At 43.9% G+C, this 144,179-nt stretch overlaps 2 protein-coding genes across 2 annotated transcripts in view; both read right to left on the bottom strand.

Moving 5' to 3' along the window:
• Positions 1-1,607: 1,607 nt before the first annotated feature.
• Positions 1,608-77,244, bottom strand: CHERP (calcium homeostasis endoplasmic reticulum protein). Its single transcript, XM_082243135.1, has 19 exons — positions 77,106-77,244; positions 70,752-70,925; positions 70,161-70,345; positions 69,897-70,034; positions 69,379-69,530; positions 68,259-68,370; positions 52,848-52,937; positions 42,463-42,730; positions 42,161-42,339; positions 41,549-41,981; positions 34,691-34,929; positions 33,693-33,826; positions 31,037-31,123; positions 21,391-21,540; positions 19,273-19,389; positions 17,812-17,909; positions 9,215-9,400; positions 2,792-2,842; positions 1,608-2,278 (listed from the first exon to the last, which is right to left on the bottom strand). Exons 1-19 carry the CDS (start codon positions 77,128-77,130, stop codon positions 2,241-2,243), a joined length of 2,856 nt encoding a protein of 951 aa, XP_082099261.1. The 5' UTR covers positions 77,131-77,244; the 3' UTR covers positions 1,608-2,240.
• Positions 77,245-128,128: 50,884 nt separating this feature from the next.
• SLC35E1 (solute carrier family 35 member E1) overlaps positions 128,129-144,179 on the bottom strand; it is a 90,324-nt gene continuing 74,273 nt past the window's right edge. Inside the window, exon 6 of the mRNA XM_082248134.1 lies at positions 128,129-128,917. Within this exon, the coding sequence (XP_082104260.1) occupies positions 128,690-128,917 (228 nt within the window). The 3' untranslated portion in view covers positions 128,129-128,689. The remainder of the gene's footprint in view (positions 128,918-144,179) is intronic.

Below are 144,179 nucleotides of genomic sequence, written 5' to 3' on the forward strand. Positions count from 1 at the left end.
GGAAACTTGCTTTCCTGAGAATCCATGGCTCAAGACAAGAAAAAATTACAGTGCAAAAAATGATGTACTGTCCCCTTAAATAGCGCTGCGGAGTGCGCAGCCCACCGCTACGGTCACAGCTATGAAGACCCCCAAAAGTAGAAAGAAACTGAGCCAGAAGCAGTATGCAGAAGAAGACAGAGAGATGCAGTGCAGAGCCCGCAGATCGTTGCTACCTGTGTCCTTTGCTGCCTGAGAGGAAAAGGAAATGCTGCTGGAAGGGGCTGGCTATAAGCCAGACCTAAGGGAAAATGGCTGCCCATAGGAAATTCATTGAGGCTTCACCAAGATGGCTGCCGACATGCGGCCGACCCGATCGTTCTACAGCCCACAAAATGGCGGCGGAGGGCGCCAAAACGATCTGTATACTCGCCCCAGAGGGGCCATATCCATGTGCAGTAAAAAACATGGCGGACCGCGCGAACATACCCCCGCAGCGGTCGCCGCACAACACGCACGTCTGCACCCCCAACATGCACCTAAGATGACACAGGGACAGGGACCCCCAGCAAAAAACATACAATTTGCACAAAACAAACCCCGCAGGGATCGCACAGGGAGTCACACAGGCACAGACATGGGGACACACAGCAACACAGACTGCCGCCCCACACAGAAAAGTACTTACCTGTACCCGATGGCGTGGGGGAGCCTCTATGCACGGATAAACCTCTGTCCTCTCCTGACAGGGAGTGCCGTGAGCCAGAAACATGAAGCTGCTGCAGCGCAGACGAGTCCTGTGAGGTAGCCACCTCACGGCTGCATCACTGCAGCGAACAGGGATGGGTCGTTCATAATGCCAGGGCGAACCATAGCTGAACGCTCGATGGCGGGCTGGGGGTCCATCTGACCCTCTGTGCCCTGGAGAACCAGGGCGGCCAGTCCGAATCCCATCACCGCATGATCCATCTTCATACGAAGAATAACTAACTCTAAAGCTGACAAAATAAACAGCTAGTAAAGTGAGAGAAAAAAAACTGACATTTTTCAAAGAAAATCAAATGAAAGATATAGGAAGGCTGAGACTGAAGCCCCAGCACAAGGGAGCCTGACTATTCCTGATTGCTAGGCAAACTTGGGAGTGGTGATGCAGGGGGGGTATTGACCAGATGGGACAGCCCCCGTGGGTGTGTACATGCTAATGCCTTTTGTCTTTTGACTAAGTCTATATGCCTAGCTATTCCTACGGATAGGTGGACAATACCCAATTGTGATGACTTAGAGGAGGCGGCGACTGTCGGAGGACGTAAGAGAAAACAAAATCGCCAGGACCAGTTAACCCAGCAAGGAACTAGGTCCTTACTCCTGAAGGCAGAAATAAACCTAGTGCCTATAGCGGAGAGTGGGACTGCCCATAGGCGTAGTCAAGCTTTTTACTGCCTAGTGTCCTACTCCTGTAGGGGGCAGTATAACCGAATGGTTAAGAAGAATCATGAGCTGTGTCAGTCAATGAACAAGAGAGAAATAACATTTTTGGTTTTGGGTTTAATACCACTTTAAGGAATTCAGAATATAGGAGGAGCTTGGCAATTAAAAAGGGAATTAAAAGAAAAGAAGGGCGACATATCACTGTTTCACAAATTTATTTTACAAAATTATTTGTAAGCAGAGAAGGGCTGTTCACAAACAAAAAATTCATACAGTCAATTGTTTCCACTTACATAATACACAGTTACACTGTTAAACACAAAATCAGCAGGGAGCAAAATATTTTGTTACATCCCAACTTGCAAGAAAAGCTCAAAAATGTAGCAACATATAGCGAACACTTCTTGTGTGGAAATTCTTGACAGATTGCTTTCAATGCCTATAATACAACATTGTTTAAAAAGTAGTTTCTTATGAAGTCTTCGAAAAACTAATAAGCGAGGAGATTGCTGGTGAGCAGAACAGTCCTGATAATACCGGGGAACATTATGCTGACAATATACAATTTTATTGTGGTATTCTGAACATTTGTACGGGCCAACTTTTCATTGTGTTGAAAACAGGTCTGAAATTCAGTGATGAGAAATATTGTCAGATGCGTTCTCTGCATTAAAAAAAAAAATTCTTTAAAAATTAAAACTTTACCAATTGAGTGGCAAAGATCACCAGAAGCAATTCTTTACAACATATGTGATAAAATTCAAGATCAGTCCCCAGGGAGCGTATCTACAGTAACTGCGACCATTCTAGTTAAAAGGACTTCTTGGATTAGGTCATTCTTGTGCTGGTGGATCCTGACATTCCCGCTTCACTAAAGGAAAAGAACAGGTATGTCAACCATAGGTCTCTAACTAATTATTAACATTATTAATTAAAAGGATGACTACACATAAATCTATAAACAGTATACACTGATTGGGACGCCTGCATACATGAAATCTATAATATTTTTAATAAGTAGCATGCACACACAAAAATATGACACCACAAAATCAAACTATATTGTAGGTTTAAATACCAAACAAATGCTAGAAAAACATGTTACTTTGTTGCCTAAAGGCATATTGGGAGTATCTTGACTGGACTAAGGTTTTGAATAATATACAAATGAGCAAAGGGTTATATAGGTCCCTATGTTGACACCAGGCATTAAAAGCCTGTGAATTAAACAGTGTCATCTTACATATATAAACTACATTTCTTTGGAAATTCTAAGTAAAAAAAACCAAGGAACAACTATGGCCATGCATTGTTAAAAAGCTGTGGTTACCGTTAACGTTTTTTTTTTCCAATTTATTAACAAGGGAATACAGAACACACTCACTGTTTCCTGGTGGACCTGAGCCTGGTGGAAACGGTCCTCCCGCTTTGAAATCTGCAATAATAAAACAGGTCCACTTCACATAACCAGGCCAGGATACAGCTCACCAAACCATGTGCCCAAATAAAACGTGAGCAATATATTTTCAATTATACAGCACAACTAACAAAAAAGGCAGTAGGACTATGTAGTGATACAATTACAAAATAGCAGATGCAGTCATGTTCAAGATAAACACGAGAGATTACACAGTCCAATCAGCATACCGGGTTGGAGAGCTTGTGACCTCAACCATAAGAACATTACTAGATATATACTCACTGGCCGCTTTATTTAGGTACACTTTGCTAGTACCTGGCTGGACCCCCTTTTAGTATATCCTTTCACCAAAAACAATAATAGATCATACACCAAGCAGCTCTACTCGCACATGTCAACACTACAAAAGTGTCCCCTAGATCACTAGAATGTACATGCTTGATTTGTGCACTGGTACACTTAAATCTGTCTGCCTTTCAACAAATCCTAAATGAAGAATGCAGTGTCAATCCCAGCTCCCAAACCAATAGAAATATCACAGCCAGGTAGCAGAAAAGCGTAAAGACATCTGAACCCAAGGAAAAAAAAAAAATCAAACGATGACGTGCTTATGAACCATAACCATTAATGTATGTCAGTTTAATAATTTATTCAAACTAAAAGTGGGCAGAGTTTATCTTGTTCCTTTTTTTCTTCAAAATTTGGAAGATAAAATGAAGAAAGGAAGAAAGATGAAAAATGCTTGATCTATGTCCTCCGTGCTCAACCCCAGGGAAAGAATAATGGCACCCATAAACCTTTTTCCATATACGGATCTCATCTCCCTGACAGGCTGATAATAGCAATCCATGCAATTCTCCCCAAACCATCCACAGCAGCAGAACATTAACACCACTCAATCAAACTGATAGCAACCAAAAAAACATCCACCTACTACAACCCTGTGTTACATTTTGCATTATCCATATTTCAGAATATCCATATTTCATCTTCCCTAGTTTCCTGATTAGCATTACTAGGAGGTGGTGAAGGGCTGCCACTACCTGAGGGAAGTGATGTAATCATTCCCTCATACAAAGTTCTATATAGGAACTATTTTTCTCTATTGCCAATTGAGAAACACAGCTTGATAAGACACCCAGGGTTATACTGCTGCCTACAGGAGACAGCAAAGACACTGCGCATATAACAAAACCCAAGGACAACCCTCTAGCGCACTAAAGGCAAACACATGGCCTGTGGGCCTAATCAGGCCCCCACAGCGGCCGCCACCTCCCGTTTTCACCATCTGCTTTCCACTGTCATGGAACAGGTCTCCTTGATGACAGGAGCAAACACTTCCTGCTCTCTCCTCCTCAGTCTCCCCAGCAATGCAGGCTTCGTGTGTAGCGGAGAGTATGCGTGGTCGGTTTGGCATAGCCTGTTCGTGCCAGAGGTACCGGACCGCTCCAGCGGCTATGTGTTCTTCTAAACTACATCCAGAGGACAGGCTTTTGAGGACTTGCTGCACCAAATAGTGGCCATGAAGAGAGACATTCTTGTAAATGCCATCCTAAATCTTACATCAGGTAGGAGAGAGTACAAATTTGAGGCATGAGGCTTGCTTTTGGTGGGGGAAGGGGAAAATTGAAGTGCACCCCTGAAACCCTGCACTCTTGTTTGTAGTATAATCCTGAAATCTGCACTCGCGCACCCCTGAACTCTGTACAAAGGGCACCTCTACACCCTGCACTCTGTATGTATTGTTATCCTGAACTTTGTATGTAATGCACACCTGAACCCTGCACTCTGTACTTCGCACAACCCAGATACAAGCGGCCCTTTGAGGGCAACCATATTGCTAATGCTGCCCACGATTAAATGGAGTTTGACAACCCTGCTCTAGGGGCTATAACCCCTCCCACCTCACCAGTTCTGCACAGTGTCCTTAGAAAGGTTGACGTCTTTTCTTTCTGCTATATTTTTAGCTTGAATTGGAGTAATTTTCTGCTTTCAACAGCTACTGATAACGTAGATTGAGGATGGCTATTGGAAGCCTCTCCCCAACAGTACTGCAATCAGCACAAGACTCTGCTGGGGATTCTTTGTGGAATGATTGGGCCAGAGCTAAAGCAGTGTTGAGGTTTTTCCTCTGTCAATACAGAGACTGCGTTTGTATTTGCTACAGAGGCAGCTGTAGCCGTGCATCATTTTGTGAAGGACTTAAAATTCTTCTTTCACTTCTGGGCTTGCCCTACACTTTTATGAAATTCGGGGGCTTGCCACATAGGGGAGCTTTAGCTTTTTTTTTTTTTTTTTTAATCTTAGCAAGCTGGACTTTAATTTTTGTGAAAAGAAAACTATCCTCTTTATTTATCCTTAGACTCTAAAGGGAGGAGTGAGGACGTGTTTTCTCAGGCGGTTGGACATTGTTTATGGGTAAAGCAGTTTAAATGTTATGCTGTCTTCTAATTTATCTAACATTTTATGACACAGCTCTGGGAAGAAGGGAGCCTGCATGCACAAAGCCAAAAGCCCTTTCCGCAGTGTCCGATTCTGTGCATCCAGTGTCTTATTTGCTTAAAGAACAGCTTGTGGCAATGAACAGAATTCAAGTGTTCCCCAATTCCATCTGCTTGACAAGTGATCACAGAACCTTTCCTGCCGATTTAACACAACATGCCAAATCCAGCCTGGATCCGAGTATTCCAGTGTGTTTTTGTTAGCTTATTCTCTTAAAAAGGTACACAGCCTTGGTGGTTGGAGCTACCCCATGCCTGGCACCAAAGAGGAGGGCGGACTACATTGGCAAGTGAATCTGATCTCTACCTCATCTGCACTGCAAGGTTAAACATAGCACAGAGAAAGATTCTCCGATGCTCATTCCTTGTTCTGTCTTGCACTGGCGGTATTTTCTTTTGTTATGCGCGTTTCAGGACTGTTAGTGCAACTTGTTGCTCCCCCGATTGCAAGGGATTAAAATGCCCCCAAAGTGGAATCTGATACAAAGAGAACTAATATTTTGGATTCTGTTAGGGAATCTCCAGAGGATTCATTGTCAGGAGCTGAGTCCCTCCCTTCCTAGAGGATGAGACTCCATCAGCTGAATTTCAGATGCCACTGCTTCTCCAAAACAGAACTTTTTTTCCTAATCTAGGGCGTGCATTACATTTTAAATTTAACGGATTCCACTATTCTCTCCTCTACCATGCTGTTTGGACATAAATCTTATTGACCTAAATCTTACACAAAAATACGCTTATTGCTAATTTTGAAAAAAAAATAAATAAATAATATTTTTCACATTTGGATATATAACATTCCCCAAAAAAAATTTACAAATCAAATTTTTTTAACATTTTAGGCCAATTTGTTTTCTGCTACATATTTTTGGTAAAAAAAATAGCAATAAGCGTATTTTGATTGGTTTGCGCAAAAGTTATTAACAACGGGAAAGATTTGTCATTTTTTTTTTTACTAGTAATGACGGCGATCTGAGATTTTTTGCGGGACTGTGACATTGCGGCGGACAGATCGGACGCCTAACTGACATTTGTGACCCTTTTGGGGGGGACCAGTGACATTACTACAGTAATCAACGCTAAAAATATGCACTGTTACTGTAATAATGACACTGGCAAGGAAGGGGTTAACACTGTTGGTGATCAAGGGGTTAAATGTGTGCCTCATGCTTACTGAAGTGTGTGGGGGGAGGGGGTTCTGTGACACAGATTGAAGGTTCAGCTAGCTATGCCGAATCCTGTGATCTTTGTCCCCGTCTGTCATAGAGAAGATCCGCCCGCTTTGTTTACACAAGCGGGCTGATTTACGCACTCTTTTCCCGACGATTGGGGAAGAAAGACGGCGATCGCCGTCTCTCCTCCTCCTACCCGACTCCCGCTGTGTCTAACCACACGTGCGCCGCCAAGACGGGGAGGAATCCAGCGACGTAGGTCTACGTCACTGGACACAGGGCTGCCACCTTGCTGCAGTAGCAGCAACGTGAGCAGTCTTAAAGTGGTTAACATCCATCCATCCACGTCTCAGTGATTTTGCAGCTTTGCAATGGATAACCATTACTACCAGTTTGTGGTCCTTTCCCTCAGCCCCAAGTGTAGAGCCTCACACTAGTTATGGGTCATCTTCATCTCAGAAGCATCCCTGTCATTGAATACCTAGATGATCTGCTTCTGCAAGAGCAGAAGTCTCTGGCCTTGAGCTCCAAAAGGTCATCTAGGTTGTGGACCTTGAAAGACTTCACATCGCTTAGAGTACTTGTGTATTCTTCTGAAAACCTTTCATGCTAAGATCTCCCTGCAAAACCAGGTTGCCAACTTTCATCCATACATCGGTCTTCCCCCTGGAGCTGCATACAAGTGCTGGGATTGATGGTATTCACCTTCGAAGTGGTTCCATTAGCTCAATTGCACAGAACATTGCAACTGAACAATTTCATGCCGTGGGACAAATTCAATCTTTCTCTGGACAAGATGACCTTTCTATATCCTCAAACTGTCCTGGTGAGGTCTGTTCCACCATGTTCATCTTCCTTTACATCAGAAGATATCCCAATAGTTGCCAGTATTCTAGGTAGGGGCTGAGGTCTGAGATCTGTCTGTTAAGGGTTGATGATCTCAGAATTAAAGCTTCCATTCAACATACTAGAATTAAGAGCAATTTGTCTGTTGTTTCTTCTCTGTATCGCCCATCTGGTCCAGGTTCAATGTCACAGCTGTGGCTTACATCAGTATTTAAGGGGGTAGCAGAAGTGTTTTGCGACAGGGGGAGGTAAAGTCTATCCTGTCCTAGGCAGAGCATGTTGTGTTCTACCGTTTGGCATATTACCTCCTTTTACCTTTTGGGAATGAACATGGTCTCAGTTAATGCACAAAGTTGACGCACACTCTTTTGTTTTTTTTATACATAGTGTGTCTAAAGATTCCCCAATCTGAGGAGGGCAACAAGGCCAAGTGGAACGTAGTGGACTGAGACCTGGTTCATGCTATAGATACGCCTGTGGGACTTATTCCACAACACTGGTGTCATACTTAAGTGCAGAATATTTTTACTATATTGTTCCAAGACATGGGTCTGCATTTGGGGATGCCAGATTTTTTAGCTTCTTAGTTCAACAAGAAACATTACAGATTTGAGTCCAGTTGAGCAGATGCCCTGGTGGAACCATGGGATCAGTATGCCCAGATTTATGCCTTTTCTCTGCTGAAACCTTTACCTCATCTTCTTCTAAGGATCAATGGTGAGGACCTTCCAGTTATTTTCAGAACTTCAGAAGGCCATGCAGAATGTGGTACACCAGCCTCATTCACATTAGTGAATGCTCAATGGCCTCTACTTAATTTATCTCAAGAACCGATTTTCTACCTTGCTTTGCATTTTCTGGCTTGGCTGGCCTGGCTGTTGAAACCAGTTCTGAGAGACAGGGGCATTTTGGATTTACTTATTATTATGACCAAATATATGACCATGCCTAAAACTCACAAAACTTACGTTTTAACCTACTTGGAAAATTTAATTGACATTGTTGTAAGGTAGTATTTTTAGACAATTACTTCAACCAGGAGGTTTTCTGAGTTATCTGCATTGTCCTGTAGGAAGCCCCATTTAAGCTTACAAAAAAAAAAAAAAAAAAAATTTCCATCTTCTTTATGAGGATATTGTGTTTTCCCTGTGTCTGGCTCCAGTTCACCTGAAGAAAATGTATTTCTATTGCCTTGATGTAGTGAGGACCAACAGTCTACATCCAGGAGCACACAGCTGTTCACAAACATTTACGCAAGCACCAGCAAATACATTATATATATTCTATCATTTGTAGAAGTGGCTGTAATCACCACCTGTGTCTCCTGAGTTCAGAAATACGCCCATATTTTTGTGAATGAGACAAACTATCAAGCTAGTAATAAAGACGTGCAAAAAAAAAAACAGACCATAGTAAAATGAATGGCAACATTTTCTGGTGTATATAAAAAAGGGAAGTTTAAATGGTTTGGATCAATTTTATGTTACCTTTAAGGTTATAAATTGATATTTTTAAAATTATTTTTGGACTGATTATATAAAATCTTCATTTTACAGAGAGACAAAGGTTTTTAAAGAGGGTTATACTACAGGCAAATATACTGTGCACTGCAAGTGCACTTGCTCCAGAGCCAAGTAAATGAGGTAAAACTTCACTTTGCAATGAATACTCAAACACATGCAAGGAAAATAAAAACACAGCTTTTTTGTTTTTACGATTGGATAACCGAAATCAGCAGAGCTTCCCCTTAGTTCTAGGGCAAATAAGTGCACAGTATATTTGTCTTTAGTAAATAAACCTCAATGTCTTTAAAGCAACCAAAACTAGCACCAAATGTCATTTTTTTCCTTATCTTTTTCAGCACTTACTTTCATCTCTGGCTTTCATTCGTGCAATGAAAGAGTAACTTTTGTTCCTACGGTAGTTTTCATAGGGATCATCAAGAGACACTCCCACTCCTTTGTACTGGTCCCATTTGTCACGGATGTCTCCCCCTTTTATTGGGTCCTGAATACCCTGCTCATTAGCACCAAGGCCTCCAGCTCCACTCCAACCTAAAGAGAAAATTAAGACTTTGGTTACAAAAAATAATACATGATTTCCACTGCATAATTATATATATATATATATATATATATATATATATATATATATATATATATATATATATATATATATATATATATACACACACACACAGTGGGTACGGAAAGTATTCAGACCCCCTTAAATTTTTCACTCTTTGTTATATTGCAGCCATTTGCTAAAATCATTTAAGTTCATTCTTCTTCCTCATGAATGTACACATAGCACCCCATACTGACAGAAAAACACAGAATTGTTGACATTGTTGCAGATTTATTAAAAAAGAAAAACTGAAATATCACATGGTCCTAAGTATTCAGACCCTTTGCTGTGACACTCATATATTTAACTCAGGTGCTTTCCATTTCTTCTGATCATCCTTGAGATGGTTCTACACCTTCATTTGAGTCCAGCTGTGTTTGATTATACTGATTGGACTTGATTAGGAAAGCCACACACCTGTCTATACAAGACCTTCCAGATCACAATGCATGTCAGAGCAAATGAGAATCATTAGGTCAAAGGAACTGCCTGAAGAGCTCAGAGACAGAATTGTGGCAAGGCACAGATCTGGCCAAGGTTACAAAAAGATTTCTGCTGCACTTAAGGTTCCTAAGAGCACAGTGGCCTCCATAATCCTCAAATGGAAGATGTTTGGGACGACCAGAACCCTTCCTAGAGCTGGCCGTCCGGCCAAACTGAGCTATCGGGGGAGAAGAGCCTTGGTGAGAGAGGTAAAGAAGAACCCAAAGATCACTGTGGCTGAGCTCCAGAGATGCAGTCAGGAGATGGGAGAAAGTTGTAGAAAGTCAACCATCACTGCAGCCCTCCACCAGTCGGGGCTTTATGGCAGAGTGGCCCGACGGAAGCCTCTCCTCAGTGTAAGACACATGAAAGCCTGCATGGAGTTTGCTAAAAAAACACCTGAAGGACTCCAAGATGGTGAGAAATAAGATTCTCTGGTCTGATGAGACCAAAATAGAACTTTTTGGCCTCAATTCTAAGCGGTATGTGTGGAGAAAACCAGGCACTGCTCATCACCTGTCCAATACAGTCCCAACAGTGAAGCATGGTGGTGGCAGCATCATGCTGTGGGGGTGTTTTTCAGCTGCAGGGACAGGACGACTGGTTGCAATCGAGGGAAAGATGAATGCGACCAAGTATAGGGATATCCTGGACAAAAACCTTCTCCAGAGTGCTGTGGACCTCAGACTGGGCCGAAGGTTTACCTTCCAACAAGACAATGACCCTAAGCACACAGCTAAAATAACGAAGGAGTGGCTTCACAACAACTCCGTGACTGTTCTTGAATGGCCCAGCCAGAGCCCTGACTTAAACCCAATTGAGCCTCTCTGGAGAGACCTAAAAATGGCTGTCCACCAACGTTTACCATCCAACCTGACAGAACTGGAGAGGATCTGCAAGGAGGAATGGCAGAGGATCCCCAAATCCAGGTGTGAAAGACTTGTTGCATCTTTCCCAAAAAGACTCCTGGCTGTATTAGATCAAAAGGGGGCTTCTACTAAATACTGAGCAAAGGGTCTGAATACTTAGGACCGTGTGATATTTCAGTTTTTCTTTTTTAATAAATCTGCAACAATGTCAACAATTCTGTGTTTTTCTGTCAGTATGGGGTGCTATGTGTACATTCATGAGGAAGAAGAATGAACTTAAATGATTTTAGCAAATGGCTGCAATATAACAAAGAGTGAAAAATTTAAGGGGGTCTGAATACTTTCCGTACCTACTGTATATATACATACAGTATATATATATGTGCGCTTTACTTATGCATTTTATATCAGAATATTTGCATGTTTTTCTTTCTGCTTAGAAGTGTGCTTTAGGGCAGTGGTCCTCAACTCCGGTCCTCGGGGCCCACTAGCAGGCCAGATTTTAAGTATTACCTTGGGGAGATGCAGACTAGAATACTGCAATCACTGAGCAGCAAATGAGATCACCTGTGATGTAATTTGGTTATCTTGCAAACCTGGCCTGTTAGTGGGCCCTGAGGACCAGGGTTGAGGACCACTGCTTTAGGGCAGTTCATCCTAGCGATCCCTTTTGCATTCACTTCATTCCAGATGCCATTCCCTCTCTGTCAGCATGAGTAAACAGAAACTATGTAAAAGATTATTCCCCATTAAAAGCTCCCTTGTGTGGACAAGGGAGCAACACATGGAACCAAGTATTTGCTCCGGTATATACACACACATTATATATATATATATATATATATATATATATATATATATAGATAGATATACATACATACACACACATACACACATATACACACACACAGTATCTCCCAAAGGTGAGTACACCCTTCTCATTTTTGTAAATATTTTATTATATCTTTTTAAGTGACAAGACTGAAGAAATAAAAAAAAAAAAACAGAAAAGACCTCGCGCTTTTGGAAAACATATAGAGAGAATGTATAAATGTGCTACAAGTGTATTAACCTACAAGCTGCAGCTGAAAAAAAGTGCCTGTGCCTTTAAATAATGAAACAGGTGGTGTCAGCGCTGCTTATGCTAATATAATCTCAGATATAACAAAACATATATACAGTGTAAGTGCTGCAGTGCAATATAGGTGCAATAAAGTGCCTGTAAACAGCATCCACAAAAATCAATCAAACTGCACACATCAAAGTTCATAAAAAGCTCATGGTGCTCCAATAAGATTGATCTAATCCAAAAAGTGCTTCAAACGTGCTCTTGGATAGTGCTCCCCTGTTGTGTCCCCACTCCCCCTGTTGTGTCCCCACTCACCGGGAAGAATAAGAACTGAAGCCAGTATTCTTAACTGTTGCTCCAATGTCCGTCTGGGAAGGGAAGGACTAAGCCAGATAATTACACCCTGGTGTCTGCTGAGCACTCTTTCTCAGTGACCCAAATAAAAAAAAAAAAAAAAAAAAAAGAGGATTCTCCATAGTGAAAGTACGTTTAAAAGGAATCTTTATTGAATAATATCCACTTACATTGAAATTACAGCATATCCTACTAAGCGCGGCTCGGTGGTTCCTGTGTAACTCGGCGTGCGTTCCACCAGCCGGAACTGACGTCGTACGCTTGGTATCTCGCTAGACGTGTGTCACCCTCCCACGAGGCGTCGTCAATAGCTATTGATGGGTGTAATTACACCCATACAAGGGTGTAATTATCTGACTTAGTCCTTTCCTGCTCAGACAGACATTGGAGCAACAGTTAAGGATACTGGCTTCAGTTCTAATTCTTTCCGGTGAGTGGGGACACAACAGGGGAGCACTACCCAAGAGCACGTTTGAAGCACTTTTTGGATTTGATCAATCTTTTTGGAGCACCACGAGCACTTTATGAACTTTATTGATGTGTGCAATTTATTGATTGATTTTTGTGAATGCGGTTTACAGGCACTATTGCACTGCAGCACTTACACTGTATATATGTTTTGTTATATCTGTGAGATTATATTAGCTTAAGCAGCGCTGACACATGTTTCAACACTGAAGAAATGACACTTTGCTACAATGTAAATTAGTGAGTGTACAGCATGTATAACAGTGTAAATTTTCTGTCCCCTCAAAATAACTCAACACAGCCATTAATGTCTAAACTGCTTGTAACAAAAGGGAGTACACCACCCTAAGTGAAAGAGTGCCAAATTTGGCCCAATTAGCCATTTTTCCTCCCCGGTGTCATGTGACTCGTTAGTTTTAAAAGGTCTCAGGTGTGAATGGGGAGCAGGTGTGTTAAATTTGGTGTTATCGCTCTCACTCACTCATACTAGTCACTGGAAGTTCAACATGGCACCTCATGGCGAAGAACTCTCTAAGGATCTGAAAAAAAGAATTGTTGCTCTACATAAAGATGGTCTAGGCCAGTGTTTCTCAACTCCGGTCCTCGGGGCACACTAACAGGCCAGATTTTAAATATTACCTTGGGGAGGTGCAGACTAGAATACTGCAATCACTGAGCAGCAAATGATATCACCTGTGATGTATTTCAGTTATCTTGCAAACCTGACCTGTTAGTGTGCCCTGAGGACCGGAGTTGAGAAACACTGGTCTAGGCTATAAGAAGATTGTCAAGACCCTGAAACTGAGCTGCAGCACGGTGGCCAAGACCATAAAGCGGTTTAACAGGACAGGTTCCACACAGAACAGGCCTTGCCATTGTCGACCAAAGAAGTTGAGTGCACGTGCTCAGCGTCATATCCAGAGGTCGTCTTTGGGAAGTAAGACGTATGAGTTTTGCCAGCATTGCTGCAGGAGGTTGAAGGGATGGGGGTCAGCCTGTCAGTGCTCAGACCATACACTGCATCAAATTGGTCTGCATGGCGTCCCATAAGGAAGCCTCTTCTAAAGATGATCCACAAGAAAGCCAGCAAACAGTTTGCTGAAGACCAGCAGACTAAGGACATGGATTACTGGAACCATGCCCTGTGGTCTGATGAGACCAAGATAAACTTATTTGGTTCACATGGTGTCAAGCGTGTGGCGGCAACCAGGTGAGGAGTACAAAAACAATTGTGTCTTGCCTACAGTCAAGCATGGTGGTGGGAGTGTCATGGTCTGGGGCTGCATGAGTGCTGCCGACACTGGGGAGCTACAGTTCATTAAGGGAATCATGAATGCCAACATGTACTGTGATATACTGAAGCAAAGCATGATCCCCTTACTTTGGAAAGTGGGCCACAGGGCAGTATTCCAACATGATAACGACCCCAAACACACCTCCAAGACGACCACTGCCTTGCTAAAAAAAGCTGAGGGTAAAGGTGGACTGGCTAAGCATGTCTCCAGACCTAAACCCTATTAAGCATCCTCAAATGGAAGGTGGAGGAGCACAAAGTCTCTAACATCCACCAGCTCGGTGATGTCATCATGGAGGTGTGGGAGAGGACTCCAGTGGCAACCTGTGAAACTCTGGTGAACTCCATGCCCCAGAGGGTTAAGGCAGTGCTGGAAAATAATGTTGGCCACACAAAAAATGTACACTTTAGGCCCAATTTGGATTTTTTTTGCTAGGGGTGTACTGTTGAGTTATTTTGAGGGGACAGCAAGTTTATACTGTTATACAAGCTGTATACTCACTACTTTATATTGAAGCAAAGTGTAATTTCTTCAGTGTGGTCAAATATTTTAGGAAAATGTGAGGGGTGTACTTACTTTTGTGCTATACTGTACATACACACATATCTATATATATATATATATATATATGTATATGTGTGTGAATGATACTACTCCCCTGCTACAAATCTATGGCCAGTTCCTTTAAATCTTTGAAATACACTTTTTCCCTTTGCAATAGCTCCAAACTCAGTTGCCACATAGTTGGGCAGAACCCCTTTCCAGTTGGCATTAAATCCACTGTTCAACATACAGATGAGCTTTTAGAGAGCATATCTACAAATCTCTAAACACGTTCTGAAATTTTTTTTTATTTTCAGGTGAATTCCGTGAACAAACTTTAAAATGCAGGTCAAATCAGCTTCACTTTTAAGGTGGGCCCAACAGCAGTGCATTCTTACCTTACATTAATTCCCCTGTGGCTCTGTTTGGCCAATGTAAAAGCTAACAGGGCTTAAAGGACTCTCTCTTTGCCTCATAGAACTGTGCCAAGTGCCTGAGTTTGACACGAGGAAAACTAGATTGTCTTACCGTAAAATCCTTTTCCCTGAATGTTCATTGACAGATGCAGCTTCATATCTTCTTTAGCATTGGATTATGCCCCTCCCATCAGGAATAGGACACTAGGCAGGAAAAAGCTTTCACCACGCCCATGGGCTGCTGTCCCTGCAGGCATAACCCCACACACTCTGCTACAGCCCTTAGTTTTGTTGCAAGCATTGTTTAGAGAACAACCCCATTCCATTCATAATTAGATGGGCGGGTGGTGCGTCTGTCAATGAACTTCAGAGAAAAGGATTTTACGGCAAGACAAAAATCCAGTTTTCTCTATTGTTCATTGACAGACAAAGCTTCATATCTCCTTTAGCCATTGGGACATCCCAAAGGAGTATTTTCATGAGGGTTGGGAAAAACGCAAAGTAGTACGCAATTCCCCAAAGACTAACGTAGCCAATCAGGTAACAAGGAGCTCACCCAGAAAAACCATACACTCTCAAAGAGAGAAAATGTTCTCTTTTAAACAGCAGCCTGCAAAACCTTGCATCCGAAAATGCCAACACATCTCCCTTGTAGGATTTTGTGAAAGTGTGCACTGACGACCAAGTTGCCGCATTGCAAACTCGCATCACTGACACCTGATGGCGAAAAGCCCAAAAGGCACTCAGCGCTCTAGTAGAATGGGCCTTCACCAGGAAAGGAGGAACCTGACCCTTCAGTGAATAAGCCTGAACCACCATCTGCCTGATCCATCTGGATATGTTCGCAGCAGACGCAGCCAATACTCTTCGAGGTCCTTCGGTAAGAACAAAAGAGAATCTGATTTCCTGAAAGATTCAGTAGCTGCCAGGTAAACTCTAATTGCCCAAATCACATCCAAAGAATGCAAAGCAATATCCTTGGGATGCTTGGGCTTAGGACAGAGTAAAGGCAGCACAATGTCTTCATTCAAATGGAAATCAGAAACCATCTTGAGAAGAAACGACTGATTAGGTCGAAGTACCATATCTGTGTGGACCACCAAATAAGGTGAACAGCAAGTCAACGCCGCCAGTTCAGACACCCTGCGGGCAGAAGTGAGAGCCACCAAAAAGGCAACCTTCTGAGATAATGTAAGCAGGGGAATCTCCCTGATGTTCTCAAAAGGAGGTTTTTGAAGAACTGATAAGACCAAATTCAGATCCCACGGAGGTAACGGGGATCATCTCGGAGGCGTCATATGACGCACCCCCTGAATAAAATGTGCAAATCAGGGCATGTGAAGCTAAAGGATGTTGGAAAAACACAGCTAAAAGCAGACACTTGGCCTTTGATAGTGCCCAAAGTCAAACGCTGTTTAGCCCCTTTTTGAAGAAAAGTCAAAACCCTAGCTACCAAAAACAAGCAAGGGCGCACTTTCACACCATGAAATGTACGATTTTCCACATATGATGATAGATCTTCCTGGAAGTAGACTTCCGGGCCTTCAACAGTGTAGGAATCACAGAGTCAGAAAGACCTCTATCCTTCAATACCTGGCTTTCAACAGCCACCCCGTTAAAGCCAGTGACTGTAAAGCAGGATGGAAGATCAGCCCTTGAGACAGCAGATCTTCCCTGAGGGGAAACCTCCAAGGAACATCGGCGATCAACCTTACCAGGTCTGCGTACCAAGACCGGCGAGGCCAGTCTGGGGCCACTAGAATGACGGAATCCTTTCCACCTCTATTCTGCGCAGCAGCTTCGGCAGGAGTTTTAGTGGAGGAAACGCATAAATCAGCCGATACTGACCCCAAGGAGCCACCAGTGCGTCTGTAGCTTAGGCCAGAGGATCCCTTGACCTGGCCACAAACCTCTGAACCTTCTTGTTGAGAAACAAATAGGTTGACATTGGGAGTGCCCCACCGGACACACAGGAGATAAAAGGGGGGGGGGGAAGACGGGGGACAGCTGAAGTGAGGGCCTGGTATGTCTGGGAGGGGGAGGGGACAGCTGAAGGGGGGGCCTGGTATGTCCGAGAGGCCAGGGGAATGGAGGGATACCCAAGGGTCTGACTATTCCATGGAGGGGGCACACATCCACCCCGAGACCGCCAGAGAAATGTTGGGACTCTTAACTCACCATACCATGGATCAGGTGTGCGCCACTCCGAACATCCAGGATGGGGGTGCTGCCAGCCAAGGGGTACGCTGTGACTCAGGGCGCTCCAGGTCGTACGCGTCCCAGCGAGACGGTCAACTCACAGGCTTGTTCTACTCCTAAACTAGGCAGAAACAAACTATGGGCTGTAGCTGAGTGTGTGGGGTTATGCCTGCAGGGATAGCCCATTGGGCGTGCTGAAAGCTTTTTCCTGCCTAGTGTCCTATTCCAGATGAGAGGAGCATAACCCAACGGCTAAAGAAGATATGAAGCTGCGTCTGTCAATGAATGATAGAGAAATGAGGGGAGGTAGTTTAATCCTACCAAATTCCTGAAAGACCGAAGTATGTCTGTCCAGTCCTAAAGACCACAGGGGAGAGAAGGCAAGTATGTGCTGTTGTTGGTCATTAATGTGAAACTGTTGCTTTACCTTGCATTTGTAAAGCACAGGTCCGCTCTCAATTTTTTTTTACTTAAGTTTCCTTTTAAGAGTATTACTGGTGATATGTGAACATAGCACGGCATACAAAGGTGTTTATACACTGAAAAAAAACCTTTATTATATATGTGTGGCTAGACATGTGTATTCTACATGCCTAGGTCACATTGCATGCCTAGATAATCACCTAACACTTTAACACTCACCCATTTTAACTAGCATTTGGTGGCCCTTGTTCTCCTCCCCGAGACGGATATTTGTTGTTGTGTTTCCGCCTGTTGTGGAACCCAAACCCGAAGAAGAACTAAAAAAAAAAAAAAAACACATGTGAGAATGCAGTTGACAATACGGATGGTCGCAACATTTGGCAAAAAGAACAATAAAAAAAGCAGTGTTAATTTAACAAGTAAGTTTAAGGTTTCTCCATGACTACATTGCAAGGGAGTAGTTGTTTGGTGTAATTCCTTGTAAATGTGAAGACTTTATAACAAATTGTTATGCAGTGTCAGGGTTTGGTCATGTTCTGTGTCTGTGTATATCAAGGTGCCATGAATCAAATCTCTTATGCATCTGGTTAGAGATGCGAAGTTATACAGTTCATTATTGGGAAAGTGAAGTCTCCCATTGCTGGGAGGTAACATGCGTAAACTTACTGTTGCTCTCCTACTGCCCCAAATAAACTCTTGGAACATGCTTTAAATATGTTTCAGGTCAGAATGTTTAAAAAATAGAGGGAAAACCTGTATACTAAATAAAATGTTTGGGGAAAGCAATTATTTTTATTAAACATATTCTACCCAAGTTGGAGGAGATGCTGCGGCGTGTCCAAGTAGCGAGAGTATCTCGTTTGAATGCAACAAGGGAGCTATATTAGTAAAATAGTTATTGGGGTTTTTAGGTATAAGTATAGGTATACTCCAAGGTAGGGCATTTTTCTTTACAACAAAAAGAGTAAAGATTTCTCCAAATAGGCTAGTGATGGTTGGTTAGGTAGAGGGCATTTGATTTATCAAAAATAAAAAAAGGATTTATCTTTAACATTATAACAATCTGTTTAACCCAAATGATATTTCCCAAAAAAAAAAAAAATGATTTAGGGTATACAATTGCCTTCATACATTTTAAACTATGAATGTATATACAATTAGCTTAAAAAATATCACCTGGTTCAATAAATAAATGTAGAGATATAGATTTAATGTTGCAATAACCAGTTAAAAAATGCAAAATGCAGGAGCAACTAATTAAGTGAACAGAATATGTTAAAGCCATAAATAGTGCACAATGAGGCAATTAGAAGTGCAGACCAGCTGTATATAAAATACCACCCCCTTTACATGGGTTTATGCATGACACGGATAGAAAAATAGAAAAGATGACTTTATATTGGACACAGAAGTTTCTTTATAAAACAACAATACAGTTATTGAAATAAACCCAAACAAGATGTTGTGTTCATGGATTTGTAGAGGGCTACAAGTAAATGGATAGGTGGTAGATGACAGGTTGCTAGTGGGCAATTTTCAATGACATTCGTAACCATTTAAAATGTGCATTTTTAAGCTGGGCACGCAGTAACTGGACTGATGAAAAATGTAGGGTCCCATTCAGGTACTCTTACTAGAAAAAAGTAAACTACCAAACCATTTGGTTTACTATGCACTTACGGAGGAGTAGCACTGCGAGATCTAGATCTGCGCCGTCTTCCAGGTGAGTAAGATTTTGATCTTGATCTAGACCTTGATCTTGATCGACTTTGAGATGACCGAGACCTGCTTCTGCTCCTAAAAGAAAAGCAGTGCCATAACAGAAAAGCTATTAGTCTTTCTTCAGGTAGTTGAAGATGATAATCATAGAGCAAACCCCTTAAGAGGTAGAGAATATACACACATGCAGTAGTCACCAACAAATAACTAGTTATCAATTAAGAATTGAGGCAAAAAGAAGGAAACCAGAAGTGTTTACAATAATATAAATTAAGAACTTCATAGGCATTATTATTTCCAACAATAAACCTAATCTGGTCTACAAACACCTGCAAATTGGCAAACTTATTCTTGCTTTTGCATTGGCCTACGAATTACTAAAATGCTAAAATGTATGCAGACTAATTATTTACCAACCATATAGAATACTGAATAGCCATTAAAACTATTCTGGTTTTCAAATGGTCAAATTAACCTTCAGGTTAAATAAGTTAAGAACTTCCTAGGTGCATCAAAACAAAGGTCTTCAATGTTTTACAGTTTGTTTTCTTTCTACAGCAGCCACAGCCAGAATAGAAAATCCTGTCTCCTGTTAGCATCTGCAGAGAAGGACCCTTGCTCTCTGGGGGCATGCAGAATTTTGACATCCCCTTCCAAGTCAGACCGAAAGCTATGCAGGCAGCAAAGCTTATGCTCCCCACTGTCTGGAGAGCTCTGACTCCGCAGGAGGGGAGTTGGATCACATGTAGAGCAGGGGGTGGGTTGGTTCTGCTCTGCAACATGCTGGCCGGACACAGGCTATTCTTCTTGGGGTGGAACAGCTTTCTAAAGAAAACAAACATACTGTAACACTTTACACACCTTTTTGTTATGATGCACCTGGAATGTCTTTAAGCCAAATATGAGACAAAAGGAAAACAGAACAAATTTTTGCTTAGATACCAGGTCTTCATGAACTCCTTGACCTCCGGAAGCTTTTACCACCTTCATGACCAGGGCCAATCTTTGCTATTCAGCACTGTGCTACTTTAACTGGCAATTGCTCAGTCATGCAACAATGTACGCAAATTAAATTTATATAATTTTTGTTACACAAAATCACCATTGGATTTACTTTTTTAATATATACAGAAATACTGAATACGTTAAAAAATCAAAAGACCAAATAAAAAAAAAAAAAAAAAAAAACACGATATTTTCTAATTTCTGCTATAAAAGATATCCAATAAAAATCAAATTTCTTCATAAATTTGGGCCAAAATGTATTCTAATACATGCCTTTGGTAAACAAAAAAAAATCCCACATCTAACACAATCTACACGTTTTTGGAACACTAGTATAGTTCTGATCGTGATCAAGATACTGATTCATTACACACACTATACTAGTAATGGCAGTGATCAGCAAGTTATAGTGTAACTGTGATAATGTGGCGGGCAATTTGGCGTTAACTGACAATGGCTGGGAGGGACAGGATTTTGCTAGTGACACCAATACAGTAATCAGTGATAATACTGTACACTATCAATGTACTAAATGGCACTGGCTGGAGGACAGGGCAATCAAAGGGTTAAATGTGACCAACAAATGTATATGTTCAACTTGTACTCTCACAGTATATGTCTGACTTCTCTCCCTGAACGAAAAGAGCTCAGGGAGGAACAAACTGGTCAGATCATGTGTGTTCTGTTTACAAACACACAGAGGTCTCTGCTGTGATTGGTCACAGCCAATTAGCAGGCATACAGTCGAAATCATTGGCTGTAACCTGTGGGCAGGCAGCAAGCGGTTAAGAGCAAGGTGCATATCTTATATAATGTATTTGTTCACATAGCAGTATCTTCAAAATCATACAATATTTACGCTTTTTTGTTTATTAATGCATTTTGTAAAGTAAACTTTAGAAATGTGGTATATTTTCTGGTTCTCCATGACATTTTAAAATGGAAGTCTAGCACAGGGGTTATTTAGTCAACCTGCAGCTCTAAAGCTCATCTAAATAGCCTAAAAAATGTGTACATAGTCAGTAGGTACATTTGGGCACAAATAAACATAATAAAAACGTATGTATACTTCACCTGGACCTGGACTGAGAATACGATCTGGACCGAGAGCGAGATCGTGACCGAGACTCAGAATAGGAGCGAGAAGACTTAGAAGATCTGGAGTGTGAGCGCGAAGAAGACCGGCCCCGACTTTTTGATCGACTTTTAGACCGCGATGCCCTACTGAAAAATGACAAAAAATTTATAACATCAAAAGGCTAGAATAAAGATTCAGTACAGCTTCAGCACAATCTAAAAAGTAAAAGTTTCCATTATCAAAGCAAATCTGGAATACTAAATTACAAACACACAGAAAGGGGCATTAAAGTTTGGATCAAGCTCCCTTTGCGTGGAAGTGCAGCATTTTCATAGTTTTCTTTTTAAACTGCAGAGGTAAAAAGGCACAGAATTTACATAAAAAAAAAAAAAAAAAAAGTATTAAAAAAGGAGGTTGTAAACCTCAATTTTTTTTTGGAAAAAAAAAAAAAAACACCTGAAAGACAAACACATAATGAGCTAGTATGCATCGCATACTAGCTCATTATGAAATACTTACCTTAAAACGAAGCCCCGATGTGCCGGCCGCTCACCTCTCTCATAGGCAACATGTTCCATCGCCCTTCTTCCGGGTTTTCGGCATCCGGCCATCTGATTGGCTGGAGCCGCAATTACGTCACTCCTGCTCATGTGCGCGGGAGCCGACGGTCACGGCATGGGGCTCTGAAGGAACGGCACCAGCGGCCGTTCATTCAGAGCGCATGTGCCAATGATGTCACTGGCTGCATTTAAGGTAAATATCTCCTAAACGGTACATGTTTAGGAGATATTTACAGTACCTATAGGTAAGCCTTATCATAGGCTTACCTATAGGTACAACTTGCAGAGGAGGGGGTACTTCCTCTTTAAGCTCTAATATATATCTGGTGATAAAGCAACAAATTTGGATTTCTGTACTGAATATTAAATCCTTTTCTTGAAGTTCATTGAGGGAAACAGGATTCTTAAGCTTTATAGCGTATTTCCACTTTTGCAGTAAAATTTCAGAAAACCCCACTATATGTTTGTTATGTGTTCCTGTTCACACAGAATGCCACGCACACATGCCCACTGGCATGTAAAACGCAAAACACAATTGATAGTGAAAAGCTGTCTACACAATACAGAAAGGGTTAATAATGGCAAACACAGCTTTTTCCTTGCTGGCTAATATTTTAGTTACGCTATGTAAATGAGGAAATGTAATAAATTCTAAAAAGTTGGTGTGATTCCAATTTTGCTGCAAAAGTAAAAAAACAACACATTAAGACCATAAGCCTAAATAATGAACTGTCTGAGCCACCAGGAAATTCTGAATGAGAAGCTGGTTCTCCTTTGTAGGGACAATCAGGAAAGAGAAGGAGAGGGTTGGTCTTTCTAACAGAAAGCAGTGGCTGCACACTGCTTGATCTACACCAATCTGCCATAACATTATGGCCAACCACCATAACCCATTGAAACATGGACTCTACTAGACATGTGACAGTATGCTGTGGTATCTGACACCAGGGATGAGCTCGGGAGTTCGTACGTGCCCAATCCCGCCTGCTTGATTGGATTGAGATCTGGAATATATATAAAGGCCAAGTCAACACCTCAGACTGGTTCCTTAAACCATTCTTGAATCCATCAGACCAGTCCACCTTCTTCCATTGCTCTGTGGTCCATTTCTGATGCTCACATGCCCACTGTAGGTGCTTTTGGCTGTGGACACTAAGTGGCCATACAGCGACATATGCAACAAACTGCAATGCATTTTGTGTTCTGACACCTATCAGTATCAGCATTAACTTTTTTAGCAACTTGAGCTACAGCAGGTCTTCTATTGGATAGGACTACAAGGGCCAGCCCATTACCCTGTCGTTAGTTCACCGGTTTTCAATCTTTGGACCACTTTTGCTGGGTTCTGGCCACTGCAGACTGGGAAAATCCCACAAAACCCACAGTTTTGGAGTTGTTCTGACCAGGTGTCTAGCCATTACAACTTGGCCCATGTCAAAGTCATTAAAATCCTTTCGCTTGACCACTTTTTATGCTTTCAATACATCAACTTTAGGGACCACATAATTACTTGCTGCCTAATATATCCTACGCCACTGTAATAACATAATCAGTGTTATTCGCTTTCCCTGTCAGTAGTAATAATGTTATGGCTGGTCGGTGTGTATCTAGATAAGGAAGGGAAAACTGGATTTTTTGACTTACCGTAAAATCCCTTTCTCTTAAGTTCATTGACGGATGCAGTCCTCTGATCCATATCAGTAGGGTTATACTGCCCCCTACAGGAGTAGGACACTAGGCAGAAAAAAAAAGTTCTGTACACCTATGGGCAGTCCCGGAGGGTACACCCCCTCTCTTCCTGCATAGGATGTCAGTTTTGTATCAAAGCAGTGTCAGAAAAGTAACACCAACCCAACTCAAAAAAGAGGGGCGGGTACTGCGTCCATCAATGAACTTAAGTGAAAAAGATTTTACGGTAAGTCGAAAATCCAGTTTTCTCTATCGTTCATTGAAGGACGCAGTCCTCTGATCCATATCAGTAGGGACGTCCCAAAGCAGTGCCATAAAATGAGGGGTGGGAACAGCAAAAAAGAACAAGTCCCCAAGGCTAAACATAGCCAATCAGGCAACATAGGACTCATCAGAACCAAAGATGAGGCCCACCTGAAACAAACAGTAAACACCCTCAATGAAGGCTGAAAGCCCTCCAAACAGCAGCCAGCAAAACTTTGCGGCCAAAAGAGGCATCTGCAGATGCCAGTACATTCACCTTGGTAAAGGTGTGAACAGACAACCAGGTAGCCGTCTGGCAACCTGAAGCACAGATGCCAGCATGGCGAAAAGACCAGGAAGCACTGGGCGCCGAGTAGAAGGCGCCCGAAACAGGGAAAGGTAGGACCTGATCACTAATTGAATAAGCCTGCACCATTGTCTGTCCGACCCTTCTGGAAACAGTCGCAGCAGACACAGGCAGCCCTGTTCTAGGGCCATCCGTGAGTACAGAGAGTGAACCTGATTCACGAAAAGACTCAGCAGTTGCCAAGTACCCCTTTAGTGCCCGAACTATATCCAGAGTATGGAATATACATTCCTCAGGATGTTTGGGCTTAGGACACAAAGACGGTAATACAATATCCTCGTTCAAGTGAACACTAGAAACCACCTTCGGAGGGAAGGACGGATCCAGACGAAGTACCACTTGTCTCCATGAACCAACATATAGGGAGAACGACAGGACAATGTCGCCAGTGCCGACACCCTGAACGCAGAGTGACAGAAAACAAGGAGGCCACCTTCTGTACTAAGGTAGGCAGGGGATACCCCTGAATACTTGCAAAAGGAGGTAATTGAAGAACCAACTGCACCAAATCAAGGTCCCCAGTTGGAAACTAAGGTCGCACCAGAAGTACCAAAGTGACGCACCCCCTGGAAGACGTTACGCACCAGGGAATCGGCGGCCAACGGTCTTTGGAAGAAAATTGCCAAAGCCGAAAACCTGACCCTCTAAAGTACTCAATGCCAACTTTTGATCAACTCCCCGTTGAAGGAAAAATCATCCTAGAAGTCTCTTCCCACGCTTTAAAGCAGGGTGGGAATCACTGAAGCAGACAATACCCTGCCCTTCAGCAGCCAAGCTGACAAAGCCAGCGACTGTAAAGCAGGATTGAATATTGGCCCCGGAGACAATAAATCCTCCCTGACAGGTAGTCTCCAAGGAGCACCTGTGGCTAGCCTGACCCGTTCGACGTACCAAGCTCGATGAGGCCAGTCAGGAGCTACGATAATGACCGGAATCCCTTCCGCCTTGATCCTGCGAAGAAGTCTTGGCAGCAAGTTGAGGAGGAGGAAAGGCACACAGCAGCTGATACGGACCTTGGCCCATCCGTGATCGCTCACACACGACAATGCCTGTGTCCTCCTTGTGCAGGTGACCATGCTAAACTTCTCAGCATCGTTCATGTTGAAATTAGCATATGTTCTTGCCTACGACAGAACCCATGGTGCCACAAGTTCACCTGCCAGAGGGTCCCGGGAGCGGGCTACAACCTCTGCACTATCCTGCAGATGCGATGCCAACAGATCTACGGCTGGAGTGCCCCAACGAAGGCACAACTGCTGGAACACCTCCGGATGAAGGGACCATTCCCCTGCATCTGAGGCCCATCGACTGAGGTAACCTGCCTGCCAATTTTCCACACCTGGAAGGGAACAGCGGAGAGAGCTGAAAAAAAAAAGGTGCTCAGGCCAATTTAGAATGCCTGTCACTTCCAAAACCGCAAGGACACCCTTGGTGAATGATATAAGCCACGGTTGTGGCGTAGTCCGACTGAATGCACAGGTGCCCGGTCCAGTGAACCAGGCAAAGCCGGATCGCTCTCAGCTCCAGGACATCGATCGTTAACCTGGATCCTCCAGGAACCATACTCCCTAAGCAGAGAACCTGCCGATGACTCCTCCCCACCCGGACAGGTTTGCATCCACGGTGACAATTGTCCAGTAAAAAGGGGAGGAAGGATTCCAGATCAAGACTCCCTGGTCACCCGACTCAGCCGGAACCGAATGTCCAGAGAGTTTGAATTCCAGTTCTATTTGAAAAGGATTGCCTTCTGTGGGATCTTAGAGCAAAAGGGACTGTCTCGAAAGATGACACCATCAGTCCCGGTACTTGCATGCAGGTCCAAAGGGACGACCCTGTGCTGGACAGTAACAGTTGACCGCAGTCTGAAGTTTCAAGAGTTATCTCCCCGGAGGGAGAAGCACCCTGACTGAGGATGAGTCCAAAGTCAGGCCCAGATAGTCCAGTCTTATGGTAGGGACCAGGGATGACTTCTGAAAGTTCAGAACCCACCCGAACTCCAAATGGTGACTTCCAAATTCGTCGTCAGCATCGTAGGGGACTCCACACGGAGAAACAGATCGTCCAGGAACCCAGGACCGATACACCCCGCTGCCGCATACAGCGCCAGGACTGGAGCCAAAACCGCTGTGAAGACCCGAGGAGCAGAAGCGAGACCAAGGGGTAATGTCACAAACCGATAGAGACCCATGGCAAAAACGGAGAACCCGTTGGTGTCCTGCACATAACGGGATGTGAAGGTAGGCGTTTTTGAGGTCTATGGAGGCCAGGAATCCCCCAATGTAGGGAAACCAACATCGTGCGAACTGATACCATCTTGAATTTTTGATCCTCACAGAACCATTAAGGGCCAGTAGGTCCAGCCTTGTTGAACCAGAGCCTGAACTGCCCCATAGAGCGCCTGAAAGCGATCCGGGGACAGCCGTACATTGGAAGGGAAAACCTTACCGGAAAAAGCGGATCAAAGCTGCCTGGGATCCGGGGCAGCCGCAGGTCCAAAAACTGGCAAAGACGTCCCCCCCCTACCCCATATATGAGTGAGGAACGCACCTTCAGGCCGAGTAGGCTTTGTCCGCAGGTCTGGAAAAAAACGATCTCATGTTCGCAAGACTAGGGCGTTTGTAACCACCCGAGGAAGTCTCTAAGGACTTCGCCACATCGACTGTCCCCGAGGGACGAAGAAACTGTTTGTGAGCCAAAAGGGAGGGACCCCGTCCGCGACGAAGGCCCTTACCCATGTCAGCCTGTGGAAGAAAAGCACTCTTTTTCCCGTGAGAGGTGAGACCATCCAGGGCAGTGCCAAACAGGCGATCCCCCTGAAAAGGGAGATCCGTTAAGGCCTTCGTAGAAGTTTGATCCGCAGAACTTCAGCCAGTGTTAATTTCGTCTACTAAAACCGACTAAAATGTTTTCGTCGACTAACACAATTCAGATGACTAAAATACGACTAAAACTAAAATGGCATTTTGGTCTTAAGACTAAAATACGACTAAAACTAAAATGGCATTTTAGTCTTAAGACTAAAATACGACTAAAACTAAAATGGCATTTTAGTCAAAAGACTATAACTAAAACTAAATCGAAATTTGCTGCCAAAAATTAACACTGGTGCATGCTCAAAGCATAAATAATAATATATTAGATTTTTCACTCCAGGACCAGCAGTAGTATATAATGAGTTTGGAAATTGTAGAGAAATGCTTAAATAATCCATTACAAATTACAATTGAACTACACCCATTTATTTATAGATGACTAAAATGAGTTTTAGTCGACTAAAATGTAGGGCGTTTTAGTCTACTAAAATATACTGGAGTTTTAGTCGACTAAATACGACTAAAACTAAAACACTTGCAGAAGACTAAAATAGGACTAAAACTAAAATGCCATTTAAGTCCTAAGACTAAGACTAAAACTAAATTGAAATTTGCTGCCAAAATTAACACTGACTTCAGCCAAGTATACGCCGGATAACCACCGCCGAAAAACGACAGGTGACCCAATAAAGGAGCCGTGTCCAGAGCGGCATCGCAAAAAAAATTGCAGCCCCTGCGCCAGCTGGTCTAACAGCTCCCCCAGGGCAGGAGGGACTTGCTCCTCACCAAGTCATGGCGTGAGAACTCAGCCCATCAGGCAGAGTCTGCGTGGCAAGGGCAATCATAAACACTGTTCCCAGTGCAGACTCCGCCAGGGAGTACAGATTGCGGGCCACAGCCCGCGCCATCCTATCCCCCAGGTCCTTAAAGGACAGGGATTCCTCCACCGGAACAACGGTAGTCCCATCCAGCCTAGAGACCGGTAGGTCCACATGAGGCGGTACAGTTCACTTTAACAGAGACCCCTCAAAAGGGCAACGTCTTAGCAGCCGCTTAGACACCCCAGTGGGAACGTCGCAGATGGTCCCATCCTTCCTATGCATGCTAGCAAATTAAGCTGCTCCAGATGGCATGTGAATGCCAGATGCAACATGCATCTCAAGCGCAGCCGCCGCTGCGTCCTCCAATTGGAGGGTGTCACGCACCGAAACAACCAGTGCATCCACCACCTCCTGTATCATGCGCGGGAGGGGAGGTAGAAATGTCATCCTCATTATCCAAGGAGACAGTGCGCGAGGTAACAGATCCGGCAGGGAGGCCCATGCCTGCGGCGGGGTAGGTGGAGAAACGTTTCAGCACACCTCGCTCTCTCAAGGCCACCTCCACCCGGGATCCAAATGCTTTCAGAACCGCCGAAAATGCATTGATGGACAGTGGAGATCCAGGAGGCCCTGCGGCCGTGTGCGGTCGTGTGCGACCTTGCGAGATGTTTAACTCGCGGGGCTAGTTCCCGTCCAGTGAGACTATGTCGTCGCGGGCGACCCAGCGGAGAGCTAAGGTCTGCAGGCCCTCGCTGCCCAGCTGGGGTGACCACTGGATCTAGATTATCCAGCCCGTCGCCCAGATCGGGCATAGTTGCTTGAAGATCTCACAAGAAAAAAAATCCGGAGAAAAAGCTAACTAATAAAAAAACCATCTACATAAAAAAATACTTTTTATACCAGGACCAAAAATCCCAGCAAGGAATTAGGTCTTTACTCATGACTAGGCAGATTAAAAACGGACATCCTATGCAGAAAGAGAGGGGGTGTATTTCCGGGACTGCCCATAGGCGTAGCCAGAACTTTTTTTCTGCCTAGTGTCCTACTCCTGTAGGGGGCAGTATAACCCTACTGATATGGATCAGAGGACTGCGTCCGTCAATGAACGCTAGAGAAATAGGGATAATAATGGTGCCCAATGGATGCAATGAAACAAAGCAGGTCCTATATTCAAATTTCAGACACAGGATCACACCAGAGGCTGTGCCAAAGCTCTGGCCCTAGATAGCGCTCAAGGTCTATCACAATACAAAAAGATCTGGGAAGCACCACAGTGCTGAGCCCAGTGCCCAAAGGTCACATTCTAGGCAAGCCCCGCAATTGCCCAATCCGGCATGGTCTGGGTATGGCCTCCAAAATTATTGCCAAGGGCACACCGATCCAGATAGCTACTGAAGAAGCATGTAGGGAGGTCTCGATTGAAGAAAGAAATGGCTAGAAAAAGGCCAAACTATTTTTAATAGAGAAAAGGTATCTAACTTCCTAGGATACTAGCAAACGAACTGAGGTATTCTGGGAGTGGGCCACTGCTTTTTGTTTGCCATTAACAAGAATAACCCAATTTTGCATGACCACAATTACAGGACTCATATCTTCCAAGAATAACCCAACTGTGCATAATCCGAAACAAAGGACCCACATCTTCAAATGCCATCATATAACATGCCTGTTAGTGTAGTCTGTACATATAGGGAAACAGAAAAGTCTATTTGGTTCTCCAGGTGAGAGGTGTAATCCTGAGGACAGGTGGGGCTGGATGCTAGCCCCGGCTCGCATCTGTGTCTACAACTTGAGAAAGAAATTGGCTGCACACCTCCGCTGGTCCAATAGATTTATTGAAACATGTATAAAACTGTCACCAGGACAACACAGACCATGGAATGACTAGTTTCACACTGAAACAAAATGTGTCAGCGCTGCTAATAAAACTCACAAATATGACAAAATTGATGACGACTTGTGGGAGGGCGAAACGTGTCTAGCGTGATACCAAGCGTATGACGTCACTTCCGGCCGGTGGAACACACGCGGAGATACACAGGAACCACATGGCCGCACTTAGGAGAACAGCTATATTTTATATGCAAGTGGATATTTATTCAATAAAGATTCTTTTAAACTTACTTTCACCATGGAGAATCCTCTCTTTATTTGGGTCACGGAGAATGAAAGCCCAGTTTATACCAGGGTGTAATTATCTGGCATATCTTTCCCTGCCAAGACGAATATTGAAGCAACAGTTAACACAGGCTTCATTTATAGTCTTTCCGCTGACTAGTAACACCACAGGGGAGCACTTCCCAAGCATGTTTGAAGCACTTTGTGGACTGGATTTATCTCACTGGAGCACTAAGAGCACTTTATGAACTTTATTAATGTGTGCAATATATTGATTGAGTCACCTCACTGCACTTTATTTGCACTGTATTTGCACTGTAGCACTTATATGGTATAACAGCTTTTGTCATATTTGTGAGTTTTATTAGCAGCGCTGACACATTTTGATTCATTATTTAAAGGCACAGTCACCTTTTTTGTTAGCAGCAACTTGTAGTTTAATACACCTGTAGCACATTTGGTATTTCCTTTTTATCCATAAGCGCGAGGTCCTTTGTTGAATTTGAGTTTCATACTGACGATGCGATTCTTCAAAACCTTTTGAAGAAGAACGCTGTCAGTGTGAAACACGTGAACCTTTCCATGGTCTGTGTCCTTGTTCTGGTGGCAGTTTTATACAGGTTTCAATAAATCTATTGGACTGGCGGATGTTATATTTCTTAACCAAGTAGTCTGTACATGACAGTCATCAATAACCTTACATTTCTTAGGTTTACAGCATAACAAGGCTCAGTTTGGTACTCTTACACTCTATTTGTTGAACAACAACCCAATACAAAAACAGATACTGCAGAGAGCTTCAACCATGAATCCAGAATGACTAGGTTACTTTGTGGAGAACCATTATAGCAACAATTCTTATTTTTTCACTTAATGTAAAATATTTTATGGAAGGATGAAGAAAAGTGAATTTTAGATATTTTCATGTAACAAAACAAAAACATTTTTTATATATGCAAAGGATAGCAGGAAATCCAGTTCCCATTAGAGGTCTTCAAGTCCCACGAAAGACCGGAAGAACCTATCCTCACCTGCTCCTCTTGTCTTGGCCTTTTCGTCGGCGGGCCCTCATCTTTGCTCTGAAAAATTCATAAAGGCCATTCTGCTCCCAGCCTTCACTGCACATGTAAAAAGGACACACATTCAGATAAGCTAAATGAAACCTCAAGGATATATATTGCAGGAAAAAAAATGCAAGTTTTTATACCAACTTTACAGGAACAAGTAAAACAGCATTGCATATCATCTATGGCCCCCTACTTTGTTACCGTGAAAACCACAGAATGAAAACACAGCTGTAAAGAGGAACTATAGTTGTTCAACTACACTGAATTTTTTAGGTTTAAAAGTTTATAAACTGTTTAAATTCATTCATAAATAATTATTACTACTGCATAAAGCAATGACGATGACTTTAAAGGTCAACCCTGGCTATCTTAAGTCCAGCACTGGTAATATTAACCACCTAAGCCCCAAAAGCTTTACCCCCCCCTTCAAGACCAGGCCATTTTTTTTTTGATACGGCACTGCGTTACTTTAACTGACAATTGCGGGGTCGTGTGATGCTGTACCCAAATACAATTTATGTCCTTTTTTCCCCACAAATAGATCTTTCTTTTGGTGGTATTTGATCAACCGACAATTTTGAAAAAAAAAAAAAAAAAACACTTTTTTTACTTTATGTATTCATCAGTTTAGGCCCATATGTATTCTGCTACATTTTTTGTTAAAAAAATCCCAATAAGCGTATCTTGATTGGGTTGCGCAAAAGTTATAGTGTCTTCAAAACTATGGGATATATACTGGAATTTTTATTTATTTTTTACCAGTAATGGTCCGTGATCAGTGGCTTTTAGCAGGACTGCAATATTACGGCGGACAATCTGACAATTTTGACACTTTCGGGGAACCAGCGACAGTAATACAGTGATCAGTGCTAAAAATGTGCACTGTCACTGGCTAAGAAGGGGTTAGACATCTAGGGCGATCAAAGGGTTAACTGTGTGTCTAGCCAGTGTTTTACCATACTATGCGAGGTGCTTTTACTAGGAGATGTAATTTATTCCCTGCACTAAATCCATCCCTTCCCCCCTGTCAGAATGGAGCTCTGCCTTGTTAAAATAGGCAGAGGTCCGTTCTGTGCCTCTGCCCAACAATCGGCTGATGCTGACGGACATCTAGTGCCTGGCACCCACAGATCGTAATCAGCCCTTTTATCTTTCTTTCAGCAGCTTAGATGTAGATGTCCCCTTCTTATTCTTAGTGAAGTGGTAATTTTGACATCAAATTTCGATTTCGTTTCTGTCAGTCTTTGGACTAAAATGCCATTTTTGTTGTAGTCCTATTTTAGTCAACTAAAGTAGTGTTCATTTCGGCAAAGAAAAGATTTTTGTCTAAGAAATTAACATTGTTGGTAAGCTGCAATAAATTACATTTTTGATTTTGGGTTTAATCCTGCTGTAATGATTTAATTTCCGACTCAGTATAAACTAAAAAGCAGTGGGGTGCTCTGTGCACAACAGAGAGGAATGAGTGTATCTTTACTTTTTCAACTATGCATATAATTTGAGCTGCCCCTATTTAGGTCTGGTTTACAATATTACAAATGTTCAATTACAACGGTTTTTACAAAGAGGTAAAATAAGTCTAGAAGAAAAGCAGCTTTGATTTTTAAGTGCTTGAAGTTTGTGGTAAATATGAATTGATATGCAGTATTTAAAGGGTTTGTTACCCCAACACTTCATACTCCTGTAATGTGCCTGATGTACCATGTTCTTGCATGAGAGAGTATCCTGTTCTCTTTGTATTGCTTCCTTTTTGTGAAATCTCTGCTGTTCCTGCCAGCCCCTTTGCTTTCCTATTAAAAACTGACCACACTAAGCAGGAGAACATGCTGTAGTCAGTTCTCTAAAAAAGAAGAACGCCCCGGCTGCACAGCCATTCAGTGCAAGTTCAGCAATTCATAAAGCTAAACTTTAGCTTTATGAATGCATAGCATCTGCACTGTGTTCTTTTTTCTGCCAAAAAAGAAACCTGTAAAGTGTTTAGGTACTTACTGCTGATCGTGCATTGACCAAAAATACACAGCCAGGCAGCTACAATTATCAGAAGATGCTTAGTAATGGCAACATACAAATTTCTCTCACTGCAGGTTTTTCTTTATGCACTTCTATTGTTTCCCAAACCTTACAATATCTCAGAAACCTCTTGGCTCTACACTGCCTAATGTCACTGTGGGTGGGTGGAAAAGCAAACCATACCAGTCAAACACATTCTTGCCAAGAGCTTTGGAAGCAATCTCAATATACGTATAGTGCAAGTTCTAATTTCTAGAACAGTTTTCAATTCATTTAGGAGTTTACCGTGTCTTACATTTCATTATGACTTTTAAAAATACATTATAGAAAAGAATTGCAACAGGTCTATTTATTAATGTTAAGTAAAGTTTAATATCCCGTGAAATAGTTAGATTTACTGAAAACACATCTGAGAAAGATGCATTCTGAGTTAGCAAGTTGATGCACTTAAACCGCCTTAGCAAATATAGAACCATATGAAACCTCCTATATCTTGGCATAATATAAAATTGATATATTATTAGTACTGCTTGGCACCAGGTTACATGGTCTTAAAAGGTGGACAGTCCTTTAAGTTTTAAAAGGTCATCTCGAGTGTGTTAAAACTGACCTGTTCCGGGGTCTATCATGTGATGGGGGGCTATAAAACGCCTCAACAGCAGCCAGAAGCCTTTCACTAGGTGGCATTGGAGGCGGGAGGCGGATATCTTTTGGATCAAGGGGTTTGTACTCATGATCTTCCAGCTGCATAGAAAAAAAAGAGAATACTAATAAAGTGTTATCACAAGGCAACAGTCACATGAAACTGAAATGCAATATAAAATGTTCCCACACCTCAGCATTACTTCAGTTTTACAGATTGTCATTTGGGCCCCTAAGCAATATAATATTACATATACTGTACTTGGATATAAAAACTGTACTGAAGGGAAATGCCAGTCTTTAAAAGACTGGGATACAGGTTTAAGTAAGAAATGAAATAGCTGATTAACAACAGCAGCTTTTCTTAGATTATGTACTTCCATGACATCAGAGTGTCACCAGAATGAATAAGAATGATGACATATCCACCAAAACACCAGCATCAAGTTAGAAACCGGTCTTCTCAAAATTTCCAGTGGAACACAAAGAACACAAGCATTCTTTTAAAACCTTTCACTATGCTATCTATGGTATCTGTACCTGGTCCTGAAGTATAAACAAACAGGGCAGTTATGCACAAAAACGTTGAGCCCTGCAGGGCCCCACTTGTGGTACACAAGTAGTCAAATGGTACTGAAAAGACTGAAGTAGTCAAGTGATTATTAAAAGACAAAGCCCAAAAAAAAAAAAAAAACATTTCAGACGTCCCTGATCGATATAGGCCATTAACTATGAAGGGAAGCATGCAAGCTTGGGGGACAGTTACGGTTTTACCTATTTTACATCAATGTAAATTAAATCACTGCCCCGGAAAGAGTATACAGTCCAGAACCTGGAGACGGCAGCCTCCATCAAAATGTTAGGAGCCAGATGTTTTGGTTACTGACAGTTAAATCCATATGAGCCACTTTTTTTTACAAGACAATCAGCTAGTGGCAAGTTGCATTTGTGAGCAATAGTACTAACCTTAACCAATGGTGCCATAAGTCCTGCAGGGAGGTCAAAGTAAGGAACGTTCGGAACAAGACTGGGGTCATCATGGTTGACGTGTGGAGGCCCTTGTCTACGCATATGAGGTGGCTGACCATTAAACCCATGCGGTGGTGGGCCAAAGTCTTGGTGTTGAGGACCTCCCCATGGAGGATGTTCATTCATGCCAGGATGTGGCATTCTGTGGCCTTGGTGATGGTGTGGTGGTCCCATATCTAATGCGAGCAAAAGAAAGCAAAAGAAAACAGGGACGGTCAAAAGACAAACAAAAAGTAGTTTACAATTCACCAGCATACTGCATACAAAAAATTACAATGACATCACTCCAAGTGTGAAAAAACCTTTAAGCACTTAATCTCTCATACCTGTATACCCCTATGGGCCAGGGCAATTTTTTTACATTTTCACTATGGGTCTGTTTATTTGGTGAAAACTTTGTAATACTCAAGATAAGACAATACATGCACGTTTTTCCTTGTGGGGGGGCCTTTCTTGTCAATATTGTTTTGCAAAGAATATTTTATATAACCAGATTTTTTTTTTTTTTTCAAATACCTTTCAGTATTCACTGAATACTATTCAGTGAAAAGTTACAAAAAAAAAAAAAAAAATTAAAATGAAAGAATTTTACATTATTATAACCCCACCCTTAATACTTTAATTTCAGCACAAGGGCGGGGGTTGGAGGAGTACAGAAAAGGAAAGGATCAATGTCCTTCCTCTGTCTCACCAGGTACGGCAAACCAGTAAGGCAACCTCCAATTGCCAAAGGATGTCAATTCAGCCCACCAGGATTGAAAACTCAGCAAAGAAAGTAAAGTCATGCCAGAAAAACCTCTTTTTGAGGAACTTTTCTTGAAAGACCCCTCTTAGTGGCCACCAGATCCTCCATTTCATTTCAGTAACCCTTTTCAACCAAACGGAGATTGAATGTGGTTGTGTCCGTTTCCAGAAAAGCGGGATACAGCTTTTCGCTGCCGTAAGCAGTAATGGCAAAATGGATAGCCTGTAAGTCTTCCCTGAGATCTGGTGATGGTGCAGAAGAAAAAACGCTGGGTCCCACAGTAGGACATGATCAGTGAATTTCTGGGCAATGCGTCGTACCTCTGACCAAAAGGATTGCAGAGACCGGCAGGACCAAACAATGTGAAGAAGAGAGTCAATCTCCTCCTCACAATGCCAGCACACATTAGGACATTGGGGAAACAATTTATTGATCCTGACGGGTGTGAGATACCAGCGTGTTAACCTTTTAAATTCCGATTCTTGATACCTATAACAGAGTAGTTTACTTCAAATATAATTTGGCATATTCTCGTTATGCAGCACTGAAAGCACTGGCAATCAAAAACCGTGCAAGCTTTGTAAAACCCCTCCTTCTGTCAGCATGCCATAGGTTTGTGGAAAAGTACTTCCAAGAGCATGGCAACGGCAAAGGGGTGGGATCTGTGTCCCTCAATGAACAACATGAAATGGATTTCATGGTACATACAAAAATCCCATTTTTTTAGTGTTCATTGAGGGAATTGATGATAACAGCAACCAAACACTAACAGGCCCACATAAAAACCAATATAACTGGGGACTGCCTGCAGGTCAAAGGGCCTCTTGAAGGACCTTATGCCCAAACTTGGCATCAGTAGAGGCCTGGACACCCATCAATAAAACTTGGGGAACGTGTGAACAGAACACTAGGTGGCAGTGTTGCAAATCTGGGAAGAAATTGCCTAATGCCAAAAAGTCCAAGAAGCAAACATAGATCTAGTAGAGAGCACCTTGACAGGAAAGGATGGAACCTGATCCTTATAGTGGTTGTAAGACAACTGTCTTTTTGTTTACCTTAATGCATTCTATGCATTAAGGTAAAAAACCTTCCAGTTGCTGTTCCCCATCCCGCCTTCCCTAAATATTTACCAGAGTCCAACATCGATCCAGCACTGTGCCTGGCTTCAATTCTTCTGTCCCCTCTTTCTTCTCCCACAGGCTCTATTTAAAAAAAAAATAGAGCATTTGCAATCACTTAAACTATAATCTTAAATGATGATCATTCTGTGCCACTGAGAAGTGGTGAACAAGAAGCTGGTTCCCCTTTGCTGGGACCATCAGGAATAATAAAAACAAATTCAGTCTTTCTAATGTAGGGAGTGGCTGCAAGGTGGACCTGCAGCACATTCAGGTAATGGAGGGAAAATCTCCCTCTGATGAACTTAAGCAAACAAGAGTGAGGGAAGAACAGTGTACTGGTTGAGGTGAAAAGCAAAACTACCTTGGGTAGGATTCAATTTCTGGGCCTCAGCCCCACATTGTCATTGTCCAAGACCAAAAAGGGCTTTTTATAGGATAAGGCCAACAGAAAGTGTTCTTTTAAAATAAGGCAACCAGCTCAGACACTAGCCTCACAAAGATGATTGCAACAGGAGGCGCACCCTTGTGGGTGAGAGCGGAAAGGTTCAAAGGGTGAGTATTCAACTCCAAATGTTGATCCAGGCCCAATTTCAGAAAGGCCACAATTTCTGGGGAAAGTCTCTTGCCTTGCACCAAGCAAAGTATGCATTCCATGTGTGATGGTGGAGCTTGTGGGAAGTTGTCTTCAAAGCCTTCAGCATTGTGTGAATCACTGATTCAGAGATACCCCTTTCCCTCAGGAATTGGGCTTTAACAGCCATGTTATTAAAGCCAGCAACCATGAAGCAGAATAGTAAACTGGTCCCTAGAACCGATGATCAAGACAATTTGTAAGAGTCCTTGGAGCGCCTGACAGAAGTCAGTTTAGGGCAGCACAATGGCTTATTGGTTAGCACCTCTGCCTTGCAGTGCTGGAGTCAGTAGTTGGAATTCTGGCCAGGACACCATTTACATGGAGTCTGCATTGGCACCTTGCGCCTGCAAGCATTTCCTCCGTGAGAAATACGTAGGTAGCTAGCTCCTGTCTCAATTGGTCTTCGTATACATTTACATGTCCGATAGATTGTACGATTCTTGAGGGACTGAGCTCTGTGTAAAAAGATGACAATACATATCTGTAACAAATAAATAGGTTGGAGCACCACATTCGACTCTGCCAGTTCAATGAGGATCACATGAATGCCCACCATCTTATTCCCTGTGGACTAAACAAGCAAGGAGTTTCAGAAGAGGAAAAGAACAGATAATGTACTGATTCCACTGAGCCACAAGAGCATCCACTGCTTTTGGCTGAGGATTCCTGTACCTGAAGACAAACCTGTATATTCTGTGGTTCACTTAAAAGTCCACATCTGGCATCCCCAACTTTGGTGTCATGTGAATCGGCCTGTCTAAAGGCTGGATCAACTTTTTCCACAATGGTAGGATATTGTATTGACTGGGACTGCCTTGAAGGAGACCAACATCATCCGCAGAACTCTCATGCATTAGTGAAGAGTTGGGCGATTTCTGGACTGAAATGCCAGAGTCCAGAGTGAAGGTTAAGATTCTTCTTCTGAGGAATAAAAAGATTGACGTTGAAAGCAGTCAGGTCAGGACCTCAGTACTCTTCTGTGATAAACTAAACAGAAAATTATTACTTCAAATGGTGCCCAATAGTACTCACAAACAGTTAAGCTCCTGGTTTTTGGTCAACACATCCTTCACACAAAGTGAGTCTTCAGAGATATGGTTACACCTGGGGCTGCGCCATAGCTTTGAACTGGAAAATCACTCCATGGCAAACACACAGTACAGGCAGGTCTGGCAAATGCTACAACATAGTATGAAAGTCACATTCCAGGCTAGCCCTGCAAATGTTTAGTCAAGTGGATTCCAGGTTCGGCCTCTAAAGTGAATGCTGAGGAAATACTGATCCAGGGAGTAAGTAGAGACCTAGAGGTAAGGCTAGAAAAAAATTAGAGCATAGAAAAGAAGTCCATCCTCCTGAACATTGGAAAAACACTAAGGCATGCTGGGAAGGAGTTAAACCAAGCCAACACTGTTTGTGTTCCCAAATCGGGGGTAATATAACCTAATAGTCTACGAATTCCAATGTCTGTCAACAAATGCTAAAGAAAAATAAATATTATATGAACAGAAAGAATAAAAAATTAGCAGAAAAATAATAGCTAAAAAGAGAGGCAAGGGTTGATTAGGGTTAACAAAAATAAAAACGACAAGGTTATCTTCTTTGCATCAGCACATCACACCTGATCCCAGGAGCCATAGCGGTCACCTTTTGTATTATTCCAAGGACATTATAGACTGAAGAGGCGAATGTGCAGGTTATGCCATGTGCACTACTTAGGAGGTGTGTGTGTGTGTGTGTGTGTGTGTGTGTGTGTATATATATATGTATTAGGTTAATAAGGGGGTAAATGGAAACAAATGTTTAAGCGATAGTAAACCGCCAAGAAAAAAAAAAAAAAAAAATTGCGCCCCCTGCCTGTTTATCCCATAATGGGCTAGTATGTACATTATGACACACTTACCTGCACATAGAACCATCCAGCACAGAGCTGTCACGGCTCCCCCAGCGCTTCCATCTTAACCCAGTCTTCCTTCTGGGTTTGCGAGCTTCCAGGGTTTGAATGGCCAGGAAGCCACGGCACGGCACTCTGCATTGAACGGCATACTGTTTGCCCTGAATGCAGAGCGTCACTGCGCATGTGACGTCATCGGCTACTGCCGATATAAAGATCTCCTAAACGTGCATCATATCTACAGGTATGCCGGATTGTAAGCTTACTTGTAGGTACAAGTTATGCTAGGGGACTTTACCACCACTTTAAAGAAACCTTACACATTTAGCTTTTAACCATTTCCATACCGGACCAATTCTGGCACTCCACTCCTACATGTAAAAAATCATAATTTTTTTTGCTATAAAATTACTCAGAACTCCCAAACATTACATTTTTTTTTTTAGCAGGGACCCACCAAGGAATAAAATGGCCGTCGTTGCAACTTGTTATGTCACACGGTATTTGCGCAGCAATTTTTCAAACAAGTTTTTTTTTTTGGGGGGGGGGGGGGGGGGGACAAAAATTTCATGAATTAAAAAAAAAAAAAAAGTTTAACCCAAAAAAAGAAGTTAACCCAATTTTTTTTTTAGAATGTGAAAGGCAATGTTACGCCGAGTAAATAGATACCCAACATGTCATGCTTAAAAATTGTGCACACTCGTGGAATGGCGCCAAACTTCAGGAAAACATCCTAAACAGCCACTATGATTGTTTTTACGGCAAAAGGGAATCGCCAGCTGAATAAAATATCCAAATGATGCCTGCATTTGCAGGCATCGTTCAGATCTCCCCACTCAAAGCCCAGGATGTCATATGATGAACTTTGGTATGGAAGTGGTTAAAACCGTTTACTTTTTCACAAAAAAAGAAAAAAAGTGACCTGACACAACCCTCCCCACCTTTACAATCCCCGCTGCATATGTCAGCATTGACCAAAAAGTACTCGCTGTTGCAAACAATATGCTGCTTTACAGCCTCAAGCAGGGATCATTTTAAAGTGCCTGGAGAGGGCGTTGGAAGGTACATGCAGCAGGGACTGGAGGGGTGGGGAGGGTGTTAGGAGTTAGTTTTCATTTTTGTCAACTGCTTTAACAAGAAAGCAGAGACTATGAGAATTAACATAGTAGAATGTCTGATCTATTTCTGTGAATTGGATTGAGCTTTAAAACTACATTTGTGTTTAGTTCATCAAACAATAAAATACTTTAGGCAACACTGTAGTAAAGCCACCACATGACAAATACGCATTTGTCACAATTAAAAGGTAAAAATGACTTGTTAAAATGACCAGGGAAGTACTTTAGCTCCCATTTTAGGAATAAACAGTGGACATGTTGAGAGCATTAATGCTTACTACACCTAAAGACATGTACACATCATAGCACTGCAGTGGCATTTATTCTGAATGTCATCACAGTGACCTTGTCAGATGTGTTACAGTACACTGTCAAAAATGCTACATGCCCCTTTGTTATTGGATGTGTTAGACAGCCCATTCAAATGAACATGCTGCCCTAATGCAACACAACAGTGTGAATGGGCCCTCAGTGAATGGTTTCTAAAGGCTGTAACCTGACAGCAAATTGAGAAAATGCCATTTCATGCACTCTTTTTGCCCATGAATATTTATTAAACTGCATGTACTGCCAAAACATAATTTTTGATAAAAAATTTATATGGGTACAATGCTGCATGACTGCACACGTCATTCAAAATGCAACAGCACTGAATGCTGAAAATTGGCCTGGGCAGGAAGGGTGTGAAAGTTCCCAGTAGGCAAGTGGTTAAAGTGTTTGATTCCTCCAGTATTTAAAATTCCTGATATGTGCCTGCTGTACCATGTACTTTTAGGAAAAAGTATCCTGTTTTTTTTTTTTTTTTTTGCTTCCTTTGTGTGAAATACCAGGTGTTCCTGCCAGTTCCTCTGCTTTCCTGTTAAAAACTGACCACACTAGGTAGGAGAACACAGCGTGGTCAGTTATCTAGCTATGCTCTCCCCCAATGATCAGACTTGTCTTTATGAGCCCTGGGAAGATCAGTGTTCTGTTGCTTCACCTCCCCCCAGCTCTCATGCAGCTGAGAACAGGGAATGTGATCACTTATAAAAAAAAAAAAAAGGGGGGAAAAAATCTATACACAAATGTTTGCCTTTCATTTAAATTTTAATCTGAATGGGTTGTTTTACAAGGCGATCATTTACAATCACTTCACAGAACTTCAGGTGTGTGTGTGTGTAGGCTACTACAGAATTGACTGCAGGACAAAACGTACTGGTCTCAAATGTTATTAAACTGCCTTTGCCATCACAGTTCTTCAACAAACTCAAGCAGCAACAAGACACAATAGCATTGTTAGTAATTACCTGAAGGGAAGTCTCCTTGGGGATAATCAAAACGGTGAGGAAAAGGTGGTCGCTCAAAGGGTAGGCGTGGGGGAAAGTCATCCTGCATAAACCGTGGAGGAAATCGATTGAAGTTGTGAGGGTGGGGTGGCTGGTTGAACTGAGGTGGATGTTGTTGATGAGGGGGAAAAGGTCCTCGAAAATGTGGAGGGCGCTGCATGCGGAAATGAGGGTCTCTCTGAGAACCACCCCACGGAGGTTGATCATGCTGATTACTCCAAGGAGCATCAAACTGGTTATTCCATGGTGGTTCCCTCTGGCTGTTCCATGCTGGTTCTGGCTCATTGTTCCAGTTAGGATCACGGTCACTCCACATACCTTCATGGCTATTATTCCATGGAGGACAGTGTGGTGGGGGTGCCTGATGATGAGGAAAAGGGGGTTGTTCACAGGGCTGTTGAATTTAGAAAAGGCAAAAAGGGAATTAATAGCTCAAACAAGTAAAACATTTTTCAGAATATGAAAAGTTGACACTAAAAAGGTACTAATATAGCACAGCCAATGATAATCTTAAGAAACATTCTAAGAAAATTAAAGAGAAAGTTCAAATAAAGCTGAAAAGCTTGTGTGTACCTGCTGCTGTCCCCAGGGAGCCATAGGCTGTGGCTGGTCAAACCAAGGTGGTTTGTTAGGAGGCATCTGTTCGTGAGGAGCTGGACCTCTAGTTGCAGCTGTGGCAGGATCTGGTACACTTCCAGGAGGGGGCTCAAATTCTACCGGAGCGGGGATAGCAAGCGTAGGTTTCACTTCCTCTGTGGTGAAAAGACAGTATTTAAAATGAAGGAAGGGTGGATACACATACTGTATATGAAATATAAACACCACTAGATAAAAAAGGAGGAGGAAAATCAAAGAACCAAAGAAAATTTGGTTACCTGGTGGGGGCAGCTCAAGTGCAGGGGCAGGAGCAGGAGCAGGCGCAGGCGCAGGCGCAGGAGGCTCTGGAATTGGTTCCATCACTGGGATCTGGATCTGCTGTTGCTGCTGCTGCTGCTGCTGTTGTTGTTGTTGCTGTTGTTGTTGTTGCTGCTGTTTTAAACTAGCCACAAATTCTTCATGTTGTGTTTTTAGGGTTTGGATCTGTTGCTGGAATGCCATAAGAATTGGCTGCACCACACTGGAGTACTCAGCCAGTAAAGCAGCCTAAAAAAAGAGAAAAGGAGATAAGGTAATGGCCACTTGAGAAACAGTGACATAATCAGGAGTTGACAAGATGACTAATTAAATAGAAGGATTGGGATAGGTTGAATACAGAATTTTAAAAATGGTAACTTAAAGCAGAACTAAATTTCCACTACAATATACTAAAAGCAGGCAGGCATTTTATTGCAGTAGAGACATGCAATGTATGTGAGTCCCCCAAGGTTCTGTCCTTGGGCCTCTACTAATCTTGATCTACACCTCCTCCCTGGGTCAGCTAATAGCCTCCCATGGCTTACACTTCCATTTCTATGGCGATGACACCCAAATCTATCTCGCTACCCCATCACTGATTTACTAACAGACATATCAGCCTGCATGTCACACCAATTCCTCAAACTATCTAAAACCAAACTCCTATTTCCTCCCCTCACATGCCCCTTCCCCTGAATGCTCTGTCAAGATCAATGGAACAACTATCAGTACTTCCACACGTCAGGGTGCTAGGGGTAACCCTAGATTCTGCACTGTCCCTTCAGGCCCACATCCAATCCCTGTCCAAATCATGCCGCCTTAACCTTCACAACATCTCTAGAATACGACTCTTTTTAACCAACGACACCACCAAGCTTCTAATTCACTCCCTGGTTATCTCTCGCCTCGACTACTGCAACTCCCTCCTCATTGGATTACCTTTACATAGACTATCCCCCCTTCAGTTCATAATAAATGCTACTGTAAGACTCATCCACCTTACCAACCGTTCAGTGCCCTCCAACCCTCTCTGGCAATCCCTTTACTGGCTTCCACTCACCCAACGAATACAATTCAAAGTACTAACAATAGTTTGCAATGCCATCCACAACTCTGTCCCCAGCTACATCACCAACCTGATCTCAAAATATCAAATAATCAGCTCTCTTTGGTCCTCCTCCTCTCTAGTTCCCTTGTCACCTCTTCCCATGCTCGCCTCCAGGATTTCTCCAGAGCTTCTCCCATCCTTTGGAACGCTCTATCCCATTCTGTCCGACTTTCTCCTAATCTATCCATCTTTAGACCATCCCTGAAAACCCTTCTCTTTAAAGAAGCCTATCTGGCTACTAATACACTGTTTCACTTTCTCCATCAGCTCATCCCCCACAGCTATTACCTTTTGTATCAATTGACCTTCCCTTTTAGATTGTAAGCTCTAACGAGCAGGGCCCTCAGATTCCTTTTGTACCAAATTGTATTGTAACTGTAATGTCTGCCTTCATTTTGTTAAGCGCTTTGCGAAAACTGTTGGTGCTATATAAATCCTGTATTCTAATAATAATAATAATAATAATAAGACTTCAGTTTTGTAACAAGCAGAGTCAGAAGAATACAAAACCCAGCTCAAAAGAGGGGTGGGTACTGTGTCTGTCAATGAACATCAGAGAAAAACATAAGATAAAAATGGAGCTCATCTGGCAAAAAACTCAAGCCTCTCCACCAGTGGCCTGCAAAACCTTGCGGCCAAAGGCAGCATTCGCAGATGCGAATACATCTACTTTGTAAAATGTTGTGAAGGTGTGCATAGACGACCAGGTGGCCGCCATGCAAACCTTGACCACTGAGGCCTGACGACGGAAGGCCCAGGAGGCACCAAGCAAGCGCCCTCGAAGAATGCGCTGTAACGGGGAAAGGAGGAACCTGACCCTTAACGGAGTAGGCCTGAACCACCGTGTGCCTGATCCACCTGGAAATGGTCGCAGAAGATGAAGCCTGCCCTTTATGAGATCCATTCGGACGGACAAACAAGGAATCAGATTTCCAAAGCGACTTAGTCGACGCCAGGTACACCCTGCTTTTGGGTCTTCTCCTGTTACCTCCTGCTATTCACGGCCATTACCCATCAAAAACCTAAACACTAACGGTTCGATTAAAACTAAGGCTAGGGGCCTACTCACTGATCTAAACAAATTTTACAACAGCACACCCCATTGAAACAAAAAACACGATAATGATAAAACCACCAGCCACCAGTCCATTCATGTACCTCATCCTCATACAGGATCTACTACCCCTGTCAATACCAATACTATCCCCATTCTAGACCTGGGCCTTCTACTACACCCATACACTCCACCCAAGACACCACTGATTGTTTGGCGTCTCCTATTATTAGCTCAGTTTCCCCCCCATGTTTTGCCTTTAGTATCCAGTCCTCCACGCCCCTTCACCAGAAAAAGAAAATTCACAGGAGGGGGATGTAGAGGAGAACGTAACAGAACCCAACCAAAATCTACTCAAGTCCTGCCGACTGAAAATCTATAATTTGTCTTCCATAACTATCTGATGCGGATAATTCCCTCAGTCGAGGACTGAACTTTGCCCCAATCAATATACCTAATCCTTTTCTCTTATTTAAAAGACCCCAACAGATACATCAGGTACCTTACATTAAAAATATTTTTTTCATTTTAAACAAGGACAATATGGTTCAGTCTTCTGTGATCACTCCCACTTCTCCCCTTCCAGCTGATTTTGATACAGATATAGACACGCTCGATACATTGTCCATGGAGGACGGTTCCCTGAGTCTGTATACACAACATTTAGCCAAAATATTAATAAAAGTTTTGCGAAGGCGCCTAGCCCTTTAAAAAAGATGTTAAAACCTGCTGCCCTTTTAATTGTTTTAAAACAATAAATAGGTGTATATAATGTATATAATTGGTAAAAAGGCGCTGGTAATCTTTTATAGTGCTAAATACAAATACTAAATTATTTTCATAAAAATCCAATAAAATTATATAACCAATATTATAGTAAAAGTGCACGTGCTGTACTGTACTTGGTGCAAAAAAAAAAAAAAAAAAAAAAATATTGCAAATCAAAGTGCTTACTAGTGCATCAACTTAGTAAATTAAGGTGCAAGTGCTAACCTTTACTTGTGCAAAGATTATTGCAAATCAGGAAAAGTGCTTCATAGTGCATCCACAAATAAATTAAATCACAAGTGATATATACCTTTAAATTATATCAACATTAGATTTACAGTGCTCTAAAAAATGTGATTAAAGTGTCTCTAATATATTTGGTAATCCTGAGCAATTCATGCAACAAAGGAGTGCTTGTGTAAACTTGATTGTTTAGATCTATAGTGCTCCAGGTGCTGGGGTGTGCCACACGTTGCCTCTTACCAGATTATGGCAGGTCACAAGGACCCCCAACGCCTGTGATCCCTTTAAATGGGTGGATCAGACCTCTCCTCGGCTTCTTATCCAGAATATCCTGCTCCTACGTTACTTGTACGTGGACAATGCAGTCCGCACATATAAAGATATGGAAGATAGCTGTGCTGGGAACTTGGCCTGCTCTGATCCAATGATCAGACTTGTCCTGACACACCCTCCCTGCAGAGCCTTTAACTGGGTAGCTCAGTGTACTGTTGCTGCTCTTCCCCCAGCTGTTAGGCAGCTGAGAACATAGGGAATGTGACCAGCTGTGTGCCTGAGCACTATAATGTGACATGTAGTGGCATCTTCTGACCCAAGAACAGATATTGAGCTGTCATTTGAAGTAGTAGCAGCCAGTTCCCTTTGATGGATGTATAAACAACCTTTAGGTCCAAATATCTGTAATGGTTGACTGGTTAGCGCTTGGGCTCGCTCCTTAATCTGACCATGAACCTTTATAATCCGGGCAATGGGCTGGGTAACATCAAGCCTTTGACTTCCAATTAGCACAGGCATCCACCTGGGATCTCCTGATCCAATATTCATATCTACATGCCTACTACTGTTTTTAAACCAACATTAAATTACAACTGCACTCAGAGGCACCTCTCTTTTTCTTGTTTTTTTTTTTTTGTTCATTTTTTCTGCCACCAAGAAGGCCACCTTCTGTGTCAAAGTAAGCAGAGAAAGTTCACGAATATTTCATAAGGAGGTTTCTGAAGAACGACAGTACCAGATTGAGGTCCCACGGAGGCAACGGAAACCCTTACCAGGAGAGCCAGGTGGCGTACCCCCTGAACGAAAGTGTGAACCAAGGAATTTGTGACCAACGGGCGTTAGGAAGAAAATTGCCAGGGCGGAAATCTGGCCCTTGATGGTGCCCAGGGCCAAACGCTGATCTACACCTCTTTGGAGAAACTCCAAGAGACAAGACACCAAAAAGAAACCGAGGTAGGGGGGGGGCCCTCGAGACTCACACCAAGTAATGTAAGCCCTCCAGACTCGATAAATCTTCCTAGAAGTAGATTTTCTAGCTTTTAAAAGCGTAGGAATTACCAATTTCGAGAAACCTCCATCCTTCAGCACCTGGCTTTCAATAGCCAAGTCATTAAAGCCAGCAACCGTAAAGCAGGATGGAAGATAGAGAAGATCTTTTGGCTCAAGGACCTAAGAGGGAGTCTTCAAGGGACATCAGCGACCAGCCTTACTAGATCTGTGTACCAGGACCGGCGAGGGCAGTCTGGGGCCACCAGAATGACTGGAATCCCTTCTGCCTCGATTCTGTGCACAAGTCTTGCAGAAGTTTCAGTGGAGGAAAAGCATACATTAGATTATACTGGCCCAAAGGGGCCACCAGAGCGTCTGTGGCGCTGACCAGAGGATCCCAAGACCTTGCCACAAACCTCTGAACCTTCCAGTTGAGAAGAGAGCCCAAATGGTCCACATAGGGAGTCCCCCACCGGAGACACAGTTGTTGAAACACCTCCGGGTGGAGAGACCATTCTCCCTGATCCAGCGCCTGTTGACTGAGGTATTCCGCCTGCCAATTTTTCACCCCTGGAATATGCACAGCAGAGAGGGCTGGAACAAAGCGTTCCGCCCACCTTATAATGCCGGCCACTTCTCTAGCCGCTAAGGCACTTTTGGTGCCACCTTACAGCTGTGGCGTTGTCCGATTGAATCCTTACCGGGCGCCTTTGCAGACTATCCGGCCACAGGGACAGGCAAAGCCTGATCTCCCGAATTTCCAGGATATTAAATCGGCAGACTGGACTCCTGCAGGCTCCAAACCCCCTTGACACAATTCATGCCCAAAATGCCTGACAGGCTGGCATCTGTGGTTACCACCGTCCCGAACAGGGGAAGAAAGGATTTTCCCTGTCAAAGCGCTGGGGAGCAGAACCACCATATCAGGGACCCGCTCATACCCCAGCTTAACAGGATCAGATTGTCTAGAGACTGTGGATTCTTGTTCCATTTGGCAAGAATCTCCTTTTGCAGAGGTCTGGTATGGAACGGCAAACTTTACCGCCTCGAAGGTGGAGACCATCAAGCCCAGCACTTGCATGTAAGTCCTGAGAGATAACCGCTGGTTGAACAACAGGAGCTGAAACACCTCCTGCAAGAAGAAACACCCGGGCTGAGGCTGAATCCATAGTGAGGCCCAGACAGTCCAGTTTGTTGGACGGAATCGGAGCCGATTTATGAGAATTCAGTTTCCAGCCGAACACTTGCAAGGTTCGCACAGTGATATCCAGATTGTCCATTAAGGCAATTGGAGATTCTGCTCGCAGAAGGTCATCGAGGGACCCCAGTACCGCAATCCCCCTCTGCCTTAGCAAGGCTAACACCAGGGCCAAAACTTTTGTGAACACCTGAGGCGAGACCAAAAGGGTAACGCCACAAATTGATAATGCTCCTCGCCCACGGCAAAGCGGAGAAGACGCTGATGCCAGACATATATTGGGATATGAAGGTAAGGGTCCTTGATATCGATAGAGGCCAGAAAATTCCCTTGATGAAGGGATGCCACCACAGTGCGAATGGACTCCATCTGAAATTTCTGAATCCGCACAAAGCGAATCAAAGCCTTGAGATCCAGTATTGGATGGACCTTGCCGTCCTTCCTGGGAACAGAAAATAGGTTTGAATATAACCCCTGAAAACGTTCCGACTCTGGAACTGGTACAAGAACTCCTTGTGAGAGCAGATCCTGTACCGCCCCCAGAAGGCCTCGCAGATGACCTGGGGACAGACGCAAGTTGGAAGGGAAGAACCTTCCCCGAGGCAAAGACTAAAACTCGATCTTGAAACTGGACCGAATCAACTCGTGGACCCACTTGTCATGAATCAAGGAGGGCCACGGGTCTGGAAAGAAGCGAAGACGTCCCACCACCCCAGATACGGGTGAGGGTGCCCCTTCAGGCTTGTCTTGTCTTGGACTTGTCTGTGGGACAAGCAGAACCCACTTTTGGCTCATCAGACCAGGGTCTCTTGGAACCTCCCGCGAGGTTACGGGCGGATTTTGATCCCTTGTCCTGCGATCCAGGGAGATGAAAGGGCCGTTTGTGGGCAGAGAAGAAAGGACCACGTTTGTGACGAGGCTCTTTGCTCTTGGTAACCTGTGGAAGCAGGATAATCTAACCTCCTGTAAGACCTTTTATCAGAGCTTGACAAATTTGCTTGGAATCTAGGAGCTAGGAGCCAGCTAAAAAAAGTTAGGAGCCAGCTTTTTTTTTTTTGCAGACACAGCCCATTCTCCTCTATGGGGCAATCGGATGGAAACTGACCGTCTGACCATTTCCATCTGATGCCATCCAATCCGATTCACCGGACGGATGGAAAATAGAACCACCATTTGTTTTTAGTGAACAGGATAGGATGGCGGCGGGTTGCCACTCCATAGAGGAGACTGAAGGGTCTGATGAGGTCCACCTGAAAAAAACTGACAGGCTGTGTGACTGTGGCATGGCAGGACAGGGAGATAAAAAATAATGATTTTTTTTTTTTTTTTTAAATGAAACACACACTCCCTTTCCACTTGCCTTTTAAGCAAAGGGCGCCAGATGAAGCCTGCAAAAACGTCCGTCTCTTCTCCTTTTGGAAAGGCAGGGGAAATAGTCTTTTTAGTGACTGCTTGTCATACTCTCGGGCACCACAAGAGGGCATCCATTCCCCATTGGAAGCGTCTCACTCAAGAAGGCCGAAAAGCCACGGCCTCAATTATCAGACCGCGCGGTAGTCCGCGCACTCGCGGGGGGGGGGGGGGGGGCAAACGGACAGAACACCTCCTGCAGTGCACCCCAGGTGCCAGGTCGCTAATTCTAGTCGCCAATGCGACCTGGCACCCAGGGTTTGTTAAGCCCTGCCTTTAATGATCTCCACCTTTTATGGGAGACCACCTGTTTGGAGCTTCCATGGAAGAGAACAGTCGGTACCTCTTTGGAAGCCTGATCGCAGACCAGCATTTCAGCCAAACCATGCGGTGAAGGGTCACCTTTGTCACAGACACCCTGCAGGCTAAGGGGGCTGTGTCCAGAAAGGCATCACAGATATACTGTAATCCCTGTACCAACTGGTCCGCCAGTACCGTCAGCTCAGGAGGATGTTGAACCCTTTCCAAATGCTGGCAACAGGGTCCTTAAAGGACAGAGAGTCTTCCACTGGTAGGAGGGTGGCTTTATTTACCCTGGAAACCTGAGAATTCACCACCGGCAGGACTGTCAGTTTCTTTAAAAGGGACTCAAAAGGATACCTCCTAGCAAAACGCTTAGGTACCCCGACCATGCGTTTATGGGAACCCCACTGATTTGCGACAATATCATCAAAATAGGCAGGAAAGAGGAATACTTTAGTCGCCTTGGATGGTCTGCGGGTACCAATTCATACCTGCGCAGCCGACGCATTAGCTGTGTCCTCCAATTTTTAAAGTTTCCTGCACTGATATAATCAGTTCATCCACAAGCACCTTTTCATGCGTGGCCGTAGTGGAAGAGGAATCATCCTCACTATCAGAGCACTTAGGATGCGTGGACGCAGACTTAGTAGGGCGAATCGCGTCAGTATCTTAGGAGACAAAGGATGCAGGTGAAGGCAGGGGACGCCTTTTGCTCTGCCTATTTTGAAGGGCCATATCAACTATGGACACCAGTGAGTGCAGGATCGCCTTCATGGCCGCCAAGGCGGACTGAGACCCAGAGGGTCCCGCAGCTTCTGTGAGTGGGTCAGGTGGTGACACGTGCTCCAGGAACTCCATAGTTAACCTGGGAACTGCCAGCAAAATCTAGAAAAAAAAACTGCTGTGAAAATTCCCCCCACTGCTGCACCAGTGGCACCACAGGTCCCAGCGCACCAAAAACTCTGCTATAGCAGAAAAAGGGAGCTTTGCACACCCACAAAAAACAAAAAAACAAAAAAAAAAAAAAAGGTATTTTTTTCCCCTACAACTAAATAATTTTATATTAAATTTTTTAACTTTATTCTAAACATTTTTTTATTTTTATACATCCTGCCATCAGAGTAGTTCAGTGTCACCATAGTGACACTGTGCTATTCTGGGGAGGATTTTTTTTCAAACTATTATTGCTTAGAACAGTGATGACCACTGTTATCAGCAATAGTTTTAGCTATCATTTGGCTTTCATTCACGATTGATTTCTCTGGTTATCTGTGATTGGCTACAGCTAGTCACATGGTACAGGGTGCTGTGATTGGCCCATGTACCATGTAGTAGCTGTGGGCCAATCATAGCATTACAATAATAAAGCAAAACAGTCATGAATGGAAGCCATCGACATGGTTAACCACTTTAATACCGGGCACGTTTACCCCCCTTCCTGCCCAGGCCAGCTTTCAGCGGTGTTGCACTTTGAAAGACAAATTGCGCGGTCATGCAACACTGTACCCAAACTAAAGGTTTATCATTTGGTTCGCACAACTAGAGCTTTCTTTTTATGGTATTTAATCACCACTGTGTTTTTTAATTTTTGAAAAAATCGAATTTCTGTTATAAAATTTTGCAAAAAAATACCTTTCCTAAATTTATCCAGCTACATTTCTTTGGCGAGATAGGAAAGTCCACAAACTATTTATTATATATATATATATATATATATATATATATATATATATATATATATATATATATATATATATATATATATATATATATATATATATATATATATATAATAAATAGATCAATCCTGATGTATTGACGGCCGAAATCATTTCTTGAGGCCCAAAAATGTCAGGACAGTAAAAATATCCTCCAAATGACCCCTTTTTTATTTTTATTATTATTATTCCTTTTTGGAAAGGAGACAGTCCAGGGTATTTAGTAAGGGGCATGTCAAGTTTTTTGAAGTAGTAATTTTTTGTCAAAATTTTTCTTTAGAAAAATTAAGAATTTAAACAAAAAAAAAAAAAAAGTTTAATGTTTTTTTTAATATACTACAACCAGTGCGGTACAGCGTCATCATATAACTGGTGTGGTGGCGATCAGGGACACTGACTGGTGACAGTATGGGGGGGGGGGGGGGGGGGGTTTAATACATTTTTTTTTCTATATTTTCTATTTTAATATTACATTTTCCTTTTTTTTTTTTTTATGATTTTTTTTCTGTGATCAGAGCAATATCATGTTGCCATAGTAACCTTTTACTACTCAGGGGAAGTGATCAGGATTTTTCTTTTTTCCCACACATTATAATAGCTTATAGCATAGAATTACATTGCTATAAGCAAGCATTTTACGGAATGAAACGGATTCATTCAGTTTGTTTTGTTGCGATTAGCTGTGATTGGTCAAAACTAATAACAGGTACAGATAGGCTGTGATTGGCCCTGTCTGTACCATGTGATCACACTGACAAAACTGACTATGTCACAGCAGTCACATCTGCAGGGAGCAGATACACTGATCAACCGTCTGCTGTGTCCAGTGACAGATCGCGCCGCTGAGGGGCCCCGTCATCAATCTTTTATAGGCCAAGCGGGAAGGTGTTAATATTGCAATCATGTGATCGCTATGACCAATCATAGTGATCACATGATACTTCAGACATTCACAATTGCCAGGTACTGATCACCATGATCCACTGTGTCCAGCAGACAAAGCGGTCATGGGTTCGGGGCACGCCAGTGCCCATGTGCTCAGCGATGTACCAGTACATCGCTTAGCCTGCAGCTGTAAGCAGGTCAGTAAGTGGTTAAACACTTACTTCACATAAAAAAAACTGATTTACACCACAGACTTCCATTGAATTAGTACAGGCTTTCAGGTTTTGCATAGTAAAATACCATATTTCTAGAGAGCATCAGAAACTTCTGGGGACTGCCTTACTGCCCCCCCCCCACCATTTATTATCACAATGAGGTCAACAACTAAGCCTAACCTTTCAGAGATGATAACTTACCTGGTGCTGTCCCAAACCAAGGGCAGGACTCTGCAGTTGCTGAATTGTAGCTTCATCAAAATAACCGTTCTTCTCCCAAAGCTGAAGCAACTGTAGATGAAAAAGATCACATGACTAACAATGATGTGCTGCATTACGTCTTATAAAGATAATATAAATAAAATCAGTTGTGAGTGGTCTTAGTCTTTTAGCTTAAGTCTATCTCGAGGATGCTTCCCCTGCATGAACATTTTGGTGTAATATGTAAATAAAGAAAAATAAAATTAAAAAAAAAAATCAAGATTAAAAACTTAAATATTGCTGGTCACTATAGTGATATGCAAAAAGGATAATATAAGGAGTTCTGCAAAAAAGCCTATGACTGGCATGCACTTTCATATAGTTAGGAGAAATAGAAGGATTTTTAGCATCTAAAAATATATTATATATATATATATATATATTATATATATATATATATATATATATATATATATATATATATATATATATATATATATATATATATATATATATATATATATATATATATATATATATATATATATATATACTGCCCAGAGTGCCCAAAGTGTAATTTATCAGTCCTGTGGACAGAGGATGTATCAGCCTCCATTGGAGGTGAATACACTTGACCACTTGACTGACATTACTGCCCTGAGAAGTTAAAGCGGAAGTCCAGCCTAATCTCTTAAGTTCTCCCTTGCAACCATTAATGTGAGCTGAGTTGAGCCTTATGTGTCAAAATGAAAAAAAATTGATTTTTGTAAGAACTTACCGTAAAATCCTTTTCTCTGAAGTTCTACAGACGCATCTCTATCTTTTTTAGACCAATCGGTTATGCTAATTAGGAATAGGCACTAGGCAGGAAAAAAGCACACCAAAAACTCTGCTATAGCAGAAAAAAAAAAAAAAAAAAAGAGAGCTTTGTACACCTACAGGGACTCACTGACCCAGGAGGGACACAGAGCGCCAATCTGCATCCGTGCGGCGGTCAGAGAAAGAGGAAACGCCGATTCACCGTTCCACAGGCTACAAGAAAATGGCCACCGCATTGAAATCAGTGGGAAGCTACCAAAACATGACCGTTTAGTTGCAAGCAGTGTTTAGAAGACAAAAAAAAACCCATTTATTCAGAAGTAGAGGGGCGGGTGCTGCACCTGTCCAACTTCAGAGAAAAGGATTTTACGGTAAGTTCTTACAAAAATCCAGTTCTCTATCGTTTAATCGACAGACGCAGCTCCATCTTCTTTAGACCAATGGGATGTCCCAAAGCAGTATAATCATGGAGGGGTGGGAAGAAAACGCAAGACGACGTAATTCCCCAAAGGCTAAATCTAACCAATCAGGTAACATGGAGCTCAACCAGGAACAACTGGAGCTCACCTTGAAAAAACATACACCCTCAAAGAGAAACAAAAAAAGATTCTCTTTAACCACTTCCGCCCCAGAAGGATTTGCCCCCTTAACCACTTAAGCCCTGGAAGGTTTTACCCCCTTCCTGACCAGACTCCTTTTTTCAACTTTGCACTTCTGACAATTGCGCAGTCATGCAATGCTGTACCCAAACGAAATTTAGGTCCTTTTTTTCCCACAAACAGAGCTTTCTTTTGGTGGTATTTGATCACCTCTGCGCTTTTATTTTTTGCGATATTAATAAAAAAAGAGCGAAAATTTTGAGAAAAAAATTACATTTTCAACTTTGTCTTAAAAAATATGCAATATACTCAATTTATGTCATTTTTTTGGCCAAAATATATTTAGCTACATGTCTTTGACAAAAAAAAATTCAATGAGTGTATTTTTATTGGTTTGTGCAAAAGTTATAACGTCTACAAACTATGGTGTAAATACTGAAATTTACGCAGCTTTAATTTCTGACTGCCTATCTCATTTCATGAAGTGCTAAAATGGCAGGGCAGTACAACCCCCCCCCCCCCCCCCCCCAAACTACCACTTTTTGGAAAGTAGACATCCTAAGGAATGTTCTGAGAGGCATGTTGAGCTCATTGAAAATTTCATTTTTTTGTCACAGGTGTTTTACACAAAGTTGTCATTGAAATGATATAGTAGACACCCTAAGCTATTTGCAGAGAGGCATGTTGAGTGTTTTGCAGATCTCACTTTTTGTCACAAAGTTTTGGAAATTAAAAAAAGGAGGAAAAAAAATGCATTTCCTGTTTTTTCTTCATTTTCCGAAAATGAGAGCTGCAAAACACTCACCATGCCTCTCAGCAAATAGATTGGAGTGTCTACTTTGCAAAATGGGGTCATTTGGGGGGGGGGGGGGGGAGGTTTTGTGCCATCTTGGCATTCCATGGACTTCAAAAGTGCGATAGGTAGTAAGGAGTGAGATCAACAATTTACGCCCTTAGAAAGCCAGAAGGTGCGGATTGGTTTTCCGGGTCCTGTACGCGGCTGCCAAAAAAGTCTCACACATGGGGTATCCCTGTACTCAGGAGAAGCAACAGAATGTATTTTGGGGTGTCATTTCACATATACCCATGGCATGTGTGAGCATTATATCATTTACTGACAACTTTGTGTAAAAAAAAAAAAAAAAAAAAAAAAAGAAGAAGAATTTTCCCGAAACTTGTGGCAAAATATAAACTATTCCATGGACTTATCATGCCTCTCAGCTAATAGCTTGGAGTGTCTACTTTGCAAAATTGGGTCATTTGGGGGGGGGTTTGTGCTATCTTGCAATTTCAGGGCCTCTGAAACTGTGACAGGCAGCGAAGTGGTAAAGTCAGCAATTTACGCCATTAGAAAACCTGAAGATGGGGATTCGTTTTCGGGGTCGCGTACACAGCTAGGCTCCCAAAAAGTCTCACATATGTGGTATCCCTGTACTCAGGAGAAGCAGCAGAATGTATTTTTAGGGGGTCATTTCACATATACCCATGGCATGTGTGAGCAATATATCATTTAGTGACAACTTTGTGTAAAAAAAAAAACAAACAAAAAAACAAAAACAAAAAAAAAAAAAAAAAATTGTCATCTTCCCGAAACTTAGGACAAAATAAAATACTCCATGGACTCAATATGCCTATCAGCAAATAGCTTTGGGTGTCTACTTTTCAAAAAGGGGTCATTTGGGGGGTGTTTGAACTGTCCCGGCAAAACCAAGCCTTTTCTGTGACTTTTTGTTTACATGAAAAAATATATTTTTTTTTTTTACTAGAAAATTACTTTGAACCCCCAAACATTATATATTTCTTTAAAGCAGAGGCCCTATAGAATAAAATGGTGGATGTTGCAAATTTTTTTGTCACACGGTATTTGCGCACAGATTTTCCAAACGCAATTTCTGCGAAAAAAATACATTTTTTTTTAATTTATTGCACAAATACACTATATAATTCCAATTTGTTTGGTAAAATTTAAAAGATGATCTTATGCCGAGTACATAGATAACAAACATGAGATGCTTTAAAAATTGCGCACGTCTGTGCAGCGGCAACAAAGTATGTACATTTTTAAAAACCTTTAAAAGTCTTTACAGGTTACCACTTTAGACTTACAGAGGAGGTCTACTGCAAGAATTACTGCACTCGATGTTGCGTTTGCGGCGATACCTCACATGCACGCTGCAATTGCGGTTTACATATGACACTAGACCAACGCTTGCGTGCGCCATTGCGTGCAAGCATGGGGGGACAGGGGGGAGGGGCTCGATATATATTTTATTTTTTTTTGCTTTTTTATGTTATTTTGACACCTTTCCTTTAATTTTTTTTATCATTTTTATTGTTATCACAGAAGTATTCCTCCACTTCACTGCAAGCAATTTGTCAGTTTTCAAGCAGGCTCTCGCCCCCCGACTAAGAGGGAATCTACAAGCCGTTGGGGGAAGCCTCAGGGATTAGGTCGCACGGTGCCACATGTGCCAATTTGTAATTCGAGCAGGTGACTAAATAGTGGCACGCTTGTGTAAAAGTTATCCACGTACAAATGGTACCCCTTTCCAGATAAGGGTGACACCAAGTCCCAAACAATCTTGCTGCTGCTCCCTATGTAGTCTGGACAGTTGGGCGGCTCCACACAGCTATCTTTTCCCTCATAGACCCGGAAACTAACTGTATAACCTGTGGCCCTGTCACACAGTTTATACAGCTTGACCCCGTACATGGCACGCTTGCTGGGGAGGTACTGTTTCATAGCAAGGCGGCCAGTAAATTTAATCAGGGACTCGTCAACGCAGACAACTTGTTCGGGGGTGAACAAGGCTACAAACCGCTGATTGAAGTGGTCTATGAGGGGCCGAATTTTGTGGAGCCGATCATATGCAGGGTCTCCCAAAGGACGACAGATTTCATTGTTGCTGAAATGCATAAATCACAGAATTTGCTCATATCTCCCCCTGGACATGGAGGCAGAGTACATGCGCATATGGTGAAGTGGGCTAGTGGACCAATATAGCCGCAATTCACTCCGTTTGGTTATGCCCATGTTGAGGGAAAGGCCCAGAAAGATTTTAAATTCGGAAACAGTTATTGATTTCCAGCCGAATTTTCTGGCAAGGGGCGAATTTGGGTTGGCGACGATGAATTGTTGTGCATATAAATTTGATTGATCCACAATAGATCTTCCGTGAAGAACAGCTCAAAAAAGTTCAGGGGCGTAAAACCAGCTGTCTCCATGTGGATTCCAGGTTGGGCAGTGAATGGGGGGGGGGGGGGGGGGGCGAGTACTGGCGCCGTAGAATCAGTGGGTTGCCAATTGGGATATGCCAGCGCATCAGGGAGGGCACTATGGGCTCTACGGGCCTGTCTTAGAATACGCGGTGGCTGCGGGCCACTACTCGTGCTAGCCACCGCACCAGCTTCAACTGCACTTATAGGACTCGCCACGTCACCAAGTGATACTGCAGTGCTGGTTGTAGTAGGTCCAGGGTCTACTAGGCCGCTGGTGCTTGCCAGGTCACCAGAAGGATGAGCGGCCGTAGTACTGACACTCTGCTCCACACGAGCACCCTGCGATTCCTGCATCTCAACAACTCTAGAATGGGGTCGGGCACGCCTGGGTCTAACAGGGACCCATCCGTCGTCGGAGCTATCTGTCAGGGAGCCGCTGCCGTCATCTGGTTCGTATACTGACCCTGATTCTGCCAGTGTAGCTTCCCCATCGCTATCATCTGACATGGCCAGTATACTATATACCTCTTCACCACTGTACCAACGTTTGGTCATTTTGTTAACTAAATTTACCAGTACAGTAGTGCGACTCACAGGTAATAAAAGCACCTGGTTGTCAAGGAATATTTCAAGTGCTACCAAAAAAAACTGCTAATGCTAGCACGGATCAGGCCTGACTCTGCTAACACGGCGGTTTTGTGTGTTGTGTTTTTTGTAAGTGACAGTAATCTATTGATTACTACACTTGCCTGGGTGAAAGGGTTAAACGCAGGTGCTGGCCAGAATCAGTGCTGATCGTGCAAACACCGCGTTTTGGGAACCCTAAACTATGGGGACACTAGTATAGTTCTGATCCGATCAGATATTGATCTGTTCAAACACTATACTAGTAATGGAAGTGTATGTGCGTGTGTGTGGTAATCAAGGGGTTATTTCTAACTATGCGCCGGGGATCTGCGCTTTTCTTAGACTGCCACTAACACTAGCCAATGTCACCTGTCTCACTAATAATAGTGATCAGAAAAAAAACTGTACACTATAAAAGTGACATTGTGACAGGACAGGGCATGGAAGGGGTTAACTGGGGGTGAGCAGAGGGGGATGAGGGGGTTAAATCTTTATGGGGGGGGGGGTGGTGGGGACGCTAAACCTCCTTTGGGATAGAAACTAACTCGCTAGCGCAAACTCAAGTCACAATCACACTAATACAAAATACAGTAAAAACAGTATATTACGTGTGTATTAGTGTGCAATGTGACAGGGGGGGAAGGGGTTAACTGGATGTGATCGGGGGGGGGGGGGGGGAGATCAGGGGGTTAAATCTTTATTGGGAGGGGGTGGCGGGTATCCTAAGGATAAAAGGAACGGTGGCAAGCGCTAAACCTGGTCACAAGTCACACTTATACGGGTATATAGGAAAATGCTATATACTGTATACAGTGTGTGTTGTGACAGGTGGTGTAGGGGTGATCAGGGGGGGATCAGGGGGTTAAATCTTTATTGGGGGGGTGGCGGGGACCCTAAACCTCCTTTGGGACAGAAACTAACTCGCTAGCGCTAATTCAGGTCACAAACACACTAATACAAAATACAAAAACACAGTACATTACCTTTGTATTAGTGTACAATGTGACGGGGGGGGGGGGGGAGGGGTTAACTCTTAATTGGGGGGGGGGGGGTCGCAAGCACTACACCTGGTCACAAATCACACTTATACAGGTATATAGGAATGTGCTATATGCTGTATATAGTGTGTGTTGTGACAGGGGGTGTAGGGGTTAACTGGGGGGCCGATCGGGGGTTAAATGTGCCTAAGTGTGCAAGTGTGTGCTTGTGCAGTTACTTACAGTTATATGTGCTCTCCTCTCACGCTGGATCCAAAAAGGATCATGGGAGGGGAGAGCAAGTCTTTTCTGAGCCTGTGTTTACATTTCACAGGCTCAGAACAGGATCTGATTGGGCAGGACCGATCTACAGGTCCAGGCCAAAAATGATTGGCCTGTACCTGATGACTGACCGGTTCTGAACCCAATCGAGTCTACGGCGGCGGGGCGCGGGAGCGCGCACAGGAACGGCGGGAAGTGCCGACGTAGCCCTACGTTACTCTGCCTGGCCGGGGCTGACTGCCAACGTAAATAGTCGTGCGGCGGTCGGCAAGTGGTTAATGACCACGCACTATTTTGCGATTGGGCACTGCGCTACTTTAAACGGACAATTGCGCGGTCGTGCGACGCTGTACCCCAAAAAAATTATGTCCTTTTTTCCCCACAAACAGAGCTTTCTTCTGGTGGCATTTGATCACCTGTGCGATTTTTATTTTTTTGTGCTATAAACAAAAAAAAGAGCGATAATTTTGGAAAAAAAAAAAAACTATTTTTCACATTCTTTTATATGACATTCTCAAAAAAAAAATCTAATTTTTTTAACATTGTAGGCCAATTTTTTTTATCTGCTACATATTAAAAGAAAAAAAAAAAAAAACGGATTTGATTGGTTTGCGCAAAAGTTATTGCGTTTACTAACTACGGGAAAGATTCAGGTCATTTTTATGGTTTTTTATTTTTGCTAGTAATGATAGCGATCTGCGATTATTTGCAGGACTACGACATTGCGGCAGACAGATCGGACCCCTGACATTTGACACTTCTGGGGGTACCAGTGACATTACTACAGTAATCAGTGCTAAAAATATGCACTGTTAATGTAATAATGACACTGGCAGGGAAGGGGTTAATACTGTTGAGCAAGAGGTTAAATGTGACCCTAGGGGCGTTTCTAATTGTGGGGGGGTTGGGCTTGTGAAATTATCACAGAGACATGCGATCCTATATAGCAGGATCACAAAGCCTCTGATCATCCGAGGGAGAAGGACGGACGGCTGTGTTTACATCAGCCGTCCGTCCTTCTCTGTCAGCAGGGAGAGATCACCGGTGTCAGTCGGCAATCTGAGCCGCCTGACACACACGCACTGGCTTCCCCACTGACGAGCGCGCTCGTCCCCTAGCTCCTCCCAGGCGGGACTCTGCCTGTACAAGCCAGCCAGTACATCTGCGGCGGCTGGTCGTAAAGTGGTTAAACAGTAGCCTGCAAAACCTTGCGGCCAAAGGAAGCATCCGAAGATGCCAACACATCTACTTTGTAGAATTTTGAGAATGTATGCACAGATGACCAAGTTGCCGCCTTGCAAACTAGCACCACTGACACCTGATGGCAAAAAGCCCAAGAGGCACTCAGCGCTCTAGTGGAATGCACCTGCACTGGGAAAGGAGGAACCTGACCCTTCAGTGAATAAGCCTGAACTACCATCTGCCTGATCCATATGGATATGGTTGCAGCAGACGCAGTCAATCCTTTTCAAGTTTCTTCGGTAAGAACGAAAAGAGCGTCTCGTCTGATTTTCTAAAATACTCCGTGGCCTACAGGTAAATCCTGATCGCCCACACCACAGCCAAAGAATGCAATGCCATTTCCTTGGAATGCTTGGGCTTAGGACAAAGTGAAGGCAGCACAATGTCATCATTCAAATGAAAATCAGAAACCTTCTGACCTAGTCAGTCGTTTCTTCCGAGTACCACTTTATCTCTGTGGACCACCAGATAAGGTGAGCGGCAGGACAATGCCGGCCAATTCAGATACTCTGCAGGCAGAAGTAATAGCCACCAAAGAGGCAACCTTCTGAGACCAGGCAAGCAGAGGAATCTCCCCAATGTTCTCAAATGGGAGATTTTTGAAGAACAGAGATTACCAAATTCAGATCCCACGGAGGTAGCGGGGATTGCCTCGGGGGAGGCATATGGTGAACCCCCTGAATAAAAGTGAGAATCAGGGCATGCGTAGCTAAAGGGCGTTGGAAAAACACAGCCAGAGCAGACACTTGGCCTTTGATAGTGACCAAAGCCAACTGCTGTTCAACACCTTTTTTGAAGAAAAGTCCAAACCCTAGCCACCGAGAACAAGCGAGGGTGCACCTTCAATGATTCACACCATGAAATGTACGATTTTCACATACGATGACAGATCTTCCTGGAAGTAGACTTCCTGGCCTTCAGTAGTGTAGGAATCACTGAATCAGAAAGACCTCTATCCTTCAATAACTGGCTTTCAACAGCCACGGCGTTAAAGCCAGCGACTGTAAAGCAGGATGGAAGATCGGTCCTTGAGACAGCAGATCTTCCCTGAGAGGATCGGCAACCAACCTTATCAGATCAAAGCCAATCTGGGGCCACCAGAATGACCGGGACCCCTTCAACTTCTATCCTGCGAAGATGCCTCGGCAGAAGTTTTAGCGGAGGGAATGCATGAATCAGCCGATACTGACTCCAACTAGCCATCAGTGCGTCTGTGGCGTCGGCCAGAGGTCCCGAGACCTGGCTACGAACCTCAGAACCTATTTTTTTGAGTTGAGAAGCAAACAGATCGACGTTGTGTCCCCCACCGGACACACAGGAGCTGAAAAAACGGAATTTTTGTAAAATCTTACCTGTAAAATTCCTTTCTCTGAGTCCTCAGACAGTCGCCGCCTCTTCATATTCGTCACTAATGGGGTTATTGACCTTTGCTCCGCAGGAGTAGCTAGGCAACAGAATATATTAATATCAAAGCTTTTAGCATATCCCACCCCGAGGGGGTGGTCCCCTCAGTCAATACCTCCCTGCTTCCTGCATACCAACTCAGTTTCAGTAGAATAGCAGTAGAGTACATAAACAAACCCCAAAAGAGGGGCGGGGGCGGCGACTGTCGGAGGACTCAGAGAAAGGAATTTTACAAAAATTCCGTTTTCTCTTACGTCCTCCGACAGTCGCCGCCTCTTCATATTCGTCACTAATGGGGACGTCCCAAAGCAGTGTAGACATGAGGGGTGGGAAAACAGCAGCCGCGCCTAAAGCAACGCAATACCCACATCAGAGCAAGGAACCTTACTAAAGTAAGAGAACCAACTGGGCAACAGGAAAACGTGCTCAACAGGAGCAACAATCCAGGAAAAAACAAGTAACCCAGGGGTAAATACACCCCAACAGCCAAGGACCCAAACAAGGGACCCTAAAGGCACTGCCGCACTAAGAACTTTACGGCCAAAAGAAGCATCTGCCGATGCCTGAACATCCACCTTGTAAAATTTTGAGAAGGTGTGAACGGACGACCAAGTCGCCGCCTTACACACCTGGGCCACAGAAGCCCGATGATGACAGGCCCAAGACGTACTCAAAGATCTGGTAGAGTGCGCCTTCACAGGCACGGGAGGAACCCTCCCCCTCAAAGCATAGGCCTGCTCAATGGTCTGTCTGATCCATTTGGCGATGGCAGAAGCAGACGCCGCAATGCCCTTCCGAGGTCCCTCAGGAAGGACAAAGAGAGAATCCGACTTGCGAAAGGATTTAGTCGATGACAGGTAAACCCTGATCGCCCTAACAACATCCAAGGAATGTAAGGCCACCTCCTTCGGATGCTTAGGCTTCGCGCAAAGCGAAGGCAAGACAATGTCCTCATTGAGGTGAAATTCAGAGAACGTGTGCAGTACCTCACAGGACCTGCCACCATAATTTTTGCCCCAGAAAAAATGGCGGATCGCCGCACAGCATGTCTAAAATCTTACTGCTTCATCTGACACCCAGCAGAGCGGGAGAGCCCCCCCTCACAGCCCACACACAGGCAGCAAGTGCACACAGGAGCTGACAGGGAGCACAGCAGCCACACAGACATGCAGGGTCACACAGTCCCAGACTGACACCCAAAAAAGACAGGTCCCCACATAGAGATACACTTACCAGTCCGGATGGCGTGGGGAGCCTGCTCCAGCGACCAAACCGCAGTACTGAGGACAGGGAGTGTCGCAAGCATGACGCAGTGGAGTTGCGGTGCGAAACCGCAATGGCGTCCAGTGAGGTAGCCACCTCACCGATAGCATCCCTGCAGCGAACAGGGATGGGTCGTTCAATGTGCCAGGGCAAAACCTAAGCTGAACGCTCGATGGCAGGCTGGGAAGCCCCTGGCCCTGAGATCCAGGGTGGCCAGACTGAGACCCAGCTCCGCACGATCATCTTCATCAGAAGAACTAACTAATGCTGGAAATAAACAGCTAAGTAAAAGAAAGAGAAAAAACTTCAAATAAAATCAAAAAAGAGAAAAGTGGCTGAGACTAAGAGCCCCAGCACGGGAACAGCCTGCGTACTCCTGAGCTAGGCATGTGAAACTGAGTTGGTATGCAGGAAGGTATTGACTGAGGGGACCACCCCCTGGGGGTGGGATATGCTAAAAGCTTTGATATTAATATATTCTGTTGCCTAGCTACTCCTGCGGAGCAAAGGTCAATAACCCCATTAGTGACGAATATGAAGAGGCGGCGACTGTCGGAGGACGTAAGAGAAACACCTTTGGGTGTAGGGACCACTCCCCCTGATCCAACACCTGACGACACTTTTCGTCAAACTTTTCCACCAAATCCAGGATCCTGTGTCCCCCAAGACACACTTGGTGCCCCCATGGTGATTGATGTAAGCCACGGCCATGGCATTGTCCGATTGAATCCGGACTGGACAATCTTGCAAACAATTTGTCCAGTGGCTCAGGCAAAGCTTCATCGCTCTGAGGTTCAAAATATTTTATCGGGAGTTTTGGACTCTTCTAGTGTCCAGGACCCCTGGGCGCAGAACCTTCCCAGCCTGACAGGCAGGCGTCCGTGGTTAGCACCGTCCAATACAGCGGAAGAAAGGACTTGCCCTGGCATAGTGCTAACGAGTGAAGCCACCATAGAAGAGCAGTCTTTGTGACTCAACCAAATCAAAGCGTCCTAGGACTTTGGATCTTTGTTCCATTTGACGAGAATCTCCCTTTGTAAGGGTCTCGTGTGGAACTGACACCATCAGACCCAAGGCATGCATGCAAGTCCGCAGAGAGGACAGATTGCTTGCCACCAGCAAATGGATCGCCCCCTGCAACCTGTGCAGCTTGTCCGGAGGAAGAAAGACCCTCGCCAAAGCGGAATCCAGAGTCAGGCCCAGATAATCCAGTCTTAATGAAGCTATCAGGGCAGATTTTTTGAAATTGATGTTCCAACCAAACTCTTGCAAAGTCCATACAGTGATCGTCAAGTCGCCCAAAAGGGCTGAATGCGAGTCCGCCCTCAATAGGAGATCGTCCAGGTACCCCAGTACCGAAATCCCCCGTTGGTGCAGTAATGCCAGCACCTTGGTAAAGACCCTGGGAGTGGAGGAGAGACCAAAGGGTATCACTACAAATTGATAATGCTCCTCTCCTACAGCGAAGTGAAGAAAACGCTGTTGTCCAGCATAGATGGGGATGTCTAGATATGCGTTGTTGACATCTATAGAGGCCAAAAAGTCTCCTTGGTGTAGAGACGCCACTATCGTTCGAATGGATTCCATTCGAAACTTCTGTATCTCGGTTCACCTTGAGGTCCAGAATTTGACATACTTTGCCTTCTTTTCTGGGCACAGTAAACAGGTTTGAATAGAATTCCCTGAAAGCGTTCCCCGAGAGGGAACTGTCACAATCACCCCTTGCTCCTGTGTGCCGAAGTCACGAAGGGGCCGCCTGTGTGCTGAAAAATAAGGGCCCCGTCTATTACAAGTTGACGCGGCCTTAGCGGATTCCAATATAGACCCAATTAGGCGGTCCCCTGTAAAGGGGAGATCTGTAGAGCTTTTTTAGAAGCCTGATCCACAGACCAGCTTTTTAGTCACACCAAGTGTGGTTACCATTATTGCGTTTAGAACGCCACTGATGCGCGACAATTTTGTCGCAGTAGGCGGGAAAAAGGGTGTACCCTTGCCGTCTTAAGGGGATCTGCGTGCTCCCCCCCCCCCCCCAATGTTAAAATTTTCTGCACCGATACAATCAGTACATCCACCAGTGCCCTTGCATGCGCAGTAAAAAAAAAGGAAGCTTCCTCACTGCAGAGCACCCGAAGTGCGTGGACACAAACCCATTAGAGTCGCTATATGCTAAGCTCACCCTGGGGGCATACCAAGCAGGGAATGTCGCCGACCGCAGTCCTGCAAGGAGACGCTGGCTAAAGACCATAAATGACAAAAGAGGGGGGAGAAGAGCGGATGCCCATCTGCTGCTCTATTACCCTGGTCAGCAGCTCGGTCAGCCAGCCTTGAGTAGGCCCCAAAGCCACGCCCTAAATTTGGGGCCCAATCCGGTCGCGGGTCCGCCGTCAGCTTGATCAGCAGTTTGGACAGCTCGGTTAGGAGCTCGGACAGCCTGACATGGTACCTGGACAGCCAGGAGTAGGCAGCAAGCAGCGGCCTCAATTTTCGGCCCAATCCGGCCGTGTGAGGCAATCCATCGGCATCCGCCGGTCAGCTCAGTCAGGTACTTCGGACAGCATAGCATGGTACCCGGACAGCCACAAGTAGGCCGCAAGCCGTGGCCTCAATTTTTGACCCGATCTGGCCGTGTGAGGCGATCTGTCGGCATCCACCAGTCAGCTTTAAAAAAGGTACTCGGACGGCCTGGCATGGTACCCAGACGGCCTGGCATGGTACCCAGACAGCCTGGCATGGTACCCAGACAGCCTGGCATGGTACCCAGACAGCCACTAGTAGGCCGCAAGCCGTGGCCTAAATTTTCGGCCTGATCCAGCCACGTGAAGCGCAGACCCACGGATAAACAGCTGCTCTCCCCTCAAGCCTATAACCGCCGCAGGGAGCCCAAAAGACCTCCCTGCCCCAGTCACTAATCCCCAGGGGGCCGGGAACTTGCTCAAAGACCCCTGGTGCGATTCGGACAGCCTGTCAGCAACAACCGCATCCATCCCCCCCTTACTGGAGCAAGTGGCAAAGTTAGCTCCTACCTAAACCCGGGGGGGGGGGGGGATGTGGGTAGGATGGGGCCAAAAGACCACCGTGACTGTTCGAGGGGCTGGGGGAATGGAAGAGAACCCTGGGGTTCGACCATCCCAAGGAGGGGCCCACGTCCACCCCGAGGAAGCCAGAGGTTTTGGGGGGACAATTTACTCACCATACCATGATACCAGGTGGGCACCACACCGAAACAGAAGACCTCCCACCCGGGATGGGGATGCTGTCAGCCAGGGGGAAGCTGCGACTCAGGGTGTTCCAGGTCGTCACGTCCCAGCGAGACGGTCCACTCGCAGGCTCATCCCCATCCGTCGGGGCACAGTCGTGACAAGGCCTAGTTCTGGACTATAACCTGCTCACGCTCGCTGGCCAGGCTAGGAGACCTTAAGGGTCTAGATTATCCAGTGTGAAACCACAGCCGGCTGTTGCTTGCAGTTCCTCTGGATCTTGGTCCGTCAGGAAATAGCTTGTGTAAAAAAAAAAATACCAACTAACAAAAGTTTCCCTGTTAAAAGCGAAGACCGAAGTCCCAGCAGGGAGCTAGGTCCTATTCGTAAAACTAGGCAGAAACAAAAATGTTTGCAGATAGAGTGAGTGGGGTTATGCCTGCAGGGACAGCCCTGTAGGCGTGGTTAAACTTTTTTCCTGCCTAGTGCCTATTTCTGATTCGAGGAGCATAACCCATTTGTCTAAAGAAGATGGAGCTGCGTCTGTCGATGAACGATAGAGAAACCAGTTCCCATCTATGCAACTTTAAAAATCAGCGACTTTGAAAAGGTACCTGCACTACTTTGATGCAACTTTGATCCAGAGAGTGTAAAGTGGAATCAAAGTCGCACTCTAGCTTAAACTCATTACTCACACATAAGGACAGGACAAGCTGCTAGCCTAAATGAGGCTATGAAGACCGGAAGAGATCATGGTGAAGGATAGGAGGGTTGGAGGTGGGACTGGGCAGGTTTAGGCATGCCTGTCTAAGAAAGACCGACAACCTTTTCAGGAAGTGAAAGACGACTTGTCAAATTCAGATAAAAGGGAGACAGCGTTGTCGGTGAAGAACAGGAAGAAGCTGATTGTCTAGTTTAGATAAGACTTTCTAAGCTACACAAGCAGCTATCCAGAAAATGAATATCAAAGATAAAGATATTTAACAATACTATTAATAGGAAAAATGTCATTTTTGAGTAAAGTTTCCCTTTAAGAATACGTGTGAACATCGAGGAGCAAACCTATCACTGAGAGGTAAAGCCGCACTATTACAGTAAATTAAGATTCATAGACAAAGTGGTTTCTGTCTGCTTACTTTAAAGCAGAGCTAAAGTCTTTTGGGAACCCTGTTTGCCCTTAATACCCCCATTGTGCTAAGTTGTAAGCTGTCCTTTAAAAAAAGTTTTATACTGAGTAAACGCCTGGCCCTGGTTTGATCTGACTTCGTGTCCCAAGTCTAGCTACTATTGGGTGTTTACATGAAAGTGTTTCTAAACCAGGATGTGTGTTCAGACTAAGCAGTTGATTAAAGCAAGATCAGAGATTATGTTATTTTCTTAGGTGGAAGTAAAGAAAATCTCTTGATTCCCTCATCAGCAGTCAGCGATATTATGCCTTCTCGGCCAGCAGAACACAACTACCGCTAGCAGCTATAGCCACCAGTAGTAAAACCACGTTAAAAAATCCGACTTGGGTACAACCAGCCTGCCCATAGAACAGGTCTCTGCTGAACCAGCCGAGATTAGATCCATCTATGACCAGCTTAACTCGCTCTGCCCAACCAGCCAATCAGAGGCTTTGTCTGAACACAATTCATGGACAGTGATAGCATTCTTGTGCTTAAGAGTCGGGGGCCCAAAGTTGGACCAAGTCCTGCTTTTTGTCATAACTTACAACTTAGCACAGGGGGGAGTTGTAAACGAGCACTATTACTGTGACAGCTTGGGTACTGAAAAACTTACACGTGCAATCTTCTGCTGCTTGTCTTCTTCCACCGCTAGGAAACTGGTACAGTAAATAGGAACCACTACTTTCTGAAGAGCTGCCAGAAGTTCACGCGCTTGCTTTCTCTGACTGGAAGCAAAATAAATAAATACAACTATATAAGGAATATATTTTTTTCAGTATAAAGCAGCAGGTTTACATAAATCTCCCATTCAGTGTCAGGAGCAAAAGGAAATACCTGCACATCGAGCTACCCAAGACAGGATACAACACTAGCAAACTATAAACATACATAGATACTATAGAGTTTGACCCTTGTCCTTTTCCTCTGAACTCAAACAGAGCTGAAGACTACTAGACTACTAGATGCCAAGACACTGATTAAAAATAGTAACAAATCGTTTGAAGAAGATTTTTACAACTCTGGAACATGAGTCAAGTTTTATTCCGGGGAAAAGGAACAGACATTTAAGACATTTGTTTAGCAATCTTAGGGTGACCCACTCAGCTGGTGGAATAGGGGTGGTTTCCTCCTTAGATATCAAAGAAGCATCAGATTCCTTCAAGTGAGAATAGCTCTAGGCAGCACCATGCAATTTTCTGTTTGGTCATAATTATAAATCTAAGGTACAACCCATTTTTTTTGAACCCATAGCATTCATACCCATTATTATTCTATGACAGCACCATTTACAGTTTACAAAGAAACTAGGTATCACCATGGATTTGCATTGGCTCTGAAACCCCTTTGTCATCTTTACCCAAGACCCAAGAGTCTTGGCAAGGGTCGAATGTCAGCACCATGCAGGAAAAAACAATTTCCCTTGCAGACAATACTTTGATATATTTCTGTAATAGTTCCACCTTTCTACAGTCAGTCCTGCGGATTGATGCCTATGGCTCTTACTCTGGTCTAAGAAGCAGGCTGGAGATCTGTGCAGGTACCCACCATACATGCCTAGTGGTACTTTCATCATCAACATGCAGCTAATTGTTGCTGCCTAGAAAATTACTAATATTGTGATATGTACAAAAACTATACACAGGTGGCTAAACAATTTCAAAAAACCACAACGCAAAACAGCTGTGGTGTGCCCAAAGGATAAAGTACCAATAACCAAGACTGGCACTACTTACCAGTGATGAAGAACATCATTAGTCAAGTAAATCAAATGCAGACGTAATTCAAAGTGTGCTCCTTCAGCTGTAATCCGATTGCGCAGGTGCCCAGCCATAAGGTCACAATGCTGAGGAGATTTGGCATTGCTGAACATCCAGTTCTTCCCTGCCTGTTAACATAATTTATGAAGCCTGTATTAGTTACACACGCTCTGGTTCATTTATTAAACAAACGCTACTGCTTAGTTCCTCCTAAAAGGGAGTCATTGCGGTCAATAGTAAGGCCAAACACATACATCCACAAATGATTCTGGTTGCCTGGTTCAGAAGATCAACTAAAACTGCCCATTACCAACACTCCTATCTTAATAAGTTGCTAAACCATAACTCATAGGTTACATTAGAAATAATGGAATTAAGATAGGTGATCTTTTGAGCTTTTTTGTGCAAAGGTAATTTCTAAAGGGGAAGAGAAACCTTTAAATTTGAGGTCTGTTGTATCCCAAATGAGCAATGAGAAAAAGAGCATAACTTACCGATATTGCATCCTTGGTACATGTGTCAATGATTGGTTGCAGCAAATTATCAAACTCAGTCATGTCCAGATGGGTTTCTTCACGCTGTTTCTGCATCTGTTGTTCAATGGCATGTGCAACCGCAGCGGTTATTTGCTCCTGAGACACAGAAAATGTTAAAAGGTCTCAAATCTGCATATTTGAGTATTTAGGTTATAAATCTTCTAGTTCTAACATGCAGTGGCAAATCAAAAATATTATATGGGGGGGGAGCTATACTAATACCTGTCTTATGTTGAGTAGCTGCTGTTCTTGCTGCTGCACATTCCACTGGCTTTGCTGTACAAGATCCTCTATAGAAGGTGCACCTTGAGGAGGTGGAACCAGTGTAGGGGGCAAAGTCAATGCTGGAGGGGGAACTGTGGTAATCTGAGGCTTGGGCTCTATGTCCTGGGCTTGTTTGCAAATAACTGAATACAAGAGAAGAAAACAAAAAACAGAAAAATGTATAATCCTGAGTTGCAATGTGTCATTACATCTAGACAGAGTCCACTGGGGAGGAAGTTGGTCAGAAATGCCTTTTAAACATGTTCTCAGTCTCTATATGTGGCTACATAAATGTAAAATATATCCATTAGTTTATTAAATCAGGTAATTATGCAAAAAAGAGTGAACAATTAATGTACAGTGCAACTAAGTGAAAACTGTACAATGCTTGCAACAACACATATTGAGAAAGGTTAAAGTAGATGAATTTCAGTGTAACTGTTTTGTAACTGTCTGAAAAAAACTGTTTGGGAGAAGATCAAAGAAATATAACTGAAGGAAATAAAAAAAAAAAAAAATGAAAGGTTATAAATAAAACGTTTTACATACGTTGCTGCTGCTCCATGACAAGTTTATATTTGTAGTAGTTGTAGAATTCTCCTCCAAACAGGAATGAGAACTTTGGGTTTTCTTTTTGCTTCTCCATTGTCATGTTCTCAAATTCGGGTCCATTTCTAGCCACAAATTGCGCTAGTTTGTCAATAACATTCCGAAGCTCCTGGTCTGTTGGAAAAAAAAAAAAAATCACTGCAGTTAATGCCTGGTTCCTTATCACAACTCCTGCCATCACAATCTGGTGCATCTGGTATATAAAACAGCACTGAAAATTGCATTGCTGGCTCCAGTGACAACATGAGGCTACAGAATATATCTATTGAAAGCGATCCTATGATCTTCTACACGTGTGTACAATTATTTTTAGTGTTGTCCGTTTGCTTTTAAGGCTCAGTTCACATATACGCAAATCGGATGAGCCGGTTCACACATGTGCGGAGCGGCCGCGGTGGGGTTTTACAAAGAGTCCTGTGCGTTTTTGGGTCCGGTTCAGGTCCGATTTCAAGTAAAAATTTGCACCTGAACGGGTGAATAGAACCGCACTGAACTCCGCACTGAAATCGTGGCCACATATGTGTAAACCCAGCCTAATAAAAAGACTTCACGCCACAAAAACGTCCTCCAGATCCATTCCAGGTGCGTTTCTCCCCGCACGTTTTTAACATTTTTTGATGAATTCGCTGTGTTTTTCTTTTACTGTACTGGGGTCGGGTGCATTTTGGATACTTTTTACCACATTCCAGTACAGTTCTGTGCAGAAAAAAGCAGCATGTTATACTTTTTTTCTGGAACTGTGCTGGTGTGAACTATGCCATTGGAGCCCATATAACCTACTTTCCATGCTTTTTTTAATGCAGAAAAAAAAAAGCACGGCATGTGTTGTGAACTGACACTGACACTAGTCCTATGTACTTCCACTTTTCTTTCTCTTGTTATTTGCAAGCTATATCCTTTGCTGGTGAGGAAGCAGCAAGACTATGGACAAATATGAACATAAAAACTATATGGACTATTATATATATATACACACACACACATACATACCATATACACACATATACATACATACATACACACACACACTATCCCACAAAAGCGAGTACACCCCTCACATTTTTGTAAATATTTTTATTATATCTTTTCATGTAACACTGAAGAAATTACACTTTTCTACAATGTAAAGCTTGTATAACAGTGTCAATTTGCTGTCCCCTCACAAAAAACTCACACACAGCCATTAAGGTCTACTGTAGCTCCCCAGTGCTGTCAGCACTCCCAGACCATGACACTCCCACCACCATGCTTGGCTGTAGGCAAGACACACTTGTCTTTGTACTCCTCACCTGGTTGCCACCACACACACTTGACACCATCTGAACCAAGTAGGTTTATCTTGGTCTCATCAGACCACAGGGCATGGTTCCAGTAATCCATGTCCTTAGGCTGCTTGTCCTCAGCAAACGGTTTATAGGCTTTCTTGCGCATCATCTTTAGAAGAGGCTTCCTTCTGGTACAACAGCCATGCAGACTAATTTGATGCAGTGTGCGGCGTATGGTCTGAGCACTGACAGGCTGCCCCACACCCCTTCAACCTCTGCAGCAATGCTGGCAGCACTCATATGTCTATTTCCCAAAGACAACCTCTGAATATGACGCTGAGCACGTGCACTCAACTCCTTTGGTCGACCATGGCGATGCCCGTTCTGAGAGGAACCTGTCCTGTTAAAACCACTGTATGGTCTTGTCCACCCTGCTGCAACACAGTTTCAAAGTCTTTGCAATCTTCTTATAGCCTAGGCCATCTATGTAGAGCAAGAATTCTTTTTTTTCAGGTCCTCAAGAGGTCTTTGCCATGAGGTGCCATGTTGAACTTCCAGTGACCAGTATGAGAGAGAGAGAGAGCAATAACACCAAATTTAACGCACCTGCTCCCCATTCACACCTGAGACCTTGTAACACTAACGAGTCACATGACACCGGGTACAGAAAATGGCTATAGGGCCCAATTTGGACATTGCATCTTAGGGGTGTACTCACTTTTGTTGCCATTGGTTTAGACAATAATGGCTGTGTTGAGTAATTTTGAAGGGACAGCAAATTGAAACTTTTATGCAAGCTGCACACTCACTACTTTACATTGTAGCAAAGTGTCATTTCTTCAGTGTTGTCACATGAAAAGATATAATCAAAATATTTAGGGCTCTTTCACACGGCCGTTCAGTTTTTTGGCTCCGCTCCCTTTTTTTTTTTTTTTCACGGAGCGGATGACACTTCTGCCATTCGCTCCGTATGTCCGCATATCATCCCATCTGTTTGCGGATGATATACGGACATAATGTATGTCTATGGGCATTGACACCGCTGACATCCGATTTTGCTTCCTTTCCGTTTTTTTTAACGGAGGAAAAATAGGGTTCTGTTCCGTTCCAAAAAAATGGAACAGAGCTGAAAGGAAGAAAATCGGATGTCAGCGGATGGTCATCCGCTGACATCCGCAAAGCCATAGACATTCATTATGTCCGTAAATCATCCGCAAAAAAATAGGATGATTTGCGGACATATGGAACGCCCGTGTGAAAGGGCCCTTACAAAAATGTGAGGGGTGTACTCACTTTTGTGAGATACTGTACATACACACACACACACACACACAGGAGATCAAAATGAGAGAACCTACAATTTTCAAGGTCACTGCTTAGTCCTATTTTAAATTATCTAAACAGGAGTAAAAGAGCAGTTTTGTTAAGCATATTTCAAGAATTACATATGTTTTGAAACAGAATAAAAAAAACTTCAATGGGATTTGAAAAACAATATTGATCAAAATTAGAGAACACTTTCAGATACCTTCCAGTTTTTGGTGTTATCGTGAAACTGTGTGCTAATTTCTTTAATTATCTGACAAGCCCTATTTACCATTTAAGGCCTGGAAGGCTTTATTCCCTTAATGACCAGGCCATTTTTTGCGATTCAGCACTGTTACTTTTACTGACAATTGCGCGGTCGTGTGACGCTGTACCCAAATAAAATTTATGTCCTTTTTTGCCCCCACAAATAGCGCTTTTTGGTGGCATTTGATCACCTCTGCGATATTTTTTTGTGCTATAAACAAAAAAGAGCACCAATTTTGCAAAAAAAAATATATACTTTTTATTTTTTACTTTCCGCTATATAACATTCCCAATAAAATAAAATATATAAATCTAATTTTGTCATCATTTTAGGTCAATTTGTATTCTGCCACATATTTGTGGTTAAAAAATCCCAATAAGTGTATATTGATTGGCTTGCGCAAAAGTTATTGCGTCTACAAACTAGGGGAAAGATTTATGTCATTGTTATTTAATTTTTTTTTTTTTACTAGTATTGGCGGTGATCAGCAATTTTTAGGGGGACTGTGACATTGCGGCGGACAGATCAGACCCCTGACATTTTTAACAGTTTTGGGGGGACCAGTGACATGACTACAGTAATCAGTGCAAAAAAGATGCACTGATACTGTAATGTCAATAGCAGAAAAGGGGTTAACACCAGGGGCGACCAAAGGGTTAAATGTATGCCTAGGGGGTGTTTTCTAACTTTGAAGGGGATGGGCTTATGGTATCAACGCAGGGACCGTGTTCCTAAATAGTAGGAACACAGGAGCCCTGTGTTGATTGCTGACAGAACAACGGCAGACCGCCGTTCTGTCTTTCTGGGGAGTGATCGCGGGTGCCCAACCGCGATGGTGTCCCCCGGCCCGCAGATAGGCTTCCCCTCTCGCGAATCATGGCGCGACCCCACGCTCGCTCCTGAGGAGCGGCAGGAGTACAGTGATTCGAGCAGCCGAGCCAGCCTGCCATATATTTGCGGCGGGCAGTTGGCAAGTGGTTAACTTGCAGCCTAACTTTCCAGTTTTCACTGACATTGCAAGATGGTGAGCCGTTCTAAAGTGACTGAAACCCTCTGGCAGCCCTCAGGTTGTCCAGCAAGAAAAGTTTGTAGTTCCAAATCTGTAATTTCTAGAATATTGCATCTTTACGTCATCACAAACTCATTCAAGTCCCCCAAGAAGGCTGGTCGTCCTCGAAAGACAAATGTAAGAAAGGAAAGGATAATGCAGAGAATCTCAATGGGCAATGGGGTCAACACTGCAGCTGCGATTGCTCGCCAGTTCAGCACTGAACTGATTAAGGGTGTGTCTCGTCATACAGTGTCTCACTGTTTAGGAGAATCTGGACTGAAAGCCCACTCTGCAGTGACCAAACCTCTCATTAGCAGAACAAAAAAAAAAAAAAATCAAAAAAGTCTAGACTAACATTTGCTGAGGAGCATGTTGTGTGGACAGAGGGGAACTGGTCCAAAGTTCACTTTAGTGATGAAATCAAGTTTAATTAATTTGGGGTCCAATGGAAACATATGTTCGTTGTCAAACTGGGGATAGACCGAACCCAAAGTGTGTAAAAAGTCAGTGAAAGGGGGGAAGAGTCATGTTTTGAGGGATGTTTTCTGCAGCAGGAGTTGAGCCTCTTATACAGCTACATGGCAGAGTGAATGCAAATGTTTGTTAGAACCTTCTTTCACAACATGCGGTTCCTTCCCTGCATTCATCACCCAATCAGCCAGCAATTTTCATGCACGACAATGCCCTGTCACACAACAAAACGGTAAAGCAGTTCCTTGAAGTTGAAAACATTGGAATAATGAAATGGCCAGCCTAGAGTCCTGATCTAATCCCAATAGAAAACCTCTGGAAAATCTTTGGCGACAAAGTTTTGGCCAAGAAACCCAATACAGTCACTGAACTGTGAAAGACTAGAAGATGAGTGGAACAAAATCACACCAGAGCAGTGTGAGAGATTAGCGATGCCCTGTGGCCGCAGAGGTGCTGAAGTCATTCAAAACAAGGGCCTGTATACTTCCTACTAAGAGCCCATTCAGACTAGCGCGACTTGTCAGCCTGACAAGTCGCGCTCGGTCGCGGTCCATTGAGTAGTACAGGACCCATTCTAATAGGAGCGACACAAGTCGCTCCGACTTAGAAAAAGGGTCCTGTACTACTTTGGGGCGACCTCGGATCGACTTGCATAGACTTCCATTATGTGAAGTCTCTGCAAGTCGCACCGGAGTCGCGGTGCACACGACTTCACAGGTCACCCCCCAAAGTCGTGTCGCGCTAGTCTGAATGGGCTCTAATTGTTCATTGTTGTTACCTTCAGACATTTTAGTTCTATAAAATTCTGATCATTGTGTTTTCTACAAAATAAAGTTTATTTTTGTTAAAGTATCTTAGTGATTTTGAAAAACACTGTTCTATTAGCATTGTATAGCCACAACAAAAATTCCATCAAATGTTCAGCAATGAATAATTCGTTATTTCTGAAAAATCAAGTGTTCATAAATTGTTCTTTAAAGTGGTTGTTAAGCCACTATGTAAAGTACATGCAATCCCCTCTGTTAGAAAACAGTATATGCCCCAGTGTCTGTGCTTTGTAAAAAATATGCCTATTACTACCAGGCCAAGACATCGTCCGGGGAGGAGGGGGCCTGAAGCGAGGGCCGGTGGGGAGGAGGGGGCCTGAGGCAAGGGCCGGCGGGGAGGAGGGGGCCTGAGGCGAGGGCCGGCGGGGAGGAGGGGGCCTGAGGCGTTAAGTGAGTGCCGAGCGGCGCTGTGAAATAAGGTAGTATTGGGCATATTTTAAACAAAACACAGACATCGCAGTATAGGATGTTTTCTAACAGAGCGGTTAGCATGTACATTACACAGTTATTTCAGCAGGGGGGGCCCCGACACAGAGCTGACAGGCAGGGGGGAGACAGAGGCACATAAACTGACCACAGTGTCAGGGCTCAGCAGCCATGATAAACTGTGGTCAGTTTACAGGAGGGGGGGGGCAGATACAGGGGGCCAAATTACACAGCACAAGCACTGCTTTTCAGTATTAGGATCCAATTTTTCTTTTTTTTGGGGGGGGGGGTTACAAATGCTTTCCTTTGATCACCAGCATGTGTGTGTGTGTAATTATATATATATATATATATATATATATATATATATATATACATACACACACACACCCACAGATATATATACACACCTACATACACACCAAATACTCCATTTAAACCCACAGTGAAAATACAGTAATGCCAATTTGTAGCATTAATGGAACCCTCCAATCCAGCACTCCTGCAGCCACTGTACAGATTAATAGGAATCTCCATAGCAGGCAGTTAGCCCAGAGCAGAGCTCTTTCTATGCATTCATTACCCCTTCACTAAGCCTGCCAGCATGGCGCTCTTTAGACGACCAAACGAAGCCAAGCTCAAACTACACAGCACAAAGAGGAATGAAATGGCAGCGCTCACCCTCTGGGGGGATAGGAACCTCCATGGCGAGGACTACGGCCTGCACCAACCACGACCACTCACTTCAGATCACCGCCACTCGTACACTGCAGCCGGAAGCGTCGCAAAAGCCCACCGCGCTCTACGTTCCATCACCATGACACGAACTGCACACTGGCACATAGACGTCACTGAATGTGCGACGGCAAGCGGAAGCACAGGCTCAACCATGATTGGAATTCCAGACTGCCCCTGTAGAGGCATGAGTATGTAGAACAGATGTGACACGTTAGTAGGATGGAGATTCCTGAAAGAAGAGCTGCTTTCTGTGTCCTATTGGCGTGCTGCACAAATGACACAGGCAAGGGAAATTAGAGAGGCACACAGTCTCAAAGTGTCCTCTGTTCACAGGATATCCCCACTGCTTTTTGACAATAGTCCCCCTGTGTGCCATGTCATGCAGATATCACACTACACTAAACCACATTCGTGGTACTTAAAGTAGGGTACTTAAAGTAGAACTATAGACAAAACAGTTTTTTCCCCATTTTGGATAGAGTAAGAGATGGCTATAACCCATGTAAGGTTTATTTTTGTTACTTGGGGAGATTTTCGTTCACTTCTTGTCCAATAACCAAAATAGGAAGTAATAGGACATGCCTTCAAACTGGTTGGAACCAGGGTCACCAGCTCTAGCGTCCCCCATCGGGAGATTTCTAATCCCGTACGGTTCTGGGGACAACCCAACATTTTCTTTTACTTTCACATTTAATGGTAAACAGGACAGATAGGGTGAAACTCCCTAATGGGGGCACAGACAACAATAAAAACTGACAAGTGTTCTAATCCCTCTCCACTCTATCCAAAACTTAAAGTGATATTAAAGGTTAATTTTTCTTAAAATAACAAACATGTTATACTTACCTGCTCAGTGCAATCCTCCTCTTCTCAGGTCCCCCACCGACGCTCCAGGGTTCTTCCTCCTACCTAGTGCCCAAATAGTTTGCAGCTGAGCAGGCTTGCTCACGAGTCACTGCTCAATGTGTCCATTCCCACACAGAGAGCAGCTTAGCCCCGTCCCTCGCTCTCTCCTCATTGGCTCACTGGCTGTGATTGACAGTAGCAGGAGCCAATGGCTACTGCTGCTCTGTCAGCCAATGAGGAGGGAAAGACAGAGGAGAGCCACGGCTCTCATGCACATTACTGGATAGTGATGAGGCATAGGTAAATATTGAGGGGGGGGGCTAGGATTGCTGCTGTACACAGTATTTTTTTTCTACCTTTATGCAAATAATGCATGAAAGTAAAAGACCTTGAGCCTTTGCAACCACTTAAAAAGAAAAGGTTTTGCCTTTCTTACTCGAAGTCACTAGTGGTTAAAGCAGGCCTTCACCCAAAATTACATCTTAGGCTGCCCTGCTTGCTCCCCCGCATCCTTCTTACTAATGGACATAATTATTATTTTTTTTATTTATATTTATTTTATTCATGCTGCATAGCAGCAGTTCTACTTTTCTCACCTAGGCAGAATGTCCTTTCCACCCCCTGCACGTGGTCAGATGAGCCGCAGGGCTCAATTCCGAGGAGAGCCCTGCGGCACATTTGCATATGCGCCAGTGTGTCTCCCATCTGCCTATACGTGGGGCTTCCCACCCACGCACAAAGACTGGCAGCAGGGAGGTCCGGAAACCTTCCTGTCATTGCATGTGCGTGGAACCCTCCTGCGCATATGCTGATGGGTTCTCTGCCAGGACCAAAGGGCAGGCCAAGCCCTGTGTGCTCATCTGTGCATGCACAAGTATGGCGGCACTGGTGGGGAGGCAGAGCCTTGCCTGAGCGCGACTTTGAAGTGTATGTATAACAATCTTTTTCTTTTAGTTTTTGGTTTGAGAAGGATTAGAACTCCTGTCAGTTTATTTTTTTACTGTCCCAATGAGGATCTTTCACTGTATGTCTTAGAGACATAAAATTTGATTAATTTCCCTCCTAGATACCAGATACCAGAACAGGTGTCCCCATTAGAAGATTTCCCCCTCACCTAATATTCTGGTGGCAACTGAAACCGTTTGGTTTTCCTCTCACTTTTTTTTTTCCGTGACAATGGTCACCTGGACAAATCCAGAGGGAGAATCTCCTTGGGGAGATGCAGACAGCAATTCAAACTTGATAAAGGTTCTAGTCCTCCCATACCTTATTCAAAACAAAAGAAATGGCCTATACATAATCTTTAATACTTAAAAGTGACCCTATTGCTTGGGAGCTCAAACGCCATTAGAAGCAGGGAAGAATAAAGCTCCACCCTGGGCTGGAAGAGAATAAAACCCCTTGCCCTGTAAAATGCTTGTTAGTTCTGGGGGGGGGGGGGGGTGAGAAGGCTGCACTGTTTATGATGTAACGTCCTCTTCTTCCTTGGCTGTGGGTGGTCATTCAGAATCATCATTTAAAATGCAGGGGTTTCTAGCTCATTTTGCCCAGGGGTTTAGGAAATAGGGAGTAATGCTTATGTTAATTCCTTGTTCAAACAGGGTCCTTCAAGTAGTGCCACTGGTCCTTTGAAGCCTCCTCTCCACAGGCTTGCCTCCTTCATGTATCGTGCATGGAAACATTTTCAGTGGGAATGTGTTTAGTAGACAATTCTCAGAGTTGAAATTCCCACTCGTTTTGTGAAAAATTCTATTTTAGACTACCAGGGGTATTAACCCTACATATAGTGTGCTCATGTGAGATCACTCCAAAGTGTGCCACATCCCGTACTTGAAGACTTTAAGAAAGAAGTTCCCCTTGGGGTGGGACTTTATAGGCACATGTAATAATTTGTAACTTCAAAAAAGCATTAAACAAAATATTAAATTTATTGAAAAAATACATATACAAAAAATTGTTAAAAGCATATGGCAAGCTATATACAATTCATGAGGTCATGTGGCAAAAGAGATACCGCTGTAATGAAGGTAAGTGCCCGACGCGTTTCAGAGACACAAGTCAGAATTCCTTCTTCAGGGGCAACCTTTAGATAGCGGTAGAATCTGCCGAATGACACTTTAAAGTGTATGCCTGCCAATAATATTAAAAACACGTAGCTGGATTGCTCTCATCTCTGCATTGGGGGGCCTTATTAGGGAAAGCGAATGACTTAGAAATAAAGACACATCATATAAGCACGTTCCAATTGTGTATGCCCGTCAGCCGAAAGCTGAATGGAGACAGCTGAAACCCAAGAAAATGGGAGATCTTAGCAGTAGCGTGGGCTATTTTGGAACCGTGCATCAAACAACCACCTTCAGGCAAGTGAGGGGTATTAACCCTTCTCACCCTAGAACTGGTCTGAAACCTTTTGTTATACATGAGAATGTGTTACTGACAGTAACTTGATGTGCAGTTGGCTTTGTGCCTACTCCACTGCCTATGTTGACTGAATCTTTTAATAGACTGATATACTGTTGTAAGTACTATATGAAAGTGACAGCTTGGGGACTGCAGAAGATTTCTACTTTGTCTTTTTCAAGAATTGTTCTGTTTGCTCTTGATTTTGACTTACAAGTGAGCAATACATACCAATATAGAACACAAGTCTACAGTGATACAGAGAAGAACATTTCTGAAAGCCCATCAGAAGTAAAATTGCAAAAAAAAAAAAAAAACACGTGGTGAAGGTACAACATGCAAATATATTTTCAATTAAAAATAAAATATTCAAGCAAAAGAAGAGGGGGGGGGGATGGGACTTTGAATGAGGCACATGAATGACCCTTATGACTCCATCCCTGGCTATGTATTTGAAAAAAGAAGAAAGTTGGGACTTATGAGGAACATAACTGGTAATGAATAGATACATAAATAAATAGATGTTTAAAATAAATATTTAATTAATAGCCTACGTGGAAACCCATATATATTGAAGATACAGAATGATACATGGTAGAAACTCAATAAAACCAATTAATCATTGTAAAAAATCATGTCACATAGACAAAAGGTATACATTGGATAATAGGTATTCAATACATATTATACAGAAATTCATATAGATGCCGACATATTAAGGTATATTTAGACAATCAAATCCTGTAGAACCCAACGCGTATCGTGGAACCAAGGCCACTTCTTCAGGGGCAGATGTAATTAAATGTGTCTAAGAAAATGCAGAAAAAGCAATAATATAATAGAATAATTAACAGAAACATGTATATGATAAAATAAATAAAATGCTGGTTTATAAGATAAGGAATGGGATCAAAGAGGAACAGAATAAACCATCCCCCGTGTATGCATATCCCTTCATCAATAATATCTTTATATGCCAGCTCAGGACTGTGTAAATGGAGCTAGGAACCAGAGGCTGTCTAAGGACGTCCAACCGGGAACTGAGGGAGCAATCAAATGGCCCAAGTAGTGAAAGTCTCCATGGTACAAAACAAGGGAGTAAAGTGAGTGATGTACACCAGGTTCTAAAAATAATAATGGATAAGGACAAGAGTAAAAAATATATGTATCTCCATTAATGTATAATTGCCACAATGGCATACAAAAAAAGGATATCAAATAATAAAGTCCCAGAACCAGGAGAAATATAAAGGAAAAATACCATGTGTGAAAGTAATATCAACTAGTGGTGCCATAAAGTAGTGACATTAGATGCCAGTGAAGATCAGAAACAGAGGGTAACGAGACAAATCAAAAATATTAAAGTCCCAGAACCAGGAGACATGTAAAGGAAAAATACCACGTGTGGAAGTAATATCAACTAGTGGTGCCATAAAATAGTGACATGGGATGCTCTTTTTTTGCTCTAATAATTTAGGGATGGAGGAACACTACCTATTATTTTAGGTACCTCTTGTCAATAGCCTCATGGTTTCCTTTAGGTGATCGCCTCCAATTTTTTGGGGGCATTTTCACATTACCCAATATATTCTTTGACCACATGATTATCTTTTATATCATGGTTTTAGTTTTTTTAGTGGTTTAGGGGCCATAGATATGCTGGTCTTGTCGTCCTCTCCAGGAACTGGGAACCGGGAATTATTTTTCCAGGTTCTTCACCAGAGGAAGACTCCGCTCACAGAAAGAGTTCGTCCAAGTAGCTCAGTACTGCGATCCCCCATTGGCATAGCAAAGCTAGTATCGGGGCTAACACTTTTGTGAAGACCCGAGGAGCAGATGTGAGACCAAAGGGTAACGCCACAAACTGATAATGCTTCTCTCTAATGCTTCTCTCCCACAGCAAAGCGGAGAAAACTCTGATGACTGGCACATATTGGAATGTGAAGGTAGGCATCCTTGATATCGATAGAGGCGAGGAAATCCCCCTGATGCAGGGATGCCACCACCATTTGAATGGACTCCATTCTGAACTTCTGTACCTGCACAAAGCAGGATTGGACGCACTTTGCCTTCCTTCCTGGGAACTGTGAACAGGTTTGAGTAACCCTGAAAAGGTTCCGAGGTCGGAACCAAGACAATCAATCCTTGAAGAAACAGGTCCTGCACCACCCCAAACAGGCCCTATAAATGGTCCTGGGACAGGGGACAGACGCAAGTTGGAAGGAAAAAACCTTGCCGGGGGAAAAGAGCGAAACTCGATCTTGTAGCCGGACCAAATGACTTTGTGGAACCACTTGTCTTGCAACTGGGAAGTCCACGGGTCTGGATACCAGCGAAGATGCCCCCCCCCCCACCCCCGATACAGGCGAGGGCACACCTTCATGGAGAAGGTGCCTTGTCCCCGGGTCTGGAGTAGTCCGATCTTGGCTTGCCAGACCAGGTTTTTTTGGATCCTCCAGAAGAGGCCCTGAAAGGCTTCGAGCCCTTGTCAGTCGACCCTGAGGGACAAAAAAACTTCTTATGAGCTGAGAAGGAAGGCCCACATCTACTACATACTGTGAGACCTTTAACCACTTTAGCCCTGGAAGATTTGGCTGCTCAAAGAGCAGGCCCTATTTTTGCGATTCGGCACTGCGTGAATTTAACAGACAATTGCGCGATCGTGCGACGCTATACAAAGCCCAATTTTTTTTAATGAAGAGGTAAGTAAAACCTTGGCTGTGGATGTCGTATACTTGGATTTTACAAAAGCGATTGACACAGTTCCCCACACACGTCTAGTGTGTAAGGTAAAGTCTACAGGCTCGGAAAGATCAGTTTGTAAATGTATAAAAAAATGGCTAAAAGACAGAATTCAGAGAGTAGTGGTTAATGATTCCTACTCTGAATGGTCTAAGGTTATCAGTGGTGTACCCCCAGGTTCAGTGATGGGACCCTTACCTTTTAATATATAAATTATATAGGGTCTGGGATTAAAAGTAACATTTCAGTCTTAGCAGATGACACCAAGCTATGCTTGGTCAAGCTTCCTTACAGAATGTCTCCAACTTACAAGCCGACCTCAATGCACTGTTTCATTGGGCAGCTATGTGGCAAATTAGTTTTAATGTTGATAAATGTAAAGTTATGCACTTGGAGGCTAAGAATACGCATCATACATACTAGGGGGGGTACAACTGGGAGAATCCATGGTGGAGAAGGATCTGGGGGTTTTGGTAGATCATAGGCTTAATAATAGCATGCAGTTTCTAAAGCAAGCAAAATCCTTTCTTGTATAAAGAGAGGCATGGACTGCAGATAGAGATCATTTGCCTCTGTACAAATCATTAGTAAGACCTCATCTGGAATATGCAGTTCAGTTTTGGGCACCGGTTCTCAAAAAGGATATCAGAAAACTGGGTAAAGTGCAGAGAAGGGTAACCAAACTGATAAGAGGCATGGAGGAGCTCAGCTATGAGGAAATATTAGAGGAACTGAATTTATTCTCTCTTGAGAAGAGGAGATCAAGGGGGGATATGCTCAACATGTACTAATACATAAGGAGTCCATATGGTGAACTTGGTGTTGAGTTATTCACTTTAAAGTCATCACAAAGGATAAGGGGGCACTCTTTCGTTTCCAAACACAGAAAGGTTTCTTCAGAGTAAAAGCTGTGAAAATGTGGAATAGACTCCCTCCAGAGGTGATTCTGACCAGTTCAGTAGATAGCTTTAAAAAAGGACTAAATTATTTCCTAAATGTGCATAATATAACTGGGTACTAACATGCAGTGGCGTACCTAGAGCATTTGGCACCCGGGTCAGATCCTATATCTGGCACCCCCCCCCCTCCAAACTTTAAAATGCAAAAAACACCCACCAAAATTAGTAATATTTTCAAGAATATTTATTGCACACATTTTACAGCCCCCATCATAGTGCCCCTTGCAGTCTGCCCCCCCCCCCTGTCTCTCTAATCACAGTGCCCCCTTTTACACTCTCTGCCCCCCCCTGCACAAACCTACAGTGGGTACAGAAAGTATTCAGACCCCCCTTAAATTTTTCACTCTTTGTTATATTGCAGCCATTTGCTAAAATCATTTAAGTTCATTCTTCTTCCTCATGAATGTACACATAGCACCCCATACTGACAGAAAAACACAGAATTGTTGACATTGTTGCAGATTTATTGAAAAAGAAAAACTGAAATGTCACATGGTCCTAAGTATTCAGACCCTTTGCTCAGTATTTAGTAGAAGCCCCCTTTTGATCTAATACAGCCAGGAGTCTTTTTGGGAAAGATGCAACAAGTCTTTCACACCTGGATTTGGGGATCCTCTGCCATTCCTCCTTGCAGATCCTCTCCAGTTCTGTCAGGTTGGATGGTAAACGTTGGTGGACAGCCATTTTTAGGTCTCTCCAGAGATGCTCAATTGGGTTTAAGTCAGGGCTCTGGCTGGGCCATTCAAGAACAGTCACAGAGTTGTTGTGAAGCCACTCCTTCATTATTTTAGCTGTGTGCTTAGGGTCATTGTCTTGTTGGAAGGTAAACCTTCGGCCCAGTCTGAGGTCCAGAGCACTCTGGAGAAGGTTTTTGTCCAGGATATCCCTGTACTTGGCCGCATTCATCTTTCCCTCGATTGCAACCAGTCGTCCTGTCCCTGCAGCTGAAAAACACCCCCACAGCATGATGCTGCCACCACCATGCTTCACTGTTGGGACTGTATTGGACAGGTGATGAGCAGTGCCTGGTTTTCTCCACACATACCGCTTAGAATTAAGGCCAAAAAGTTCTATTTTGGTCTCATCAGACCAGAGAATCTTATTTCTCACCATCTTAAAGTCCTTCAGGTGTTTTTTTAGCAAACTCCATGCGGGCTTTCATGTGTCTTACACTGAGAAGAGGCTTCCGTCGGGCCACTCTGCCATAAAGCCCCCCTGGTGGAGGGCTGCAGTGATGGTTGACTTTCTACAACTTTCTCCCATCTCCTGACTGTATCTCTGGAGCTCAGCCACAGTGATCTTTGGGTTCTTCTTTACCTCTCTCACCAAGGCTCTTCTCCCCCGATAGCTCAGTTTGGCCGGACGGCCAGCTCTAGGAAGGGTTCTGGTCGTCCCAAACGTCTTCCATTTGAGGATTATGGAGGCCACTGTGCTCTTAGGAACCTTAAGTGCAGCAGAAATCTTTTTGTAACCTTGACCAGATCTGTGCCGTGCCACAATTCTGTCTCTGAGCTCTTCAGGCAGTTCCTTTGACCTCATGATTCTCATTTGCTCTGACATGCATTGTGATCTCGAAGGTCTTATATAGACAGGTGTGTGGCTTTCCTAATCAAGTCCAATCAGTATAATCAAACACAGCTGGACTCAAATGAAGGTGTAGAACCATCTCAAGGATGATCAGAAGAAATGGAAAGCACCTGAGTTAAATATATAAGTGTCACAGCAAAGGGTCTGAATACTTAGGACCATGTGATATTTCAGTTTTTCTTTTTTAATAAATCTGCAACAATGTCAACAATTCTGTGTTTTTCTGTCAGTATGGGGTGCTATGTGTACATTCATGAGGAAGAAGAATGAACTTAAATGATTTTAGCAAATGGCTGCAATATAACAAAGAGTGAAAAATTTAAGGGGGTCTGAATACTTTCCGTACCCACTGTACCTTCAGCATAAACAGATACTGTAGCTAATACTATTAGCAATGTGTTTAAGTTTGAGTAGGAGAATGGAGACATGCTACAGGAAATGGTCAGAGACTGCCGACATGATACAAGAGATGGTAAGAGACTGCGGACATGATAAAAGAGATGGTAAGAGACTGCGGACATGATACAAGAGATGGTCAGAGGCTGCAGACATGATACAAGAGATGGTCAGAGACTGCAGACATGATACAAGAGATGGCCAGAGACTGCAGACATGATACAAGAGATAGTCAGAGTCTGCGGACATGATACAGGAGATGGTAAGAGACTGAGGACATAATACAAGAGATGGTCAGAGACTGCAGACATGATACAAGAGATGGTCAGAGACTGCTGACATGATACAAGAAAGGGTCAGAGACTGCGGACATGATACAAGAGATGGTCAGAGACTGCAGACATGATACAAGAGATGGTCAGAGTCTGCGGACATGATACAGGAGATGGTAAGAGACTGAGGGCATGATACACGAGATGGTCAGAGACTGCGGACATGATACAAGAGATGGTCAGAGACTGCAGACATGATACAAGAGATGGTCAGAGTCTGCGGACATGATACAGGAGATGGTAAGAGACTGAGGGCATGATACAAGAGAGGGTTAGAGACTGCGGACATGATACAAGAGAGGGTCAGAGACTGCGGACATGATACAAGAGATGGTCAGAGACTGCAGACTGTAAGATTCTGGTACCTTTGGTACCCTTACTGCCCATTTTTCATTGCATATTGCGTCCCACCTTTTCAGTTAGGTGGAACGCATATACCTTTAAGCCGCATGACATCATCACTGAGTGCCGCTCTGAGCGGCTATTTCAATCGCCGGCTTTCTCTCACAGGTTGTTCGTTCAAACCGCATGCTTAACAGCCTTGTCTTATGCTGCCGGAGCCTCCAGCTATTCTTTTTACCTGGAACAGACCGGAACCTCGCTACTGATCCCGTATCTTGCTACCGGATCACTCCCTTACTACCGGACCCTTCTACTTACTAACCTCACTAGTGATAAGTACCCCACAGGGGATTCCTTCATAACAAACTTACACTATCTACTTCTGCACATTAAGAACTGTTACATAGATTGCTAGCTCTTGAGTCTACTACCATCTATCCTTGCACTGGGTTAGTCTCTCCTGTATATGTCATCTGCTGTCCTTACCACCTGTTACTATACATGATTACTAACCTATCTGCATTCTACTTATTACCATCTACCACTCTCCTGAACATTACTATCAAGTGCTTATCATTGCTATCACTGCTCACGCCTGTCCCTTCAGCACATCACCTCTATACTGTCATATACATCCTATCACTCCAGGAACATCTTATAGAGTGTATGTGTATTTGTATGCTGAAGCAGGCGGGTCCACAGTGATGAGTCTGGAGAGTTGGATCTGGTAATTCAACACATCTCTACATGACTACTGAGTGGAGATTCTGCAGCTGCAAATCCAGCTCACTATAACAAAAACGCAGGAGCGTTACAGATTGAACGAACCTAAAAAATGGATTCAGCAGAATTACCCACTCAAGTGATACAATTAACACAAAAAGTAAATGCATTAATACTTGCTCTTACTGAAGTAAAAGATGAAAATCAGACTCTGAGACAGCAGATAGCCCGTCTTTCACAGCTTACTGCTGCTCAGCCCCCTGAACCTAAAATAAACCCTCCTCTAGTGTTTACAGGTGATCGGAAAAAATTTTGTGAATTCAAAAACGCATGTCAATTGTTTTTTTTGCTAAAACCTCGTACTTACCCTACTGATCAAATTAAAGTCTGTACCACTATTTCATATTTGACGGGTGATCCACGGGCCTGGGCAGACTCTCTCTTTGAGAAAGATGATCCTCTTCTCAACTCCTATCCTTTATTCCTAGCGGAACTTGCTAGCTTATATGAAGACCCCAATAGGCAGAGTACTGCTGATATCCAATTAAGGGCTTTAAAACAAGGAAGGAGACCTGTTGAAGACTTTGTAGCAGAGTTCAAAAGATGGACCCTTGATTCAGGGTGGAATGATACATCTCTGCGAACTCAGTTCAGACTTGGGTTGTCAGAAGCCGTTAAAGACGAGCTCGCCTGAGCGGATTTACCTGGCACTTTGGATGCCTTAATACAACTCAGTATCAACATTGACAGGCGATTGCGAGAAAGAAAGGCTGAGAAGATGGGAATGCCATCGTCCAGTCGTTCTCGGGAATCGGCCGTTGACCCTACTCCTATGGAGGTAGGAACCATACGCCCACCTTTATCGACTACTGAACGAGCCAGGAGAAGATCCAGAAATCTCTGCATGTACTGCGCCTCCCCGGATCATTTGATAAGCGTCTGTCCCCTTGTCCGCAAAAAAGAGGGTGAGTGTTCACATGTCTTGCTAGGGGGATTAACGACTTCCTTTTCTAATCCCTATCTCTTTATTCATTTGACATTACAGTGGGACCAAACTAGGATCACCACCAAGGCTATGATCGACACAGGATCTTGTGGGAACTATATCGATACACGTTTTGTTACTTTAAATAAAATACCTATTATTTCAAAACCTAAACCTGTCTCTGTTAGTTTCATTAACGGTATTCCGTTATCTTCTGGTCCAATCACCAATCAGACACAAGCACTCCTTGTCACTGCTAATGAGTCCCATATGGAGACCACCATTTTTGATGTACTACCTTCACCACATTTTCCCATTATTTTGGGACTCCCCTGGTTACACATACATCAACCAACCATAGATTGGAAAACACGGACTCTAACCTTCCCTTCTCACTATTGCGAGATCACGTGTAACCTCCCATCTTATGGAAAGATCCTATCTGTGGTGTCAGATGAGATTACACCACTATGCTACCAGGATCTGACCGAAGTCTTCCTTGAAAAAAATGCTCAAGTGTTGCCTCCCCATAGGGACTATGATTGTTCTATCGATCTACTCCCTAATAGCAAATTGCCTTTCGGTCATGTTTATCCTCTTTCACAGGATGAACTTTCTCATCTCAAGGAATACTTGGATGAGAATTTGGCGAAAGGGTTCATCAGACCCTCTACTTCTTCCACAGCTGCAGGACTTTTCTTTGTCCGCAATAAGGATTCAAGTCTTAGGCCTATTATTGACTATAGGCAATTAAATACCATTACGATAAAGGATCGCTATCCTTTACCGCTCATCCCTGAACTCATTGAACAAGTGCGTGGGGCTACCTACTTTTCTAAATTGGACCTAAAAGGGGCATACAACCTAATCCGAATCCGTGACGGAGATGAGTGGAAGACAGCATTCAGAACCAGATACGGATTATTTGAATATCTTGTGATGCCTTTCGGGTTGTGTAATGCTCCCGCAGCTTTCCAACGATTCATAAATGACATCTTCAGAGACTTACTTGATGTCTGTGTCGTGGTATATCTGGACAATATACTTATCTATTCTTGATCTTTGTCTGAACATATAAAACATGTAAGACTTGTGTTATCCAGATTACTCGCACACAATCTATACGTGAAATTAAAAAAATGCCTATTTCATAAAGAAGAAATATTATTCCTAGGATACATCATATCTAAAACCGGAATCAAGATGGATATGAGCAAGATATCGTGTATTCTGGATTGGCCTATACCAACAACTCGTAAGGCATTACAGCGATTCCTCGGATTTTCAAACTTCTATAGGAAGTTCATTAAGAACTTCTCTGCTATTGTGAGACCTCTCACACAACTTACAAGTATAAAGAAACCATTCAAATGGTCAGAAGAAGCAAATGGAGCTTTCCGCTTGTTAAAATCAAGCTTTACTTCTGCTCCCATACTACGCCATCCAGACCCATCCCTCCAATATATCCTGGAGGTAGATGCGTCAAACATGGCAGTAGGAGCAGTTCTCTCCCAACAAACAACAAATACTTCACCACTCCACCCAGTTGCTTTCTTCTCTAAATCACTAAGCAGCCTAGAGGTGAATTACCCAGTGGGTGAAAAAGAGTTGCTTGCCATAAAACTGGCACTAGAGAATTGGCGACATCTACTTGAAGGTACCCGATTACCAATACTCATATATACAGATCATAAAAATCTTCAATACCTTCAGACTAACAAAACTCTTTCCCACCGGCAGGTACGATGGTCATTATTCTTCCTAAGATTCAACTTCCTAGTGACCTACACGCCTGCAGACAAAAATAAAAAAGTGGATGCGCTATCACAATTAACCGAAGATAACTGCGCCGAAATCCCTTCTATCCCTATAATACCCTATGAACGTATTATTGGTGTTGTTCGTTCCCTGAAGGAAGAGATTTTGCACAGTATAGGACTGGATTCACCTCCACCACAACTAAGTACTGATGCAGAAGGCTTCCTCTACTACAACGACAAACTCTACATACCCCCCACTATGCGCACCAAGATCTTGGAATTGTCACATGATGTGCCTATGGCAGGACATATGGGTATGACTAAAACCCCTAATTTGCTTACCAGGCAGTTTTGGTGGCCTGATATGAAGACGTCTGTACAAAAATTTGTTTCTTCATGTGACATCTGTGCAAGGTCCAAAATTGACACTACAAAACCATCTGGTCTACTTTGCAGTCTACCAATACCCCAGGTTCCATGGGAAGTTGTGTCCTTAGACTTTATAGTAGAACTACCACCTTCCAAAGGATTTAATACCATTCTAGTGTCAGTGGACCATCTGACAAAGATGGCACATTTCATTTCTATTCGCAGACTACCTTCATCTAAGCAAACAGCGGAATTACTAATGAAACATGTGTTCAAGTTACACGGAATTCCAAAGACTCTTTTATCCAACCGTGGTTCACAGTTCATCTCCAAGTTTTGGCAAGCTCTATGTCATATACTACGGATTGAGCGAAAGCTCACTTCTCCTTACCACCCTCAAACCAACGGACAGACTGAAAGAGTCAACCAGTGCATTGAACAATATCTACGTTGCTACACCTCATACCTACAGGATGATTGGGTGGACCTCCTCCCTCTGGCGGAATTTGCTTATAACAACGCAACCCACAGCACTACCAAGTAAAGTCCGTTCTACTTAAACTATGGGTTTCATCCCACACTTCTTCCACCACGCATCCTACCATCAAGTAACCCAGTAGCCTCGGATTATCTTACCCAAATAAAAGACTCTCTGGGTTTACTTAATACCACCATCTCACACGCTCATAGTCAGCAAAAAAGGTACTACGACCTTCGTAGTAAACCCTCTCCTCAATATGCTATTGGGGACCTCGTTTGGCTATCGACGAAAAATTTAGGGTTAAAGATCCCTAGCAAAAAGCTTGGACCTTTATTTATGGGACCCTTCCCAATTAAGAAACTCATTGGAAAAGCTGCAGTGCAACTCACTTTACCGGCAGATCTCAGAATACATCCCATCTTTCATGTGTCGCTACTGAAACCACATGTTCCTAACCAAGGAATAAGGCCTACCATCTTGCCTCCACCTCCAGTACAAGTTGAAGGCGGAGAAGAATTTGAGATTAGGGAGATTTTGGATTCTCGTATCCACAGAGGAAAACTCCAATATCTCATAAGATGGAAGAACTATGGACCCCATGACGACACCTGGTTGGATACTTCTGATGTTCACGCACCCAGGCTTATACAAAGGTTTCACTCTAAATACCCGGAGAAACCAGTGCTATAGGCCTTCTGGAGCCGGCCTTAAGGGGGGGGGTACTGTAAGATTCTGGTACCTTTGGTACCCTTATTGCCCATTTTTCATTGCATATTGCGTCCCACCTTTTCAGTTAGGTGGAACGCATATACCTTTAAGCCGCATGACATCATCACTGAGCGCCGCTCTGAGCGGCTATTTCAATCGCCGGCTTTCTCTCACAGGTTGTTCGTTCAAACTGCATGCTTAACAGCCTTGTCTTATGCTGCTGGAGCCTCCAGCTATTCTCTTTACCTGGAACAGACCGGAACCTCGCTACTGATCCCGTATCTCGCTACCGGATCACTCCCTTACTACCGGACCCTTCTACTTACTAACCTCACTAGTGAGAAGTACCCCACAGGGGATTCCTTCATAACAAACTTACACTATCTACTTCTGCACATTAAGAACTGTTACATAGATTGCTAGCTCTTGAGTCTACTACCATCTATCCTTGCACTGGGTTAGTCTCTCCTGTATATGTCATCTGCTGTCCTTACCACCTGTTAGTATACATGATTACTAACCTATCTGCATTCTACCTATTACCATCTACCACTCTCCTGAACATTACTATCAAGTGCTTATCATTGCTATCACTGCTCACGCCTGTCCCTTCAGCACATCACCTCTATACTGTCATATACATCCTATCACTCCAGGAACATCTTATAGAGTGTATGTGTATTTGTATGCTGAAGAAGGCGGGTCCACAGTGATGAGTCTGGAGAGTTGGATCTGGTAATTCAACACATCTCTACATGACTACTGAGTGGAGATTCTGCAGCTGCAAATCCAGCTCACTATAACAAAAACGCAGGAGCGTTACACAGACATGATAGAAGAGCACTAGGGGGGCCTGAGAGCACAGGGGAAGCACAGAGCACTGGAGGAGCTGAAGGGCGGGGGGGGTCTGGAGAGCATTAGGGGGGACTGGGAGGGGTCTGGAAAGCATTGTAGGGGGTTGGAGAGCACTGGGGGGGGCAGGGAAAACTAGGGGGACGGAGAGCACGGAGTGGAGGGGGGGCAGAGAGCACGGGGGGAGCCAAGGATCGCTGGGGAGCCAGGGAGCACAGGGGGTGGAGAGCGCTGGGGGGGGGCAGAGAGCATGGGGGGCTGAAGAGCACTGGGGGGGCCGGAGAGGGGGGGCTGAAGAGCACTGGGGGGGCTGGAGAGGGGGGGCTGAAGATCACTTTGGGGGCTGGAGAGAGGGGGGACTGACGAGCACTGGGGGGGGCTGAAGAGCACTGGAGGGGGAGCTCGACAGCATTGAGGGGCCAGCAAAAGAAATAAGAAGTTGGATAGGAGGAGCGGTGGGGCGGCTGCATATAGAGGAGTTGATCTTTCCATATTCCTCTAGCAACCGCTGAATGCCTGCAGAAGGGAGAGGAAAAGAATCAAACATTCGGCAGCTGCAGGAGGAATATGGAAAGATCAACTCCTCTATATGTAGCCGCTCCACCGCCCCTCCTATCCAGTCACACAGGGAGGCTGCTCAATCCTCGGGCACTCACCTTCTTCCCATCCCCACTGCCGCTAGCAGCATGGGTAAGCAACACAGAATGAGGGAGCAGCTGCCTTCACATGAGGAGATGAGCGGCGCCAGTACCAACCTTGACACCCCCCCCCCAGTGCGCGGCACCCGGGGCTGCCCATCCCCCCCCGTTGGTACGCCACTGCTAACATGTATAGATAAAGTTGATCCAGGGAATATCCGATTGCCTCTTTTTTCCCCTGCTGTAGCAAATTGGATCATGCTCTGCTGGGGTTTTTCGCCTTCCTCTGGATCAACTGTGGGTATAGGATCATGTATATTGGATTGAATGGTTGTGTTTTTTTTTTTTTTTATTGGTTGAACTAGATGGACTTTTTTCAACCTAACTATGTAACCAATCATTTAGTGGAAAGGTATAAAATTGCTCAATTTTACCAGAATGTATTTTAATGATAGATATGACAACCAGATCAACTTGTTCCTTTTGGCAGTGCCTGAAAGTGACAGCCCCCATTCACATTGGAATGACTTGTCATGTGATTTGACAAGTCGCATCCTATTGCCAGAAATTGCTCTGTTCAAGCTGGTGTAATGCCGACTTTGTGGTGCCACACCAATTTGAAAAGGTAGTTCCTGCACTACTTTTTGGTGAATTCCAGTGCAACTTGCATAGACATCTGTGCATGAAGCTGCACAGATGTCTTCCAAGTCACACCCAAAGTCGCACTATCTGGCTTTGAAATCGTGCGATATCAGATGAAGTCGCATGATTTCAAAGCCACAGTCAATGTGAACGGGGGCTTATTGGATTTCAGTCTGAAGGTTTCCATTCAGTTTTATCTATTTGATTAAGTGTGGTAACTGTATAGGGTTACATTTCTGAGACTTTTTCCAGCAATGCAGAAAGGACACTCCTCAGTCTTATCCTGTTTTACGCCCAGAAAGCCATCATATTACATTGGAAAAAGCCCCCTCCTACAATTATTTATTTTTGGAAGAACCTGGTGAATTCTGCTTTACCAAGCCACCTTCAGTAATCACAGTTGCCCAAAAAAATTAAACAAAATGGGTGCAGGCTTGATTAAGGACCCATCTACAGCTACTCCCCCCCCCCCCCCCCCCCCAAAGTTCAATTACACCTTTAGCTGTGATTGTGTAAACCTCTAATGTGATGTAACTCTGTTTCCCTTTAGTTGAGATTCCGAGTGGGAAGACCATGTGGTCACTGTTCATAGGTATACATTGTCAGTCTTTCATTTGCATTATCTTACCAATTTTACATGAGCCACGCACCAGTTTTGTGGAACTCGATGATTTGCTATGCTTGCCTGTTGATGTTTGTTGCCAACAGGATCTCCGCTGTGTGTCCTACCCCTGTGTGCAGCTTTTGTACTAGTTCTTCAAAAACACAATAAAAAAGACGTTTAAAAAAATAATTTTGAGGCTTTTTTTTGTCGCATTTTGGCTAAAGTTATGTAACTTGTCATTTAAAAACTGCCCTTACCTACAACTTTTTGTGATATCACACATCTAGTGAAAAAAAGATGTGCTTAAAATACAGTTAGGTCCATATATTTGGACACAGGTACAATTTTCATACTTTTGGCTCTGTATGCCACCAGAATACAATTACAATGAAACAATCCAAATTAATTTGAAGTGCAGACTTTCAGCTTTAATTCAAGGGGTTCACCATAAATATCAAGTGCAAATTTTAGGAACTGCAACCATATTTTTATACACAGCCCCCCCCCCCCAATTTCAGGGGCTAAAATGTAATTGGACAAATTAATATAATCATAAATAAAATGTTAATTTGTAATATTTTGTTTAGAATCCTTTACTGGCAATGGCTGCCTGAAGTCTGGAACCAATGGACGTTACCAAAGACTGGGTCTCCTCCTTTCTGATGCTTTGCCAGGTTCTAACTGCAGCTGTCTTCAGTTGTTCTTTGTTTGTGGGTCTTTTTGCCTTTAATTTTGCCTTCAGAAAGTGAAATGCATGCTCAATTAGGTTGAATCAGGTGATTGACTCGGCCATTTCAGAATATCCCACTTCTGTTCCTTCAAAAGCTCCTGGGTTGCTTTTGCGGTGTGTTTTGGATCATTGTCCGTCTGTACTGTGAAGCGCCGTACAATAAACTTTGCTGCATTTGGCTGAATCTGGGCTGACAGTATATCTCTAAACACTGTAGAATTAATCCGGCTGCTTCTGTCACATCATCAATAAACACCAATGACCCAGTGCCACTGGAAGCCATGCATCACACAGCCTCCATCATGTTTTACAGATAACGTTGTGTGCTTTGGATCATGAGCTGTTTCAAGCCTTCTCCACACTTTTTTATTTCTGTCGTTGTGGTACAGATTAATCTTAATCTCGTCCGTCCAAAGATTGCTGGTCTGGATTTTTTAGATGTTTTTTTCGCAAAGTCCAATCTGGCTTTTCTATTCTTCAGGCTTATGAATGGTTTGCACCTTGTGGTGAACCCTCTGTATTTGTTCTCTTGAAGTCTTCTCTTGATTGTAGACTTTGACAATGATACGCCCACCTCCTGGAGAGTGTCCTTCACTTGTCTGGATGTCGGGAATGTTTTTTTTTTTCCATAGAGGGAATGCTGCGATCATTAACCACTGTAGTTTTCCGTTGATGTCCAGGCCTTTTTATGTTGTTAAGCTCACCAGTGCGTTCTTTCCCCAGAATGTACCATACTATTGATTTGGCCACTTAAAAAAAGGGGGGGGTGGCGGCTATCCTTAAGAGCTGTAATTCCTAAACCCTTCCATGATTTGAATGTATAGGTACATACCCTCAAATTAAACGCGAGAGTGTGCAATTTCAGCCCATATCCATTATATAACTATAACTTGAATATGTTTTGGTAAATACCTTAAAAAAACTAAAATTGTGCCTGTGTCCAAATATATATGGACCTAACTGTATCTAATTACGTAGGTAGGTGAATACACAGATAGCTTGAGAAAAGTTGTCTACACACTGGTGCCTTTTAGCATCACCTGAAAATGTGTCAGTTGAGGGAAAACAGAACTTATAGATTCAATATTATGGGTTTTACTGTCATCTACAGCAGGATGCATAAGTAAAAATCAAAATGCACAAACAGGTCAGGACTGCACACACCCAGTATTTAGCTTGATTCTTCAGGTGCAAAGCAGACAATGGAGATCACCTAGTCTCCAGTATATAGAAAAACAAAATGGAACCAATCTGCAGCACCTTGTATAGTATATAAGAGAGTAAAATACTCACAAAGGAGACATCAAAATAACAAAAAATATTGACGTTTCGGATCCATTAACATCCTTCATCAGGTATAGCAAGCATGAAAATCAGATTCTAATCACATTCATTATATAGCAACTTCTCTCATCAACTGGAAATTAGCTTCACCTGGATAATCTTCACTCAAAGTAAAATAGAGACTAATATTACAGCTAATATTCCGGAGACATACAACAGTGTTACTGGATCCATATACACATATGCAAAAAAGAAAAAAAATATTAAACAAATGTTTACAAAAAGAGGTGTAAATCATAATCCTTATTCAAACCTCTAGGATAAATAGTTTCAAGTTGTGAAATCCAATTTACTTCCCTCTGTTGTAACTTTAACTATTTCCCCATCTCTTCATTTGTGGAATGTGATCAATTACCATAAATCTTAGCTGGGCTACAGTGTAACCACACTGTCTAAAATGCTTAGCAACTGCTAATTCAGACTGTGAGGAACGAATAGAGGATTTATGTTGAGATATCCTGTCCTTAATTTTTTGGGTGGTAAGTAAAAATCAAAGGGGCCAGCTCTCTATAAGCTATAAGCTCTATAGAGCTCTATAAGCTTTCTATAAGCTAGCTCCATATTAGCCAACACCCCACCATATTCAGTTTGGCTTATCGTCCTAAGAAAGATCGATGTCTCTCCCCAGCTATTTTTCATCAACATCTCTAGAGTGAATTTTGTTCAATCGAGCAGCTGCTGTTTGATTCAGGATGATATTCAATGGCAGCTGGTCAATAGGGGGCGCAGGGGCGCCGCGCCGCCCCCCCCCCCCCAAGGCTAGTCACAGTAAAATTAGTATAAAAAAAGTGTACCTTTAATATTGCAGCGGGGCGCCGGACACATTGCTGGCTATGGGAGGGGTGGGGGTTTAGGCATCATGTGCCTCTTTTCTTTTGATGTGATTGGCGGCCCTTTAGATAGTCCTCAGGGTGCAGAACGATGCGCCCCGGACACTCCCATTCACGATTGCCATCCTGTGGTTGGTCCAGCCTGGACCAATCAGGATGTCCGACGTCATAGGGGCGGTGCTTGGGCCGGGCGTCACAGCCTCTCATCCAACCTCTCAATGGCCCCTCTACATGGGCACATGGCAGCCAGCTAGGTTCAGCGTGACCATGAAGGGGAGAGGAGCTAGAGGAGGCAGCTGCTGCAGGCACCACAGATCCTGGATTAGAGAGAACCATGAGTGTGGCCGCCGCCCCCTTGTAAGCCTGGGTAGGAGGAATGACGAGGCGGCTGCATTTAGATGAATCAAGCTCTACATTTCCTTCTGCATCCTCTGAAAGCCTGTAGGAGGGGGAAGAGGAGAAGCAGGCATTCTGAGGCTCCAGAAGCAAATGCAGAGCTTGATTCTTCAAAATGCAGCCACCTCTACTGCTCCTCTTATCCAGTGTCTTTCTACTGACCCCCAGTGCTCTCTGACCAGCCCCAGGGCTCTTCAACCCAACTGCTCTCCAACATCCCCCAGGGCTCTCCTACACCCCCCCCCCAGGGCTTTCCTACACCACCCAGTGCTCTCCTACACCCCCCAGTGCTCTCCTACACCCTCCGGGGCTCCCCTACAACCCCAGGGCTCTGCTGTAGGGTCTATTGATGATGGCTACTGGGAGATTTATTATTGTTGTTTGGGTGGTGCTATTGTTGCTGGAGAGAGAGGTATTTTGTGGCAAGTAGTCTATCTTTGCTGTGGGATCTATTGTTGCTCTGGTCTATTGTTCTGGGGGATCTATTGTTGCTTCAAGGCACTGTACCTAGATTACTGAAGGCCCCTTTCACACTTGTGTGACCTCAAAGTCACGCAATTTTTTTGCAGCGTTTTTTGCCGCGAAGCAATGCCTATTACATTTTTCTGTTTGCGCCCCCCCCCCCCAAAAAAAAATAATTTGGAGCACCAGCCGCCACTGGCGATATTGGAAGTCCTGCAAGTTTCTAGTCAGTCAGCCACTGAGGGTCTTTCAAATATTTCCCCTGTGACAGCCATGCACTGGCACACCTGATTGTTGGTTATAGAACGGCATACTGCTGTTAATGTCACAGCAAATCAACATATCTATTCATATGGATTCATTTGTTTTTCCGAAGGCTTGCCCATTGCTGTGTGTTAGTGCACGGTGCACCTGACAGGGTGGGGTTTGAATAATTGAGGCAGCCTTGGTAATTGGTTGAGCCAGGTGGACTTGTGCCTTTTTTCAACCCGGCTAACTATGTAACTGCCTTTTTATTTTATCTAGAGCCCTGAATTTTACATGTTCCTGGTCCACAGGACATTTTTATTTCCCTTCTCCAAAGATCTCAGTTAAGGGCTGTTAGGAACTAGATTACAGTGTTGTGATACGGTCGTTGCCAGAGCCAGCAGATCCCAGTAATACATCTCCACCTAAAGTTGGCTGCTGGGAGAGAATTTTGCTCCTCTTCCAAGTTTCCAGAATGCCTCGGTGAGTCCAAACCTCCGGATTCTGCTGGGTTTTTACTGGTTTATCATGCTTTTGTACCTGTTCTTTTTACTTACTTTGTTCCTACTGCGTGTACCTGTTCCCCTTGTACCAGACGTCTGCACTGGACCCCTTCCTAAACCAACCTTAGCCACTGGCCATTGAAATTCATTAATGCTCAGGTGCTTGACGTGCCTAGTGTTGCCTGTTTAGATGCGCCAAGCATTTTTTCTGACAAAACGTTGCTGCTCCTGGGTGCACTTCTAATGGTGGCCACACAAAATATTGACACTTCGGGCCCAATTTTGACATTTTCACTTTGGGGTGTACTCATTTTTGTTGCCAACGGTTTAGTCATTAATGGGTGTGTGTTGAGTTATCTTGAGAGGACAATTTATATACCAGCTGTACACTCACTACTTTAAATTGTAGCAAAGTATCATTTCTTCAGTGTTGTCACATGAAAAGATATAATAAAATATTTACAAAAATGTGAGGGGTGTACTCACTTTTGTGAAATACTGTGTGTGTGTGTATATATATATATATATATATATATATATATATATATAAATACTTGTAGAAAAAAATTAAAACGTAAAAATAAAAAAAAGAAAATGGAGTGGACTCTGTCAAGCAGATCCGCCTGCTCAGCGGGTGATCTCTCTGCAGGTGAATGACAGGTCAGCGTCCACTCTGCTGATGCAGAATGGACACAGACACAGCCCACTGTTCTCTATGGGGTGGTCGAATGGAAATGAACCGCCTGTCCATTTCCATCCATTCCGATCTGCTAGATGGATGGGGAATGGGATTCCCATCCATCTGTTTTTAGTGGATCGGATTGGATTCAAGCCATCAGCCTCTCCATAGAAAACAATGGGTTTTGGCCCACTTTAAAAACGGACAGGCAGACCCAATCAGTCTGCGTAAAAGGGGCCTTAAGCCCCGTACACACGTACCGATGGTCGGCATACAAATGTTCCTCTTTTCTCCCCGGGATGTCGGTGTCTGCTGAAAAGTGCAAAGACAGCACAAGGACAGCACAAGAATTTTGTCCGCCGACTGCAGAAGTGATGTCATGTAATGGTTAACTTTCCCTGTGTTTTCTATTTTCTGAGCATGCCCAGTCTTGCAAATCTGCGGTCTGTCGGCCGAATTGTGTACTGACAGGCGAACAATCGTCCGTTCTGGTGTCGGCATACAAATATTTTCATGTTTGCAAGAAAGACTTTTGTCCGCGGATTGTGCGCAGACATCTGTCGGAGGCACCATACTAACACGCGTACAATCGGCAGATCCTTCGTCCACCGACGTTTGTATGCCGACGATCGGTACGTGTGTACGGGCCTTTAGGCCTTGTTCACACTGGGCGTACCTTTACAGGGATGCATAGGTGTTCTGTGCAGGCAGTCCCATTGATGTTATTTGGGGTGTTGCATCCCATTTGACATGAATGGGACTGCCTGTAAAGGGATGCACAAAACACCTGTGCATCCCCGTGCAGGTAAACATGGCCTTCCATGGGCGTACACTTTAGTATGCCACATGTGAATGATGCTTTAGTAGTAATTGTGATGGTACCCACCGTCACTGGGAGTGAAAGACAGATACTTAATGATTTGAATTGCTTCAGATGGGACAGTAATATTTGTCAGCAATATCTTTCAGGAAATACAGTGGGTACGGAAAGTATTCAGACCCCCTTAAATTTTTCACTCTTTGTTATATTGCAGCCATTTGCTAAAATCATTTAAGTTCATTCTTCTTCCTCATGAATGTACACATAGCACCCCATACTGACAGAAAAACACAGAATTGTTGACATTGTTGCAGATTTATTAAAAAAGAAAAACTGAAATATCACATGGTCCTAAGTATTCAGACCCTTTGCTCAGTATTTAGTAGAAGCCCCCTTTTGATCTAATACAGCCAGGAGTCTTTTTGGGAAAGATGCAACAAGTCTTTCCCACCTGGATTTGGGGATCCTCTGCCATTCCTCCTTGCAGATCCTCTCCAGTTCTGTCAGGTTGGATGGTAAACGTTGGTGGACAGCCATTTTTAGGTCCCTCCAGAGATGCTCAATTGGGTTTAAGTCAGGGCTCTGGCTGGGCCATTCAAGAACAGTCACGGAGTTGTTGTGAAGCCACTCCTTCGTTATTTTAGCTGTGTGCTTAGGGTCATTGTCTTGTTGGAAGGTAAACCTTCGGCCCAGTCTGAGGTCCAGAGCACTCTGGAGAAGGTTTTTGTCCAGGATATCCCTGTACTTGGCCGCATTCATCTTTCCCTCGATTGCAACCAGTCGTCCTGTCCCTGCAGCTGAAAAACACCCCCACAGCATGATGCTGCCACCACCATGCTTCACTGTTGGGACTGTATTGGACAGGTGATGAGCAGTGCCTGGTTTTCTCCACACATACCGCTTAGAATTAAGGCCAAAAAGTTCTATTTTGGTCCCATCAGACCAGAGAATCTTATTTCTCACCATCTTGGAGTCCTTCAGGTGTTTTTTAGCAAACTCCATGCGGGCTTTCATGTGTCTTACACTGAGGAGAGGCTTCCATCGGGCCACTCTGCCATAAAGCCCCGACTGGTGGAGGGCTGCAGTGATGGTTGACTTTCTACAACTTTCTCCCATCTCCTGACTGCATCTCTGGAGCTCAGCCACAGCGATCTTTGGGTTCTTCTTTACCTCTCTCACCAAGGCTCTTCTCCCCCGATAGCTCAGTTTAGCTGGACGGCCAGCTCTAGGAAGGGTTCTGGTCGTCCCAAACGTCTTCCATTTGAGGATTATGGAGGCCACTGTGCTCTTAGGAACCTTAAGTGCAGCAAAAATCTTTTTGTAACCTTGGCCAGATCTGTGCCTTGCCACAATTCTGTCTCTGAGCTCTTCAGGCAGTTCCTTTGACCTCATGATTCTCATTTGCTCTGACATGCATTGTGATCTGGAAGGTCTTATATAGACAGGTGTGTGGCTTTCCTAATCAAGTCCAATCAGTATAATCAAACACAGCTGGACTCAAATGAAGGTGTAGAACCATCTCAAGGATGATCAGAAGAAATGGAAAGCACCTGAGTTAAATATATGAGTGTCACAGCAAAGGGTCTGAATACTTAGGACCATGTGATATTTCAGTTTTTCTTTTTTAATAAATCTGCAACAATGTCAACAATTCTGTGTTTTTCTGTCAGTATGGGGTGCTATGTGTACATTCATGAGGAAGAAGAATGAACTTAAATGATTTTACCAAATGGCTGCAATATAACAAAGAGTGAAAAATTTAAGGGGGTCTGAATACTTTCCGTACCCACTGTATATAAAGATAAACAGTTTGACTGTTCAGATTGTTAGAATATTGCAGGAGTGTCTCCTAGACCCTTGCTAGTGGGGTGGGGTTTGTTATTGATAAGTACCTGCATTCCCTTGTTCTATTGTTGTTCTGTCTGCCTTAAGATAAACTTATTATGGGATATATATGTGGATTGGCTGCTAAAGGGGAGGGGTTGTCCCACAGTGTATATCTCTTTGTGCTTGTGCTTCAATAAACAGTTTGATTCTGGTTGACTCCAAAACTTGTACTGTCGAGTTCTTGGGCTAACTATAGCCAGATTCACGGATCCCATGTTCCAAAGCTCAGGAAGCAGCTTCTTGGCGGAGATACCCATTCGGGGTGTCTGGATTCCGTTACATTGGTGGCAATCGGTTGGATGCTTCCTGCAGTCTGGGACATCCAAACCTCCACGGGATCCAAGGTCTGGGGAGCAGAAGAGGAGAGGTACAGATATCAGCTGCCATGGAAGAGGAGTTCGGAAGGAGGTTTGCGAGAGATGCGGATACAGCACAGGGGACCAGTGTCAGAGAAGGTCCTGCTAGGATGGCATGATTCAATCCTCTTGGAACTCTGGGAGGAAGCGCTAGCCTGTGAGCAGCGACACCAGGGAAAAATCCTCCCCTTCTTCCAGGAAAGGTACTGGTCGCAGTAAAAAGTGCGAATGGTGTTTTTGGGGAGACAACCGCGCAAGGAATGGGAAGCTGAGTTAAGCAGGCTGGTCCAGGCGGAGATGCGGTTGGACGAGAGCTAAAGAGCCCTCCGCTGGTATGTAACCCAAGTGTGCCCATGGACAGCGGACGACAGCCCAACAGAAGGCTTTTGCTATGGCGGCCTGGGGCTGTTAGAGAGGCTGTCTGAGGACCCCAACTTTGGGAGTGATTTGGAGTGGCGTTTGGAGAAAATCTTGGAATAAAGAGAACAGATGCTGAATGTCTTGGAAGTGCAAAGGGCACTGGAAGATTTGGAATTTCTAGGCAATCAGGAATGGGAGCTGGAGATCGCCTACAGATGGCTGCTACACTCTGCTCAGTGCCAGGCCTGGGCGCCCCTTGCCTGGGAATATCCAGAAGTACCAGCTGACAGTCCAGAAATCCAGACTGAAAATAATCGACAATGTGGCACGGTAATAGTGTGCTTTGCTCACCTGCACCCACGGTCTTGGAGGCAGAGGTCTTATGGCGGATGCAGCAAGTGCTGACTCACCTTGAGGAACCTGTTTCTGCACATGACGAGCTTGGATGGAGGAATGCATCTGTCCAGCCGCTGGATAAAGGTACAGGAAATGAAGCAGCCAGCTCATCTTCCCAGCTGCAGTTTAAAGGTATGGGAGAAGAGGAAGCCATCTTCATTTTCCCACCACAGATCACAGATTATTTGACTTTTCATCAGGGGATGTTATGGATGATAAGTCACCTGCCAAAGTATTGGCACTGGGCCCAAGTGCCACCAGCCCATGCCCTGGACTTTCAGCAATTCCAGAGACTGGGGACTTAATAGATTTTTCTGCTGAGGAGGAACATCCCAGTGAGCCTACAGCAGAAGAGCGGGCATCCAGGTCAGTGCTGCTGACCTATTCCTGCAACAATTGGTGATCCAGGAAGATGTGTGAAAGGCCACTGACTTTTCAGTTTACTTTCCTGCAGAATAGCTGGCAACAGGACAGAGTGCTACCAACCTCTGTCCAGCACCCACAACAGCTACAGAATTCCAGGAAGCTGGGGAAATCGGCCCCTTGCCCCAGCAACAAGCCGATGAAGTGAAACTTCTATACCGAGCTGAAGCACTGGCAGCCAGACAAAGAGTCAATGACCTCTGCCCCACAGCTGTGGCAGTTCCAGAGGCCCAGGGCGAGAAGGGAGAGGAGATTGCTGCCCCCCCAACAGTCAGTCAGAGCGAGGGAAACTGTCTTCCCTCTCCAGCCAGGATCTGTGCATCTGGGAGACAGTACCATAGAAAGGTTGTCCCAACCGCTAGATGGGGGTAAGGAAGATGGAGCAGCTGACTCCCCTTCCCAGAAGCAGTTGGTGCCCCAGAATGATGACACCAACCCAGCAGAAGAGCTGGCAACAGAGCAGAGTGCAATTGGCCTCTGTCCTCAACATACAAAAGATGGAGTTCCTGTGGTAGTGGATCGGACTACAGTCTTCACTTGTATACCCCACGGATGCTGGACAGTCGGCCCAGATCCCCAACAGCCTGATGAAGTGAGCCCCACCACCCTGTCTTCTCTCCAGCTGCTGAAAGGACTTCCAGGAGAAGGGCCAATCCACGCTTATCCCCATCGGCGGGTATGTTCTACAAGAGAGGCAGAGGTTGGCTGGGTGAGTAACGCTGTTTTCCAGACAATTTGTTTGGGGTACTGGGTGGGTGCAAACATTGGGAGGACCCATGGAACACAACCTACCTTAGAGAGGATGGAAAATCGCTCTCTTAGCCCACTAGGCCCCTCTTGTGTCTAAGTCACCCTGTGTTTATTAGGGACACGGGGTGCCCAAGAAACCCAGTCTGGCCTGCCCAAATCAGACTTCCACAGACTGATCGGTTATGAGAGCTCCATGCGCCTTGCCAAGACAAACTTACAAACTTACAAACAAGCTTTCTGAAAATGTGTGGTTTGAGAGCCGGTTCATCACATGTGATTCGCACCGTATTGCTGTGCAGATCCCATGCGATGCAAATTCAGCCATACAAATTGTATGGCTGAATTTGTATCGCATTCGGACCAAACTCGTGCAAGGCCATTTTCTTTGTCCACCCCTGAATTGGATCACGTGGGTGTTCACACCCATGCAATACGATGCACTGCGATCTGCAAACTGATCTGGGGGTGTCATTAACTTTGTATTGACACCCACAGCAGTTGGCAGAGGGCAGTGTGCGATGCGGGACCCCGCACTGGATTGGCAGGGTTTCCCACATCACAGCAGTGCGTACCGAGCCTGAAGGGACTTTTCAAATTCTGGAAGCTGTAAGTGAAAAATGGTAAATTTTTAGGCTAATTTGCTTTTATTTACAGTTTTGTGTACATTCAGTTTTCACCATTTCACAAAAAGGTGAAATTTAATCACTTCTGGACCGGAAGGTTTTCCCCCTTAATGACCAGGTCATTTTTTGTGATATGGCACTGCTTTACTTTCACTGACAATTGTGCAGACGTTCAACGCTGTACCCAAAAAGGTTGATGTCCTTTTTTCCCCCACAAATAGAGCTTTCTTTTGGTGGTATTTGATTACCTCTGCGATTTTAAATTTTTTGCGCTATAAACAACAAAAAAAAAAAAGAGCACCAATTGTGAAAAAAAAACCCAATATTTTTTACTTTCTGCTATAAAACATTCCCAATAAAAAAAAAAAAAAAAAAAAAAAAAAAAAAAAAAAAATCGAAATTTTTCATTATTTTAGGCAAATATGTATTCTGACATATTTTTGGTAAAAAAAAAATCCCAGTGAGTTTATATTGATTGGTTTGCACCAAAGTTATCACGTCTACAAACTAGGGGAAAGATTTATGTCATTTTTTATTTATTTATTTTTACTAGTAATGGTGTCGATCAGTGATTTTTAGTGGGACTGCAACATTGCAGCGGACTGATCGGACCCCTGACTGACATTTTTTACACTTTTGGGGGGACCAGTGAGATTACTACAGTAATCGGTGCTAAAAATATGCACTGTTACTGTAATAATGACACTGGCAGGGAAGGGGTTAACACCAGACCAAAGGGTTAAATGTGTCCCTAGGGGGTGCTTTCTAACTGTGTGGGGGATGGGCTTGCTGGATGAACACAGAGACCGGTGTTCCCAAATAGGAGGAACACAGGATTTACTGACGGAACAGCCGTCTGCAGTGTTTACATCGGCAGAACGCCGTTCTGTCTCCACAGGGAGCGATCGCAGCCACCCAGCAGACATCGCAGCAGCCAGACCCACTGATTGGCTCCCCCTGTGGGCCCCCACCACGCGCCCCCATTAGCTGTCCCGCAAAACAACATACAGGTACGTAGTTTCGTGGAACAGAGCGGACCTGCCCGCAGTATAAGTACAGCGGCTGGTCGGCAAGTGGTAAAATGTAGAAATATTTGTTCAAATATTAACTCAAAACAGCTTTAACTTTTATATTTAGTAGGAATTTTGTACATTTTGCCATGTATGAATCCACTAATAATGATTTTAGAGTATTTTTAGCAAAAATATTGGTTTGATAAACATTTGCACAAATATTGCGGTGTCTTACATAGGTACATAGTTAGTGAGGTTGAGAAAAGACATCAGTCCATCCAGTTCAACCTATGATGTGTGTGTGTGTTTGCTGTTAACCGTACATTGTATACCCCTGTACGTTGTGGTCTTTAAGGTGCCCATCTAATAGTTTTTTGAAACTATCGATGCTCCCTGCTGATACGACTGTTTGCGGAAGAGAATTCCACATCCTTACTGCTCTGACAGTGAAGAACCCCCTACGTACTTTAAGGTTAAACCGCCTTTCCTCTAGTTTTAGTGAGTGGCCACGTGTCTTATTGTATTCCCTTTCTCTGAATAGTTTGTTCCTTATTCTAGGGTCACCAGTACAGTATTTGTACATTGATATCATATCCCCCCTTAATCGTCTCTTCTCCAGAGAGAATAAGTTCAGTGCTTGTAGTCTTTCCTCATAGCGGACTACCAGTACCCCCCAGGTCCTTTTCCATCCTAGACTCACCCAGAGGTTCCACCCCTAGTGAGTAGCTTGCTTTCTGGTACCCAAGTGCATTACTTTACATTTTCAACATTAAACCTCATCTGCCATGTAGTTGCCCACCCCATTATTTTGTTCAGGTCCGCTTGTAAGGTTTCCACATCCTGCATAGAAGATCTTGGCATGCTTAGTTTAGTATCATCCGCAAATACTGAGATTGTACAAGATATCCCCTCCTCTAGATCATTTATGAATAAATTAAACAGGATTGGCCCCAGGACAGAACCCTGGGGGACCTCACTTTCCACAACCGCAAAATCCGAGTACTCCCCATTAATCACCACCCTTTGCACTCTCCCCTGGAGCCAGTTCTCTATCCAGGTACTCACCTTATGGTCCATACCTACCTTCCATAGTTTCAACAGTAAGCGTTTGTGGGGAACGGTGTCGAAGGCCTTTGCAAAGTCCAGATACACCACATCCACAGGCTTACCTTTATCTAGGTGGCAGTTCACTTCATCATAGAAGGTTAATAGATTGGTTTGGCAAGAACGATTTTTCATGAATCCATGCTGATTACTACTAATAATACCATTATCATTACTAAAGTCTTGTATGTGGTCCCTTAACATCCCCTCCTAAATCTTGCAGACTACTGATGTTAGGCTGACCGGCCTATAGTTACCCGGGATATATCTCAGCCCTTTTTTTAATATTGGTACCACGTTGGCTTTTTTCCAATCAGCTGGCACCATACCCATCTGTAAACTATCCTTAAAGATCAAGAAAAAATGGTCTGGCAATCACCTGGCTGAGCTCTTTAAGAACCCTTGGGTGCAAGCCATCTGGTCCCAGTGATTTATTTATGTTAAGTTTCTCTAGTTTAGTTCTAAGTCTATCTTCTGTTAGCCATGGCGGTACTTCCTGAGGTGTGTTGTTTAGTTTGGCCTTACAAGCTGGGTTAGTGTAGCTCCCCAATTCTTTTGTGAAGACTGAAGAGAAGAAATTATTTAACATTACCGCCTTTTCCCTGTCCTCTGTGGCCAAATCTCCCTTGTCTTTTATGGGGCCAATGTGTTCTGGCCTCACTTTCTTACTGTTTATATACTTAAATAATTGTTTGGGGTTCTTTTTACTCTCTTCCGCTATATGTCTCATGTTCTATTTAAGCCTCCTTGATTTTGTCTTTACATTTCTTATTACACTCTTTGTAATGCTTGAATGCTGCCAATGACCACTCAGCCTTGTATTTTTTGAAGGCATTTTCTTTAGCATTAATATGCATTTTTATGTTGGAGATTAGCCACCCAGGGTTTAGTTTTGCGCTTTTAAATTTATTTCCCTTTGGAATGCACTGGTCAATCCCTTTGTTAAGTATGCTCTTGAAGCACTCCCATTTTTCCTTTGTGTTCTTTGGTCTCAGGGTTCTATCCCATTTGATATTTTCAAGCAGAGAGCGCAGTTTTGGGAAATTGGCTCTTTTGAAATTCAGTGTCCTTATATTACCCTTGTGTTTCCTATTACTGCAATTAATACTGAAACTAATTGACCTATGATCACGGTTTCCTAAGTTGCCCCATATTTCTAGATCCATGAGCAGGTCTGTATTGTTGGTAATCAGTAGGTAAGGTACCGCATTGTTTCTTGTCGGTGCATTTACCATCTGACCCATGAAATTGTCCTGCAAAACATCTAGGAACTGCCGAGCCTTGGCTGAATGCGCGGTTCCTTCTGCCCAGTCTATATCTGGATAATTAAAGTCCCCCATTATAATGACATTTCCCATCCTTGCTGCCAATCCTATCTGTAAAAGGAGGTCCGCCTCCCCCTGCTCCCTCAGGTTGGGGGACCTATAGCATACGTTCAATATTACCTTCCCCACAGTGCCTTCCCTTTGAAGTTCTACCCATAGGGATTTTGCCTCGTCCATAGCTCCATTATTATCATCCCTCATATTTACCTGTACACTGTTCTTAATATACAGACATACCCCTCCCCCCTTTTTACTTTCTCTATCTCTGCAATAAAGGGAATACCCCTGAATGGTCGCCATCCAGTCATGAGAGCTGTCGAACCAAGTCTCAGTTATTCCCACAAAATCTAAGTCCTCAAACATCAGCAGCTCCAGCTCTCCCATCTTGTTGGCCAGGCTTCTGGCATTGGTATATAAACCTCGTAATTTTAGCCGTTTACATATATCCTCATTTGATGTTTTTAGGCTGCTCTTGTGATTTTTTCCCCATACCCACCCTGGGTTTAGGAGCTCTAAACACCCTACCGCTAATGTCCCCATTTGTGCCCTCTGAATCTTGCTTTCCACTGGCTAATTCTACATCTGTACCCTCCCCCCATCACCTAGTTTAAAAAGACCCTCTAACTTTTCAGCCATCTTCTCACCCGGTACGGCTGCACCCTTCCCATTTAGGTGCAATCCGTCCCTACCATAGCGCCGGTGGCCGACTGAGAAGTCAGCCCAGTTCTCCAGGAACCCAAAACCCTCCTTACTACACCAGCTCCTCAGCCACTTGTTAACTTCCCTAATCTCCCGCTGCCTCTCTGGTGTGGCTCGAGGAGTCCTACTCCTCAACTTAGCGCCCAAGTCCCTGAAATCGTTTAGGACTCTCCGTCTTCCTCTGCCTATGTCATTGGTACCCACGTGTACCATGACAGCTGGGTCTTCCCCAGCCCCACCCAATAATCTGTCCACCCAATCCGCGATGTGCCAAACCCGAGCGCCCGATAAACAACAGACTGTTCGGTGCTCACGGTCTTTGTGACAGATTGCACAAAAAAAATCAGTAGCACCTTCTTTTTATTCTATTGGCCATGTCCTTTCAGAAAGTATATTATTTGGATAGTCTTTTATAAACTCTAAAAGCTGTAAATGAAAAAGGAAAACCTCAATACAGGTTTAGATTTTATATTTAAAAGGAACTTCGCAGGGAGTTTGTAAAATTTGCGGTTTTGTATCTGTAAATAATGATTTTAGTGAAAAAATATTGTTTTGGCAAACATTTGCGCAAATATCACAGGGCCTTAAAAACTAGTAGCAGCACCTTCCATTTATTCTACTGGCCCTTTGCTTTCAGAAAATGTATACAGTAGTTTAGGGGGTCTTTTAAAAACTCGAAGCGAAAAATGAAGACCTCCAGATTTTGAGAAATGTGGTTATTTATAGCTTTGTGTACGTCCAGTTTTCACCATTTCGCAAAAAGGTGCAATAAAAAATTTACAAATATTTGTTATTTAACTCAATACAGTTAAGGCTTGTATATTTTGCAGGAATTTTGTAAAATTTGCTGTGTTTGTATCTGCTATAAACAATTTTAGTGTATTTTTAGCAAAAATATTGATTTGGTAAACATTTGCACAAATATCGTGGGGCCTTAAAAATCAGTAGCACCTTCCATTTATTCTACTGGTCCTATGCTTTCAGAAAATATATGGTTTGAGGGGTCTTTAACAAACTCTGAAAGCTGTAAGGGAACAATAAAAACCTTCAGATTTTTATAGAACTGTGGTTAGTAACATTTTTGTGTAAGTTAAATTTTCACCATTTTGCAAAAAGGCATAATTTAAAAATTACAAATACTGTATTTGGTATTTATTAACTCAATACAGGTTAAGCTTTTATATTTAGTAGGAAATTTGTAAAAATGTGCTGTGTTTTTATCTGCTGCTAATGATTTTAGTGTATTTTTAGCAAAAATATTGTTTTGATAAACATTTGCACAAATATTTTGCCTTAGCCTTAAAAATCAGTTGCACCTTACTTTTATTCTACTTGTCATGTGCTTTCAAAAAAATATATGGTTTTGGGGGGGGGGGGGTCTTTAAAGCGGAGTTCCCGCCTATTTTGAAACTTTAGTGATTCCTGGCGTGCTCGCTATGCTGATCAACAATTGGGCATTTTTAATTTTTTTCGGGAGTCCCTTACCTTATTTTCAGGGCATTTGTACTTCCTCCTTCTCCCCCCTCTGTGACCACAGCCACCAACATAGTTTCCGCCTTTGCATTGCATCCTGGGAGCTGTTTGTCATCACTCCCAGGAGGCTGGAATCAGGAAAAACTCCCAGAACACTCCCTGGAATCAGGAAGGAGGACACAGCAGATTACACTGTGGCTTCAGATGCCCACGTCTAAGATGGCTGCGCCCAGACAGCGTTTTTAAAAGTAAGATTTTTGACCAAAATCCAATACTGTACACCTTGTAAGTATGAGAATAGAGGTTCTGCATACTCCCTCTGCTATAGCCACTCAGTTTAGTTACAAGCAGTGTCAGAAAAATTACAACGATACAGAGGGGGAGGGGGTGCTGTATCCGTCAATGAAGATCAGAGAAATGGATTTTTCTGCAAGTCAAAATCCCATTTTCTCTTTCGTTCATTGACGGACACAACTCCTGATATTCATAACCATTGGGACGTCCCAAAGCAGTGTTAAACATGGAGGGATGGGAACAACAAAGAGATTCCCAAGGCTTAACATTAGCCAACTAGTCAACAGGAGCTCAACCAAACAACTGGAGCCTACCTGGGGGGAAAAAAAAAAAAAACCCTCAAAGAGGAACAGGTCCTCCTAAACAGCAGCCTGCAAAACCTTGCGGCTAAAAGAAGCATCCGCAGCTGCCAACACATCCACTTTTTAAAACTTTGTAAAAGTGTGCACCGACGACCAGGTGGCCGCCTTGCGTCACTGACGCCCGATGACGTAAAGCCCAGGAGGCACTGAGTGCCCTAGTAGAGTGCGTCTTGACAGGGAAAGGAGGAACCTGACCCCTGATGGAATAGGCCTGAACCACTTTGTCTGATCCATCTGAAAATGGTAGCAGAGGAATCCGACAACCCTTTGAGGTCTATCCGTGACCACAAAGAGTGACTTCTTGAAAGACTCCATAGCTGCCAGATACACCCTAATTGCCGAACCACATCTAAGGCATGCAAGGCAATTTCCCTCAGGGGTTTAGGCCTGGGACACAGGGAAGGCAACACACTTGTGCCTTTGTCTTCACTCAATTGAAAATTAGAGATGAGCTTTGGAAGGAACAATAGACAGGGGCGAAGAACCACCTTATCCCTGTGAATCACCAGGTAAGGTGAACGACCGGATAACGTCACCATTTCCGACACCCCTGCACGCAGAGGTGATAGTCACTAAAAAGCCACCTTCTGGGACAGCGTAAGCAGGGAAATCTCCCGAATATTTTCAAAGAGAGGCTTCTGTAGAGCTGAAAGCACCAGATTAAGATTCCCAAGTCAAAAACGGAGCACACACTGGAGGAACCAAATTTTGGACACCCTGAAGAACGGTACGCATCAGGGAGTGTGGCCAAAGGTCATTGGAAGAAGAATGCCAGCGCAAACACCTGGCCCTTGATGGTACTCAAGGCCAATTTCTGTTCAACCCCCCCATTGAAGGGTGATCAAGATCCGAGGCACCGGGAAGGAGAGAAGAACCCCAAGAGACTCACACCACGTAATGTACATCTTCCACATAGAATGGTAGATCTTCTTAGAGGTAGATTTCCTAGCTTTCAACAGTGTAGGAATCACCGACTCAGATAAACCACTATCCTTCAGCTTCCGGTGTTCCACAGCCAAGCCGTCAAAGCCAGCGACTGTAAAGCAGGATGGAAGATCTGTCCTTTGGATAGCAGATCCTCTCTGAGAGAACGCTGCCAAGGAACGTCTGCGACCTGCCAAACCAGATCGGCATGCCAAGCCCGGTGAGGCAAGTCCGGAGCCACTAACATGACCAGAATTCCCTTCTGCCTCAATCCTGTGTAGAAGTCTTGGCACAAGCTTAGGAGGAGGGAAGACGTAAATCAGACAATGCTGACCCCGCGGGGCAACCAGCGCATCTGTGGCATCAGCCAGAGGATCTCTTTACCAAGCCACAAACCTCTGCTTCTTTCTGTTGAGCCGAGACACCAACAAATCCACCTTGGGGTTGCCCCACCGGAGACACAGCTGGCTAAAACCCCTCCTGGTCTAACGCCTGCTGATTGAGGTAATCCGCCTGCCAATTTTCCACCCCGGCAATGTGTACTGCAGAGAAGGCTGGAGCGAACCGTTCTGCCCACCATAGAATGCCAGCTACCTCCAGATCCATCAGGACACTTTGTGTCCCCTTTGGTGATTGACATAAGCCACAGCCGTGGCATTGTCCAATTGAATGCTCACTGGACAACCCTGAAGATGATCTGTCCAATGACCCAGACACAGTCTGATCGCTGGGAGTTCCAAGACATTGATCGGGAGTCTGGACTCTTCCAGCATCCACATTCTCTGAGCAGAATGCTGACCGAGGACAGGCTGGCATCCGTGGTGACCACTGTCCAATACAAGGGGAGGGATTAGTGCCAGCGGTGGTGGTGAAGGGGTGGCACCAATGGAAGTAAGGGATGGTGGGATTAGTGGCAGCAGTGGTGAGGAGGGTGGCACCACTGGCAGTGAGGGGATGGATTAGTGGCAGTGGTGGTGACACTGCCACAGATGTCATCTCTATCCCCATCACCACTGTTGTAGAGGTTATGGGGATTAAATCTGTGGTTGGGAGGGGGGAGTGGCGTGATCAGCAAGAGACAGAGGTGGGGTAGGATGGGATCTGTTGCACTGACATTTGGAATCTTTTCACTTACTTGGTCATGAAGTCGATTGCCCCTCAGTGTTCCATGTACCTCCAGCTATGCCTGTGTGTCATGCACGGGGTCTCCTTGCAGAGGGGAGAGCTCCTCCCCCTTTCACTCTATTGGTGTCAGCTGACTCTGTGTCCACCTCCGCACATAGAACGGCTTCTCTCTCTCTCTCTTTGGAGAGGAGAGGTGGGGCGGTCCAGGCTCCAGTTATATGGTGCTGCTTAGCTCAGCCTCCCCTACGCGGCTGGCCACATGCCCCCTTCCCCCTGCATGGGAGGGTGAGCCCCCAAACAGCAGCACAGCCAGAACAGGAGGGTCTCTCATGGTGGGAGAACGGGGCGAGCAGGGCCCCCCTTCAGTGGCAGAACTCCAGGGCCCAGTCGCAAGTGCGACTGCTGCGCTCCTGGTAGTTCCACCACTGCAGTGGGGCTATGTCGTGGCCAACCTAGTGCGGCCCTGATGTCTGCATGTGCTCACTGGCCAGACTGGGGTGACCACTGGCTCTAGATTATCCAGCCCGTCACCCAGTCCGGCAGATGATTGTAGATCTCACAGGAAAAAATCCAGGAGGAAAAAAAAAAATTTCTATCTAAAAAAATTTTGCCAGGATCAAAGATCCAAGGAAGGAAATCGGCCCTGACTAGGCAGAAAAAAAAACGGAGTGGCTATAGCAGAGAGGGAGTATACCCCCTGGGACTGCCCATGGGTGCAGGCAGAATTATTTTCTGCCTAGTGTCCTACTCCTTTCAGGGGCAGTATAACCCAATGGTTATGAATATCAGAAGCTGTGTGTCAATGAACAAAAGAGAAATTATATTTTTTTTTTAGCAGAGACCCTGGAGACTAAAACGGCAGTCGTTGCAATTTTTTCACACTATTTGTGTAGCAGACTTTCAGATGCAATTTTACTAAACCGTAAAGTTAGCCCAATTTTTTTGACTAATGTGAAAGATTTTACGCAGAGAATAGTGGTCTTTATTCCAAGCAACTCATTGTAAAATCCTTTTCTCTGAAGTTTGATGGATGCAGCTCTATATCTTCTTTAGACCATTGGGTTATGCTCCTCCAATCAGGAATAGGACACTAGGCAGGGAAAAAGCTTTATCACGCCTATGGGGGCTGTCCCTGCAGGCATAACCCCACACACTCTTCTAAACACTGCTTTCAACTAAACTAGATGCTGTAGCAGACAAAAAAAAAAAAAAAAGCAGAGGGACGGGTGCTGTGTTTATCGAACCTCAGAGAAAGGGATTTTACGTTAAGTACAAAAATCCAGTTCTCCATTGTTAAATCGACAGACACAGCTCCATATCTTCATTAGACCATTGGGATGTCCCAAAGCAGTATTTTCATGAGGGGTGGGAAGACAACGCAAAGAACGTAACTCCCCTAAAGACTAAATGTAGCCAACCAGGTAATATGGAGCTCAACCAGGAACAACTGGAGCTCACCTAGAAAACACCCTCAAAAGAGAACAAAAAAAGATTCTCTTTAAACAGCCTGCAAAACCTTGCGGCCAAAAGAGGCATCCAAAGATGCCAACACATCAAACTTGCATCACTGACGCCTGATAGCGAAAGGCCCATGAGGCACTCAGCACTCTAGTAGAATGCGTCTTCACTGGGAAAAGAGGAACCTGACCCTTCAGCGAATAGGCCTGAACAACCGTCTGCCTGACCCATCTGAAAATGGTCGCAGCAGACAGTCAATCCTTTACGGAGGTCCCTCAGTAAGGACAAAAAGAGCATCTGATTTTCTAAAAGACTCAGTGGCCCCCAGGTAAACCCTGATTGCCCGAACCACATACAAAGAATGCAAGGCAATTTCTTTGGGATGCATGGGCTAGGGACAGAGTGAAGACAGCCCAATGTCTTCATTCAACTGAAAATCAGAAACCACCTTAGGGGGAAAAAAAAAACTGAATTGGTCAGAGTACCACTTTATCTCTGTGGACCACAAAACAAGGCGAACGGCAAGACAACGCCGCCAATTCAGAAGCAGGCAGAAGTGATAGCCACCAAAAAGGCAACCTTCTGAGACAATGAAAGCAGAGAAATCTCCTGAATTTTCCCAAAAGGAGATTTTTGAAGAAAAGATCATACCAGATTTAAATCCCACGGAGGTAGCGGGGACCACCTCGGAGGAGCCATATGGGCACACTCCCTGAATGAAGGTACAAACCAAGGCATGCGTAGCTAACGGGCGTTGAAAATATGTAACCAAAGCCAACACGTGTTCTTGGATAGTGCCCAAAGCTAACCGCTGTTCAACCCCTTTCTGCAGAAAGGCCAGAACCCTAGCAACTGAAAACAAGCGAGGGTGCACCTTCAACAAGTCACACTATGAAATGTATGATTTCCATGTACGATGATATATCTTCCTGGAAGTTTACTTCCTAGCCTTCAATAGCATAGGAATCACAGAGCCAGAAGGACCACTATTCCTCAACACCTAGCTTTCCAAAGCCATGCCGTTAAAGCTAGTAACTGAAGCAGGATGGAAGATCAGACCTTGAGACAGCAGATCTTCCGTGAGAGGAGGAGCATCAATGACCAACCTTACTATGTCTGTGTACCAAGACCGGCGAGGCCAGTCGGATTTTAAAGGGAAGATCTGTCAAAGCATTTTTGGAAGCCTGGTCCGCAGACCAGCTTTTTAACCACATCATGTGTCTAATCGCAATCCCCACTGCCAAAACGCTGGCCACTAGGGGAGCTGCATCCAGGGATGCTTTACATATGAACACCAGGGCTTGAGCCATCTGGTCCATTAGTTCCAGCACCACTGGGGGGAGCTGCTCAGCTCCCAAGTTACATTTTGGTAACTTCACCCATTCAGTAACTGTCTGACACCATAACATTTACAAATATTGGTTTTAATATGGAACCCACTAGCACGTGTAGATGGCGGGACAGACTCCACTCGTCTATCCACAGGGTCCGCAAAGGCCGAGGATTCTTTCTCCAGAACAGTAGTAGACTTATTCAGCCTGAAAACCAGGTAATCCACCTTTGGTGGCACGGTCCACCTCGAGGAAACGCATCTGCAAAAGGATAACGGCATTTAAAGCGCTTAGGCACCACTAGCATGTGCTTGATTTGCTGCAATTTTGTCAAAAGGCTCCAGACAAGGAAACACCTTGCCCGATTTTCGGGAGCCAAAAGACACCTGCGAACCCGACGCTGTAGATTCATCTGCCAATTTTAAAATTTCCCGCACTGAAACTAAGTGCTTCCACCAAGGCGCATTCCCAGACAGCGGCTGACGAGGACAGGTCCTCTTCACCATCAGAATGCAAAGACACCGACCCCTCAGGGTGGGGTGCGTCTGTGGCAGCCATATCTGCCTCAGAATCTGAGGAAACCTCAGAGGAAGGTGAAGGCAGAGGACTTTTGTGGCTAGCAACACTTTTACATACAAAATCTACCTTTGACACCAGGCTTTCCAAGACTGCTGTAAGCGCAGACAGGGGCTACGACCCAGAAGGTTCCGCAGCAGCACCTAGGAGTCTGTAGGTGAAATAGTACCTTGTGACTCCATATTACATTGAAATTAAAATAATGCTGTGTCACTAAGAGTCGTTAAATCGCAATCCCACCGCTAACTGTCTCCCAGCCTGGCCAACAAGTGTAAGGATCAAGATTATCCAGTCCGAAACCACAGCTGGCTGTTGCTTGTAGTTCTCCAGGAACTCTTAACTAGTGAAAAAAAAAAAAATTTCCAATGAATAGTTAAAACTGAAGTCCCAGCAGAGAACTAGGTCCTATTCCTAAACTAGGCACAAACAAAACTAGATGCTGCAGCAGAGTATGTGGGGGGTTATGCCTGCAGGGACAGCCCCCATAGCCCTGGTAAAGCTTTTTCCTGCCTAGTGTCCTATTCCTGACTGGAGGAGCATAACCCAATGGTCTAAAGAAGATCTGGAGCTGCGTCTGGCAAGGAATAGAGAAATCATGATTGTCATTTTATCCACAATCGTGCAGCTTTACACCCCACCTTCACTTGAACATTAAAAAAAAAATAAAAATAAAAATGTTTCCCGAAATATTTCTTCCTGGTTCAGTGGCAACACAGGTCTTCGCTCGTCTCTGGTGGCTGTGGGTTCACAGTACTGCAGGACAAAAAAACTTTGCCCATGTAATATGTGAGCAACATTCTACGTTGCAGCATTGAAAACCCAAGATAGAGTAATAATGCACAGCTCGGGGTTGTGGGTTGAATGACACTGGCAGTCATTCATCCCAGAAAATTATTGTGGGGGACACCACTGGACTTAAGGTGAGTATTATAACCAAAGCTGTTCCCCTTTAATACTTAATGGTCCCAATTAGCTCCCTTCTCAGCATATTTCAAAGGCCTTGTAAAGTCTGGGCCTTAGAACTACACAGACCTGATCATGATGTGCAACCATGACGACTCCTATTCCATTTGCTAAAACGATGCCCTAAAGACAGTATTGAAAAAGACTGCAGGAGAAGTTTTAAATAAATGTCTTTTATTGTTCTTTTTTTTTTTTGTGGTTGTAAGGATACAACTCAAACACAGACAAAAATGAGACAAATTCACAGTACATAAAGAGAAATCATCTAGTCCAATTTACCCCCAAATTATAATGTAATTAAAAAAAATTATTTATACAGTTTGAGATTAAAAATCTCATTGCAAACACAAAATGTTCACCAAAAGGCTTCATTCTTTAAAGAACGAGACATTTAATTATCGTATATACATAAATGGTAGCGCTTTATTATATACACTCTGCCAATAAATAGTATCATTCTTCAAATAAAGCCAGTGTTTTTACTTGATATGGGTAAAGGGCAAAGGAGGGAGAGCTATACAAGGAAGATAGTGAATGGACAAAGGCAAACATGCATAAATTACCTGCCGCTAAGGTCTTAACAGTATAATTTACCACCATGGAACAAAAAAAAAAAACCTTTGGAATATTTGCAGGGATTTCACATCATTAAATGTGTATGTAGCACAGAACTAAATGCTATTGGCATTCATAGTTTCTTCAATAATTCTGTGATTCTGATAAACTTACTACAATCAACAATCACACTGTTTTAGGCTGCTTTAAACTTGGGAGATGCGAGACAGTTCAGCACACTATTGGTGGGCTACCATGTAAAGCTTTTACATTTTCATCTAAAATATAGGTGAACACAATACTTTTCCTTGTCAATTGAAAGTTCAAGTGACCACCTGTTGTTCTATTGGGCACCAACTCACTGCTGTGACACAGTAGTGACTTAGCGGCTAGCAGGCGTGGGACATGGCTTCTAACACTCAGATACCACTAGTGGCCATAGATCTGCAACAGAACAAAGATCGGAATTGACATAGGCCAGAATGACAAGTATTAATCATATTCTTTTTCAGGGTGCTTGAACTTCAGTTTTTATTCCTAAAGCCTGGTACAAACTTTTTTTTTTTCGTTAACAAAAAAACTGACAGCTACTGTCAGAGCTGCTGTATTAACAGTTACGATTTTAGTACAGCAATCTCTCCTGCTGAGATGTTGGTGTCCTGACGGGTACAGGCCCCCGCCAGAACATTCCAGTCAGAGCTCTCAGCCATTGGCTCAGAGCACCGATTCGGAGCCGGTCAGCTGCTGGTTTTCCAGCTTGCTCGTCCCGACAGAAGCTGACCCTTTGGCTAACATACACATAGGCTGAATTGAATGTCAGCTGGTTTTTATTGAACCGGCCGATGTCTCATTCAGCCCGTGTGTGTACAAGGCATAAGCAAGAAAGTCACTTTAAAGTACTCACCCAACTTCACCCTTATTCTACAGTTCGTACTCACCCAACTTCACCCTTATTCTACAGTTCGGGAATATGTATAAAGCATGTTAATCTGACATTCAGCAAATGTTCTCTGCAGGCAAATCCTCCAGATTTTTAAATGGCAGTTATTGATTCAACACCATAAAATATATGTTTGGTGAAAGTCCCATTCACTGCTTTATAAACTAGACCCGAATGTGTATGTGAAAGCATTTTTTTTTTTTTCAAGTTTTGGATAGGATGGGGAAGGGTTTGAAGGCAGATTCACCCCATTTTTGTCTGCCGTCCATCGTAAGGAAACAAAGTAAAAGGAAAGGCCTACATTTTAGAGCTAGAGTTCAAGTGACAACTGTCTAAGATGAAATTCCGCTTACTTTGGCTAGATTTCTTCTTCTTACTGTTGATTATCCAAGGCTGGTCATACTCTGTACAGTGTTTTAGATTTACCAAAACTATGAAATAGAAGGACAAACCTAAACAATCCATTCAAATTGCATCTAATTAGGCAGACCCTTGCACTGCATAGTTGATGGTAGATCAAGGAGATTTTACAATCACATTGTACAGTGTATGATTAGCTTTAGACTGGAAATTTAGGGGAATCTTTGTAACAGGAAAAGAAAAAAAAAAAAAAGAAATTAGGGTTTTTACCCTTCCCTATCTTATCCGAAATGTTTAAAAAAAAAAAAAAAAACACCATATATACACTTACTCTTTAATGCCACCATATAAACATGATACACAATTATATTCAACACAATGTATGGGGCAAGCTCTGTATAGAAAAGCAAATTACATAGTCCCAAATTAAGTGCAAAGGGCATCTATTTGTCTGTACAGTCTTACAATTTTTGATTCATAATACAAGCTGTACCCAAGCCACACACACACACATTGTGTGTATATATACACATATACAATAATTTACACATGTGCATCACTGTCACTTTTAACAAGTATATATAATGCATACCTTCTATGTATGAATACAAACTTTCAGAAGCTATACAACATACTGATAAGATGTACAAACTAAATTGACTGACCTGTACATTCGCAAAGAAAATACCCATACTGCAGTGCAGTCCATGAATAATTTTTGCAGCCACAACTTATATTATCCATAAGATGCTTCCCATGTACACTGTCGCATGTATCTACATTGCATCTGCAAACTTCTACCAAACACCCTATATTGCCCAGTGTCAAACTTTCTCATGCTCTGCTAAGGCAACAAGCTCAAAGTTATGACGATACAAACCTGGCAAAATTGCATTACAACTACAGATATTCTATAGAACTTATTCCAAAACTGTTTATACTGAGGGTTACCCATACTATTTAAACATGCTGTTTTACCCCAGATTTTTTTAAATTATACAATTGCACATTGTTCTTTTGATTTCGCTAGCCTGCATGGCAGGTTTGCTTGCTAAAGTAGAAAATTATTATTTTGCTCTTCTCTACCAATTCTTAGATCATTGCATAAAATGATCACATGTCCCAGATGGTTTAAGGATACAATTACATTTCCAAAAAAATAAATGCACTTTTTGTGCAGGTAACAAAAAGGTTAGGAGTCTGTAAAGCATTACACCCACGATCTATGCCACAATTCTGCAGACTGTCCGTGTAGCTCTCTGCCCATTACAATTTTACAGCAAAACTCTATGAACTACCTTGAGCACTCAACAGTGCCCTGGTAGTGCATTGAGAACTACAAGCCTGAAAGCTGCAAAGGCTGTCGGTACCTGTAGTTTTCACATTCACAGAACACTGTTAAAGAATGACGGGGGGCCGGGCGAAAAAGGTCATTTTTTTCCTTTTTTTGATTGTGACAGCAAGTGGGAGGAAGAGATCCCTCGCCTCACTGTCATAGCCGGGGATAGGGGTGGGTGTGGCTGCATCTGTAACATGTTGCACCATCAATACAAAAAGGTGAGCTTATCCTTTATCTAGTTCGGATTTGCATGTAAACTTTCAAATTTAAGTTGGGCCCCTTGTTTAATAAGGTAAAGGTCAAAGTGCAGAAAGGAAAAAAAAAAGAACCAATCTGATGTTTTCATTAGACTGTTTCTAAGCTCTGTGCATTTAATATACCAGACATAATTCTTCAAAACTAGACTTGATTACACTTTACAACTAAAAACAGATTGATAGTCTAATCCAAACTGTAGTGTGAATGTGCACTAAAACAAAAGAAAGACGTAATAGATGTAGTATAAGAAAAAGTGACAAACATTTTAAAATGTGTTAACTGGATAGCCACTCTGACATACTGTACAGTTATTCATGCTGCAATGCAATTTAAAAATTAATACACAATAAAATACAATTAAGGACAACATTCAAGCTCTTGATCTCTCAGACAATTAAACATTGTTCAAAATTATAAAAATAAAAAGGACCAAGTTATCTCTATTATTATTACTAATAAACCCAGGTTTACCCAAATTGTTATAAGATTTTGAAAAAAAAAAAAAAAAATTCTGCTACATGTCAGTTTGAATAACCGTTCTAAATTCTAATAAACCCAACACTCTTGTTGAGGTCTAGCTTAGCGATTTCCCCTCCTCTCCCCAATAAATAAAACTAAAACATGCACAAAAGAAAGAAAAAGAATGTTATAGAACAGCTCCATTTTGGTTCTTCTAATGGACAGAAGGGTTATGAAGAAATATTGGTCTGATGTCAACTGGTTATTGTGTTAAGACAACCATGTTCTAGGGCAGTGGTTCTCAACTCCTGTCCTCAGAACCCACTAACAGGCCAGGTTTGCAAGATAACTGAAATAGATCACAGGTGATATTTGCTGCTCAGTGATTGCAGTATTCTAGTCTGCATCTCCCCAAGGTAATACTTAAAAATCTGGCCTATTAGTGGGTCCTGAGGACCGGAGTTGAGAACCAGTGTTCTAGAGCAAAGCTTTGGGAAATGATCTCCTCCATAATAAAAAAACATTTACATTTATACATTTTTAGAGCTATCACACTGAACCTACCACACAGGCATACATTTTTGACTTGCTTATGTGAGCAAGGGCCATCAATTCCATTTCTGTATGTGGATCAGGAATTGTTTACATAAGGGTACTGTAATGTGCTTTTAACGGGGATGTCACACTTTCCATCAGCCAGTCATCCCTGATTGTCAAGATACGGGATATCCGGTCTAACAAATAACAAAAAAATAAGTTTACAGGTTACTGGGACCTGAAATTGTGCCACTCTCCCATGTACCCGTGCAGAGCTATGGATCATGCATCAGTTGCGATGTCATAGGACCTTAGGCTGCCAGAGTGCAGGGGGGGGGGGGTCTGCAGTATCCAGTCTACCTGCTTGCTCGCATTCTAGAATGTATACGGAGCTGCGCAAATGCTGATTAAAGCTGGCTGAATATTTTGCAAATGTTTTGTAAATGCTTGCAGTACAAATCAGTGTTTACAAGCTGAAGAGCATGTAAACAAGACCTTTTACAATACCTTTAATCAACCTCTGCTTAAGTTCCTCTTCTGCAGTTTCCTTTTGTCAGAATCAATTGTCAGTCTATCATGGGATAAGAAATATCCCAAGGTAAAGTGATAACAGTAGCGAAGGCAGAAGATAAATAAACTTAATATAAAACGTGGGAGTTAAAACAACATACACACATCTATTTGCAATCCAGTCAAAGGAAGTCAGTTTATCTTTAGTGATCCCTGTTATAATGAGGAAAGCTTCTAAAACCCTGCTGTCAGTTTTGAAACCTTGGATATCAAAATAGGGTTTTCCTACATACCATACAACCTGTTTCTTGAAGGACACAGGAATTGAGAAATCAGTTTGGGCTATGCTGGTAGCTACATGAGGTCGAGACACTAGAAAACAGAAAAAGCCATAAGCCAGCCACCGTAAAACCTATCCACAACTTAGCTGGACTCGGTTTGTCAAGCAAGTAGTATACATGGTCAGGAAAAAAACTACTGAGACAATGCACTCAAAGCAATAGATTTTAAGATAAATACAAAAATCCTATTTTGTCCAGGACATAAGCAGGTAGGATGTTCTGAAGCAGTTGAGCTGAGGAGTGGGCAATACCCACTGACAGAACAAAGAAGGAACAGGGAACACAGGACAAATACCTGAATCTGGACCAGATGAAAATGAAGTCCCATGCAAAGCAGGGGAGGTTGCCAACCACCATGGTAGGCTATTGAGAACAAACCTGATGCTCAGACCTGGACAAAAGAAATTCCCTCCAAGGGGAATGGGTCCACTGGAAAAAAACAATGAGCCTACACCAACAGGAAGCTGTGAAGACCACTACAACAGGTGGAACAAGGCAACTGTCTGATGCGAGAATAGATCATATGTTCAACATAAATAAGAGCCCTGGGTCAAAATCCCACGAAAAGTCCCCGAAGAGAAATGTGGACAAGACAAATTCACAAGAGACCAGCCAGTGAAGGAACGTTTCAGGACAGGAAGGAGGTTGCCCTGCCAAACAACCCATATCTAAGAAAAAAAGAGGGCGCACTATATATTCTTACAGCAAGGTCAGTACGCCCCCAGTCCTAGAGAGCAGCAAGGCCTCAAAGGAATTATCCATTCTCTGACCAAGTATTAGAGCATTAGAGTGTCAGATCACGGATGTGCAGGAGTATGTTGTTCTATTTGTTGGTGAAACAACCCATATACCCAAAGAGAAGTGGAAAATCTCACTGTATAATATTCCAAAGAATAGCCAATAGGCTTCTGAGGTAACAACCAAGGTATTCCAGCCCTGCAGTTGTGACCAACTAAGGGAGGTACAAGGATAGGCAGGGGTGAAAGCCTGCTATAACCTCAGACTGGTGTGTATTATATATATATATATATATATATATATATATATATATATATATATATATATATATACATACCAAGAGTAGGATGATGAGCAAGACCCATCCACTAAAAACACTTGAGGGTGTTTCTGGGGTCTGACAAATAAAGCAGAAAAACCTGCCTCACCAGCCTAATTTAAATCAGAACATGATTCTAAGCTTCATTTGACCAGTCCAGGGAAGTAACCGTAGCCATGATACACATTGCAAAACCTCAGCCAAACAGCCAGCAATGCTCACGTGAGAAAAAGTAAAAAGTAATAACTGAAGAAGAGTTCAGGAGAAGCTTCCTTGGGATGCTGCAGATCTGCAAAGAAAGAAGGCCTCAACTTCTGGAGATCAGCTTCCATATCCCCTTTAGAGAGTACCTGCAGCAGGGTTCTAACACATTTAGTCAATCCAGGGAACACAGGGTCCTCCAGTTATGTCTTTCTGCAATGCAGAAGATTGGGTGCATCAAGGTTTTCAAACCTCTCTGGAGGGAGCAATGCAACATCTCTAAATAGACTGTGCAGTTTAGAGTAGTACTCTCCATGTCACCCAGGTTAGGAACAAGGTCAAACACCTTAACAGACAGGGTGGCAAAACTTTCCCAAAGGTGAAGTTCTTACAACATCAAAAGTAATGTCCAATAAAGTCCAGGTTATGAGACTGGCAAACGGATCTCTCCAGGAAACATGGATGGGGATATCCCTAAAAAAAGAAGGAGTCTCTCCGTGATGGTGGAGGAATCCAATGATTGCATACACCCTAAGACATCAGTCAAAACCAGGGACTTCTTGGTTAAAGGAGAAAGATCCAGATATCTCACCTCAGGTCTAAGATCCGGGAATACAATAGGGAGCAGATAGATAAGGGGGAAGACCAGAACAAGAGTATGTTGCCTCAATCCCCTAGAAACCCCTAAAAGGGGAAGCAGGGGAAATATCCCTAATGGAGCGGGGGGGGGGGGGGGGGGGGAGTTTGCACTGATCCACAGGACACAATTTGGCGAGGATCTGAGCTAAACAGCTTCACCTGATGGTAAGCAAGAACACCTGATGGTAAGCAAGCAACACCAGACACTTGCAAAGTCCCATCTGGCAGAAGCTTACAGGTGTCGGGCTCTGCTGAAGACTTCTGACTGCAAGAATTCAGAAGCTGACCCCTTTTTTTTTTATTTTAACAAAAGGTTTTCCAAGTACTCCAGGGATGCCAAAGATGGGCATTAGGTTGGATAAAAGGGTCAATGTAAAAAAAAAAAAAAAAAAAAAAAAAAAAAAAAAAAAAAAAAGCAGGTGCCTTCAAAGAACACCGAATGGTTACGTGCTTGATAAGGAAGGGAGGGACCAGCAAGAACTGATCCCGCCTGACCTAGCAAGTCAAGGGGTCTCCCTACCTTATAGAGGGGGGAAGCTGAGACGTACTGACAACTGCAAGGGATGCAGTAGCCTCTGAGGGTGCAAACCTTTCCTGGATAGAGCAGTGAAATGCCAAATGGGATACAACTTCATAAACCATGTTCCGACCTGCATGGAAACAGGGACTGCCAGGAAGTGGCAGTCCTGGGAAGACACAAACACATGGAGGGAGAAGAGAGCAGCTGCTTGAGGGGATGAAACACACATGGGGTTAGTCATTGGGCTAAAAGGGGTGTTCTGAGCACTCAAATCTCAAATGACAGGGAAACCGACTAGCCAAGGACCCGTCTGGAAGTACACCAGAAGGAAATTGTAGAAGCATGGTGACCGTTAATGATTAAGTGTCAGAGGGGTTAGCAGACCCCTGGTTTTGGGCCCTACAACCTTAGTAGGAGTTAGGTTCTGCAGTACACCCTGGATACCTACGACACTGCTAAGGATAATGCTAGTGTCAAGAGCAGGTCTCATCAGACGATGTACCTCAAAAGGGCATGTAAACCAGATGTTCCCTGGACAGCTCATCATGCATTTTGCCAGTGTTCCAAGCATGTGAACCAACAACAGTTCCGGGAGACGCCAATTATAAAGCTTGTAACAAGACAACACAACTAAAAACACGTGGCTCCAGACATCTGCTCCAGCCACTCTGACATGGAAATCTACCTCAGAAGTGAAGGAATCTCTTAAATTCAGATTCAGTCTCACACCTGGGGCTGTGCCATGGCTCTGGACCTTGAAAGCTTTTCATGAATAACTAATGCAGTAGACAAATGTAAAGCACTAAAACGCAGAGTTCAGTGCTGGAAAGTCACATTCCAAGCCAGCCCCAAATGTCTAGCCCAGTAAACTTCAGACATGCCTTTCAAAGCAAGTAATGAGAAAATGCTGATCTGGACAGCTGATAGAGAGATAAGCTTAGGCAGATGTGCAGGGATCTTGACTGAAATCTCAAAAACTAGGAAAGGTTAGCATAAATTTAGAAGAAAAGGCACCCAGCCTCCTAGGACAATAGCAAAACAAATAAAATGGACATTGTCAGTTTTTTTTAGCATAACTAAACTACAGCTATATTAGTTTTTACTACCACGCTCTTACCACTCTCATCTCACTTTGCAAACATTTCCAATCAATGTCATCACTTTTATATGGTTTCTTTTAAAAACATATTTGATATATAAACATACATAACCATTAAAAGGTGCTCCAAAGTTCACTTTAAGAATACATTTTCTCAGTGGGTGTTAAGAGCAACAAAGTAAGCATAAGAATTACTATTAACATCCCTGAGGGTGTTTAAAGAGGATGTCATGCAATGTTAAAAATACATGCCAATACCTGCTTTACCTTTACCATACCCATGTACCCATGTACCCATGTGCATATTAGCTTTATAATGCTCTCAGGAAATCTTAATGCACAAGAATATAAAGGAAAAAACTGGCTATACTTTATTTTGGAAGTTTCTTTGCCTGGGTGACCTTTTCAAAATCCAGACTTCAATTATAAAGATGGGTCTTTGACAGTAAGCACGCTACAAATATAGTGGGTGCATGTACAGGGTACATATTGTACATGGCAAAGGACCTATGTGAGCATCTACACAGTACTTTATACAATTTTACCTCCAAAGCAGCTTTAAAAAAGCGGTGCACATGCTCCACACACAGGGGCCATCTAAAGGGTTAATATAAGTCCTTATGAAACTGTTCCCCAATGCCACAAAGGCAAACCTACAACAAGGAAGAACAATTTTAAATGTAGAACCAAAGCCAACATAGGATTGGCCACATAACTGTGCTGCCTTCATTACATAACCTCATGTGGACCTTTTTTGCAGTCCTAAAGTGGAAATTATTTATTTTATTAAATTTTTAACTTGTACCTACAGATAAGCTTAAAATAAGGCTCACCTGTAGGTACAGGTAATATCTCCTAAACCTGCCCTTTTTAGGAGATATTCACACTGAATGCAACCGGTGAGCTCTGTGCCGCGGCCATTACCAAACAGACGGCTGGAGCATGCGAACCCAGAAGGAATACTGGGTGAAGATGGAAGCCCCGTCAGTGGCGACAGTGTGCCGCTGGAGGGCTTCATTCTAAGGTAAGCATTTCATAATGTGCTAGTATGCAATGGATACTAGCACATTATGCTTTTGTCCTGCAGGTTTTTTATTTATTTTTTCTTATATTAAAGGCTGGGATTTACTACCGCTTTAAAACTGCAAACCCTGTGGTAGTCTACATTTGCAACATATGGAAGTATTACGCAAAACTGAGATATGGGTACTGGGGAAATGGTAAAACCTTACAATGTCTACATTTTACAGGAAAATGTAGCTGGTAATAGATTAATTGCAAAACCTTTATCAGATACCTGTCCAGAAACAATGATTTGCTACAAACAATGATTTGCTACACCAAGATCCAGATGCCTTCCATAATAACCAGATTCATGTGAATAAAATGTAGGGATATCACAACCCCCTTTCATTCCAAATGTACATCTTTATAGTCCAAACAATAGCCCGTTTCTTATGTGTTATGTGCATATCGCAGTGTGCGTTTGCAAGGAGTAGACACAGAAGATAATGCTCTCCCTAGAAAGGCTGAAGACTCATTTTGCATGCAGCAGCCTGAGAGATCCAATACGTTTGAGGATGTGGGGATAGCAGAAATGCACAACCAAAGAAGTTGAAGGTGGCATAATTTAGTCTAAAATTTTGCACCACCACACAGATCTTATAGTCTTGATACAGAAGAATTAGGGGCTGAACAAAAAGACAAAGCTCTGATCACACCCTAAAAGGTAAACCTACACAGCATCTCCACCGCTTCCAATGGACAAGCAACAAATCATACTGTAACCAATAATCAGTACAAGTATGAGACGTTTGGCCTTTTCTTGATGAAGTGTGATGTGAAGCAATTGGAGTAGGGGGGAACGCCAGATAGGTAACAATGGGAAGATGCTTCAAATATCGTATCGATTGTGTGCATTTGGGTGGTTCTGTCGACTATACTGAAAATGATCAGTTAGTATATTTGTCCGACTATATTGATAGTCTCTTCCAGGAGTGAAAGCAGCAATGCCATTCTGGAGCTTCTCTGGATGTTCATGGTGGTGATCCAAGCCTTGAATCTCTCCAGAGGAAAGAGGAAGTAATTGCTTCTTTGCTTCTTGATTAGCATCATATTTGGCCTGAAAAATAATAACAGTGGTCAAGCAAGAGCATAAGCAGATATAGGAAAACAAATCACCAGTTCACACTTTAAACTGCAATTTCTGAACACATTTTTGGCACAGTTTAAATTATGCCTGCATATTGTGTGAATATAATATAAAGTTTCTCAATGACAGTATAGATTGTTTTAGAAATTCCTGTCAATATGGATTCTTGGGAGCTTGTTTGCAGGCCATTTATGACAATTGTGTCACCTTAACCCAACACCAGACAAGTGTCTTTATAGGCTTGCCCACGTTGAGAGCAGGGGCTAGACACAGTTACCCATCCTTGAGTTAAAAACTGTGCTGCCATCATTAGCAAACAGACTAAAAACACAAAGACACCAAAAAGGTCAAACATTTCTAAAAAACCTTTACTGTGATCAAGGTAAACCATTAAATACAGTGCCTTGCAAAAGTATTCACTTCCCTTGACTTTTTACCCATTTTGTTACATTACAGCCTTAAGTGCGAAGTTTTGGTAATCTGAATTTTAGGTGATGGATCAGAACACAATAGTCTAAGTTGGTGAAGTGAAATGAGAAAAATATACACAAAACTATTTTTTAGAAATAGAAAACAGAAAATTGGCATGTGCGTATGTATTCACCCCCTTTGTTATGAAGCCCATAAAAAGCTCTGGTGCAACCAATTACCTTCAGAAGTCACATAAGTGAAATGATGTCCAATCTAAGTGTCACATGATCTGTCATTACATATACACACCTTTTTTGAAAGGCCCCAGAGGCTGCAACACCTAAGCAAGAGGCACCACTAACCAAACACTGCCATGAAGACCAAGGAACTCTCCAAACAAGTAAGGGGCAATGTTGTTGAGAAGTACAAGCCAGGGTATGTTATAAAAAAAATATCCAAATCTTTGATGATCTCTAAGAGCACCATCAAATCTATCATAACCAAATGGAAAGAACATGGCACAACAGCAAACATGCCAAGAGAAGGCCACCCACCAAAACTCACGGACCGGGCAAGGAGGGCATTAATCAGAGAGGCAGCACAGAGACCTAAGGTATCCCTGGAGGAGCTGCAGAGTTCCACAGCAGACATGAGTATCTGTACATAGGACAACAATAAGCCGTACGCTGCATAGAGTTGGGCTTTATGGCAGAGTGGCCAGAAGAAAGCCATTACTTACAGCAAAAAAATAAAATGGCATGTTTTGAGTTTGCAAAAAGGCATGTGGGATACTCCAAAAATGTACGGAGGAAAGTGCTATGGTCTGATGAGACTAAAATTTAACTTTTTGTCCATCAAAGAAAATGCTATATCTGTCACAAACCCAACACATCACATCACCCAAAGAACACCATCCCCACAATGAAACATGGTGGTGGCAGCATCATGCTGTGGGGATGTTTTTCAGCAGGCTGGGACTGGGAAACTGGTCAGAGTTGGAGGGAAAGATGGATGGTGCTAAATACAGGGATATTCTTGAGCAAAACCTGTATCACTCTGTATGCGATTTGAGGCTAGGACAGAGGTTCACCTTCCAGCAGGACAATGACCCCAAACACACTGCTTAAGCAACACTTGAGTGGTTTAAGAGGAAACATGTAAATGTGTTGGAATGGCCTAGTCAAAGCCTAGACCTCAATCCAATAGAAAATCTGTGGTCAGACTTAAAGATTGCTGTTCACAAGCGCAAACCATACAACTTTGGATTTTTGCAAGGAGGAATGGGCAAAAATCCCAGTGGTAAAATGTGGCAAGCTCATAGAAACCTATCCAAAGCAACTTGGAGCTTTGATGCTGCAAAAGGTGGCTCTACAAAGTATTGACTTTAGGGGGGTGAATAGTTATGCACATTGACTTGTTATGTTATTTTGTCCTATTTTTTGTTTGCTTCACAATTAAAAAAAAACAAAACAAAAAAACAAAAACACATCTTCAAAGTTGTGGGCATGTTCTGTAAACTAAATGATGAAAACCCTTAAACAATCCATGTTCATTCCAGGTCGTGAGGCAACAAAACATGAAACATGCCAAGGGGTGAATACTTTTGCAAGGCACTGTAGATAGAGAGATATATATATCTATATCTATGTAGCTGTAATAAATACATTTCTGTACGAGAGGCGGTCAAGTCAAACCGGGACATTTATATAATAAAGAACACATTTTAAGGGGTGGAAACAGCATGTTTTAACATACTGCCCTTTTACATTTATACACTTATCCCAGCGTTTAACTAATGCCTGGAAAGTTTTGGCATAGAAAGATTTGTCATTAAGCCTAAACCATCCTAGAATAGCCTGCTTCACTTCGTCATCGGTGCTGACCACTAAAGAACTCTTTTAGGCCTGGTTCACATCTATGCGTTTTTTGGGGCTTTTTGCAGAAACACAACAGTCTATTTAACATGGTTTCCAATGGGACACGTTCACATCTATGCTTTTTTCAGCCGCTGCATTTTTTGGAAGGGACCCTCTTAAGTGCAAAACAGTGCTTTTTTGGTTCCATAGGGGAAGCTGCAGAAAGCATGTAGTGTGTTTTGCAACAATTTTATACCACGATTTTCATTTTTTTTTAAATCTGCCCAACAATTAGCCAAAAAAAAAGAAAAAAAAAGCAATGCAAATTATGGCAAAATCACCGTAAAATCGCATATGCAAAAACACACAGCAAAATGCACAGTAGAACACAAACAGCAAACTACAAAGATTTGAACCAAGCCTAAGGGTTCCAAACAGGTGGAAATCACTGAGAGCGTAGTTCCAGGCAGTAAGGGGGGTGTGGCAATATCTCCCAGCCAAGTTGCTGTAATGTGCCTGTAGTGCGGTGATCAGTATGAGCTTGTGCCCTTAGTAATCAAACCAGGCCATTTTTTCCACAGACGCACTTGCACATTACTCAGAACACCATAGTAATATTCACTGTTGAAAGTGGCACCAAGGAGTAGAAAATCCACACAAATAACACCACATCTGTCCCAGAAAACACCTACCATCACTTTACCTGCAGACCTAATTGTTCGAAATTTTTTTGGTGTTGGTGAGTCTGCATGTTTCTACAGCTTTGATGCTCGTTTGATTCCAGAGTACCCATGTTTTGTCACATGTAATGATGCAATCCAGAAAATCCTGGCCTTTCCTGTCAAAACACTCCTTCAACGCAGTGCATACTTAAACTCTCCTGCGCGGGTCAAAAGCAGAATGCTGTCTTGGTACCGAGCGTGCACCAAGTGCAAAGGTTAGTGAATGATTATGTTCACTGTTCCAATAGAAAAATTGATCTTGTTCAATTTCACAACAGGTTATGCGTGGATTATCCTGGATCAAGCATTCCATGCACTAAACGTTCACAGGAATGACTACGGTGAGCCTGGAACCACCACGGCCGGGATCATCACTGACAGAGTTACACCCATCTTTGAAATGTTTACACCATTCAAATGTGTTACTGCAGCTGAGCGTTTCATCACTGTACTGTGCTTGAAGTCTTCTGTAGATATCCGCGGGTTTTGTGTCTTCGCCACCATAAGTTGTTCAATGCACGCACTAACATTGTTGTCTGCCATCTTGATTAACAGTCTCTGGACTGGCCCGCGACATGTGTGCAGCCTATCAGTGTAGTATCACGCTAGCATCCCTTTTTATACCATTAAAATTAAAAGTCCTGGTTTGACTTGAACGCGTAAATGTGGGATGTGGGTGGCTGTACTCTGCATAGTGAACCTGGAAGTGCTCAGCTCTGAGCATTTCTGATTTCCCAACGGTCAGAGGAATCCTGCCCAGAAAGCCAGGTTCATAGCTGATCAAACAGTCTGTTCTTGCTCGGCTAGATTTGAGAGCATATATACAACACGAATTCCAGAAAAGTCGAGACTAAAATCTACATTTAAAACCGGGCTCCACAATCCTCAGGCGCTAGGTCGCATTGGCGACTAGAATTAGCGGCCTGGCGCCTGGGCTTCATTGAAGCAGGTGTCTTGTCCCCATGCAGCCCCCTGCCTGCGGGTGCACAGAATAAGATGCCGCACTGGCCAGAAATTGAGGCCGCAGCTTTGAGTCTGGCTGGAGAGAGATGTTTGCATCGGGGAACTGGCGCTCTCTTGTAGTGGCCGAGGCTGTGACAAGCAGTCACTGATGGCGCTGAGGGTTTCCCGTGCCTGTTCCCACTGCCCGCCCTTCTCCTTCCTAAGAAAATAAGAGGTTGAAGGTGTTGCGGGCTTAATCTGGCACCCTGTCCTTAACGGTGAGTGGACAAGGAGTGTGGGGCAGCTGGTTGGAATGGCCTCAGTTCCATTTACACCCCCACAAAGATGTAAACTGTTTCTTTTTTTCATTAAAAAGGTTTTATTATCTTTTCATTCTCTCGGTCATGCCACAGCCGCACAGCTGAAGGCCCCTTTTACATGGGCTATCAGATCTGCCCGTTAAGTTTTTCAGGTGGACCTGATCGGACCCGCCAGTCTCCTCTATGAAGTGGCGGATATCAGCGGACATGTCTGCTGACACCTGCCGCCATCCGATTCTGTCTGGTCCTATTTTCCATCTGTCCAAAAAAATCGAATCCAATGGCATCAGATGGAAATGGACAGGCGATCTATTTTCATCCAATTTCCCCCTAGAGGAGAGCAGGACTGTGTCCATGTTCACTCTGCATAGCAAAGCGGACAGAACAGTCACTTACCTGCTCAGTGGGGATTAGCGGCGAAATCCCCGCTGAGTAACCAGATTCCGCTTAACTAAGGCCCCCCGTGTGAAAGAGGCCTAAGGTGGCATGAGTAACTGGATCTCCTTTTTCCTCCACCTTGCTGCACTGTCCTTCCCTAGTGAGCCGCTGCCCATCACACCATCAAGCCAAGTACACACAGGCCGAATGCGGGCAACTTCGGCCGGTTCAATAAAAACTGGCTGCCATTTGGCCCGTGTGTATGGCAGCTGGTCTGACAGAAGCTGACCGTTCAGCATGCTGGAAAATAAAGCTGGCTCTTAACTTTTTTAGTTAATCCAAGCAGATTCCAAGCAAATTTGTCAAGCCCCGTTTTAAAAACTGAATGCAATCATTTGCAAACCTCATGAACCCATATTTCATTCACAAAAAGAAAAAAACATAAACATTTTTAAACTGAGAACATGAACCATTATAAAGAAAAAATTTGAGAATTTTGAAATTGATGGCAGCAACACGTCTCAAAAAAGTTGGGACAGGACAACAAAAAGGTGGCAAAGTAGATGGTACTAACATGTTTGTACGAACAAGTAATTTAATTTGTGAATAAAAATTGGATTCTCGTCTTACCGTAAAATCCTTTTCTCTGAGGTTTACTGACGGACACCGCTCCATGTCTTCAGGCAATTGGGCTTTACGCTGCGCTCTTCAGGATTAGGCAGAAACCTTTTTGATTACGCCCCTGGGGCAGTCCCAGAGGGTATACCATCAATTCCTGCTATAGGACCTCAGTTTGTACCAAGCAGTGTCAGAACATCATATAACTCAACCCAACCCAACAGAGAGGTGGGTGCTGTGTCCGTCAGTGAACGTGAACTTCAGAGAAAAACAAAAATCCAATTTTCTCTTTCGTTTACTGACGGACAGAACTCCATGTCTTCAGACCATTGGGATGTCCCAAAGCAGTGTCAATATGAGGAGTGGGAAAAACAAAACAATACGCAGAATTACGAACAAGGCTAAACATAGTAAATTGGTAAAAGCAGGAGCTTAACTAAGAACTGGAGCTCCACACCAGGAAAAAATTACACCCTCAAGAAGCAAAAACCTCTGCAACCGCAGCCTGCAAAACTTTGAGGCCTAACACCGCATCCGAAGATGCAAGTACATCGACCTTCTAAAACTTTGTGAATGTGTATACAGAGGACCACGTAGCCACCTTGCACATCTGAACTACTGACGCCTGATGACGGAAGGCTCAGGAGGCACTAAGCACCCTTGTAGAATGCGCTTTAACAGGAAAAGGAGGATTCTGACCCTTAATGGAATAGGCCTACACCACTTGGAAATGGTCGCAGCAGATGCGGCCTGCCCCTTATGAGGTCCACAAACAAGGAATCAGATTTTATAATCGGTTCAGTCACCGCCAGGTACACACGAATCGCCATTACCACATCCAAGGAATGTAAGGTAATTTCCTTAGGATGTTTTGGCTTAGGACATAGGGACGGTAACACATCCTCATTCAAATGAAACCCTCAGACAAACTTAGGAACGCACGCCTGACAGGGTCGCAACACCAATTTGTCCCTATGAATCACCAAGTTAGGTGACCGACACGACAATGCAGCCAACTCCGACACGCGACGTGCAGAATAGGTATTAAGAAAGCCGAGGAAGTTCTCCAATATTTTCAAAGGGAGGCTTTTGAAACACCGACCGTACCAAATTGAGACTCCCGCGGAGGCACCAGGAATCGCACCAGAGGAGCCAGATAGCGAACTCCCAGCACAAAAGTGTGAACCAAGGACTTCGCCGCCAACGGCCTTTGGAAAAAAAATAGCCAAGGCGGAAATCTGGCCCTTGATGGTGCCCAGAGCCAAATGTTGATCTACACCTAATTGTAGAAACTCCAACAGGCTAGATACAGAAAAGAAGCAGGGAGAACCCCCCCCCCCCCCCCGAGACTGACACGAAGTAATGTACGCCTTCCAAACTCTATAATAAACCTTCCTAGAAGTAGATTTCCTAGCTTTTAGCAATGTAGGAGTCACTGACTCCAACAGTCCTCTGTCCTTTAGCACCTGGCTTTCAATAGCCAGGCCGTTAAAGCCACCGACCATACAGCAGGATGGAAGATTGGTCCCTGAGCCGGAAGATCTTCCCTGAGAGGAAGTTTCCAAGGGACGACTGCTACCAGCCTTTCCAGACCTGTGTACCAAGACTGGCAAGGCCAGTCTGGTGCCACCAGAATGACTGGAATCCCTTCTACCTCGATTCTGCGGAGCAGTCTCGACAGAAGTTGAATTGGAGGAAAGCTGTAAATCAGACAATACTGACCCCAAGGGGCCACTGGGGAGTCTGCGGTGTCGGGCAAAAGATCCCAAGACCTTGACACGAACCTCTGCACCTTCCTGTTGAGATGGGAGGCCAGTAGGTCTACATCAGGGGTCCCCACCGAAGACACAGTTGATGAAATACCTCTGGATGAAGAGACCATTCTACCGGATCCAACATCTGCCGACAGATAGTCTGCTTGACAATTCTCTACCCGAATTTCCAACATGCTGATCAGCAGCCTGGACTCCTCCCAAGTCCAGACACCTTGGGCCGAACACACTCCCAAGACACCTCCCTCATCTGGACAGACTGGCATCTGCTGTGATTACAGTCCAATACAGGGAAAGAAAGGATTTTCCCAGACACAGGGCCGGGGAGCGGAGCCACTATAGAAGGAGACTCCCTCAAACCCCAACTCAACAGGATCAGATTGTCCAACAACAGCAGTTCCTTGTTCCATTTGGTCAGAATCCCTCTTTGCAGAGGTCTGGTGTGGAACTGCGCAAATGGAACCGCCTCAAAAAGGTGGAAAACATCAGACCCAGCACTTGCATGCAAGTCCTGAGTGACAACTGATGACTGGACAACAGGAGCCAAACCGCATCCTCTAGCTTCAGAAGTTTAGTCTGAGGAAGAAACACCCGTGCTGACGTTGAGTCCAGCATCAGACCCCAAGTAGTCCAGCTTGGTGAACGGAGTCAATGCCCACCCGAACTCCTGTAGAGTTCGCACCGTAATGTCCAAGTCGGCTTCCGGAGCCAAGGAAGACTCAGCATGCAGAAACAGATCGTCCAGGTAACCCAGTACTGCATTCCCCTTCCGTTCTAACAAGGCCAACACTGGGGCCAAAACCTTTACTCACACCCGAGGAGCTGAGGTGAGACCAAAAGGTAACGCAACAAATGTTTAGTGCTCCTGGTCTACGGTAAAACGAAGAAAATGCTAATGCCGACATATTGGAATATGAAGGTAAGCAACCTTGAGATTGATAGAGGCCAGAAAATCTCCTTGATGAAGGAAAGCTACTAGTGTGCGAATGGACTCCATCCGAAATTTCTGTGGTTCAGAGCCTTGAGATCAGACGAACCTTGCCTTCCTTCCTGGGAACTGTAAACAGGTTGAACAAAAACCTTGAAACTGTTCCAACTCTGGAACCGGCACAGTAACTCCTTGTGCGAACAGGTCCTGCACTGCTCCGTAGAGGCCCTGTAGCCGCTCGTGAGACAGGCATAAGTTGGAAGGAAAGAACCTTGCCAGAGGCAAGGACTGAAACCTGATCTTGTAACCGAACCAATTCGTGGACCCATTTGTCCTTAATGAGCAAGGTCCACAGCTCCGGAAAGAAGCGAAGACGTCCCCCCACCCCAGACGCAGGTGAGGGCGTCCCTTCAGGCTGGTGAAGGCTTGTCTGCGGAACCAGAAGTGCCTGTTTTGGACTTCCCATTCCAGGGTCTCTTGGAGCCTCCCACAAAGTTACGGGTGAATCTCAAACCCTCTTTCTGCGATCCTGACGGACGAAAGGGCCGCTTGTGAGCCGAGAAGAAAGGACCACGTTTATGATGAGGCTCCTTGCCCCAAGCATCTGTGGAAGTAATGTAATCTTACCTCCCATAAGACCCTTAGGCTGGCCATACACTATACAATTTTCTTATTCAATTTCCTTTAGATTTACCTTTAACTATGTAGTGCAAGGGCCTGCCTGATTGCATACAAATTGAAAGTGTTTAGGTTTGACCCTATATTACATGGTTTTGGTAAATCTAAAGGAAAGTTGAACAAGAAAATTGTATAGTGTATGGCCAGCCTAAATGATCTCTTCCATAGAGGCACCGACCAAACGGTCACCTACAAAAGGATGATCAGTTAGCACCTTTTTAGACGCCTGGTCGGCCGACCAGTGCTTCGACCATATCATGAGGCGAAGGATCACCGACGTCACAGATACCCTGCGGGGCCAAGGGGGCTGCATCACAAAATATACTGTAACCCCTGGATCAACTGATCCGCCAGCTCAGGAGGGTGTTGACTCTCTTCCAGATCCTGGCATAAAATCTTTGCCCATTCCGTTAAGGTCTGAGATACCAAGGTGATAGCTAACACCGGTCTCAAAATTGAACCAGCCACAGTGAAAAAGGTACCAGACCAGAGCCTCTGCTCTCTTGTCCATGGGGTCCTTAAAGGATTCCAATCATGCCTTTTGGGGAACCTCACTGACTAGTGACAATCTTGTCAAAATAGGCAGGAAAGGGAAACACCTTAGTCACCTTGGAAGATTTGCGGGTGCCAAACTGCACTGGCGTCGCCAACTCAGCATCAGCTGAGTCCTCCAACTTTAAAATTTCCTGCACTGACACAATTAGGGCCTCCACCAGTGCTTTTTCATGCCGGGGCTGCAGAGGAAGGGGACTCATCCTCATAATTTGAGCACTCAGCGTGTGCGGATGCGGGCCCAGTGGGCTGGCTTTCGTCCATGGCAACCAGACACACCCAGGGTTCATACAAATTTTCACCAATAAAATTCCATGACTTTTCCATGACTTCACATAAATATTCATGACCTAATGTTTCATGAAATGTCTATGTATACATGTTAAATAAGAAGAAAATCCATGTCACACCCAGCATATTTTTACTAAAATAAATGACAATCTTTGTAGTGTACAGTACCTCTGCAGTTAGGATTTCGTTTCTGGATACAGCTTGACTCAAAATGGTCCCTTGTTTTACAGTGGATGAGATGGAAGCACCGCTGCCGCAGCTGGGAGCCGGTGTCACTTCAGGCACACGGGTGAAAAAGCCAGCGATCGGATTGGAAGCTGTGTGAAATTCCCAGAGTAGTGTGCCCAATGTGGTGTACCCAGAGTTAAGTGCACTGTGTCATGTGCCCAGCCTCGAGTGCGCCATCTGTCCAGCGTGGTGTTCCCACAGTGGTGTGTGCATCATGTGCCCACAGTGGTGTAAACTGTATCATGTGTCCAGCGTGGTGAACCCAGACTCGTGTGCCCACAGTGGTGTACCCAGAGCTGCATGTACTGTGTCATATGCCCAGACTTGTGTGCCCACAGGAGTTTACCCAGAGTGATCTGTCGTGTGTGGTGTGACCAGTTGTATGCCCAACGCGTTGTACCCAGAGTCGTGTGTCCACAGTGGTATGCCCAGTGTGATGTACCCAGAGCTGTGTGTACTGTCTGTGTCATGTGTCCAGACTTGTGTGCCCACAAAGGGGTGTACCCATACTTATGTGCCCAATGTGATGTCCCCAGAGTCATCTGCCCTGTGTGGGGTGATCAGTCGCATGCCCAATGTGATGTACCCAGAGTCGTATGCCCACAGTGGAGTACCTAGAGTTTTGTGTACTGCATCATGTGCCCACATTGGTGTGACGGGTTGTGCGCCCAGCGTGATGTCCCCAGAGTCATCTGCCCTGTGTGGGGTGATCAGTTGTATCGCCTGTGTTGTGTGCCCAGCAGAAGTATGGAAATGCTTGGTGACTTTCCAGTTCCTGCACTCGGAATGTGGACAAGACAGGTGACAGCTCCCACTTCTCAGAAGAGCCAAAGGAAGCCACAAGCAGGAAAATTCTGAAAGTTCTGCTCAGATGACAGCCCCACTTCCTGCCCACAACATACATGGCTGATGTCGAGCTGCAGCGCCTACACCTGTCTCTGTCTCCGGCCGCATGAACGTGATGACGCGGGGGTGCGGTAACCGAGACGGTTACCGCCCCCTTCCGCGTCATCATGTTCATGCGGCCCCCCCTCCAGTGACGCTTCCGCCGCCTGTGATTGGTTTGCTGCTGCTGGCCAGTCACATCCAGGCAAACCGCGGCCCGGCCCTCCCCGCTGCCAGTGATTGGTGCACGATCATCTCCTCGGCTGCGGTGGACCCGGAAATCAATATGTGCACAAACATTAAATAAAATAATACATTTACACTAAAGTTTTAAGCATCCGCTCCCCCCGCCGCTGCCCGCCGCTCCTCCCCAGATTTCCATGACTTTTCCAAAACATTTGTGGAATCGTAATTTTCCATGACCTTTCCAGGCCTGGAAGGTGTCATCTCAAAATTTCATAACTTTTCCAGGTTTTCAAGGACCGTACGAACCCTGCACACCTCAGATTCTGAGGAAGCAGAGGATACAGGTGAAGGCGGGGGGGCGGGGCACTTCTTACTAGGCCTCTTTTGCAGGGCCATATCTACTTTGGATACTGACTGGAGGGCTGCCGTCATGGCCGCCAGGGCAGACTGAGACCCAGACGGGCCTGCAGCTTCCAGGAGTGGGTGATTTGCGCTCTAGAGGTTCCATGGTCAATAAAGGGTTCATTGGAGCCATGCCGTGCACAAACTTGCAAGAAAAAAAAAAAAAACAGGGACCCCGCCCACCGCTGGGGCACCACAAGAATCAGCGCACCCGTGGTGCAGAATAAAGCAGAGAAAGGATCATGTACCCCCAGAGACTCATCACCCGAGTTGGAGAGCGCCAAACAGTCTGCCACACTACAATGGAAAGAGGAAGCTCCGACACTGACACTCCTACTACACGAAAATGGGGAACCCAAAAACATGGCCACTGGACTACACAAACATGGCTGCCGAAACTGGGAATACAGAATACATGGCAAAATGGCAGCACCACGCGGCGCTGCATGGGACCCTGAACCCCACAGAAAAAAAAGACCCCAGGAGGGGACCCTCCCGCCCGCAGCACCCAGATATGGACACCCCCAGAAAGGGGTGCCGACAGCAGCACCCACCCACTACTCTCCGGCCCAACACCGGATAAGCCCACCTACCCAAAAGCATCCATGCCCCCCAAAAGGGGCTGGGAGGGGGGAGAAACAGATGAGGGCTCCTACGCAGGGGGAACCCCGTTGTGAAGACGGGGGAAAGATATAAGGGGGAGGAGAGGGAGGAAGGACACAGGAGGGGGATACCATTCTCAGGAAGGGCCCGCGACCACCCCAGCAATTCCGTAAGAAAAGAGGGGGGGGGGGGCATTACTCACCATACCACAACACCAGTCGGGCACTACTCGCAGCAGTCCACTGCACCATCTTGGAATGAGGGTGCTGTGGCCTGAGGTATGTTGTAACTCTGATCGTGACTGTTGTCGTGACCTCGCGAGGGGTTTCACTCACCGGCCAGCCCCCATCCAGTGGGGCTATGTCGTGGCCAACCTAGCGCGGAGCTAATAGTTGGGTTGCGCTTGCAGGCAAGACTGGGAAGACCATAAAGGATCTAGAATATCCAGTGTGCCCCCCAGTCCGGCTGTTGACTGTAGTTCACACAAAAATAAGAAAAAGTAAAAAATGCCATTTAAAAAGGAAAAAAATGCCAGGACCGCAGATCCCAGCAGAGAGCCAGGTCCTTACTCCTGACTAGGCAGAAAAAACTGAGGTCCTATAGCAGGAAGTGATGGTATACCCTCTGGGGAACTGCCCCAGGGGCGTAACCAAAAAGGTTTCCGACTAGTCCAACTTCTGAAGAGAGAGCAGCATAAAGACCAATAGTCTAAAGACATGGAGCGGTGTTTGTCAGTGAATGAAAGAAATATGGGTTTATGAAATTTGCAAATAATTACATTCAGTTTTTATGTAGATTTTACATAGCACCTAACTTTTTTGGAATTGGGGTTGTAGATATATGGTCGTGCAAGGCAGGGCCGTCTTTAATATTGATTGGACCCTGGGCAAACTTTTTCTTGGGCCCCCCATGCAATTTCGCTCTCCACCTTCTCTGAGACATACAATAAACAGCAGCTAGACTCAAAATCAGTTTACTTAATCAGATCAGGCAGCAATTGTGATTGGTTGCCAGAAGTTACAGTGTATCATTACTGCTCACTGACTGACTGCTAGAAGGTTACAGCAGACACTATGGCTCACTGTTTATTTGCTCGAGGTTACAGCACATGACTACTGCTTGTTGATTGGTTTCTAGAGATTACTGTACAATAATACTGCTCACTGATTGGTTGCTAGAGGTTACTGAACATTTACCACTCACAAATTGGTTACTAGAGGTTACTGCACATTATTACTGCTCACTGATTGGTTGCTAGAGGTTGCTGCACATCCTTACTGATCAATAATTGGTTGCAAGAGGTTAGTGTACATCATTACTGCCCACTGATTGGTTGCTTGCCTGCACAACATGGACTGGGGAAGGTGAGGGGACCCATCAATAGATAGAAAACTCCTAGGGATACTAGGACTCCTGGGATCAGTGGCATTGCTGGGGAAGGGGGTGATCAGTGGCAATGCTGAGGGGTAGATTGGATCAGTGGCAGTGGTGGGGGGATGGGATTAGTCAGGAGGCAGTACACTGTGGAAAATTCGGAATCATGTAGAGCAAAGCAGGAAATCTTTGTCAAGTATATAGGGGGGTATTCTACACTGACCACCAATGTGAGGGGAGATTCTACACAGACCACCAATGTGAGGGGAGATTCTACACTGACCACCAATGTGAGGGGCAATTTGCACTGACCACAATGCAACGGGGGATTTTATGCCCCCCACCAATATAAAGAGGGATTTCTACACTGACACCAATGTAATAGGAGCATTTTTACCAACCACCAGTGTAAGGGGGAATATACAATGACCTCCATGTAAGGGGGAGTTCACACTGACAACCATTGTTGGAGATTTGTACTGACCACCATTGTAAGGTGACACTTCTACACCGACCACCAATGTTAGGGGGGATTTACACCGACCACCAATGTAAGGGCAATTCTGCACTTACCACCACTGTAAAGGGAAATGAACACTGATCACCAATGTAATGAAGGAGTTACACTGACAACCAAAGTAAGGGGGACATTTACACTGGCCACTAGTGTGAATTAAAGGATTTTTCACCAAGCCCCAATGTAATGAGAAGATTTACACTGACCACCAATGTAACAGACATTTAACCTGCATTCACATTTCTTGTGTCAGGAAAACATGCAAAATTGCTTTCCTGACACCACAGAAATCTGCTGCCCTTCGCCTGGTACAGCAGTGGCATTGTTAATACCACCCTCACGCATCTGCTGAAATGTGCGTATTCACATCCACCAAAATTCAGGGTGCTGTGCTGTGAAAAAAGGTTCCCTCTCCAATTTGCTTACCTTTGCAGACCAGGCTGATGGTAGGCTTAATGACCTCAGATGTAGGCAGGACTTTCAAGCATGCCCCTTTACTTCCCCAGTGGGCAGCATTCAACAGAAGTGAAGGTGGATATGACCTCAGGGTGTCATGATATATTTATTTATATATATATATATATATATATATATATACTGCCTCTATTTACATATCAATTCAGCTGGTCCATGGCTATTTACATATTAATGCCATGCAATTTACATATCATTGCAGGTTATTTAAAGGTAAACACATGGACTGCAGGTGAGTCATCTGTACATGGCAATAGGGCAGAACTGGGCAGTTATGGGACTAAAAAACTTTGAGAATTTAAATAGGGATAGTTGGCAAGTATGAGGCAGCTGCTTTGGGCCCCACCACAATGATGGGGCCCAAGGCAGCTGCCCCTTTTGCCCTGCCTTAAGGGAGGAGCCTACGAATGGCACACAGAGGGAGCTTGTGCTAGGAGCTCTAGGTAGCCAACCTTTCTATGCAGCAGTATAACTGATACCCACCACCTTTCCATCTCCTACACTCAGCCCAGCACTGACCTCTCTTAAGAGTGTCCCTGCCGTGATCGACCAGGGTGGTGAAGGAGGCAGAAACCTGGCGTGATAGACAGGCCGGCAGGTGTCTTTGAAGGACCTCGGGAGCTCGAGCAGGCCGGCGTCCACTGAGTCGCGGCGGAAGACTCAGGCCAGAGACACGGAAGTAGCCGAGAGCAGCTGAGACGATCCGGTCCCTCAGTAACAGGCCGCCAACAGCATTCGGAGTCGCCCGGGGGAGCCCTGGAAAGAGCAGAGGAGCCTGGAAAGACCGGCCAAAGGACCGTAGACCACGGAAACAGGCCCAGGGCTGGACACAGAGGTGCTAAACTCCCATAAGAGTAACACATGCAGTTTACCTGGGAAAGGGAGCTAAAATGGTACAAGTGGAGCCATTTTGGAGTCTTCCTGATTCAAAAAACCTCTCTACAGGAAAAACTGCCCCCCTTACATATGTCAACTATCTTTTTGCAGACCCCAACAAAGTGGTGAGTCTTTTTTTCTATTGTTGTACTTTGCTGATTACTGACTGCTTGTTAATATATTTTGACTGTGTTCGTACAAGATTTGTTCGTACAAGCA

This window comes from Pelophylax lessonae, assembly GCF_965119305.1.
Source record: "Pelophylax lessonae genome assembly, chromosome: 1".
Taxonomy (NCBI): Eukaryota; Metazoa; Chordata; class Amphibia; order Anura; family Ranidae; genus Pelophylax; species Pelophylax lessonae.

Excerpts from the sequence above, each read along its gene's own strand:
- CHERP (XM_082243135.1), bottom strand. The coding sequence starts at position 77,130 with ATGGAGGTTCCTATCCCCCCAGAGG. Across the intron at positions 70,926-77,105 it reads GGTTCCTATCCCCCCAGAGG|ACCAGGAGCTTCGGAATGTT; the intron begins GTGAGCGCTGCC and ends TTTTTCCAACAG. Across the intron at positions 68,371-69,378 it reads AATGATGTTCTTCATCACTG|TCAGAGAAAGCAAGCGCGTG; the intron begins GTAAGTAGTGCC and ends TTTTGCTTCCAG.